The sequence below is a fragment of the Quercus lobata genome, chromosome 1 (assembly GCF_001633185.2).
Source record: "Quercus lobata isolate SW786 chromosome 1, ValleyOak3.0 Primary Assembly, whole genome shotgun sequence".
Taxonomy (NCBI): Eukaryota; Viridiplantae; Streptophyta; class Magnoliopsida; order Fagales; family Fagaceae; genus Quercus; species Quercus lobata.
In genome coordinates, this window is record NC_044904.1 from 19,454,041 (window position 1) to 19,566,686 (window position 112,646).

General features: G+C 35.3%; 4 protein-coding genes and 1 non-coding gene across 5 annotated transcripts; 3 read left to right on the forward strand and 2 right to left on the reverse strand.

Moving 5' to 3' along the window:
• Positions 1-5,346: 5,346 nt before the first annotated feature.
• Positions 5,347-22,792, forward strand: LOC115982394 (serine/threonine-protein phosphatase BSL3). Its single transcript, XM_031104983.1, has 21 exons — positions 5,347-6,317; positions 7,629-7,689; positions 7,818-7,896; positions 7,986-8,065; positions 8,155-8,249; positions 8,401-8,500; positions 9,918-9,987; positions 10,600-10,701; positions 10,791-10,872; positions 13,419-13,598; positions 14,397-14,658; positions 14,763-15,000; positions 15,106-15,276; positions 16,198-16,436; positions 19,548-19,632; positions 19,729-19,827; positions 19,909-20,108; positions 20,204-20,279; positions 20,946-21,081; positions 21,174-21,313; positions 22,061-22,792. Exons 1-21 carry the CDS (start codon positions 5,864-5,866, stop codon positions 22,142-22,144), a joined length of 3,033 nt encoding a protein of 1,010 aa, XP_030960843.1. The 5' UTR covers positions 5,347-5,863; the 3' UTR covers positions 22,145-22,792.
• A 13,370-nt stretch (positions 22,793-36,162) lies between these two features.
• On the forward strand, positions 36,163-36,236 carry TRNAI-UAU. Its single transcript has one exon. It is a non-coding gene; the product is annotated as a tRNA-Ile (tRNA).
• A 4,729-nt stretch (positions 36,237-40,965) lies between these two features.
• On the reverse strand, positions 40,966-49,325 carry LOC115982411 (J domain-containing protein spf31). The gene is made up of 9 exons (XM_031105003.1): positions 49,152-49,325; positions 46,455-46,545; positions 46,313-46,373; positions 43,631-43,708; positions 43,335-43,408; positions 42,626-42,739; positions 42,423-42,530; positions 41,427-41,465; positions 40,966-41,334 (listed from the first exon to the last, which is right to left on the reverse strand). The coding sequence occupies exons 1-9, from the start codon at positions 49,247-49,249 to the stop codon at positions 41,248-41,250; spliced, it is 750 nt and encodes a 249-aa protein (XP_030960863.1). The 5' UTR covers positions 49,250-49,325; the 3' UTR covers positions 40,966-41,247.
• Positions 49,326-55,777: 6,452 nt separating this feature from the next.
• LOC115982420 (protein FAF-like, chloroplastic) lies at positions 55,778-57,951 on the reverse strand. Its single transcript, XM_031105016.1, has 2 exons — positions 57,758-57,951; positions 55,778-57,541 (listed from the first exon to the last, which is right to left on the reverse strand). Exon 2 carries the CDS (start codon positions 57,490-57,492, stop codon positions 55,891-55,893), a length of 1,602 nt encoding a protein of 533 aa, XP_030960876.1. The 5' UTR covers positions 57,493-57,541; positions 57,758-57,951; the 3' UTR covers positions 55,778-55,890.
• A 27,037-nt stretch (positions 57,952-84,988) lies between these two features.
• On the forward strand, positions 84,989-86,576 carry LOC115985279 (E3 ubiquitin-protein ligase PUB23-like). Its single transcript, XM_031108267.1, has one exon. The coding sequence runs from the start codon at positions 85,135-85,137 to the stop codon at positions 86,347-86,349; it is 1,215 nt and encodes a 404-aa protein (XP_030964127.1). The 5' UTR covers positions 84,989-85,134; the 3' UTR covers positions 86,350-86,576.
• The last annotated feature ends 26,070 nt before the right edge of the window (positions 86,577-112,646 follow it).

Here is a 112,646-nt window from a genome sequence, read left to right on the forward strand (position 1 = left end):
AAAGCGAAAGCCAAGAATATTGCTCAATGTTTCCCTCTGCTCTTGATCCACATTAGGGGAAAAGAAAACTCTGGATTTGGAGAAGTTGACTCTCTGCCCAGACAGCGAGCAAAACTCTTCAATAGCCTCTCTCACACTACCGCAATTTTCCTCGTTAGCTTTCGCAAAAAGAAGTACGTCATCAGCAAAGAACAAGTGCGAAAAGGCTGGACCACTAGAAGAAGTTTTAATAGGATTCCAAGCTTTCTGAGAGCATTTGTCCTCAATGATTCTGCCTAATACTTCCATACAAAGGATGAAGAGATAGGGAGAGAGAGGATCACCCTGCCGAATACCTCTCGAAGGAAGGAAAGAATCAAGGGCTCCACCATTAACTAAAATAGAAGCCGTGGAGGAGGACACACAACTCATAATAAGTTGAACCATATCCGCAGGAAAGTGGGCTGCCTGAAGAACATCTCGAATAAAGGACCATTCAAGTCTATCATAAGCTTTCTCGAGGTCAATTTTGATGACCATATTCCCCACTTTACCTCTCTTCCTACCAATAGTATGGATTATCTCTTGAGCGATAATGGCATTGTCCAAGCCTTTTCGCCCTGGGACAAAAGCTGTTTGGAAGGGGGAAACCAAGCTATCTAGGCAAGGTCTAATCCTTGAAACAATAATTTTGGAGATAATCTTATAAACAGAGTTATAAAGGGAAATGGGACGGTAATTACTAATGGTTTCCGGCCCTTTTATCTTAGGAATAAGGGCTATATGCGTCTGGTTTAGATAGGCAGGAACCTTCCTTTCATTGAAAACTTTTTTGATCTCCTTTGTGACGGAATCCTTAACAAGCAGCAAGAATCGCTGATAGAAGCCAACATGAATGCCATCAGGCCCAGGGGATTTGAATGGTTTGAGAGACCAAAGGGCATTTCTAATTTCTTCATCTAGAATTGGGAGAGATAAGGCTTGGACATCTGATACCGATAGATGGGGGATATATGCTGTGAGGGGAGGAGCATGCCTGGAGGAAAACAACATCTCAGAAGAAAAAAGATTTCGGAAGTGATTCTGAATGAGATCCATCACTGCTGACTGCTCAGAAATCCAGTCTCCCTGGGTGTTTTTGATACTAAGGATTTTATTGTGCTTCCTTCTAACAATAGTGGAAACATGAAAGAAAGAGGTGTTCCGGTCACCTTGGATCATCCAGTTAATGCGGGATTTCATCACCCATAATTCTTCTTCATGATTTAACACCTTATTAAGCTCCCCTTGAAGTTGCTTTTCCAGGTTAACTAGAAAAATACTGGGTGTTGTCGTATAAGAAAGGAGTTGAATGTTTGAGAACAAAAAGTAGTATGCTTATACATGGCGCGAGTTAATTAAAATTATATATATATATATATATAAATAAATAAGTGGATTCCCCTATTTGAACTGAATTTTATGTGATTAAAAAATACTCTCATTAATAAATGATAATTTCATTTAGAAATAGGGTCATAAATGTCAAATAACAAGTTTCATTTTGAATTCAAAAGGAGAATTCCTAAAATTTAGGATTTTTTTTTTTTGGTCTTGGTGTTCAAAAAAGAAATTACAATGACCACCGCACACCCTTGGTACGATGGTCACTTCACAAGTATAATACTTATGAGATGTGGGGGGTATCTCTAAAGTTTATCCTTTTTATTTATTTAAAAAATAATAAAAAAATATTTTTAAATTATAATATATGCAAATTATTAACCTTTACCCAAAAAAATAGAAGAACTTTTTAGCACGCACTCAGTTGAGTTTTAGAAACTATAACTATGCCAAATGATTCATTTAAAACGTGTATTACACATTATATCTTGGATTTTTGTCACTTGTAAATATTTAAATAAATTATTATAAACGAAACTCTATTACTAAAATAACAAACGACTTATTAATTAGAATGCTCATTTTGGAATGAGCTTGGGGCTTACACTTATAAGACTTTTAACTACTCATATCCTTCACTTTAATTATTTAGCCAAAAAAAGGACTTATTAGTTGGTAAGATAGTTTACTTTAGGTAGAACTTTATTACCTCTATTTCAAAAATAATTTTATAATTTCACATCAACTAAAATTCTATTAAAAATAATTTGAAAAAAATAAAATTTTATAATTTATTTTAAATTATTTTGATAACCTATCATATGTTGTATTTAATATAATAAAAGTTAATCTTATATATTTTGTTGTGTCATTGTCAAGTAATTAATGTAAGGACACAGTCACACAGTTCTTTTGCGGCCCAATGATGATGTTGGGCTCGCGCATGAAAGATCCCTTACAATATGATTTGTAGAGAGTGGACTTGAAAAACTAGCCGTTGGGCACGGGGCGATGTTCCGGTCTTGTTTTTAGAGGAATTCATATAGAAAGAGGAGTAGAGTTTGAACATTTAAGCCCTACAGTGTCGCATCCTATGGGGTTGGACTCCTCGGACTTGATCCGAGGATCATTAAGGTCTTACCCCGATTACCCGACGGTGGGTTTTTCTGTGATGTGCAGGTGTTCTCCTGATGTTTTCCCCCATGGAGTCCCCTTTTTTTTTTTAAGGTGGAATGGGCCTCCCCTCCAGATTCACCTATTTTTTCTTTTATACTAGCCTGCGTTAGCTGTCCTTCGTCCACGTATAGGGTCAATCTTTACAAGACTGATATTTGTCCCATCAGTCTAATCCCAGAATTGTTGGGGATGGTTGATAAAACTGGAGAATACGGCTCTGTTAGGTGCAGAGTCTTATCTGGGAAGGGTAGTAAGGACAACTCTCCCAAGATATTTTAAATCTCCTTCCACATTTGTTCCTTTATCTCTTTTTTACCCCTCCCCTCAATGGAGCTTTGGGTCTGCCGAGGACAAAACTGTTCTCGGCTGCATCTCCGAGCCATTATCTTTTTCGGCTTGGGTATTTGGACTCCCCATGAGCAAGTGGGCCTGGCCCATAAATTATTGGGCCTCACAATTAACATACGCGTTATATGTTGTAAATTAATATACTTTTGCCCTGTGACTTATTAATTATTAAGACAATTAATTTATTATATATGTGAAATTTTATTAAAGTTTTAATTTTCAAGTGGCACGCTAATGATTAAGATAATATAATTTTGATTATATTAGTAATATAATTTGTTGATTCACATATAAGTTTTATTAATTTGTATAGTGTATGAGCATAATATTAGTTCATATATAAAAATAGAAATAGAATTCATAAATATCATCATAATTGAATAAATAAAGTATAAGGACCGGATTTGAGTTATTGGCCCAAAAGATGGATGGACTAAGGCCCAACAAGCTCAAAACAATGAATTTGTAGAGAGTGGGTTGGAAAACTAGGCTAAAACGAGTTGGACAACAAATAAAGTAGACTCAAATGACAAGAACAAGAAGATATATTGATTTAAAGTAAATAAAATTGTCCTCGGCACAATCCGAGGAGATCAATTCTTATATATTTCTCACAAGTTTGATTACAACTTTGGTTCCTGATTGCTATAGTATTTCTCTCTTTTTCTCGATCACCTTTTCTCAGTGCCTCTCTCTCCTTTTATACTCCCTTCTCTTTTCATCTTTACCCTCCACGTGCAGGCCGATATTTGTCCCATCAGCACCTTCCTAAAGTCTACATGTAGTAGCTGTAGGGCTGAAAACTACTGTTCAGGTATCACCTCCACATTAATGCGGTCAGAAGGTTAGTTGCAGAGCATTCAATGCGGTGGTAGCAGCTTTCTCCTTAGATATTTTAAGACTTCCCCCTGTTCTATGCTTCTGTAATGCTTATCAGTATCAACAGAGTTTCCTAGAACGTTCCCTTGGACAGTAGACCACCACTTCGAACCTCGGCTTTGGTTAGCCGAGGAGGCATTCATCCTCGGACCACCCTTATGGGTTCTTATGACCAAAACTAACTTCCTCATTTACCAACACGGACTCCCCTGACAATGTTTACTCCTCCTCGGATGACTTTACATCCCCAGATTGGGCCTCAAGCTCAATATATACATAGGTGATGAACTCCTAGGCCCAATACCCCTACATAAAGTATTAAAAAAAATGATGTTAGATGATTAAAATAAATATTGAAACTTCATATAATTAGTTCTTTAGTAGCATTATGTTAATTAAAGTAGTAATATAAATAAAACTAGTTAGAACTTTGGAAATTGAGTCTGATTTATAGTAGAATTAAAAATTTTAATGTACTTTATGGTGAGGTGAGAGATTCTTTTGGAATAAGAAGTCTTATTAGTTGTATAATAGAAATGGGTAAAGATTGTCCACATGGCAATAGCATAAGGAAACAAAAAGAGAGAATACATTCATTCGGTGCAACCATGACATGTATTAAACAATTTTTATTATATAGTAAATGAAGTGTGATAATAATATGCTTACATTAAATTTTGCCTCGTATATATTGCTAGAGTCGAGTTCAATTGGATTTGATATAATTTTTCTATCAAAAACACAAGAAAATGGCAATTGAGTAACAAGTTTCTTGATAAATGTAATAGAACTTCATGAAGTCTAAATTTGGACCATGGAGTTTATATATTTTCTTGTAACATGATTCTAAAATTTAACAAGATTAGTTTTAAGTGATATGATTTAGTGACCGTTTGGACAGTGATTATTTAGTGTCTGCGTTTGCGTTTATTTATTTATTTTTTTATGTGAAACGCGTTTTTATGTGGCTGTGGTGGCTTTTTTAATGGGTATCGTGCATAGTTTACGGGACCCGCAAACTTATTTTTTTAATAAAATTTTTATTAAAAATGGGTCCCATGATACTATTTACATATTTAAAAATTATTTTGTTATAGTATTTTTAGTTTTTAATTTTTAGTAAAATAAGCAATATCCAAACACACTATTTGTCTATACAAAACTTAAAGAGTAGTGGGATAAGTGTAAATTGGTATATGAGTTAGTTTTAATAGTTGAATTCGCGCGTGATGTTCACTTCCTTTTCGTTGTAAATTGCTTTTATCCTTCCCAACCTATTAGTTAGGAAAAGAGGCAAAACTTTCCGTAAATAGGAACCGGTAATCACCGTTAATAGTTTTATTCGTTCCCGGTTTATCCGGTAACACTTCTTTCTGTTTGCCGTCGCAACCACCACTCTGGCGGCGCATCTTACCGGCTAATTACGGTAATAAATCTAGAGAGAGAGAAAAAACAAAGAAACAAAAAAAAAAAAGTTTCAAACAAAATTGGAAAACAACGCACCATTTCTAGAGAGAGTAAGAGAGAGACATAAATACAACACCACCACGCCATTCTCTCAAAAAATACGTACATTTGGAGAGAGAGAGAGAAAGGAAAAGGAAAAGCAAAGAAATAAAATAAGAAATACTTGTATTACACTATACAATAATATTATAATTTAATTCCTAGAGAGAGAAAGCGAGCGATTGGTAGAGAGAAAGTGAGGGATTTTTAGAGAGAGAGACACAGAGATTGGTATTTTTTCTCACTTTGATGTGCTTGTTCGTCCTTTTGAGATTTTCTGTGTCCTGTTTTTCATTTCCTTGAGGTTCTTCACACAGAGAGAGAGAGAGATAAAGAGAGAAAAGCCTCGATAACTTTCTCTTTGCTTCGAACTTTCTTTGAAAATTTGCGTGGTTTTTTCTCGGACTGAAGAATCGAGGATCTGAGCTAGGGTTTTTTTCTTTTGTCTGTGAATTCTTCGAGTTGCGAGAATCGTTGACGGCAACGGGGATTTTGATTCCAAAAGTGGATCGAAATGTTGATTAGAAATGCGAATTCGGGATAATTGTTGCTCCGATCTTGAACGTAGGGCTCGAATCGAGGGATTGAAGCAATGGATGTGGACTCGTCGTCGATGGTACCGGAGACCGATCACGATCCCGCGGTGCAGAACCACAATACGCCGTCATCTCCGGCTGCAATGGAGAGAGAACAACTAGGCGAGTCGTCGCCGGCTCAGACTCCGGCTCAACAACCTCCGCCACAACCACTACAGCAGCAGCAGCAGCAGCAACAGCAACCGCAATCTCCACCGCCGGCGCAGCAGAGCCCGGTGGTTGGACCGAGGCACGCGCCGACTTATTCTGTGGTAAATGCGGTCATAGAGAAGAAGGAAGACGGTCCGGGACCGAGGTGCGGTCACACGCTCACGGCAGTGGCTGCAGTCGGCGAGGAAGGCGCGCCTGGGTACATTGGACCAAGGCTGATTTTGTTCGGCGGTGCCACCGCGCTCGAGGGCAATTCTGCCGCCACTGGAACTCCTTCGTCAGCCGGAAGCGCTGGAATCCGTATGGTTTCTCATTCCAATTTGCTCAGTTCGATTGCTACTTATTATTGGTTGCTTGTTGGCTTATAGTTAATACAAGTTATTAAAAAGGAGCTATTTTCTACTTTTAGATTTTGGTGTAGCATGAGGAAACCCTAATTTTCTCAGTGAGTTGAATTTATAGTAAGCCAAAGTCATCGAAGCTTCATAGTTTGGTCGTCTTGTTGATTTTTATGTTGTGAAAAACCCTAACTTTAACATTCTTCGGAGGGTGAACCTAGCTTTGTCTTACAGATCGTGGTTGTTCTATTATTGGATTATAGAGTAGCATTTGTTACTGTTTTGAAACTTTGGTTGTTCAAGTGGTGTGTGATCCCTAGTTTTGCCAGATTCCAATGAGTCATAAATTTGTGTTGATATCATTCATGATATTGGTAACCTTCAAATTGTATTGATTTTGTGACTAGATGGTATTCTCTTCTCCATAAGTGAGGTATGGAGCGTTAAGGTTATTGGGTCAGTCGAATAAGTCCTCTATAGATGTGTGTTGTATTTATCTATCCAAAAAAAGAAAAAAGAAAAAAGAGAGGGGGATGTTTCACGTTCACCTAGTATGTTTTGAATCCATGAACTCCCTTGCTATCTGTTCTTGCAAGGGAAGGAGGCACCGATTTACTTACTTAATTTTAGAGTTTTTAGGTTTTGTTATCAATTTTGGCGCAACAACTCTAAATTATTTTGTTTTTGACATCTAACCCTATGTTTGGATGAGGGGAGTTGGGAGGGGAGGAGAGGAGAAAGGGGCTGAAATATACAAATTTAACCACACTCCAAATTATGTTATGGTTTTGACAGATGACCCTACATTTGAATGGAGGGAGAGTGGACTATATTCCGGTCACCTTCTTGTCTCATCTCCTCCCCCGTCTCCCTCCGTTCCAAACATGCCTTTAGTAAATTTGATCCCTTGTATTGTCGAATCCCAATGAATTCATGCCAAGTAATTATTGCTGTTGTTTTGAATTCCAATGAATACAAGTGGTATGGTAGGCATAGCTTGTCAGATTCTAATAATTCATTGACATTTCTTTGTTCTTTTGTTATTATTTTTGGTGCCAAGAAACCTTGTTTTGTTGTTTTATCTAAGTGTTTGATTAACATATGAGCCAAGTATTCTTGAAGCCAGCATCATAATATGATATGATATATATTTATAATTTACCAAATGGAAATTCCAAATATTGGTTCGTTTTAATTCATGGATTCTTGTTTTCATGAAATTGACCCATTCTTGAATCTTTATTGAATATTAACAATTTTACTTGGATTGCAGGACTAGCAGGTGCTACAGCTGATGTGCACTGTTATGATGTATTAACAAATAAATGGTCTAGGTAAGCCTAGGAATCTCATCTCATCAGCCTATGGCTAGACACAACAGTGCATTATTAGCTACAGTTAAATAGTGCATTTCTACCCTGCTTGAACTTATTTTAGTGCTTATAATAAACCTTTTTTGCAGGATCACTCCCTTTGGAGAACCGCCTACACCAAGGGCTGCCCATGTGGCCACTGCTGTGGGAACTATGGTAGTTATTCAGGTTAGCATGCAGTATATTATCCTTTTAGTAATCATTTTGACCAAGTCACAGTTTTAGTTCTTACTGTAGACTTTCATATTTTGAAACAGGGTGGAATTGGTCCAGCTGGTTTGTCTGCTGAGGATCTTCATGTTCTTGACCTGACACAGCAACGACCCCGATGGCATAGGTAGACTCATAATTTCGTAAATATGTGCTTCCTCATTTTTCTATATATATTCTGCAATTTATTCATTATGAATGGTTGATATCTTGTAGAGTTGTTGTTCAAGGCCCTGGACCAGGGCCACGTTATGGACATGTGATGGCTTTGGTGGGGCAAAGGTATCTCATGGCAATTGGTGGGAATGATGGTAATTCACTCTGCATTCAAGCCTCATCTTTTATTTTTGGGGAGGGTGGGGATAAACCAAATTCATACTGTGCATTGGTTACATAAAAAAACCAGAGATGCATATGTTGAGTGTTAATTGGACATAAACAGTATTGTTGTGTGCTTTTCAGGGAAGCGGCCTTTGGCTGATGTATGGGCACTGGACACAGCTGCCAAGCCATATGAATGGCGAAAGTTGGAACCAGAAGGAGAGGGTCCTCCTCCTTGCATGTAAATCTCTCTCTCTCTGAATGGGTCCAAATACAAAGTTATAAATCTTCACATTTATATGTGATATCCAATACTTTACCTGAGTTTTTTTTATTGAACCTTTGCATATAATGTTTATTTGCTGTATGTCTTGCCTTTAAAAGTGTTAATGAGCAATAAATTGCACAGGCTTGTTAAGTGAATGACCTTCATTTAGTCATTATTTTGTGACACATCTTTAGCCTTGGGTATATTACTAATTACAGTTTAAGTGATTTTCTAGGTTTTTGACTGGGATGATTTGTCATTCAGACATAACATGTTCACATTGCTAATTATAGTTTTAGTACTAGTTAGAGACAATTGATATATCTAAGCTTTTATTTAAGTTAGCTGGACATAATATATTCACTTTACTGGTGATGGTTCTTGTGTAAGTTACTAGTTAGAGATATGGAGTCTTGGTGGTGATAAATTACACGAATTTATTTAAAGCTTATAATGAAGTTAATCTATTCATTTGCTAGACATAGAATGTAATATAAGATATGACTGTGTTTCTAAAAACGCCTAATCTAGAAGTTGTGGTTGGTATTGTTTCTTTCCATACTTTGTGCATGTTTAGGGTCTAGGACTTTGGGCTAACTTTCTTTTGTGCCAGTTTTTTGAATAAATGGAAAGAAGGCTGTTCCATGTCCTCGCATGTTGTTTCAAAATCCAGTGTTAAGTTTATAGCTAGTTTGAAAAAGTTTATACTAGAATGGTGGAAGAGAGGAGTATGCTGAATCAAGAATGTTCTTTTGTCATTCCCTTGATTGGTCTATGGTCTGAACTGGATGGCACTTCAGTTATTGCTTCTCTTACAATTGCTGGCAGTTATTGATGATATGGATGGCTGACCACCTCATGTCCAGAAAGTAGACAATCTTTAACTGCCTTGTGACTTTTATTTTTATTTTTATTTTGCTGTGTTGACACTTTTCAGTTGAGATTGGACTTTTGCTAGAATTGGACAAAAAGGACTGTAGGGCTTAGAAAATAAAGTGCCATATAATGTGAATTTTTTTCTCTAGCCTTGCAATTTTGTGACCTTTTGGAAGGATACACTAGGATAGCTTTTGGAAACAGCATTTAGTTTCCTGACAGATGCTCTTTGTTATAATTGTTTGTCATTTTATACTTTCAGATAACAGTTAGTCCTGGCTTGTGTTACATGTGTTTCTTGTGTCACATGCATGCATTTTTCTATTCACAAGAGTTTCTCGTTTCCTCATTGAGAAAGCAGTAAACATTTGTTGCACTCAATAGGTTATGATATCCACATTTTTTTTAAAGTTCTTATCACTTGTTGAACATGTGAAAATGATGTTATGATTCATGAATAGCTTGTGTGCATGTTATTGATTTGAGCCCTCATTTACCCGATATGTCTGATTAGGTATGCAACTGCAAGTGCACGCTCTGATGGTCTTCTTCTGCTTTGTGGAGGAAGGGATGCAAACAGTGTGGTGAGTCAAAAAATTCTAACTAGCATCATCTTAAAATTTTGTTATGTAGCATTTCATAACTTGGCTTGGCTTGTTGTCACTCGATTCTAATTGCCTAAGATGTGATGCAGGCAGTGAGAAGCTAGTTTTTTATTTTATTTTTTTAAAGGATTTAGGGGTATTTTTTGTATTCATATTCATGTAATGGGCTAGGTCTTATATTAATTTTTATTACATTACTGTGTTTTTATTTGTTTTCTCATAGTTATTTCAGAGCCTATTAAATCTGAGTTCTGTTATGGTTAGTTGTTAGTTGTTTATTTATATTGATGTAATGTTTTCCATTCAATGAAGAATATGTTTTGCTAAAATTCCAGAAGTAATGGATCTTTGTTTGGGGGCTTTTAAAATCAGTTGTTAAATTACTCACACACATTTGTCTAGGAATACTCATTTATATCTGTAGAATTCATTCTTTTTTCAAGGCTATTGTGTTTTAACGTTGCGTGCACAATAGTGCTGAAGCTGGTTACCAAAATTCTTGTTTCTTATTTAACAGTGTACTCCTTTTCTGCTTAAGTTTGAAGTTTGGTTAACCTGAATATTGTTTCTTGCTCTCATGATTACTTGCAGCCACTAGCAAGTGCATATGGACTTGCTAAACATAGGGATGGCCGATGGGAGTGGGCAATTGCCCCAGGTGTCTCACCATCTCCAAGATATCAACATGCAGCAGTGGGTTTTGGTTTTTTAAAATTTTGTTTGGTTGACTACCTGATTTATTTTTATAAGAAGATGAATCACATGGCCACATCTGTTTTCAGGTCTTTGTTAATGCAAGGCTTCATGTGTCTGGAGGTGCACTTGGTGGGGGACGCATGGTGGAAGACTCATCAAGTGTTGCAGGTACCCGATTTGGTCTTTACATACTTGAGTTCTGATCTGGGTACGGTTGAGACAGTGGCCTTTTAAAACATAAGTCAAATGTGCATTGCTAGGATTGTCAGGTTAACTTTTGTGAGCTTAGCCTGGTTTAAGCTCAGCTTGTGACTAAGTTTTCCCTAAAAAATGTTGACCCAGCTTTTTCCCCTGATAAGTAAGTATTGGCTCAAAAGGGAGGGGAAGGGGAGATTCAAACCAGTGACCTCTGCTTCATTAGGATGGTCCCCAGCTGATTGGGCTACCCCTTGGGGTAAACTCAGCTGTGCCTAGATAGAGCTCAAATAAAACTTATTGCTAGCAATTTTGTGCGTAATAGTAAGTTTTTTAGCATACTTAGCGAACCAATGGTTATATGACCAAGTCGTGGCGTTTATTTATGTTTTTTGTCAACGGTTTTGAATTGAACTAAGGATAGTGGTGGAGCCAGGATTTGATGCCATGGGGAGAAAAATTTATAAGCCACAAACACATGCTCATGAATACTTGAGGCCAACCTAAATAATAAAAAACAATTTATGTGAATAATAAGCAATATTTTAATGCCCAAAAAAAAAAAAAAATTGTTGTGTTTATCTGTTAAATGTTTTCTACACAAGCATAAGTCATTTTGTGGGTTTTTTTGTTTTTGTTTTTGTCTTTTTAATTGAAGATTCCACTTACTATTTATATGAAAAAGGTTGTTAATAGTTAGACTAACCTCAAGTGCAACTTATGTGAATTCTAATGCTAATATATTAATTAATATTAACTCATAAAATAATCAAATTGTAACATTTTTAACAATATATTGTAAATATAGATGAACTTGAAATTTCATATTTCACTTTAAAACAGTTTAAATTTTGGAGATTATCATGTAATCCTTCTCATATTTTATTACTTATACACAAGTTTACTTAAGAATAATAAATTATTACATTGTGAATTGTATTTTTTATAATTTTTATCACTTTTGAAAGGTAATAATAATTTTTTTTAAACATTTATTTTCCTTTTATAGGTTTTGAATCTTTAAGAGACATTGATAAAAATAAGAAAGGTTTTCCTTAAATGAAGTTTAACATATGAAGGAAATAATATCCTACCAATCATGTATAATAGAAAAAAATATAGAAAGAAAATAAAAAAGTCAAATTCTAATATGCATAGGGAGCAAATTCGTGAACATATATATGGGTAAGGATATTTGGGTGGGGCCTAGCTTCACCCTTGATTGATAGTGGAAAAATATGACGGTAATTTATTGAAGAGATGCTGGACGTGGGTCTGTTGGTGCTTCCTTATATTTTAAGGTGGGTGACACTAATTTATCTCAGCTGAGAATCTAACAGCTTTGTATTACATATTTGGAGAAAATGGAAGGGATATTGCATATGAGGTGCATCTAGGGAAAAATATATAAATTTTATTTAGAATGTTGAGGTTTCTGGCCTCTATTTTGACCCTTTCTTTACCCAACTGTGAGGATAGATCATTATGCTTTCTCTAGGACATGACCGTGAGGTTTAAGTTGGATGGATATTCAACTCTTAGGGTTTGGAAAATTTCTCTGAGTAGTCATATAGGTTTTAACTAACCAAAAAAAGAATAAAAAAAGAATAAGAGCAGTCATATTTGATTTAGTATGCTCTTCTGTGTGCCATTGATCCTTAATTTTGTGCCCAGTTGTTCTGATCTCATGCTGTTAGGTATGCCTTTCCCCTTACCTCTTGGATGTATGTTTTTCCATATCTGTCTATAATGATCAGTATTGTGTTGGTTTTAGAAAGTTAGTTATTGTATCTAGTTCTTTTTCCTTTTAAGATGTCATTGTTCAACTTGTGCTATCTTGTCACTGTTAGGGTCTGATGGATTTGTCTTACTTTCCAAGACAAACTGAAGTGATAGGTTCTCTTTTGACATTTTTTTGGATAAGTAATAAAATAAAAAAAACAGCACCAAAAAGGGCGTGACCCTAGTACGTGGGGTGTATACTGAGAAAAAGCCCAAACAAAAAGGGGAAGAAAAAGAAAAATAGATGCAAAGAAGACTGAAGTTTCTAGGAATCCAACAACTCTAGAAAGTCAATAGTAGAAAAGGAGGTTGGTATTAAAGTCCAATCATAAAGGGTCTTCAAGAATAAGAACTTCAAATCAAACAAGTTCTGCTCATGCCCTTCAAATTAATCTTACGCTAACTAACTTTGTGAGTTTGAAGTAGGGATTTGTTGTTCAAAGTGTCACGCTTTATTCTACTGCTGGTATTAAATATAATTATGACACTTATAAAAAAAAAATATATATATATATATAATTAATAATTATGACCCTGTGCTACCTTAAAATAAATACTAGAGGTATACTTGTAGAAAAATATTGGGAAATTCATTATAATTTTAGTTTGATTGTTACATGTATCACCAAAAGAATTGTTGCTGTTATGCTGAAGGAAGTTTATTTTTTACTCTCTCTTTTAAAGATGATCCACCCAAAGATATCTTACAAAACTTTCATCTTCCTTCCCTTTTGCAGTGTTGGATACTGCAGCAGGTGTGTGGTGTGATACAAAATCTGTTGTTACTAGTCCTAGGACAGGACGATACAGTGCTGATGCAGCTGGTGGAGATGCTGCAGTTGAATTGACAAGGCGTTGCAGGCATGCAGCTGCTGCAGTTGGTGACTTAATATTTATTTATGGTGGTTTACGTGGTGGTACGAGATGAATCTAATTATTTCAAATCTTGCATCATTCTGTCTTCTAATAGCTTCACTTATGCTGATCTTAATGTAGAAATGTAAGCCACTTAAAAAGTATTGCATGATTAACTTGAGTGATGTAAAATACATTTCATCTGGTTCTTGAGGTCAATTTAAGCGCCATAGATATGGTGGTGGGACAAAGTCTTCTCCTCCAGACTGGGTTGGGTAAATCTCCTCCAACCCATTGCATGACGGTTAAAGATATTGAACATTAGGCTCTTAATGAGTGAGTACCATGGTAAATAGGTTCTGTGTTGCTGAATAATTAGAATTTCACTTTTATATAGAACACATTTTTGCAGTCTGTGATTTAGGGTGAAAATTGGAAACGGGTAGGATTGGAATATTTAAAATAAAATGTTGAAAGGTTGGATAAGGAGGTTGTATTGGAGGATAATGTACCTGCATTAATGATGGATGAGATATGGAATTAAATGGCTTTCTTTTATTCTTGGCATCAGAATGTTATCCTAACCAGATATTTCCTTAAGTGCCTATGTTCTTCTGAACTCTTTTTCCTCTCTTTTTGGTCATAAATTGTGGCAAGCAAATGTGTTTTATCTTGCAAGCTAACAATATTTAGAGTTTGGTCCTCCATGTAGGACTTAATACACTTTTCTGGATGGTGATGTTTAAAAGCTTTTCTATTTTGGATAGTGGAGTTCACCTTGTATTTTATGTGTTGGTGAGCTGATGATTGTCAAAGTTGATAATACTTAAGCAAAATGATTTGTTGTGTTTATTCTATAGGGGTGTTGCTTGATGACCTACTTGTTGCTGAAGATCTGGCTGCTGCTGAAACAACAAGTGCTGCTTCACATGCTGCAGCTGCGGCTGCTGCAGCTAATGTTCAAGCAGGGCGGTTACCTGGAAGGTTCATTGATGAAAGGACAAGGCAAACAATGCCTGAAGCAGCTCCTGATGGTTCAGTTGTGTTGGGGAATCCAGTTGCCCCTCCTATAAATGGTGACATGTATACTGATATAAGCACAGAAAATGCCATGGGATCGAGGTTGGCTAGTGATAGAATTTGTATTTGCATTGGATGTTAGTTATTGATTTGTAGCTTGTTATCTTATTTATTCAAAAAGCATTTGGATGTGGATTTTTATGCAGGAGAATAAGCAAAGGTGTTGAGTATTTGGTTGAAGCATCAGCAGCAGAAGCAGAGGCTATCAGTGCTACATTGGCCGCTGCCAAGGCACGGCAAGTTAATGGAGAGGTTGAACTGCCTGACAGAGATCGTGGGGCAGAGGCTACCCCTAGTGGAAAACAGATATCTACCTTAATTAAGCCTGATTCAGCTGGATCTAATAATCTTGCTCCAGCTGGAGTTCGGCTGCATCACAGAGCTGTCAGTATTAGTTTTGGATAATATTTTGAACATTATCTCAAGCCAATTTTATTATGGAAATGTATATTTGTGCCTCTGCTGATGTTTTCTTGAATGTGTTGTCAGGTTGTTGTAGCTGCAGAGACTGGTGGAGCTTTAGGTGGCATGGTCAGACAGCTTTCAATTGATCAGTTTGAAAATGAAGGCAGGCGGGTCAGTTATGGGACCCCAGAGAGTGCAACTGCTGCAAGAAAACTATTAGATCGACAAATGTCCATCAATAGTGTACCCAAAAAGGTATGATGGACCTAGTTATACACTACAATATAATTATCATTGTAAATAGATGCATATTTTTTTGATGTAGAATAATGAAACAATAAACCTGGACCTGTGCAGCCTACCACAATTAGATGGAAAAATTACTACTATTAACTCTTATATTTTACTCTATACGGGGTTGATGTCTCTATAAATGAGACCTGGATGGCTTTTCTTTTGTTGTTTAATCAAAGGAAATAAAAATGTCCATGTCAAATGGTTCAAAAAATTTCAGTTTGTATGCTAATATTTATGTTTGCAACAAGTTCGGGTTGAGTTGAGATCATCTGAATTTTACATTAAGATGTGTATCTCTTTGCAACCGCTTGGCTTTACTGGTTACTTTTATATGTCTTTTTAGATTGATGTAGTATACTGATGATGTGTTGAAAATTGGAATTTCATTAATCAATAGAAAAAGAATATGTTTTTTAGTTAAGAAAAAATGCATGTTAAAGAAATCTTGCCTTGGAATGAACTTCCTAATTACTAATTAAATAATTTGCAACCATGATCCTTCTTGGCTTGTGGGCCCCTACATCATCAAGTGTCTGAAATTTATATGCATTACAAGATGCATGTTAATGATTACATCTCTAAGAATATATTTTTGAGTTATTTTGTTTTGCTTCCATGTTGTTTATGTTTCCTGTTGGGTATACATATGTATATCAGTCATATATATCTCCCTTTAAATTTTATTTATCAAAAAATGTCTCCCTTTGAATTTCAAGACAGTGGGTAAGTTGCTGAATCATTGAACTCTTCTCAACCAATTTTTAGGTCAATCTATCTCTTTTCCTTATCTCCCACTTATGCTATTTTAAGTTTACTTATAAAAGATTAATGTTCTTTGTTTTCTTTTAAAAAAGTTTCCTTTTTCCCATATCTTATTAGGTCATAGCAGCACTTCTAAAGCCTCGTGGCTGGAAGCCTCCAGTTCGCCGACAATTTTTTTTAGATTGCAATGAATTAGCTGATCTCTGTGACAGTGCTGAGCGGATATTTTCAAGTGAACCAAGTGTTTTACAGCTCAAGGCTCCCATCAAGATATTTGGTGATTTGCATGGGCAATTTGGGGATCTCATGCGCCTTTTTGATGAATATGGATCACCTTCAACTGCTGGGGATATCGCGTAAGTTATCTGATTAGTTAAAGTTCTTTTGTATCAAGCATAGTAGTTCATATGGGCCAATGAACTCTAGCCCAAATAGCACTTCCTCCCCTTTAAGAACAGGTGGAGGGTAAAGACATGGGTTCAAGACCCTTTGGGTGCATATGAAACTTATGGAGCATTACAGTGAACTTAGGGCCCAAATTTATGCGTATAGACTGGGTGGCAGATTAAACCCTGAGAGCTGAAATGTGATGGAAATATTTTGTTATATCTGTCTTCTTACTTTTTACCTTGTTTTGGCACTTTCAGGATTCCCTATGATTATTCCTGCACTAGCCTTTGTATGAATGAAACATACACATACCATGGGTGTGTGCACACACTTTTATGTACTTGTGTGTTATTTTATGTTTGTGGAGGACTTCATGATCTTATGTTTTCTCTCAATAGATTTGTTTTCAATTCTGCCGAAGTTCAAATGTAATATTCTAAACCTTTTATACTTTCTTCACTGAGTGAAACCTTCGTGCATCGGTGAAATGTACCCACTTGTCATCTGATTTTAGTTTGAAACTTGTGGTTGAAGAACTTGATTTTGTGTGTATCATTTATTGGTATACAAAATTGACACTCAGCTTATATGCTGTGGGTAACTTGGTTGTTGGACTTAAGGCATGTATTATTGATAGAGTTGTCTTGACTTAGAATTACCTGCCTTGTGGCACAGAAAAAATCAAGTATTGCTTTAGGAAATTAAGATTATTTTCTACTAAGATAACCCAATTTTTTAAGCATTATTTATCTTTGAAAAAAAAAAATACTCATCTATTTAGTTTACAGCTTACTTCAACTCCTTCCCCAAGCCCCAAAAGTTTATTCTGAAATATTTTACCTGAAAAGTGAGTTCAGTTTGTGAAAATCTATGTGGGTTTAAGATAATGGTCTCTACTAAGGAATGTGAATCAAGTCCCAAATTTATAGCAAGCATGAAACTTGGTCATGGATGCAAATAATCCGAGGGCGGATTCTTGATTTTGACAAGATGTGCCGCTATAGGGCAGCACTTAAAACTAATGATTAGGGATTGCTGACAAACAATGTAGGTGACCTAGTGCCTTGCTTATAAGTTTTGTGGAAGGGAAGGTAGAATTAAGGCATATCAGGAGTAAAGGTTGGATTGAAAAAGTATTTTAGGGGTTATGGGTTGTAATAGAAAAGGCTGGCTGAATTTTTCTAAGTTCCTTCGGTATGATGTGGGTGATGGTACTCGTGTGAAGTTTTGGGTTGATGTGTGGTGTAGGGATTGTCCTCTTAAGGAGGTGTTTCCAGACTTATATAATATTAGTAGGACTAGGGATGTTTCAGTCTCTGAGGTTTTGTGCTGTGCAAATGGGAGAATTTTTTGGGACCTCTAATCTCGCCGCTTAGTGAATGATCAAGAGTCTCAATCTTTGGATTCTTGTTTGGGTTTGATCTATTCCACTAAGGTGCGAGGTGTTGGTTCTGACAAATTTAGTTGGAAGCCAGCCAGCAGTAGGGGTTTCATGGTGAGCGGGTATTATCACTCTCTTTCCCCCTCTATCGTCACATCGTTCCCGTGGAAACTTATGTGGCATTCGAAGGTTCCCCCCCGGGTAGCTTTTTTTTCTTGGGCTGCTGCTTTAGGCAAGATTCCAACTATTGATAACCTTCGGAAGAGGCATCTTGTTATTCTTGAGTGGTGTTATATGTGCAAAAGGTCTGGGGAATCCGTTGATCATCTTCTCCTTCATTGTCCTTTTGTTTTTGAGATGTGGAGTATGGTTTTTTGCTTGGGTGGTATTTGTTGGGTGATGCCGCAAAGGGTAGTGGATTTGTTAGACTGTTGGTCTTGCAACTTCAGGCGTCATCGTATTATAGTTATCTGGAGGATGGTGCCTCACTGTTTGATGTGGTGTATCTGGAGGGAGCGGAATGCTAGAAGCTTTGAGGGTCGTGAACGGTCCATTCTTGAGTTTAAGTCTTTTTTCTTTCTTACTCTTCTTGAATGGTGCTTAGTTTTACCTTCTTTTTCTTGTTTATCTCTTCCTGCTTTGTTTGATCTTTGTAATTTGGTTTCTTGATGTTTTTGCCTTCTTAGTACATTTCCTATGTACGGGGCTGTGTTCTTCTTTAATATATATCTTCCATTTTTTATCAAAAAAAAAAAATAAAGAAGAGAAAGTTGCATGGATTTTTGGGGAGAGGAAATTTAATGGTTTTCAAGAATAACAACTGTATTCTGTATAACAATAAGGTTAGGGGTTTGTGATCAAAGGATGGTCTTAGGAATGAGATTGTTTCAAAAAGATGGCTGGCTGTGCGTTCAAAATTGACTGTTTAGTTCTGGATATCAATAGAGGAGAAATCTTCAAATCTGAACTAGTAGAAGTTTAAAGAAGAAGAGAGAGAACCTGAAAGTTTGATGATTGGCTTGTAGCATCTTACCTTGAAGAATTTACTGGTCTCACTATCAAAATGGTGTGTACTCTGCAAAATGGTTTTCATGATCAGACTTAGTTCCTGTTAACAAGGTAGTTCATACAGAAGCAAAACTATATAAATTAAATTAGAAACTCCTACTTGGACAGAGAACTTTGAACTTTCTACAACTGAACAAACCCTGGAATAATCTCAAGCAAGAATAGATTAGCCAAGACTCATATCAAGTAGGAGTCTCTAGTTTAAAGGATGGGCTAAATGTGATACAGAAGAACGCAAATTAAAAACGATTAAATACCCCTTATAAAATGTTCAGTGTTTTCTAATTTAAAGAGGCTGGAGCCATGTTGGTTGGTCATGTCCATCAAAAACATTTCTGCATTACTCCAATACCCATTGGATTTGAAAATATTTTTGGAAGCAATCTTCATTTTATCACGCTATTCAACATCCACGCATCTTTTGTCTTCACAGTCTCAGTTCATTTATGTTTCTAAAGCATCTCATTAGATCATGGATGTTAGCTTGTTCTTTTTATGTTTTTATCAGTAAATCATTGGCTCATTTTTCAAGAGTGATATTAGTTTAGCTCACTGCTTTGCATTATAGACAAGTCTATACTTGGACACTTTGTTCCCATTATGCTGATTTTGTATGGTTGACTATCAGATATATCGATTATCTCTTCTTAGGAGATTATGTTGACCGAGGTCAGCATAGCCTGGAAACCATTACTCTCCTGCTTGCTTTGAAGGTAGTTTTTGTGTTAATTATGTTTTTGATGCATTCCTATCACTTTGTCTTGGAACTTGATGGTCCAAGAATTATGTAACTTACATCAATTTTGCAGGTGGAGTATCAACACAATGTCCATTTAATTCGTGGGAATCATGAAGCTGCAGATATTAATGCTCTTTTTGGCTTTCGGATTGAGTGCATTGAGCGCATGGTATATAAAATGCATTAAATAATGTCTGTGCTATCTTGCATCAACTGGTTGGAGCTAACAACTTTGTAACTTGCTGAACAGGGTGAGAGAGATGGAATATGGGCATGGCATCGGATAAACCGATTGTTCAATTGGCTTCCGCTGGCAGCTCTAATTGAAAAGAAAATCATCTGTATGCATGGTGGTATCGGTCGATCTATAAATCATGTGGAACAGATTGAGAATCTTCAGCGTCCAATTACAATGGAAGCAGGCTCAATTGTGCTTATGGATTTATTGTGGTCAGTGAATGTCTAAGCTGTTTCAGTTTGGTGTGTGATAATGTTCGTGAGTCTTGTTGATTCATCAATGACATTTTAATATGCTTTCCCCTCAGGTCTGACCCGACAGAAAATGACAGTGTGGAAGGATTGCGACCTAATGCCAGAGGTCCGGGGTTAGTTACTTTTGGGGTGAGTCTTGTTTTATAGCTTCTATTGTCGTATTTATGAAGCATTCTAGCTTTCAAGTATATGTTGAAAGAAGTGTCCTATGATTTATGTGTTGATATATTCCAAGATGAGAGTATCTTTGAATACATTGATTCCAACTTGTGTCAAAGGTTTTAAAAGTAAAAGCACATTTAACAAGTTTGTAAGAGGCTCGAGATTAATGTCTATGTTGACAGTTCTCTCTTTTTAATATCAATGAATCTTTATTACTTATCAAAAAAAAAAAAAACCTGCCACAACCCTCATCTTTTTTTTCCGGACTTGAGACTGGCTGTGAACAAAGTGAGGTTTCTCTTCTATTTTAATAAATTTTTACTACTTATATTAGAAAATGCTTCCATTTATCTTCCCCCCCCCAGCCTGTTTGAGTGCTGTATTATAATTTTAAACATTTGAAATTTTTAGAAATAATTTTCTCATGATAGACTTGGAGAACTCATCCATTGTTTACGGTATTTTTTACCTGTATAATCTTGGGCTTTGGTTTAGGTCATAAGCAGGTTGTGTGTATTTGGAATAGGTCATGAATTCTAATCTTAATAATTATTAGTTGCCATTTTTTTTTTTGGCCGTGTTTTTAAGTTTGTGTCTGCGTGTTATGCTCATTAAAAGGGTTTGCTGTTGTAGCCTGATCGTGTCATGGAATTCTGCAACAACAATGATCTTCAGTTGATTGTACGAGCACATGAATGTGTAATGGATGGATTTGAGCGTTTTGCCCAGGGACATTTGATTACACTTTTCTCAGCTACCAACTACTGTGGTACGTTCCTGGTCTTTGTGACTATTTATGCATTTTTTAAGCTCCTTAGATGATTTAACATTTTTAAGTTTGGCTCTTGCCCCTTTCGACAGGTACTGCAAATAATGCAGGAGCAATCTTAGTTTTGGGTAGAGATTTGGTGGTGGTTCCAAAACTTATTCATCCCTTGCCACCAGCAGTTTCATCGCCAGAAAATTCACCGGAACGTCATATAGAAGATACATGGATGCAGGTGATGTCTCTTTGTGTGTGTGTGTGTATATATAGAAGGTTGGGTTCAAGTTGCAGTTGGTCTAACTTTTGGTAATGTTACACTATTCAATAATTTTTTTATTGGATGTTTATTTTGACAAATTCACGGTTGGATTACATTCTCTTCTTATACCTTTCATACTTGCAAAATTTTAAGATGACAGATATCTCATCTATAAAATGTTAACTTGGTAGTTTTTTTTTTTTTAGTGGTTACACCATGTGTAAGTTGATCTTTATATGTGTGTGTGCATGTTAGGTGTAAGTTATACTCGGTGTAACTTCAACAAAAATCATTCCATCACTTTATAGTTCACATCATATTAATATTTAGTCAATTCCACCTATGCAATTTATGTAGAGAAATTTATGTTCTCTACATGCTTTTCGTTAACATGCACACTAATTTTCATATAAATTTATTCTTATTTACTACCCAATTCATATATCCATGCATCTAGTAATTTTTTTTAATTATTTTTTATTTTGAAGAATTTATAAATGAGAGGGTTCTTAATCATTGATCATCAAGCTTGATGGGTATGGAGAAAGCATATATTCTAATAATAGATTTGATGAAATACTGGTATTAGATGGTGTAGTATTAGTTGCTAGTTACAGACTTACTGTAGGGGTGTAAATTGAATGTATGTGTGTTTGCACGACCTAAAATTGCTACATTGTTTTGGTATTAATGCTTCTCTACTCTTTTTTTGAATGAGATCAGGAGCTGAATGCTAACAGACCTCCAACACCAACTAGAGGCCGTCCTCAAGTAACAAATGATCGAGGCTCTCTTGCTTGGATATAATATATTGGTCCAAATTGTTTCCCTATGTTACTTTCACGCGTATGCTACCACGTGGGGTTGCATTTCTGTATAGAGCATGATGACATATGACAGGAATTACCGTACTTGTGATCTTGGTTCCCTGAAGAAAATTGGAAGGCCTTCTGAATTTTGGGTTTCTCGCCACACGGTGGACCTTAATATGAAGATGCGAGTTTGGAGAACCAGGTTGCAGGCGGCTGTAGGTTTTCTTTGATGTGCTGAAACTTGAAAGTTACAATATGGGTCGAGCCCCCCTTTGTAAATTGAGCCACAGGCAGGTAGAGGTCAGTCTTGGTTGTTTCTTCCTATGGGTTGGTAGTGATGGGTATTTTTCTCATTAATTATATTATTTTTATTTCTTGTTTTAGGCCTATTATTTTTTCTCTTTTTGAGAGGACACGAGGTCTTTATATGTGATGGTGAGATATATAATCTTTGTGGGCATCCGTGTATCATAGAGGTGTTGCTTTGTGTATTTTTCATCTCTGCTTTGTACAATGTAACTTCTGTGTGAAGATAAGTAACGTTTTTGCCCGCCACATGAAAAATATGAAGTTTTGGCCATAGAATGTTGTATCTTGTTTTCTATTGCAAAGAATTAGAGATGTAGCTTTAGCTTTATTTATCTGTGATGTCGTAGTTTTGTTTTTTCTATTCTATTCTCTCTCTCTCTCTCTCTTCAAATTTGACAAGCAGTTTATTTTGATTTCCACGCAAATGCAACTGTGCTTGTCAAAATGCAGTTCACGATGGATTTTTTTTTTTTTTTTTTTTTTTTTTTTTTTTTTTTTTTTTTTTTTTTAATTTGAAGAAGCCGAGAAACCCCTAATTTCTTCGCGTTTATTACCAACTTCTAAAATCCCTCATCTGTTGGGGAAATAGAGAGGTCCGTGGGCTTGGAAATTTAATAGTAACACATAACAGTGATACTGACAGGCTTGCCTCACGAGGGATTTGAAACCGTGAATCAGTCCATTAGGAAAATAGGATGAGTCTTGCTCAAGTGTGGCCTTCCTTGATACTTTAATCCAACTTGACTGCAGCTGCGATCTTGATTAGCTTGGTAGTAGTTGCGGTTCGATTCTTTTGCTTGGGAAAGGAGAGTGTCTTATGTCATTTAAAATTTCATTGCACTAAATGAAGAAGAAAAAATGATGTGACACCATAGATACAACAATTGCATAGTGTTCTCTAATATTACGCCAAAAACAATTATAAAATGGTGTTCTCTAATTATATTTCACTACGAAAATATAGGTCTCTGACTATCTCTCATCACTATTTCAACAAGAACATGGTCATAGCTAATGTCTCTGCCACATGAAACCATATCAGTCCCAAGAAACCTGTCTGTCATTTGTAGAAGGCCGATGATAAATTAGCAAACCAGGAAATAAAAATGTTAGTATGTGATGACATTCTTTGCTTGCAACATCTTTGAAACTTGACTGATGTACTTTTATTACGTAACTTAGAAGTAAATTTGTTCTTTTATTAATATCTATTTTAAGGGATCAAGTTATACTGCATTTGTTTTGAAGTAAAATGTTCAATGGAAAATATTTTCACATTTTCAAGTGTTTGTTTGCATGTAAAATTTGGTCAAACTTATGAAATATTTTTTGTTGACCATAAAATCCTTTATAAAAAGTTGTAAAATGTTTTGCCTTTAATAAAAATTTGGTAAAACATTTTAAAAAAATACACAATGACTTCCCTTCATTCAATTGGTGGCTAAGTCATCGGTTCGGTGGGCTATGCAGCTAATGTTGGCAGTTCGATGGTTTGAGTCGTTGCTCTAGCAAACAGTGCAGACAGTTTGGTCACCGGAGTTATCGTTTCAACAACTGGTGCTGGGTACCGTGGTCAGAGCCACTGCTCTGATTACCGATGTTTATAGTCTGGTTACCGAAGACACCATTCTAGCAACCAATGTTAGAGGTCTGATAATTGCAACCGCCATTTTAGTCATCGGTATTGGTGGCCCGGTCATTGGAGAAACCACTCTGGCAACGGCTGCTAGCAATCCAATCATCAGAGCCATCGTTTTGGCTAGTTTTGATGGTTCAATCATCGAACCTCTAGCACCTGCGGGTTTAGTGGTTGAGTTGCTGCTTCAGTGATCGGTGCTATTGGTTTAGTCATTAGAGTTGCTGTTCCAACGATCGATGCTGGGTTCGGTGGCTAGAGCCACCACTCTGACAATTGGTGCCAGCAATTCGATCACTAGAGACATCATTCCGGCAACCAGTGCTGAATGTTCAATAATTGGAATTGCTATTTTGGTCATCAGTGCTGGTGGTCACTAAAGAGACTACTTTGGCAACGGTTGTCGGCAATCCGGTTGTTAGAGCCATTGTTCTAGCTACCAGTTCCAACGGTTCAATCATTGGACCTATGGACTAGTGGCTTTGGTAATTGAGCCACCAATTTTGGTGGTTTGCTTGAAAACTTTTATTTGTCATAAAAAACACTTGAAAATATTTTACTGAAAATGTTTTATATGTAAAATATTTTACTTTAAAAAAAAAAATGAAGCGATAGTGTAACACCACTTCATAGCATTTCATTAGGTTAATATTTTGATAATTCTACTTGTAAGGACACGATTTTGTGACGAACCTAAACAGTATTGGGTTCGCACGTAAAAGGCCCAGACAATATGATTTGTAGAGCGTGGGTGTAAAGAACTAGGTTAACTGCGGTATCTCCTCCAAAGATTTGCTCTCCAGTACATTCAAGTTTTAAAGTTGGTATAATCCATTTTTCTTTTAGTGACTAGTGCAATTCTCTCTTTATTCTCTTACTTTTTTTCTTTCCAGTTTATGTCTCTTCTTTTCTCATTCTTTTTCTGTCCCGATCCCCTTCTTCATGTTCTTCTTTTAGTTTATATACCCCCCTTTGCGCTCCATCCTTGCCGCACACGTGTAGGTTGTGTCCGGAGGATTTCTTTCTGTCCCATCTGGCTCTTCCTGGAACTTCCTATGGGCAGCTGTAAGGCTGCTTCCCTACTGTTCAGGTATCACCTCCACATTAATGCGGCCAGAGAGTTGGTTGAGAGGTCATTAATGCGGAGGCAGCTGTAATTTCAGATATTTGTTTGCCTTATCTCTTTCATCTTTAGTCGGCTACTATGTCCTTTGCGATGACCTAATTCTGAGATCTGATCGCAGTGAGACCACGTCCTGATCGTCCTCGGACGCGATCGTCCTCGGACGCGTACTGCCGAGGAGCATGGTGTCCTCGGACGGGTATACGGCCTCGGATGGGCCACGGGCCCAACAATTCTGAACCCTACGGGCCCATTAATCGAACGATCCCCACAATAGCCCCTCAAAATCCTACTTTTCGACTCCTCGGGAGAAAAGGTGGATTTTGACGTAATAAGCCTGCACTTGCGCGCATTTTGGGGCATGCCCCTGACGCTTCAGCACCCCGATTTTGGCAGCATTAAATTCTGACAACTCCCTTGTCTCCCACGTTCGACGGTGAGATCCAAATCAAACGGTAGGGGACTTCTCTTGTTTTGTGAGCGAGAATTTCACCGCTCACAATCTTCACATGACTATAAAGGCGCTCCCTAATTGAACCTGCACCTTACCCTTGATGGTTATGTGGTTCCAGAGATTATACATTGAATCTGCCTTCTTCCAGTCTTCGCTATTCTCCTAGCGACTACAAATAATCGTACTTTGTTCGAGGTCCTTCCTTTGAACCTGTAAGTCCTCTTGAAGTTTTTACCATTTTTTTTTAAAGCCAAAAAAGTCTTTTCTGCTAAGTTTTTTTAGAAAAATGGGGAAACAGAGGAATCCCTTTCGATGTCTTGTTGACTCCGAGGAGGATATTAGAAACTTCCGCTCTAAGTACAAGATCCCCCCATCGGTAGGGATGAGGTATGTAGCCCAAGGGGAGTGGGCTGATGCCAGGCAAACTGGGGAAGTAGTTATCCCCATGATCGCCTTTATTGAGGGCGGGATGACTATCCCTATGGGTAGTATCACCAGGGGTTACCTCAGCTTCTTTAGGTTATCCCCCACCCAATGTGCTTCCAATATGTTTAGGGTCTTGGGAAGTGTAGACGCTCTGAATCAGAGAATGGATTTAAAGCTAACTCATCACGACGTGAATTGGGTGTACAGCCTTCACCGCCTAGCTGACCAGGATTATTATCTCAAGTCGAGATATCCTGAAGTAAGGCTAATCCAGTGCCTCCCCACTTCAAATAAGAACCTAAAAGAGGATTTTCTTATTTTTTCTAGGGAATGGCATGATGGTCTACCTTGCCCGACAGTAGAAGGAACACCAGGTGGGTGCGGAGTTATAGTCCTATGCTATTTAGCTTGCGAACATATTTTACTTACCTTTATTATTTTCGTGTCTTACAACTTTAAATCAACGGTTTTGCAGATAGACGCTACACGAAGCCCAATCTCAGATTAGTCAATAAAACGAGCCTAGACAGATTATTGAAAGCTGAAATATACGTGAACGAGGCTGATGGTCAGTTACGGGTAGCACATTTAATTCTGGGCTATACCCCCTTTTCTTTTGGCTTTCAGGCGCCGAAGTGCGTGATTAGGGCACGCGATCCTCGGTTTCGCCGTATCAGTGTTGCCTATGAAGGGTTTATTGTTCCAGAGGGCATTCCATTTCCCAAATACACACCTCGCACAGAGCCTCTTTTCGTGGCCAGTGTCTCGGCGGGACCTTCTTTACCCTCACCTTCCCTCAAGAAAAAGGGAACCAATAGGGGAAGGAAAATGGGAAAAGACAAGGAAACCGTTGTAACAGTATCTGAATCTGCGGACGACTTCAGGATTTTCGATCAGCCCACAAGCCCCGAGGAAAGTCCTGACGAGATGGGGATGCAAAGGAAACCCCAGAAAAGCTTGATGGAGCTGGTGGAAAGTCAACAGGGAAAGTCTGCACCTGCCCAAACAATATCATCCCAGGCTTCATCTCTTCCAGCCAGGTCTCCTCCTCCAGCTCCTCGCCACCCTCCTCGATCATCTCCGCAACCAGCGCCGCCCAGAACTGCCGAGCAAGAAAAACGCAGGGAACAGAAGGGTAAGGAGGTGGTAGATGCGAGCAAATCTCGTTCCACTCGAGAGGAGGATGTCCAACGAGCTGCAAAGCAGCAGAAAACTAGGCACCCCGCTATGCGAGGCCAAGAGAAATCCGACTCCCCACATCCTGATTCACAAGCGTGGCTGCCAGCTCCTATGCTCGGTGGGGAGCCCCTGCGAGACGATGCCTCTATAAGGGACTTTAACGGTGGCATTGGGTGTCATGTAGCCTCGGCCATAGAGGAGGCCTTATTGCTCCCAAAAGATATGGCTGAGATAAAGAATGTAAGGAAGAATCAAATCATCCTTGACAACAAACGATACTTGGGCATGGTGAGAAGCTGTCTTTTACACTGTTTCATTCTGTAACTGTTACTTTACTAATGCGCACTTTTCATTAACTATAACGCTAACTCCTCCCCCCCCCCCCAATTTCTTACAGATCATCCAAAATACTTTCAAACTAGATGAGATGCTCAATGCTTGCTCCAACCAGCTAGATGGTGAAAGGAAAAGAAGAGTAATGGCTGTACAGACCTTGTCCAAATCTGAACAGGATTTAACCGACGCAAGGAAAAAACTACAGGTCGAAGAAGAAGCTCGCAAGAGTGCTGAATCGACATCAGAAGGCTACCAGAAGCAGGCCGAGGAACAAGCCAAGCTTCTGCGCGAGGCGAATGCCGAGCTGAAGAAGACTCAGGAGCAAGTTCTTGTTCTTAAGAAGCATCTAGAAGAAACTCAGAGGCTAAGGGAGAAAGCTGAAAAGCTCAAAGAACAAGCCGAGAAAGCGAAAATCAAGTCCGAACAGGCAATGAATGAAGCCGAGTAGAGGGGCTACGAAATTGGGATAGCTGAAACTGAGAAAGCTTTAAGAGCCGAAGTTCTAGAGGTGTGCCGCATCTTCTGAGAGAGAACGTGGAGCGAGGCTCTTAACCGTGCTGGGGTTGAAGCCTCATCTGAACTACGTAAGCCAGAGAACCTATACTACCCCGAAGCGATACGCTCTTCAGCTCCTCAACCAGACCAGGCTGATACTCCTTCCCCAGCTATTAACCCTAACGAGGAGGTTTTGCCTCGTAATTCCCCTCCAGGAGCTTCCCCAAACAAATCCACCACTGCTTTGAAGGCGGAGACGGCCTCACAGGGTTTTCAACAAGAATTGCACTCCACAGTTCTATCAACTAGGGGCATTACCAATTAAAAGTAAAAAAGTAGAAATTGTTTTCTAATTTTAAATAGACACTTAATAGGGGACTTTTTCGCTTACTTTCTTATCATTCTGATGGCTCCAAGTTACCTTCACACTTATTTACTTTGTCGTCATAATTTTGTATGGGTTCATTTCAACCACCTTTTTCATTGTACACCAATCTTGCATTCGAAACTCTCTCGTTCTGACTCCTTAACGAATGTTCATAGAGCATTACTTTCACCAAGTTTATGGTTTAGAAAACTCATCACCACTCTATTTATCATTTAATAATTCAATGCACAACTTAGAAGGTCAATTTCTACCGAATTTGTGGTTCGCGGATTTGGCATAACTTAGCCTCTGTTCCACGTCTTAATATAAATCACAAGACGTTAATTTCCACTAAGTTTGCGGTCCAAAGACCTGACATAACATAGTTTCTGTTTAACAATACAGTATGAATGATAGGATGTTAATTTCCACTAAGTTCACGATCCGAGGACCTGGCATAACTTAGTTTCTGTTTAACACTTCAGTATGAATGATAGGATGTTAATTTCCACTGAGTTTGCGATCCGAGGACCTGGCATAACTTAGTTTCTGTTTAACAATTCAGTATGATAGGATGTTAATTTTCACTAGGTTTGCGATCCGAGGACCTGGCATAACTTAGTTTCTGTTTAACAATTCAGTATGATAGGATGTTAATTTCCACTAGGTTTGCGATCCGATGACCTGGCATAACTTAGTTTCTGTTTAACAATTCAGTATGATAGGATGTTAATTTCCACTAGGTTTGCGATCCGAGGACCTGGCATAACTTAGTTTCTGTTTAACAATTCAGTATGATAGGATGTTAATTTCCACTAGGTTTGCGATCCGAGGACCTGGCATAACTTAGTTTCTGTTTAACAATTCAGTATGATATGATAGGATGCAAGATTTACAGGATGCATAATAGACGTAAGTTAAAAGAGAATACTTGAATTGAAACTTCTTTACTAATAATAATACCTTCTGAGATTGTTTACATTCCAAGGATGAAGTACAGGTTTTTCATCTAGGTCCTCTAGATAGTAAGCCCCTACTCCTGCTACAGAAGTAATCCGATATGGCCCCTCCCAATTGGGTCCCAGTTTTCCCCAATTTGGATTCTTAGTGGTTCCCAGGACTTTTCTTAGCACCAGATCTCCTATGGCTAACGGCCTCCTGCTACAGAAGTAATCCGATATGGCCCCTCCCAATTGGGTCCCAGTTTTCCCCAATTTGGATTCTTAGTGGTTCCCAGGACTTTTCTTAGCACCAGATCTCCTATGGCTAACGGCCTCATCCTCACATTGTTATCGTAGCCCTGCTTGAGTTTGTGCTGGTAGTAAGCTAGCCGAACCATCGCGCTCTCTCTTCGTTCTTCAATCAGGTCTAAACTTTTTTCCAACATCGCATCATTATTACTTGAAGAGAATGCACTGGTCTTCAACGTTGGGAATCCAGTTTCCAGGGGAATAACAGCCTCGGCCCCATAGGTCATGGAGAAGGGAGTTTCCCCCGTCGAACGTCGGGGTGTTGTCCGATACGTCCAAAGCACATGGGGTAGTTCTTCCACCCATTTTCCTTTCGCGTCGTCTAGTCTCTTCTTAAGCCCATTGACAATGACTTTGTTAACAGTTTCAGCCTGCCCATTGCCTTGCGGATAAGCTGGAGTGGAATATTTGTTTCTTATTCCCAGTTCTGAACAGTACTTCCTAAAGGCATTGTTATCGAACTGGAGTCCGTTGTTCGAAACAAGAGCTCGTGGAATTCCAAATCGCGTAACAATGTTCTTCCAGACAAACTTCTTCACATCGACGTCCCTGATGTTCGCCAAGGGTTCAGCTTCAACCCATTTAGTAAAGTAGTCCGTGCCGACCAGCAGGTACTTCTTGCTTCCTATAGCTTTAGGAAAAGGGCCGACAATGTCCAGCCCCCATTGTGCAAAGGGCCAAGGGCTTGAGAGAGGGTTAAGAACTCCTCCCGGTTGGTGGATATTCGGAGCATATCTTTGACACTGATCGCATTTCTTAATGTACTCTTGCGCTTCTTTCTGCATATTCGGCCACCAATAACCCTGCGTTAGTGCTCGGCATGACAGGGACCTTCCCCCTGTATGGCTTCCACAAATGCCCTCATGCAACTCTTCCAGGATTGATTCTGCTGTCTCAGGAGGCACGCAGAGCAAGTATGGCCCAGAGAAGGACCATCTGTATAGCTTTTTATCCTCGGATAACCAGTACCGAGGTGCTCTCCTTCGTATTTTCTCAGCTTCCACCTTATCTTCGGGCAACACGTCACTGTCGAGAAATTTTAATATAGGGTCAATCCAGCATGGCGACAAACTAGCTTGACGAATTTGGCAAACCTCCTTTTCTGGTGAAGTGGGAGTACGCAAGTCTTCGACGATAATCACCCGAGGGAAATTTCGTACTGAAGAGGTGGCAAGGGTCGCCAAGGAGTCAGCGTGGGTATTTTCACCTTGTGGAATATGTAATACGTCGAAAGATTCGAACTCCGCTTGTATACGCCTAACCCGGTCCAGATACCCTTGCATCCTTGGGTCTCTGGCCTCCAACTCTCCAGTCACCTGGCCAACGACCAGCCTCGAGTCCGAGAACAGTTTCACCGCCTTTCCACCCATTTTATGCACCATGCTTATTCCCATTATCAGAGCTTCGTACTCTGATTCATTATTAGTAGCCGAGAACCCTAGTCTTAGCGACTTCTCGATGATGACCTCTTCAGGGGATATCAAAACCAATCCCAATCCAGCTCCCCGTTGATTTGCGGCCCCATCCACATATACTTTCCATACAGACCCTCCTTGTGCGGATATCACACCAACCGATTTTTCACCCATGTGATCTTGATTCCTACTAACCTTCTCAGGGCTCTCAGCGAATTCAGCTACCAGATCGGCGAGAACTTGACCCTTTACAGAGGTGCGGGGCATGTATTTGATGTCAAAAGCACCCAGGATCGTACCCCACTTGGCAATTCTGCAGGTGTAGTCAGCACTTCTAAGTATGGATTTAAGAGGCAATTGGGTCAAAACTACTACAGTGTGAGCTTGAAAATAGTGCGGAAGTTTACGTGTTGCATGGACCACCGCCAGTATGGCCTTCTCCAATGACAGATATCTCACCTCAGCTTCATGGAGGGATTTACTTACATAATAAACTGGCCTCTGGACGCCACTGTCTTCTCACATCAAGATGAAACTGACTGCGTGAGGAGCTACCGCCAGATAGGCATACAACACCTCATCCACCTCAGGGCTAGACATGATCGGCGGTTTGGATAAATAGTCTTTCAACTGCTGGAACGCCTCAGCGCACTCCTCGGTCCATTCGAATCCTTGCCACTTATGTAACAGAAGGAAAAAAGGACGACACCTCTCAGCCGACCTTGAGATGAACTGGTTTAACGCGGCAGTCATCCCAGTCAGCTTCTGCACCTCTTTTGGATTCCGAGGCGCTTGCAAATCGTTAATGGCCTTAATCTGGTCTGGATTCACCTCAATTCCTCTATGGGTCACCATGTATCCCAAGAATTTCCCGGAACCTACACCAAAAGAGCACTTCGAAGCATTCAGGTGCAACTTGTGTTCTCTCAGTATCCCGAAGATGCTAGTGAGGTCCCCCACATGTTCAGTCACTACCTTGCTTTTCACCACCATGTCATCAATATAAACTTCAATACTTCTGTCCAGCTGTGGCTCAAACATTTTCGTCATCATGCGTTGGTAGGTAGATCTAGCATTTTTCAAACCAAAAGGCATCACCTTGTAATGGTAGTTCCCAACTGGGGTCACAAAAGCGGTCTTTTCTTGATCATCGGTGGCCAACGGTATTTGGTGATACCCTTGAAAGGCATCCAAGAAACTCATCCTAGGGTGGCCCACGGTCGCATCTACCAACTGGTCAATCTTCGGCATAGGAAATGGGTCCTTAGGGCATGCCTTATTAAGATCCGTGAAATCCACGCACACTCGCCATTTCCCCGTTTTCTTCTTCACTACCACCGTGTTGGCCAGCCATTGGGGGTAAAAGATTTCTTTGATAGCCCCAGCCTGTTTTAGCTTGGCAACTTCACTTCTGACTGCCTCGGCATGCTCTTTCAATGGTCGCCGAGGAATTTGCCTCCTGGGGGGAACGGCAGGGTTTACGTTGAGTCGGTGACAAATGAAACTTGGGTCTACTCCTGGGGCTTCATACGGGTCCCATGCAAAGACGTCCACATTGGCTCGGAGGAACTCCAGCAAACTCGCTTTCTCTTGCAAAGGCAACTTGGCCCCAACCTGGAAGAATTTCTCTGGATCATCAGCAATAGTCACCTTTTCCAGATCTTCACACTCTACCCCATTGGTTGATACGTCCAAGCCTGATGCTGGGGATTTTAATTGCTATGACTCATTATCGGCCGTAGCCGAGGTCTCTGCCTCTGGCCGATGCTGAATAGTCGCTACTTGGCATTGTCGAGCAGCCATTTGGTTCCCTACTATCTCCAGCACCTGGTCTCCGGATGGGTACTTCACCTTCTGATGTAGGGTGGATGAAACCGCTTTAAGTGTGTGAAGCCAAGGTCTGTCAAAGATGGCCGTATACGGAGAATAAACATCTACGACAATAAAATCCACCTCCACCACCTCCGTGCCTGACTACAAGGGTAGCCTGATTAGCCCCATAGGAATGACCAACCTTCCCTCAAAACTGACTAGAGGGGAATTATAGGTTGTCAAGTCCTGCTGTTTCAGACCTAGCCCCTTGTACAAATCCGGATACATCACATCCGCTGCGCTTCCCTGATCAATCATCACTCTTCGGACATCGTACCCACTAATCCTCAATGTTACCACCAAGGCATCTTCATGGGGTTGTATGGTTCCAACCAAATCTTCGTCTGAAAAACCCAAAATCAAGGGGACACGCCTCTTGGCTCTCTTCGATGCTTGAGAACGATCCTCGGCCGGGGATCGGGTCACTGACAACACTCTGGTGGGGCAAGATCCAGTCCTTCCCGGGGCCGCAAAGATGACATTGATCGTACCCCGAGGGAGCCTTGATGAAGCATCCCCACGCATCTCGGAACCTGCTTGGCTCGCCATTCCGCTGGAGTGATGCAAGAGTTGCCTTAATTTCCCTTCCCGGACCAACTGCTCCAAATGGTCCCATAAATTCCTGCAGTTGTCTGTCGTGTGCCCATGGTCCTGATGGTAATGGCAATACAAACTCGGGTTGCGTTTTGTAGGCTCTCCCACCATCCTGTTCGGCCATTTGAAAAATGGCTCGTCCTTTATCTTCTCCAAAATCTGCTGAACAGGCTCTCGAAATACTGCATTAACAACCTGGGCGTCCGCCGAGGCCGACTGCCCAACAAAGTCCATCCTCGGCCGGTTATTATTATAACGATCCGACCTAAAATCCCTCCTCTCCTGAGGGATCATCTTGGCTTTTCCTTTCCCCTGAAGTTGATCTTCCTTTATCCTTTTGTACTTCTCTATTTTGTCCATCAGCTGGCGCACACTGGTAACAGGTTTACCCGTCAAGGATTTCCTCAAGTCGTGATCAGCTGGGAGACCGGCTTTGAAAGTGGTTATAGCCACAGCGTCATTCTTCCCCCCTATCTCGTTAAACATTTCCCAGTACCTATCCGAATAGCTCTTGAGAGTCTCACCCTCTCGCATAGACAAAGTCAACAAGGATCCCAGAGGCAAAGGAGTCCGGCTGCATGTAATAAAGCGAGCACCAAAAGCCTGGGTCAATGCTTTGAAAGATCCAACAGAATTGACCCTTAAGCCATTGAACCACCTCATCGCCGTTGGACCCAAACTCGATGGAAAAATCTTGCACATCAGAGCATCATCCTTGGAATGAATAGCCATCTTCTGGCTGTAATAGCTTACATGCTCCACTGGATCCGAATGGCCATCATACAGAGAGAACGTAGGTTGATTGAACCGCCGTGGATGGGTAGCATCATCTATGCTTCTTGTAAAGGGTGACCTGGAAATTTGACTCAAGGTTTTGTTCATGGCATCGTTTCCCAAGCAGGGCTAGTTGGACTTTTATGCCTACGCCTATGGCGACGCTCCTCTTCATAGGAGAAAGTCTCGCTTTGCGGAGTCCTCGACCTCCGCCTGTAGCTAGTTCCATCCGACTCCCCAGACGATGGTTCAGAGCGAGGTGGGGAACGCTCCCGTCGTGCATGGCGCAACTCTCTCTTCAAGTCCGCAATCTCACGTTGCAGATCCCCACCATGCTTCGCGTGGGAAACGTGACTCTTCCCGCGTGTATGGCTCCTTGTGGTATGAGTGGTATGTATACTCCCCTCCCGGACTTCCCTCCGTTCGGGACTCCTTCGAGGACCACCATGCTGAGAGCCCCTTGACTCCGCCTGATGCAAGTTGACATCATCCTAATGCAGCCCCGCTGTAGGATGAGGTAGTTCCACTCCTTCCATCGGATACGTTGTATCAGAGGTTGTACAAGCTAACACAAGCTCTTCCCACAGACGGCGCCAATTGTAAGGACACGATTTTGTGACGAACCTAAACAGTATTGGGTTCGCACGTAAAAGGCCCAGACAATATGATTTGTAGAGCGTGGGTGTAAAGAACTAGGTTAACTGCGGTATCTCTTCCAAAGATTTGCTCTCCAGTACATTCAAGTTTTAAAGTTGGTATAATCCATTTTTCTTTTAGTGACTAGTGCAATTCTCTCTTTATTCTCTTACTTTTTTTCTTTCCAGTTTATGTCTCTTCTTTTCTCCTTCTTTTTCTGTCTCGATCCCCTTCTTCATGTTCTTCTTTTAGTTTATATACCCCCCTTTGCGCTCCATCCTTACCGCACACGTGTAGGTTGTGTCCGGAGGATTTCTTTCTGTCCCATCTGGCTCCTCCTGGAACTTCCTATGGGCAGCTGTAAGGCTGCTTCCCTACTGTTCAGGTATCACCTCCACATTAATGCGGCCAGAGAGTTGGTTGAGAGGTCATTAATGCGGAGGCAGCTGTAGTTTCAGATATTTGTTTGCCTTATCTCTTTCATCTTTAGTCGGCTACTATGTCCTTTGTGATGACCTAATTCTGAGATCTGATCGCAGTGAGACCACGTCCTGATCGTCCTCGGACGCCTACTGCCGAGGAGCATGGTGTCCTCGGACGGGTATACGGCCTCGGATGGGCCACGAGCCCAACAATTCTGAACCCTACGGGCCCATTAATTGAATGATCCCCACACTACTATTGGATTATATGTTTTTATTTGCTTTTACCATGTATGTCAAATTTCATGTTAATTGGAGTTATTTGCTTTTTAATTAATTAAATCATATTGTGAATATAATTTTAAAATTAAATACTTGAAATTTAAATATTATATGATGAGGTAGTTATTTTCTTCGATGATCTTGATATTTTACAAACATGAAAAGTATAAACAATGCAATGTAATCCAATTGTTAATTGATTAAAATACCCATTTCATAAAAAATTATGAAGTGGTGTAACGTCACAAAGAGTTACATTAAGTAGAACTTTAACATGAATTTTATTTTATTCTTTGATATTAATTGAATTCTGAAAATATTATAAATTTACGCATCATTTTTTATCAATCATTGTATGCATGGGCAGTAGAACTGGTACCGTTATCAAAATTAGATAACAACCTAGCTTCTTAAAGGAATAAGAACGATACACCTAACATCACGGTCCCGTAGCTCAGTTGGTTAGAGCGTTGGTCTTATGAGCCGAAGGTCGCGGGTTCGAGCCCCGCCGGGACCATCTCTTCTCAAATCAGTGTGCGGGGGTTTTGTTGTATTTTTGAAAACGAAAAAAAAAAAATACAAGACTGAAGCAAATTTCTTCTTTGCAAGTGTTGATTTTATAAAATAAAATAACCGAGACTGTATTTAGTAATTAGTATTCCTTGTAGTGCTCTGTTGTATTTTTGAAACCGAAAAAAAAAAAAAAAAAAAATACAAGACTGAAGCAAATTTTTTCTTTGCAAGTGTTGATTATATAAAATAAAATAACCGAGACTGTATTTAGTAATTAGTATTCCTTGTAGTGCTTGACTATTTTATCAAATTAATGAAAAAAGTTTGGGTAAATTTCATATTTGATGCCTATTTTTTACAACATATTTTAATTTCGTCTATAATATTTGAATCGTGTCAATTTGGTCCCAAACCTTTTAATTTCGTGTCAATTTAGTTACTTTTGTTATATCTTGGATGAAAATTGATAGCATGTTAAACTGCCAAAATAAAATTTTAGTATATTGTCACATCAACAAAAGCTAACTTTTTATTTTGGCCATTAAACGCGTCATTCAATTTTCATATAAAAAATAACGGTAAGAACTAAATTGACACAGTATTGAAAGATTAGGGACTAAATTGACACAATTGAAAAGTTATGAACCAAATTGAAATATGGTATATAGAATAGGAACTAAATATGCAGTTTACCCAAAAAGTTTTTATGAAATCCCTATCCTTGAGACTATGTCACTATACTAGAAAAGGAAAATATAATATGAAATGTCTTCCAATTAGTCACTTTATACAAACTTGTAACTTTGTGAAGAGCCCCATTTGAAAATTGCTGGATAGAACAGGTGAATAATATGCTGTGCTGAACAATATTAGTATTAACCCGCTTGACACTTTGTTTCGGCTTTTTGTTTCCACAACTCCAGGACCTTATATGGGAAAAGGAACTCAAAAGTTTTTACCTATATAACGGTCAACAAACTAGGCATGCCAATACATAAATATGATATGCCACATGATAAATATGATATGCCGCATGCATTATCACAGGTGAGCAATTTCCGAAACGACAGTGTCTTGCTAATTGCGTAGTAGTCTTTGAAAATATACCAAGAAAGTGTAATCCCAGTGAAAATGATTAAAACAAAGAGATCATTATTTAAATTTAATGTCATTTTATTTTGCAAGTCAATTGTATTTCTTATTGGTCAATTGTAGTTTCTATTTTAGGTCTTACTATTCAATTAGGTTTATTAATATTTTTATTTACAGCGGGTTGGACTTGGAATTAGTGAAAAAGATGTGTAGTAAGGGGATTCTTGTAAAATTAGGGTTTGTTTGGTTGAAGGGGTGGAAAAGTGGGAGGATAGAAAATGAGAAAGTGATAGAAAAATGGGAAGATAAAAGTATTTTAGTTTTTCCTCATATGTGTTTGGTTGGGAGGATGAAAAAGTGAAGGGATGGAAAACTCATTTATTTGATTGAAAAGAAAAAAGAGAGGATGGAAAATGAAATTGGTATAAATTGATTCATATGCCCTTATTAAAAAAATTGTGCTCAATTAAAAAAAAAAAGTCCAAAAAAAAAAAAAAATCATACCAAGTTTACTAAAACAAAAAATCATGCCCAATTAAAAATAAAAAAAAAAAAAAAAAAAAAAAAAAAAACCAACCATGCCTACTTAAAAAAGAAGAAGAAAAAAGATTGATGAAGACATATAATGTAACTGTAAGGACTCAATTTGTAACGACCGCAAAACGATATTGGGTTCGCACGTAAGAAGGCCCAAACAATATAATTTGTAGAGCGTGGGTTTGAAAGACTAGGCCTTGGTCACCGAACGGTGGTTAGTCGTAGTATTCATACAAAAGTAAGTCGTGTTCGCTTGAGGAGTCATTCTCCTCGATGCGGTCTTGGAGGCTCTGGTTTTTGGCCTTTTTTCCCAGCCCCTCTTTTTGGCGCATCAGTCTTCACATTATATAGCCCTTCTTGGCTGATCCTGGCCATCCACCTGTTGATCAGGCAGGTGCCTATTCAAGTACCTGTCCCATTAGCCGCCTCCCCTTACTTTTTGTTAGTTGCAATTACTGAAGCCGCACTGTTCAGGTATCTTTTCTCATTAATATGGTTAGGACGTTTGTGGACGCATTTAATGCGGAAGGGACGTATTTACCTTGAACCACCTTCACACCGTACCCTCACGTGGGTCCCATTCTACTTGCCTCTTCTTTTGGGGGCCTTTTGGAGGCTGCCTTTGATGACATATCACTCTTTCCTTCGAAGTCTTGGGATGCCGAGGACAGGGTCATCCTCGGCTACGTCTCTAGGCTATTTGGTCTTTCCCTACTCGTCCTTGGCAACTACCCTCCTCGGCATGGGCCTTGGGCCCTAGTGGAGAGTGGGCCGGATCGTAAGTTCTCCGGCCCCATAGTAACTAATGTTAAAGAAGGGGGTTAATTTTGTAAAAGAATTAGTTGAACCAATAGCCAAGGTTTCCACCGTGTTTTCTCTCCATTTTGGAGAGACTTATTTTTGGTGGGTTAAGAGAGAAAATGTATTGGCCCACAAAAAATCCTTCCACTTTCTCTCTTTACCAAACAACCCTAACATTGTGTTTGGTTGGGGGGGTAATAGGGAGGATGGAAAACAAAGGGAGGAAAATAGGGTGGAAAACAGTGTTTTCCACTGTTTGGCAAAAGAAGGAAAATGCTGAGGATGGAAAACCCGGGAGAAAATTTTCTCCCCTGGGCCTACAATTTACATCCTCCCAAATCGGGAGGAAAATTGTGGAGAGAAAAGTGCTCTCACCATGGAATTACACAAATGCCCTCTCCCACCTACCATCTTCACAAACACAACGGTTGTTCTGGAATCAAGTAAAAAAAAAAAAAAAAAAGCAAGAGCTGGAGAAAAAAAAGAGAGAATGAGAGCACTAGCTGGAACGTTCTTGAAAGAGGGAGAAAAAGAAAGAAAAGAAGGGGAAGATAAAGAGATAAGGACAAACGTGTATGAAAAAAAAAAGTATGGATAAAATTAAATGAGAGAAAGGAGAAATAATATAAAGAATAAAAAATCTTAATTGAAAAATGTTACCACAATATTTTCACAATAAATTTTAAGTAACAGATTGTTATTAGTCAATATTAGTGAGTAAAAAAATAATTTCAGTGGTGGGTTCAAATTAGAACTAGTAACAACTTTTCACATAAATTTTGTTGTGAAAGTATTGCGAAAAATGTCGTGGATGTAATAACACTTCTCATTGAAAAATATAATTGTTGGTAAATTTTATATTATTTAATGAGTACAAATAAATCTATTTCTTACCTATTATGTAACAAGGGTATAATAATCAATTTATGTAAACTACATTTTCTATTCTCCCACTTTTCTTTTCAACCAAATAAAAGAGTTTTCCACCCTCCCATTTTTCCATCCCTCCAACCAAACACACATGAGGGAAAACTAAATATTTTCCATCCTCCCACTTTTCCACTCCTCCAACCAAATGGACCCTAAAACCTATTTTCTTTGCTTTCTTTTCTATCATTTCTATTTCACTTTTAACCAAACACAGCCTTAATGTGAAGAATTGCAAAGTCAATTTCCTTACTAGAATCTTGACCACAAAATTCATTTAAGGAAAAGTTATGATTGTAGAAGCTTGTTTGGACACGTGTGGATCAAGCTATAAATTGCATGAAGAATGGAGGCACTCAAGACGTGCGTAGTTGCTAAATATGGATAATTGTGGTAGAGCTATATGTTATTTGGTTATCTTAATCTTTAGTTTAGCAAAAAGAGTTCTTCTCAATAACGAGTGATATACATTATTCAGTTGATTTCATTATCACGTTGCATTTCAAATTATTCGCAAAGTACTTGAGCAGGGGAAGTGAATAATAAATGAAGAAGAATTATAACCCTCTATTCTCTCTCTTTTTCTCTTTCATGTTCAAGAGATTAGTTACCTTGAATCAGACAAAATTTTTATTAAAACAAGTTTTTAAACAAAATCTGGTAAATAATATTGTCAGCAAACGTTACCCCTGTTGTCTTCAATATCTCCCAATCTCAACATTCTTCATTTTCCGTTGGTTAAATGGGAACCAAAAGGGGAAGCATTATTGATGAGGCTCAAACCTTATCAGTGATACTCAGTTGTAAAAAATCAAAATCTAGAAGAATTAAAATGATAAGGTAAACTCAACGTTGTAGCTTGAAATGGCAACTGAGGATTTTTATTTTTGTCAAATGTGAGCTGATCTATGATTTCAAGTTGGAGGAAATCATTTCCCACTTTCGACAAAGTTACAATTTACTAATTTCATTCTCCTCTCTTGGTCTAACAATGAAACCTCACAACCGCAAACTACTCCACTCATGTTCCATCACCTCATTTCAGCTATCAAATCATGAGTTGCACTCACATTTTCAAAATTGCTATAGTTTTAAAAATAATTTCAAAAGTACATTTTTGAGATGCAATTTTCAACTTATATAGCTCTATAATTGCTACATAGATTATATATCAAGAAAGAACTGTCCCATACAAAGTACCTTCAGAGAAATATTTGTTCTATAACCCTTACGAGAACTTCAAGATATCCTATTTGATGGACATGGTGATGGGTTCTCTTTTTCATCTCTCATTTTAAGTTTGCCTTGGAACTCTGTAATAAAAACTTACGTACACCCAAGGCAAACAAAGAACAAAATCTGAGGCAGGTCAACCCTTTATCTTAATAATTCATTTAACCTCCTAATGCTCCCCAAGCCAATCCTTCAAAATTTTAGTAGTAACTTCCTAAAATTCACTAGCCAAAGAATCACAGATTCTACTACAACAATCCTTATCTAATCATAAACTAAAATCACTTACAATGATTTTGGATTACTTAATGAGGTACAGTGACATTGTTCCAATCACGTCTGCTATTAACACAATAATAAACCCGTTCACAGTGAACTGACAGTTTGATACAAATGTCAGCCTGCATGCAGAGCCTTCGTGCCATTTAACCCCGCTTTACAGGCCTTTGAACGTAAGATTTATTGGGGTCTTCGGTCTTGAGCTTTGGAGGTCGAATTTCACCCTTCTTAGCCTGCAAATGTACATAAAAGAGGATATCTTCAGCCATTCTCATTTGCTTATATATATATATATATAAGACAATTAATGATTATATCATCTCACCTTCTTTCCACTCTTCATAAAATCTCTCCAGCTTGAAACCTGATCATTGAAATAAACAGGAGATGAATACAAGTCCCAATAGCAGAGATGCCAAAAAGAAAATTAAAATATCAAATGTAAGCATTTTGAAAGAACCAATTTAAGTTCTCCTACCAAAGGAGATTAAAACTTTTAATATGAAGAAAATGATATTGGAAAATATTAAAGATCTAAGAATACAAAACTAAGAACTTGTATATAGCACCGTTAATATAAAGTTCAAACTATCTGATTCTTCCTTCTCACAAAGGATTTAGGAATGATCTTTAAGATTTATTTATTTATTTAAATTAATTTCCTTTTAGGGTAAGTAAGCTTGTGATAATTGTGACATTCTTAATGTATATGCCGATTTGATAGCTTTAGGATTTATTTATTTATTTAAATTAGTTTTCTTTAGGGGTAAGTAAGTTTGTGATAGACGTGACAATCTTAGTGTATATGCCAATTTGATTCCTTTTGCTTTAGTTCTTAATTTTTATACAAGGAAATTTTCTTGTCTCAGCTAAAAGTCCACACATCCCTTGTCAATATGAGATGGCATCCACTTTATTCTTCTTCAGATCCTATAATCCAAAATGCTTTTCAAAACCTTAATCATGAGGGCAATCAAACCTTGCAGCAGCTAACGAGTGAATCTTGAATCAGAAGCAGTGTTATGGAAGGCTGAAAATGCACTGAAACACTAAAAACTATTGGAGCCTAGGCACACAGGGCAAAGCCGAGGCAAGGGACTGAGTTAAGCAATGCACATGTCGAGGAAATGAAAATGAACAGTCACAAAGAAACTGAATAACAATGAAACAATGTAACATGGATGCAATTAAAGAAAATTTAATTGCAAATCCAACAGTTCAAACATAGCTTCATCAAGCATTTTTTATAATAGTAATATAACTTTACTATTATTTTTTATTTATGAAAGATGGATTTTATTTGTGAAAGATGGAAACAAACCCTCTGTTCTCTTGTTCCTTCCCACTGCTCCTCATGCTCCCGCTTTCTCTTCCACATTTCTTTTGCTTCTTCTTCATCCTTCTTTAACCTTCCTTGCTCTTCTGATATCTACAAGACAACAAAGGCAAAAAGATCCTTAGAATATGAAGTGTAAAATGAGAACAGCACATGGAAACAAGGAAAATACAGAGATTCCGGCATACCCTCATCTGCATTTTTCTCCTCCGCCATTCCTGTTCTGTTAATATTTCTCGAACCTTCAATTTCAGCTCCTGCTGGAACTCCTCTGACTGTTCATACATTTGCTCATATTTTCCCTTTACATACCAAAGAGGTAAAATTAATAGGTTGTTTCAGAAGCCTTCAGTTGGAAAGGACAATTAAGAAAATATAACTGCCTAAATGTCAGAAGTTCAGAACCCCCCCCTCCCCCCCGCCAAAAAAAAAAAAAACCCACACACATGTATAAATAAATATATAACAGAACCCCACAACAACCAATACTAAAAAGAAATAAATATAAGGGGTTAAAGGGAAAGACATGAAGAGTAAACAACAATAAATACTATTCTAGCAGATAAAAAAAAAAAAAACCGAGCATACAAAGTATGATTAATATTGGTAAATCATTCTGAATATGCTCACTGCACAAATCCCTCCAATCAGAGATGCAAATAGAGTACAGATTACAGATTACAGATTACAGGAGATTAGGAAAGCCGTGATCAATCTCCTTAGGAGATACATGCCAACCAAAACTTTTGTTTCACCTTACAGATTACAGGGATTATAGCAACCATTTGATTGATAACACACAATTTTATAGGGTCCAAATATAGACATCAAAAAGTAAAATTTAAAACTAAGTGTGTGTGTGTGTAAAGAACATAATATAAGGAGAACACTACATACCTCTTCAACCAATGACTTTATTTTAGAAGCTGTATCTTTCCTCAAATGCTTTTTCCTCTTCATTCTAAGCTCATCTGAAATTCACGTTAAATTAAAGAATAAGCTCTCTTTTATATTAATATCAATCCTCAATCTCTGCAATACGTAAACAAAATAATTATGCATACAGGACACTGCATGGACAATCCTAGCTCATATGGCATGAATAGATTGGCCCTGTTATAAACTAGCAAATAGAGAGCTAAGAGAGGTAAGATCCAGCTACAAACTTAATTTAAAAAATTTCAAGTACCAACCTTTTGCTGCATTCACCTGGCTAAGAACATAATCTCTTTCCTGTTGATCAAGTAAGAGTTGTTGGGCTTTTGCCAATGCTGCTCACGAGTCAACAACCCAATGTTAGAAAGTAATTCAATTATGCATTTGAATCAACAGATGCAGGCAACGTTCTATGCACCTCCAATGTAATTATCAAATTAGCATTCATATTCCTTCCCCATATTGCCCGCACAACTTGAGAATGCAACCATACATCACACCGTCAAAATATAGAATATTTTTTTTGATAGGTGAAAAAAACATAGAAACATAGAAAATTCCATGTAATGTTCTGTTTTTTTTTTTTTTAGCAAGTAAATTCCATGTGATGTCAAACATGCGCACACAGTTTTTGATAAGAAATAAGAATATAATTAAAAAGGAAACAACTTAATAAACTTACGTATACTGAGTTTGTGGAAAATTTCTACTGAAACTTGCAAAGCATAACTCAACTCATCCATTCATAGATTAATTTTTTGATCAGTGATCCATTCATAGAATGATTTAAGAAACAAAGATTCAAAATCAAGCACAGAGATCTCAATGCATTAAAAGTCAGATTATTCCTCACCCTCCAAATATTCCACATAAGGTAAAGAGGGAGTAGAGTTCAAACCAAGATATTGTTGTACCTCCCATGCAATGTTTTCCAACAAAACAACACCACAGCAACTACCCAGAATAAGAAGGAGATGAGAAAACATATTTCTCTAGCAGCAGAGCAATGGATCAGTAAATGGTTTACTGAGTTCCCACCAGACTCATGTACAGCACTGATTCACCAAGATCATGTTCCTTTTAATGAGATTACCTACAGCTAATATCTCTTTGCCAAAGTAGATGTCCAAAAAAGAAGGCAACTTTTCTTAGGACTTTGCTATGCTAGACTCCAAACTCTAAAAAAATTTATGACCTGCCTAGACCCTAGGTGCAGGAGGGAAGATCCTCCAGCCAAATTCAGAATCTAGTAAGATTATTAAAAGAAATAGTACCAATGGGGATAAGATTTAGATGTCCACGCACCCACTCACCCAATGAAGTCACCTACACTCATGACAAATACTAGTCACAATTTTAACAATGGCCTTAGTAGACCATGGGCTTTCGTTCCTGTGATAAAATTAGGAGTTCCATAGGTTATTGGTTCAAACCTTACCAATAAAAAATGGTCATAGTCAGAAAACAGAATGACAATAACGCCATTGGACTAACTACACAATTTACTGCTACTATCACATTCCTCATCACACAAGCCTTCAATTTCCACACCAAGGAAAGTAATCAAAGGATTTGAACCAGCAAGGGGAAATAAAATTTCAAAATAGAAAAACAACACCATCAAGGGCCCATCTTCAAATCACTAGCTGGAGCCATTCTAAAGCTATTAAGGTGTTCCAAGAACTCTTTACTGATATTTGTACAGGAAATGCAACACTGCATCCTTGATGAACAAGGGTAACCTTATCCTTTGCCAGTCCTACATTGTAATGGGTTGCACACATACTCTAAAAAGGGATGTCATCACACCGAAAATCTTCCCAAAATATCCAATATTCTTGCGGTTGTAAAACACAAATGCATATTTTCATCACACCAAACATTGCCAATTCAGCACATTAACATCTCACGTATTACTCCATAACTTTTTTCTCCCTTAAATCTTCATATCCAATTAACTGGCAAAGCATTGCACACCAACTAATGATGTGGCAAGTATGTAGGGGAGAAATAGGAGAACATTTAAGGGGGAGCTAACCATAGAGAGGATGAAATCACAGTTTGTTCCTCTGAATGTTTTTGGTAGAAGACCTTCAAGTTTGTAAGATTTCATAGATTCATTGTGTTTTTTATTTTCAGGGGAACCATTGGGTATATCACCAAGACACCCATTTTTCCATGTTCTTTTGTACACTTCTTCTATTAAGATGAAGGAAATCAAAAAAGCATTATAAAGGGGAAAAAAAACATAGAATAAAAAGATCACCAACCAATGATGGCATCCAAAAAGGAATATGAAGTTGGAGAAATCATCATAAGATGCTGATTAGAGTTTACCAACCAATAACATTTAGCTAGCTTCTAAACTGTGAATCCCATCCACAAATCTCAAAAACTCAAACTGACTCAAAAACAGGTTTGCAAATTCAAGGGCCACCAGGTGTCACTCTATCTATAGTGTACACCTGAGGCCAACTATATATAATGTTCAAAACAAACTCCATACTTTGAATTTATCAAGATCAGCTTGCAAGTTTGACATGGCTTCAGAAAATACTTATAAAAAAAGACATGGCTTCAGAAAATCTTAACATTTGCCTTATGACTCTCAACTAGTAGTCAGAGTTGGTAAAATATGGCACGTAGTAGTTTGGCAAACCATAGATGCGTAACAATCCTTCAACAAAACCACCAAGTCAAAAGTCAAAACCCCTTTTTTCCTATTAGTTTGTGTCTTTACCACAACAACAGAAACCGCAAATAATCAAAAGATTTGAAGTCTGTCATCAATGTATTTAACATACTAACAAGTTATCTCTCAAGTTTAAATTAATGAACATGCACAAATGTTATGCACAAGATTCCTCACATGCAAAACAACCACCTTTATAAAGACAATAGTTAAAAAATTCAACTATATAAAACATAGACCTCCATACCTCCAAATGCCTCTTTTGCTTGTGGATGCTTGCATTTATCAGGGTGGACCAACAAAGACAACTACAAATGTGAAATTATATAAGTACTTTTACTAAGATAAGCAACCTTGAACATGATGGTTAATTCAACTGAAGGAGTTACCTTACGATACTGCCTTTTAATGTCTTCTGGAGATGCACCAAATGGTAGGTTTAGATGCTCAAATGGATTTAACTTGAAGCAGGTGAGGATCCTAAGAATTCATGAAATTTTCCAAAGAGGATCAGAGATTATTAAGCAGATATTATGATATGATATACCGACTGAAAAGTAATTAACAATGAAGCATATAAGTTCATATAAAAACAACCAATATAAGCATTACTACTGATGAGAGATCCTTTGAGCAAGAAGAAAAATAGAATACAGGAAAAACAAATTCTGGAAAGAAGCATAGAAATTTTAGTAGAATAAAAGAAGTTTCAAAAGAAAAGAATTGAGGGAGAAGTCTCTAATCAATTATTTGACACTGCCTTACTGGCTGCTAGTTAGCCACCCTATGAGCTAATATAGGCACTCACCTCAGCCCCAACCTTTAAGAGTGGAAGAGTTTCAAACTCTCACAAAATAATAATAATAATAATAATAATAATATTACCAAGAAACCAAATGTGAAGATTTCAGCAAAAAACAGTGGCAGCAACCTCAAAGGACCTTTTAAAAGTGCAACAAACAAGTTTTGAAGGCCAATTTAAACCTAGTTAAACCGGAACAATTTAATTGCAGTGTTTCCTATATGACTTCTAATATTTCCCAAACAAGCAAATGTCGTGAATTTTTTTTTAAAAAAATATAGGCGACAGATATTCAAACAAAAAGGATAAATACAAAGGACGAATAGAGGACATCCTCTCTTCTAGTTACAATAAAAAATTTAAAGAACAATGAAATCCAAGAAGGAATTAACACACAGACCTCCAAAAGCATGTAGCCCTCATAGAGAACATGTAAAAACTAAAAACAGCTTTTCTGTGAATTCCCATTTAGTTTTGTAAAGGAAAATTATACCTCTTCCACCACAATGAAAATTGGAATGACCCCTCTACCCTTTAAATCTAACCTTTTCATTATGATCAATCCCCCTTTCCAAAATGCAAACAAATCCATCACATCTTGCGGCTGTGGCATCACCCAATGCACTCCAAATAAAGTGAGGACTAATAACCACAATTCACAAGCCATAATGCAATGTAAAAAATAGATTATCTCCGGTCTCACTGCAATTCTTACACATTCAACATCTATTCACAATTATTTTTCCCTTTTTTCTCTAACTTTTCAAATTTTCAATATTTTGCCCAGACTCAAAGCATCCATCCATACAAACAATACTAATTTTCCTGGTACCTTTACGATCCAAATATTCTTCCCTGGAAATCCAACCACTAAGCACCTTGTAAAATGACCAATCCTCAAGCTTACCATTCTTAAGAAGCCTCTAACTCAGTCCATATTCCATACTCCCCTATCCCTGAGGTAAGATTAACATATAATTGCTCCACGAAAATGCCAACTAAATCAAGCTCATTCATTGTGAGTTTGCTAGCACACCTTGGTTGTTGATTTTCATCCTTTTCAAAATTCAGTTGGTAATGCCTAGTGGCGTGACTAGTTTAGTAGCTAGTTGGCAAGGGCTCTTTCATAGACACCATAGCATAGGCATTTGGAATGCGATACTTCATTCCTTATGTGGCGCACATGGAAGGAAAGGAATGCTCAGTGTTTCCGCAAAAGCCCAGATTTAGAAGTGAATTCCACATTTCTTAGATCCTTCTATGAGTGGTTAACATCCTCAAGATAGCTTTCCTTTCTAAATTATTAGACATCCTAGATCTTTGTAATTTTAGACAACAGGTTTTGGTGAATCACGTGTACATAGGTTCATACCCCTTTGCGCACTATAATGAATTTATTCTTCCACTTCTAATATTTTTTCCTTTACAGACTCATTGACCCTATACTTCTATGTTGTTTTTCATTATATACATATATATTATTTTTGTCATTCGTCTTTTGGAATCAGCCTCTCCAAAAAAAATCAGGGATAAGACTGCCTACCAATTACCTCTCCCATACGCGCAAAAGTGGGAGCTTTGTGCACTAGGTATGAACCCCCCTTTTTATGTCATTTGTCTTCGCATAAGAGCTCCTCTCTTGTGTACTTGAGGGAACTCCCTTGTAATTGATTTAAAACAAATACAAATGTCGATTTAGGACATTATACTAATACATGTAATATACACATAACAATTGATGTAATACCAATAGGGTTATACATAAGCCTGCCAATTCTACTGCCAAAACCCAAAAAGCGAACCATTTCACAACTCATACTTCATTTTCATCAAGTCCCAATCTAGCATAACCCGAAAAACCTATAAAGCATCTTAAATTACTTTTACAAAAAATAAAAAATTAATTGTGAGCTTCTGCCAAATTAAAACCTATATATATTTAGCCAATTAATTTTGAAGAATCTATGGTTAAATAATTTAATTTTGGAGTTTCTGCGAAATATAAACACATCTCAATTTGAAAAAGTATATAGAATAAATCAAAACTATTCAGAACAAAATTACGCAGCAATTGAACAAAAAGAATCATTCAAATTAGGGGTTCAGTTATGTAAAAGCCAATGGAATAAAATGAAAATCTAGCTGAATGCACAAAACAAAAATGAAACGCTAATTTTGTTTCAATCAAATCCAATACCTAAGCCGAAATATCAGAAAATAAATAAAAAAGAAAATAAGAATTGGTGCCAAAAAATGTAGAGAATCGCAGAGAGAGAGAGAGAACCTGTTAACTTCGTTATCTCTCTCGACTTCGCTGACTTCGGCGAAGAAGTTCTTGAGAAGCAAATCGTCATCGGTGCTGTTACTGCTTGCCTCTCCCATCCTCTCTCTCTCTCTCTCTCTCTCTCTCTCTCCTTTGCTTGCTTTGACACTTCTCTCTCTCTCTCTCTGATTTTTAACAGTAACATACACAAATCTGGTTAGTTTGTTTATTGAGCCTCCAAGTTTGAGTCCACCGTTTGAGTGGCTTGGGCCTCGCACTGGGCCTCATGGTTTCTCATTTCTCTCCAAACTTTATTACATCTTAAACTTTTCTTTTTGGATAATAATAATAATACCATATACAACAAACACTACTACAAGATACAATAGGTACTATAAATTTTATATCATATAGAGTTACAAACTGATATGCCGCACTAATTACTAAAAAAAAAAAATTCAAACATTCATTTATTAGGAGATACAGTAAATGTTTAATGCATTAGTTCACTTGACAAGTTAGAATGCAGACATGTGTCCAATTACTAAAAAATTGATGCACTGGACACAAGTTTAGCCCTTTATTAAGTGGTTGAAATTCACCAATCATATGTATTATCACTCAGTTTGTAAGATTTATGCAGTTAAATTTGTAGCATTTTTCATTTATTATCTACCATTAACAATTTCCCTTCTTGGCAATTTTCAAATTTTTACCCAAAAGTTTACCCCACCAAGGGCTTAAATCTCCTTAAAGAAAGTGAGTGCCGCGCTTCAGTCAAAATAGTGTTGTATAATTTTTCTCTTCAAATTAATAATATTCAGAAGTATCATTCAATTTTTCTTTGCGTTATTTCCATTATTATTGTGTTTGCTCCAACAAAAAATCCTCTTTTCTAAGCCATTGAATTTCTATCCTTTGTCCCCACTTTTTTTTTTGGATTGATCATTTACCTCATCCTTTCTAATCCTTGCACCCCATGTCTGTCTGGCGGAACTCATGTCTTGGAGCACCTTTCTCTACTCTCTCAGTTTTGTTTGTATAGAAAAATTATTTTCTTCTATCTTTTCTTTAAATTTTTTATTATTATTTCACATTCTTTGATGTGTAATCCGTAAACACAATGTCCACATCTTCAAACCAAATGTCCACGTTTAATACATGAGGTGTATGCAGAATGTATAAAGAGAGTGTGAGACAATCAAAGCCTATATATATATATATATATATATATATATGGGTTAGGTTCAAGTTATACCTGGTGTAACTTTAAGTAATGTTACACTACTCAGTATTTTTTAATTAGATGTGAATTTTGATAAATTTACCGCTGGATTACATTATCTTCGTATATTCTCCATGCTTACAAAATTTAAAGATGATCAAAGATCAATAATCATGTCATCAATTAATTATTTAAATTCAAGTTTTTGTAATTTAAAATAATGCATAAAATATGAGTTTATGGATCGAATGGTAAATTACATCCGATTGGCATCAAAATTGGCATGCATGTTAAGAACATATAGAACATGTAATTCAATAGTTGGATATATGAATTGCATAACAAATTATTAGATGGTGTAACATTGCTTAAAGTTATACTAGGTGTAACTCAAGGACGGAACCAGGATTCGAACTTGGGGGGGGGGGGGCAAAGCTTAAAACCAAAAAAAATTTATGAAAATAAAAACTAACATCTATTTTATATTCAATAAAATACTACATACAAAATAAGTATTTCTTAAACATTTCATATTATAAAAACATTAACAAAGTATAAAATACAAATCAAAAAAATGATTCATTATTTCCATATTTCATAGTTTTATTATACCTAGTCAAATAAAAAAACAAACAAACAAATATGCCCTCACAAGCCACAACAATATTATTGACTATTGGCCACACAAAGTGTGTGTTTTGGATACCGCTTATTTTGTTGAAAACTGAAAACAATAAAAACATAATTTCTGAATTACTGTTCACACAAAGGTTACTGTAGATAAGCCTGAATGCACTGTTCACGCAGACGCAAACGTGAACAAACCAAATAGAGCTAAAGACTTAAATCAAAGCCACACAAAGAATTAAATTAAATCACAAGCAAATAAACACAAGTTCATATATATAATATATTGGCCACACCACACAAAGTGACAAAGACAAAGTTTTATTGACTCAGTACCAAAGACTTTGGTCTCACAAGCTTAGACATAGTACTCACATAAAGTAATAAAGTTATGCCTTTATTACTAGCCACCTTTAGGGCTGTAAATGAACCAAGCTGTAAATGAACCAAGCCGCTCATGAACAACTCGAGCTTGACTCGATAAAAAGTTCGTTTATATTTGTTTGTTTATAAATAAGTCAAGCTTGAGCCTTAGTTTTAGGCTTGTTTAATGAACAAGCTAAGCCCAAGCAACAAAATTTGTTCATGAACAAGCTCATGAGCTATAAGGCTTGATACAAAACAATTCAAGTATAGACTCATTTATAAGTTTATATGTGTTTGCTAAATAAATTCATTACACATATCTTAATAATGGTATGGCCAACATGGTACCATTACCCATCACTTAATTTTTTTTCCTTCCCTTTAAACCGACCAAACGCTACTTTAGAATTCAGTTACATTTAAAAATATAAAAAATAAAAAAGTTTAAGTGAGCCAAGTATGATCTTCCCCAATCAATCATCTAATATAAAGTTATGAAACACGTTAGTTTTTTCCCATTCATAATAGTTACAAATATGTATTTTTCTAGTTCTTCACTATGTATAGTGAATGAAAAAAAATGTATTTTGAACAATTGTTGAAATTTTTAGAGATGAATAAATTGATTTAATTAAGTAAAAATTTAATTTGAAATCATAAGTAGACTAGAAGCATGATAAAATGAGTATACTATTTTTTCACTTGATTTTAGAAATTTAAGCATTTAATAATGTAATTTTTTTAGATCTTAAGCTTGAAAGCTTGATCTAAGCTCGAATTTGAGCTTGATATTAAGCTCAAGTTTCACTTGACTAACTAATCAAGCCAAGCCCAAGCTTTTTGGCTTTACTACAAGCTCAAGCTCAAACATTATTTTAGGCTTGTCACAAGCTTGAGTTTTTGACTTTTACTAACGAGCTAGGCTTGAAAATGCATTACTCGACAAAGCTCATTTACAGCCCCAGCTTAGACAAAGTTATGCAGTACTCATAAAGTACTCATAAGCTCAGACAAAGTTATGCCTTTATAGATAAAGTAATAAAAGTATAAAACCAGAATAAAAAAAGTCACAAACAGTCAAACACAACACAAACTATGGTCACGACTCACACCGGTCCCTAAAAAATGTAGAATGCAGAGGTAGAGCAATAGAGCAGAGAAAAAAAAAAAAAAAAACACAAATATGAACTTGAGAGAGGAGAGAAATTTTTCAGATTCACCATACCTTAGCTGATTCAACTCGTGTGTGAATGTGAATAGCAGCAGATGTAGATCGAGGATATGAGGAACAGTGGTAGCAGCAGCAACAAGCCAGTAACTGTAGACAGTAGCAACAACAGATGGTAGTGATGGAGGTGTTGAGTTTTTTTTTTTTTTGGGAGAATTGGAGGCGTTGAGGTTGAGTGGAGGAAGAATGAGGTAGAAATTTGGGACTTGTAATTTAGGTTTGATTGAGTGGAAGGGCAAATCTTAATTTTCAGATTATGTATGTATACTAGTTTTTATTTTTATTTTATTTAATGGGAGGGGGGCTATTAGAGCCAAAATTTAAAATTTCAACTTATATGTATATACTAGCTTTTTTTTTTGGGGGGGGGGGAGGATGGCCCCCCTCTGTTCTACTATAGGTCTGTCTCTGGTGTAACTTGAACCCAACCCTATATATATATATATATATATATATATAACCAAAAAATTTGTGTTGCAATGTCAAAGTATATTTATGCACACTTCGATGTGAGGACTTGATAGCCAAAAATCTTGTAACTCAATGATATTGTGTGTTCTCCTTTCTCCATTTTTGTATCCATCCATTTTAAAGAAAAATAAAGTGAGGACTTGATTGGTAAGTTACAATGATCTTTCTTACTAAATCTCAGGGCCAACTTTAAGGCCTTGGCCACATAATATCAAGCTTAGGACTAAGATCCCCAATTGGTAAAAAGGTCTCAAAATTGCGAATAATTTATTTTTCATTTTTTTATTTATAAAAAAGGTGGGCTGTACACTCTTCTCCACCTCAGAAAGGTCACAAAAATTGTGAACTATTTGAAACCAAACCTAATTGAAAACATAATTGTTTCACAAAAAAAAACTTATGAGTGTGTTGAATCCTTATAGACAATCAATTTACCTTAATGTTTTGGAACTTCCAATTTTTGTAAACCAGATAACATTAGTGACTCAATCTTTTTAAAAAAATGCCCCACTTAAAAATTCTGTAAACTAGTTTCCCACACAAAAATTTAATAATAAGTCAAACTATTTAATTTATATTTAAATATTTAAAAAGTCCACTTAAATTTGTTGCCTTGGGTCTCGTGTTGTTTCGAGTTATGAAATAAACCCTCTCCATTAAAAAAAACAAAAAAACAAAACAAAAACAGAAACAGAAAAAACAAAAACGTAGGCCATGAAGTGCTGGCAATCAGTATAAAGATGCAATGGATTTTGAATTAAGCTCGTGGGTTGAGAGACGTTGGGTTGAACTTGAACAAATGGTGCAGCTGCTATTTGGGCTAAAACAATTCTGTTAAGCCCAATTCTGGCGGAAATATGAGCCCAAATCTGAAATTTCAAAGTCAGAAATGTATTGACATAAACGCTAAAATAAAACTTCATTATCCAAAAAAAAAAAAAAAAAAAAAAAATTTCCCGACCAATAAAGAAAACTTAAGATATTAACCGAAAGATGTAATGCTATTTTATCTAAGGAACAAAAATAAAATAAATAAAGAACAGAAAAAGATAAGAAAGATAGATGTAATGCTATCTGAGACAAAATATAATAGATAAGCATGTGAGAATATTATGCAAACTATTGGAAACATTCAGAAGCTAATTGTCAATTTGTCAGCTTCCACGGCATGATTTTTTATTTTATTTTTATATCTCTGTTGTAGACCACCGCCAACATAAAGTGGCACATCTTACACAAGCATAAACCAACATTTATGCCATGAGCATGTCATCTTGCAATTGGGCGAAGGTCAAACGCGGCTTCTAATCATTTTGTCATATCTTTTATTTGGAAAAATCTTGTTACACACTAGTTATTGCACATTCAATGCATACATAGATTTTTTTTTTTAGAGATTTTCAACCTATGACGTTCGCTTCTAATGGAGTCCACATCTTCTGTTCCACTTTTCCTGCTCCACCCTATACTTCACCAATAAAAACTTGCTACATGTTCACCTAATTAATTAATTAATTACTACCATTAATTAATAATGGTAGTATTAATAAGTTAATAATGGTAGTATTTAATTAGTTAGGTGAACATATGATAAGTTTTTATTAGTGGAGCATAGAGTGGAGCAGGAAAAGTGGGATAGAAGATTTGGACTTCTCCTGATGATACTTTTGTATCATCAGACTGATCTCTTATACAACCATAAAAAACTTTACCAGTTAAGCTAACTAGAACCCACTACATATATACTCTTTTTAAAATTGTGTTTTTAAAACAATTTCAGTTAAATTTATGAGATGGATTTTAGCTCACGCGGCAGTGTGTACCGTAAGTATGTAGTAGTAAGTATGTGATAATCATTATCCTTACATACTTGTTATTGCACATTCTATGCATATATACTCTCTTTAAAATTGTGTTTTTGAAACAGTTTCAATTAATATGGTGAAATGGTCAAAACACGATTATGATTTTAGCTCACGTGGCAGTGTGTGCCATAATTATATAGTAGCAAATATGTGATAATCATTATCTTTACACACTCGTTATTGCATATTCCATACATATATACTCTCTTTAAAATTGTGTTTTGAAACAATTTCAATTAAAATTGTGAAATGGTTAAAACATGATTATAATTTCAATTCACACGGCAGTATGCACGAGAAGTGTGTAGTAGCCAGAATATGGAAATCATTATCCTATTTATTTAAGATAAGCATCCATAATCACCACGCATACATTTTTTGTTGGAATAGGGATGCAGAACAAGTTTTTTTTTTTTGAGAATGGGGATGCAGTACAAGTTGTTTCTATTAGAAATGTTAGTTACATAATTAGATGAGAAATATCCATCACACTCATAACCTTAACCTAAACCGGAGCAGCAGACATATCAGGTGCGGATCACGATGTTCCCAAAATTAAAATCAATTAGGCCGGACATGACTCATAATGAAACCCCATTGGCTAGAAATTACAAAAGCAAAGAAAGTTAAAGAAAAGGAACCATCATAATGCAGCGACAGACAGGACAGTCCACCAAGTCAAAGATGATGCTAAGATCTCGCTTTAGCTCTACAAGGCTATATGAAATTTATAAAATTATAGTCATCTCTCTGTTTCCCCAGTCTTTGGTGCTTTAAAGTTTAAATCAAAGTATTTTTTTTTGTTCCCTCGAAACTTTTTGCTTTTATTTTGACTACATACACATACCAGTGGAAAATAAAGAGAGACAATTAACAGGGTACAATAATTTCTGGTAATTAGTAGTAGTAATAATGGATTTGGATTAACATTTAACACTGAGAGGGTAAGACTTAATTAAGAGGATGAATTGGATGGAATCAAGAGGTGGCAATGCAATAGTTCTCCCAGAGCAGTAAAGACCTTCTAGAGTCCTTGCAACTCTTTGACAAAGGGACCAAGCAATCTCCTTTTACAGCAAGAAATTGTTGTTGCTCATGATTTGGTACTATGTCCTTTGAGATAGTGAACTTGTTGCTATGGTTTTTGAAGGATATGTCCTTTGCCGAAGGCTTGGTTCGCCAATAGTACTCATAAGCATTGAAAGGGGCTGCTGAAGCTGTGGATGACACAGCTTTTGGGGACTGTATGAGTTGAGACACACGGTGTCGAGGTGGAAGAGACATTGCTACTTGGGTTGCCATCACTTTCTTCACATCCATATCCTCCTCAAAATCAACAACTTCATTGATGTTGTGTGACAATGCTTGATTCCTATTTGCTATTCCAATTGGCCTATTCATCATTGAAGAAGCTAACCTGTGCGCATTTATGAATCTACTTGACAACTCTGGCCCTTGTGTCTGCGCCGTCACTATTTCTATTTCTTTGGCTCCACTAGAATTGTTTTCATTATCAATTCCCTCTTCATCCTCTTCTTCCTCAAACTCTTCTTCTTCTTCTTCTGGATTTTCATCTTCCTCAAAGTCCTCGAGTTCTTCAAACTGATCTGCCTCACTTTTCTCTGCTTCTTGGTGGTGCTCTTCTTCTGAGGGAGTAGTATTGGCAAAAGTGAGGACAAGGCGGCCATCTTGCCTTTGAGCACGAAACCGGTTCTGTGAAGGGATGGACACGGCTTCGAGGACTAATCTTCCATTGTCGCGACGAGACTCCATGCGAAGTGAAGCCCCATCTTGACGAGCAAGAGAAGGAAGAGGTGGAGGGAATGATACTGACTTTGATTTCTTAGTAGTGGCATAGTGGTACTTTGCCACTCTGAAACTTTCCAGCTCATCCTTCTGATCAAAGGCTTCAGGCACCTTCTCTTCTTGCAATTCTTGTTGTTGTGGTTGTTGCAGCTGCTCTTCCTCTTGTTCTTCTTCCTTGTCTTCTTCCAAGTCACCGGCCTCCGATGAAGAGTATGATGAGAAGCCATCAGAGCCAGTCTCGGATCCAAGACTCTCAGTACAAATTTGAAGACTCTTTTCACTCAAAGAGCTAGCTGACCTCTTCACAAGAGGGTGAATATAAGGAGGTGGGAGTGTTTTTGAAGCATCCTCGTTGGTCTTTTGAATAATTGAGCTCCATATATCGAATTCTCCAGTCTGCTTCTCGAGTTGATCTGGCTGCTTCTTTTCTTTTTTAATCAAGCTCCAAATATCAGGATGTCCACCTCTCTCCTTCCTTTCTTCATAGTCTTCTTCTCCTTCTGAAGAGGAAGATGATGATGATGAATCTGCTAAGGAGAAGCAAAGTTCTTCAGAGGATGCAATCTTTTTCATGGGGGAGAACCCGTTTTGAGCAAGCCATTTCCTGGAGGACATGTCTGCGGAGAGAGTTCTTCGCAGAGAAGAGGCTCTTGTTCTTTGTTCAAACTCGTCTGAGCCGAGTATGGAAACGATGCCTTGCTTGATTTCCATGATCTTGGTCTCTTCGTCAATAATGTTTGATAGGCGAAGGGACTTGCTCAAAGGACTTGACATTTAAGCAAATTAGCAGATGAGAAGGACAAGCACTTTAGCTAGCTTCTAGCTGCATAAAAGTGAGGGAAATTTTGAGAGGAATGAAAAACCCAAGAAGCTAGCATAGCAGAGCTAGTAGCTAGCTAGAGTTGCACAGTGTTTATGTGTATGTAACAAAATTTAAAGTTACAAAGCAGACTGCAAAACATGCATGTGATATTGGAAAAATACAAAAGAAGGTGGAATTGTGGTGGGGGAAAAGAGGAGAAATGGATGGAATATTTACCTCAGGCAAAGCAACAAGCAACCAACAGAGAGGCCTGGTTCGAGATCACTAGCTGGGTGCGAGTTGCAAGGAATAATAAGGAGAAGCCTTAGATGATGATGATGTTTGATGTTTGAGGAGTGGCTGTGGGTGATGGCAATGAAAGAAGATGGGGAATGTGGGTATTTGTAGTGCCAAAAAAGCCTATGGAACCGTGTCCATTGGGGCCCCCCTACGCCACAATGAAAAGACATCCCCTCATTGGTTTCTAGTTTTTCCCTTATCAGAAAAGTGGATTGTAAAAGCAAAAAGGCGTATGGACCGGCCATTTTCATTTTGGTTCACATTATCTCTCTCTCTCTCTCTCTCTCTCTCTCTCTTAATAGTGATTTTAGCCACGACAGTTTTAATTTTAATTTTATGTATTTGAAGTTCGAAAATAATTTTACTTAAACATGAATTAAGGCATATCCTATATATTGTTCTTTGGTAATTTATAGACTATAGTGATATTATTTGAATAAAATTATTTGATTAAGTCTCTGTTTGAGATTTGTTTATTTTGTTGAAATTGAAAATTTTTTTATTGAAAGTAGTATAGATAAATGTAAAAGTTAACTGAAATAGTACAGTAAAACCCATAAATAGTATCAAAAAGAGCAGTAAAACTCATAAATAGTAAAAAAAAAAAAGTTGAATAGTAAAATAAGTGTTGCCAAACGCACACTAAATACATATTTATTACTAGAAAGGAAATAGGGGGATTGAAGTTTGTAATGGAAAAAAGTGGTTTATATATATTGATGCAAATATTTAGCATGAGAAAAAAAGATTATATACGAAGAAAAAGTAGCGAGTTATCCTCTACTTAAGTCTCATTGTACAGTTGCTAAAGTTTCTATCGGTTCATTTATTTTTTAAAGTCTCATTTAAAATTCAATTTCACTTAATATCACTATATATTTTCTTATTACGCCCTGATTAACTGAATTAATTTTTTTTTTTTGAGGGGGAACTGAATTAATTTATTTTAAGGGTAGAGTGAGGAAATTTATTGAGATACAAATTTCGTTTGGCTTCAAATTAATTGAGCATTATATATATATGAACTTAAATAAAAATCTTCTAATTCAATGACACTAGTGTCTGGTCCCTTTCCAAAGAAGTGAAATCGGATTCGACCCACTAGCTCCCCTATTGGGGTTGACTGGTGAACTTGACTTCCCCTGAAATAAAAAAGGAAAAAAAATAGAGACTATTGTTCTTGGTTGTGATAAATTGAGCTAAATATATATTTGGCACTTTGCACAATCAAAATCAAGACAAAACCACCATATATCTGCCCTAATATGAGAAAATGACTTCTCATCTCAGTAACAAACAAGAAAGCCACATTCCACCTTTGTTCTTACTTAGAAGAATGAAATTAGTCATGAAGATTTCCAAATACCAGTTCTATCTTTTACCTATATTTTCCAAAACAAATAGAGTTAAAATAGTATAAACCTTGACTTCACGGTATGACATATCATCGACTTTTGTGGTGTAGTGATATCTTTATTTCTTGAATAAAAGGTCCAAAATTCACTCATATAAAATGAATGAAGCACATGTGTCAGGATTGAAGGCAGTCAGATATTGTGAAGCCTTCAATTGTTCTTAAAACTAAAACATATTATCTCATTTAGTGGCAATCTTTGAAGCCTATACGGTGCTCCCTTCCATTAAAATATTTTAACCATGCATATCTTCACCTGTAATTCAAAGCCTGTGCAGCAATTTTCTTGTTGGCACATATTCGAGTAACATGAAGCCATTATATCTCTTCTCTTCACGTTAGTTTTGAACAATTTCTAAATGTGAATTGTTTCGTGCATGCCAATACTAAAGCATTTGGCTTCAATTCATGGTGATACTCTAAAATTTGAAGTGCTTCTGAAACATGTACAGTATATCAAAAGGCTATGACAACATAATAAGAGGAAGAACTTATGCAAAGCAAAGTGAATAACCTCCATAATAGTGAGTAACTCAAAAGGAAAAAGGAGAAGAGCTACCATGCACTAGTAATGTTACCAATTAAGTAAGGCGGAAAGTGACAGGATGGGTGAAAATGGCTTAGGGAAGAAGCAAGGGAGTCGCTTTCAAAGAGACCAACATGATTGGGCGGCCAGAAATCCATCAGCTAGAGCCTGACTGAGAATCCATCATATATAAAAATAAAATAGTATTCTATAATAAAAAAATATTTACAGAGAATAATGTGTGTGGAAACAATGGAATGCGTCACGTCTAGATTTTGGGACCCCTTTGGATATAAAACCTGTCCTCTTTGTCTCTCTCTTTTTTTTTCTCTCTTTTTCTCACTGTGTGTGTGTGAGTGTGTGTGTGAGAGTGTGTTTACGAGACTGTGTGAAAAGTCATGTGGTTTATACGTATATGGAGAGGATGCCCAATTCGTCGACCACTCATAAATACCAAAAGGTAGTGATGTTGATTAGCTCAAATTGGATATATATAAAAAAAATGTTTAGATGAGAGAGAGAGAAAGGAAGAGAGAGCCATAGAAAACCAACTTGCATGCTTTGCCACAAACCAAGGAACGCAATGGGAACCTGGATGCGCCTTGTCTGCCTATAAAGCAATGCCACTCAAACCTACAAAGCTTATCTACTACGTCCTAGCCTCTGTTTTTAAATGGTTCACTTAGTTCCATCCATACAACTGGCTAGTTTGCCTAAAAGATTTTTTCATCTCAAGTATTTCAAGTATTTAAGAGCGTGAATTAGTGAAGTATAAAATATAATATTAGGTGCGGGGGATAGAGGATTTATATTAGGGTTAAATTTGCTGCATATAAACTATTTTACACTCAGGATTTTAGTTTTTTTGGGTGTATGTATGTATAAAATTATGTAAAACAATTTCTTTGTAATAAACACTATTCTTCTTACTATGTGTGCATGTTTCTTAAATTATATATTGATTATTAAGCAGTTTTTTTTGTGCATTTCTGTTCAATTTTTTTCAAAAGCCTCTTAGCTCAATGACATGAACGGAGTCCGCAGACTTGTTGTAACACTATCAAGTTTAACAAAGTTAGTTTTATAGAAAAAAAGTTTTAATATTTCTAGATAGAAAAAGTTAATGAATACCCTAATGGCATTGGTCTAAGGAATATTTTTAGAATTTTTTTATGAGAAAAATAAGTAAGTATTTTTTTTAAACAATTTTTTATATTTACTATGAAAGTGGGTATTAAAACTTTTCTAAAATTATTTATTAACAAATGCTCTAAGTCTAAGGGCATCTTGTTAACAAGGCTATTTTTAATTAAAGGGAAAAAGAATATTTAAAGGTATATAAGAGCATCCACACCAATGGAGCTATTTTTTTAGCTATTTGGTACCACAAAAAGTTACTTTATCTATTTTATCTACTCATTTTACAAAACATCCAGCAGCAGTGGATCTATTTTAGCTTTCAACACAATAAAATAATATAAATATCATAATAAAATAATATATTTACTACAATAAAATAATACATCCCACCACTACCACCACCACTTCATACACCCCACCACCACCACCACCACCACCACCCTACCCATAGTGTACTCCTACCACCACCACAACCACCAAAATCAACCCACAACTACCCAAGAAAATCAACTCACAACCACAAAAATAAAACCCATAGAGCTTCGATCACAACTAAACGGTACACATAGTATTTTATCAATAGCGATAGATTTAGAACAATCAAAGCTCAAAATTTTGTCCATATTGAATAAACAATGATAGATTCAAAAACAATCAAAGTACCGATCCAAAAAGCAAAAGCAAAATCAGACACAAACGATAATACTATAATAGTACTCACAGCGGTTTGGACGAGTTCTTCGCTGTTGTCCGATCCATTGAGACGATGCCGCATTGAGCTTCGCACTAGCCAGGGCTATTTTGGCAAATTATGAAACCTGATACGACAACAAAAAATAAAATCGGTGGTTTGATATATGTCTTTTTTGAACGACTTTTCGGTGGGTAGGTGGGTTAGATGGGTCTCGGCGGTAGGCAAGCTAGTCGTTGAGCTAAGGGATGAGGGAGATGAGGGAGGCACTAGACGGCTAGAAAGAAAAAAAAAATGAGGAGGAAAAAAGAAGAAAGAAGAGAAGCCAGAGAGAGAGAGAAAGAAAGAAAAGAGAAAATATTTGTTTAATGAGAGAAGAGAGAGAAGTTAATAAAATATTATTATTATTTTTAGCTTTTTGCTATAGTGCACAGGCATAAATAGTTGTACACTGTAGCAAGAAGGTAAATTTTTTTTACCTATGGCACCATTACTGTGGCATGCATTTTTGTATTTTGGTGAAATTAAAATAGTTATATAGTTATTTAGCTTCACTGCTGCTAATGCTTTAATACCGGTTATGCATAGGTCAAAGATTTACAGACTTTTTCCATTATCCTTCACTGTTGACAGCGTTGAGGCCGCCAAAAATTTGTAGGAAATCAATTAGTGCATAGATTGGTTGAAAATCAACACGTTTTAGTGGCCATTGGAAAAAAATCTAGGTTTAATTTCAAAATTTTCCTACTCGATATGACGTGAGAAGTCATATGAGTTGCCTCGTGTATGGAAGAATTACACAAGTATTTTTGGACTATAAATATAAAGAAATAATATTCGTACTTTGTGGACCAAGATGCGCTATTTATGGACACTATATATAAATATGGTTGTGTGAGTGGTACGTGCATTTGATGTGCGCACACATTTTTTTTTTTTTTTTGGTTTTTGTTTTCCTTTTTGTAATAATATATAGAGGTGTACATGAAAAATGAATAATAATAACAATAATGTCATGGAATGAAGAATTTTGGTGAAATATGGAATAAAATTGGTATTTTCGTTCCAAATAAAACAAATGGGTGGAACATGCTTTTGATTGGTAACTTTCATTTTTCGTTGTTTATTTTATTTTTATATAAGATAAAAATTCTACTTTAGTCTAATTTAAGTATATATGTGTGTGAAGTTTTTTCCTAAAAACTTGAATTTCGACCTTTGTCTCCCCACACCCCACAAACACTTATACTTGTGGAGTGATCATCGCACCAAATGTGCGTTGTAGTATTTTTTCCTCTTTGTATTGTACACTGTGATTTGGATCTATGCTCCATAATAATGATAAATTAACTATAGTCATTACACATTCGTGTACATTTATTTTGAAAATGCTAAAAGGGAAATTATTGTGTACTCCCGAAGTACCATAAATGTGCACTTCCTCCTCTCACATGAATGGTAGTTCCCACTAATTAAATTTATGGTGAGACCTACCATTCATGTGAGAGGAGAGAGTACGCATTTATGATACTCCGGAAGTACCTAATAATTTTCTGCTAAAAACACTACTATTTTTACTATATAAGAAGGCAATAAATGTGATTGGTGTTAGAGTGATATTTGGGACACTACAAATTTTGCTATTCAACCCTTTCAAGCTAGTTGTCACTAGGGACGCTACAAATGTGCTTGGGGATTTGGATCTATGCTCCATATTTCTTCTGTTTTTTTTTTTTTTGAGAAAAAATATTTCTTTTATTTTGTATTTCAAACTACACACATATTTTGTAAATTTTAATTTACGTAGTAAAATTTTTAATACCTTCATATTACCAATATTTCTTTAGTAATATAATGGAGAACGAGTTTGCTTAATTAAATTCATAGGTGGGAATCCAAACCGGAGAGTGATTGGAAGGATTTCATGGGCGCTCTTTTGATAACTTATGGGACAAATATTCAAGACAAAAAAAAGACGCTGTGAGAGTGAGAGGATGATGAAAGTTTCATTCTGATGCTTTTCTAATACAATAAATAAATAGATATAAAGGATAGAAGATTGACGCTTCATCGGAGAATTTTCTTGAAAATGGAATATCAGAGAAAGATAATTCGAAGATAGTGGATGACAACATTAATTTAAGTTAGTTTAGGCCTTCTATGTTTTTCTAGACCTTCTCCATCAATATCTTTGCCCCTTTTCATTTTCTTCTACTTCGTTATCCCAATTTTTAAATTTTGATTAGCACAGCCGAAAAAAATAATATATTTTATTATTACTAGTTTAAAAAAAAAATTAAAAGTTAGAATATTGTTACTATTTTTTTTTCTTAAAAAAAAATATTAATTGTTACTAGTTTAACTAAATATATCTAGTCAAATGAGAAGGTATTTGTACCCAAAACATTATGATGCAGCTTTGTTGTGGTCTTCCAAAATATTAGTTAGGGTTGTATAGAAAATCATATTTCGTGAGTTTTGGTTAACTCAACTTATAAAGTCTTTTATTGTCAAATATGATATTCGACCTCACCTACACTAACTAATAGATATTTTGGCTTAATGAGAAAAAACAATCACCATAAAATGGATGCTATAAATTAAAATTTTATCTTATATATTTATCAAAAAAGAAAGAAAAAAAAAAGTCATAACTCGTACAACATGATTCACTATGTTCCACTAAAAAATTAAATTACAATTGTCTTATACCTTCTATAAGTCAACAGGTATTTGATTATGTGAGTCAACTAATTAACGAGCTAATATGAAATCAATTGGAACATAAAAATACATGAAGAGGATAGAAAATAGATTGAAAAATAAAGGAATCTATATATGATGAAATTGTTTATTTGTACGTACATATATAGCTAGCCCACTCTAAGGGATGGATCGATTCGGAGTTGACTCATTGAAATATAAAATGATTATCAAGGAATCAGAATTTTACTTTGAAAAGTTATTATATTATTATTATTATTATTATTATTATCTTGGCCATGGATCACGAAATTTGAACATTAATTAAGTTCTTCAACATAAAGTATGGCATCATCATTATGTAGAGTAGTAACCAATCAATTTGGATGACCAAACCCTATTTCAAAAAAAAATTTGGACGACCAAACTGACCCTACTTTCTTTTTTCTTTTCTCTTAAAGACATACTAGCCCCATGCATTGGTATAATTTGCTGCAATAGCCAACCAACATGTAGGCTTGTAGCACTAAGTGATCAGCATTTGGTCATAATTAATATCATTGTTATCCTTTAATTAATCCTTAGGATTCCGTCATCATATGCAATTATCTTTGTTTAGTTATAAAGGCATTGGATTAGAATGCATTACTACCAATGGACCCAATGGTTGGAAAAGGAAAGCTAAATTGACCATTTGCAACTTTGTTTTTCAAGGAAAAAAAGAAGACCCATATGCAACTTTTCTTGAATTTTCTTTTACCCGTAAAAGGTTTAAAAATAGTGGATAGTGTTTGACCTACTATTGGGTTAGGTTTAGGGATATGAAAGAGTTTCAATGGCCGTCAGAATTATATACAATTTTTCTTGCCTTTAGCAACAGTTCCATATCTCTTTAAGAACATGATATTTTTATCATTTCTTTTTCCATTTAAAATAAAAGATCCTTGTTTGAGTGTCGAAACCTGAAGACAATGGAACAATACTTCAGCCATTTTGTTTGAACTTTGAAAAAAAACTACGAGTAGGATTCGATTTTCGATTAACTAGCTAGGATTAATTTATTTTGGGAATAGTAAGATTGAGTTGTAAATTGAATTCACTCAAAAATCACTAGCTACTTTAAGTTAAAGTAATAATAAGTTACAAACTTTAATTAAGGGGGGGGGGGGGGGGAAGAATGTGATTTGCAATTCCTAATTAAACAGGACGATTTTGCATTGACCAAAAAAAGAAAAAAAAAGAAAAGAAAAAAAGAAAAGAAGCAAACATATCACCACTACAACCACTACCCGCACAACAACGGCACTCCATTGACTGCACTTTTGCCCATGCCCCCACCACAATATTGACAATTTTTCAATCCATTATTACAATTTTTCTAGTTTTATTTGATCCTTTTTATTAGATTTCACAACAAAAATTTTGTTCCTAGGACTTTACAGTGCTCCATTATTGCTATTACATTTGAAAGAATAAATTTTTTATAGTCCAATATGAGTGTTCCACTTGATACTCTATTAATCATAGCCTATTGTATATTCGTGTTTTTATTTAATTTTTTTTATCATAAAGTTTTTAAAGTTAAAAATGAAAAAAAAAAAAAAAAATTAAACACATCTGCATACTATATTTGATGGAGTATAAAGTATTAAAGTGGAGCACTAATTGTAAGACTAGAGATTTTTATTCGTGTGGAAAGGTTAAGGAAAAAGAAGAAAGAAAAAGAAACATATAATGTAATATATAGATTGTCATTTATATATTTATTAATTTTTTTGAGACGAAGGTAAGCCATATTGTTATTTATTTTATAGTTTGATTTCATTTTGTTTAAAATCTTCGAGCCTCTATATTTGTTAACTAAAAATAACTAGTTTTTTTTTTTTTTTTTTTTTTTTTTTTTTTAGAGGACCTGCTTCGACCTGTCTAATTCTTCACCAAGAAAGAATCAACATGTGGATTTGGGTTTGGGAACTTTCCTGTGCTTATTTCATTAGTAGGTTTATTTGTTTTGGTTTTTCAAATCGAGAAGTGGTTAACCAAGAAATACTTTGAGATCTCTTTGTAAATATATTAAAATAGTTAATAACAGTAACTCGTGCAATGCAAAAAAATATTTAAGAAAGTATTTTTTTATCTCTTTTATTTATTTTTTAAATATGGAATTTAATAATTATAATTATTATTAATATGTTTTGTTTATAATTTTTTTTGTATACCCATTTTTTTAATTTATTTTTCATTTAAAGAAATCACGACGTTGTAATTTTCTAATGGAATGTTTAAAGAAAGATAACTTGCCAAATTTCATATTAAGTAGATTTTGTTAACACTCTAATGTGTTAACTCATGTTCTACTTATAATCTTAAAGTATAAAATTTCTTAAATTTAAATATATTTTTAATATGAGACATATCATTGTTAACAGGGGCAGAGCCACATAGCTCCTTAGGGCAGCCATGGCTCTTCCAAAATTTAAAATTTCTTTTATAATATACATGTCAAAATAGTATGGGGACACCCAAAAATTATAACTACCCCCCATTTGTTCCTTAAAGTTGTACTAGCTCAACAACTTAAAGAAGTTTGTCCTCAAATAAAATAATACTTGGTCCCTTCAATTGTCCAAACATTTATAATTAATCCAATAGTCAATAACTACTCTCTCCAAATAGCATAAAAATGTTAACCCATTAACCATTTTAAAACATAACTTTACTTTTTTTCCCTTCATTCTCATTATTGTCAAGGAAACTACAGCCTACAAGTCCTTTTGCTTGTTTTCCTCTATAGTATTGCCAATCCATTGTTTATTTCTTATCAACTCATCTCATCCCAATATTCTCAACGTAGTCAAACAAAACCATCAAAGTTTGTATTGGTGTTTATATTTTTAAGAATATGCTTTGTTTATTAAGGTTGTGTTGTTCATTTTTTTTTTCTATAGTTATATGATAGTATATTACTATATTATATTCCTCTTCCAGTTAGTATATCGTCTATTTTTTTAAGTTTAATTTGTTGGGTTTGAAATTAGGTGCCAAAAAAATTCATTAAAAAAATTAAAATATAAGAAAATTTTAATAATATGAATAATGACGGGTTGATAATGCTTAAAATAATAGTGGAATTTTCAATAGTTTTATGAATTATAATTGTTATATCAACACTATAACTTGGCTCCTCCAATCGAACATTCCTGGCTACGCCCCTGAATGTTAACATCTGATTATTTTAATAGTATATGTGGAGCATATAAGAAGTTGTGAGCTTCTCAAAAAACACATCCATAAGAAAGTTATTTGGTGATGTAATACTAGCAAAAGTTACACACACCCTCCCATCCCCCCCACCCTCCGCCCCTAGCTACCAAACGCACACACACATATTGAAAATCTGTATGCATCTTATTATACATATCATACGGAAAGGAGGAAATATATGGATCTTGTTCTTATGACATAAGAACACCTATCTTTGAATTTTCAACTAGGGTTTAAAGAAAACTTACCTTGATACAATAAACCTTAAATAAAATAAAACTCTAGCAACTTTGATCTTGAGATCTCCTTGATCTTCACCTTAATGACCATTAACTTGGCCAAGAATGTGGGCTTTCCTTGTTGAGATCTTAATAACCTTGCACTCTGCAAGAGAGAGAAAGCTCTTTTCTTCTCCTTTTAGTAGGCGTGTAGCTCCACGTAGGTTTTTTCTCCTTTATATTATTTAATACTTATAACACATAGAGACTCTTAATAATATATTGCCAACCTATGATGGGCTTTAGTATATGTGACTTGAGATGAGATCAAAGGGAAAAATAATACTGCAATTTCAATGGGCATTGGGCATCTTGATATCTCATAACAAGCCTAGAGTTACCACTAACTATATTTTATTGCATTATAAATATATGGTTGCACTCTCAATACTTTATTAAATTGAATTCAACCCATAGTGAAACAAAATCATAAAATACTGTCACTTTGTAAATTATTACATCTTAAGTCATTGGGTTCTAATTTAATCTCTTGATTGTTCTTGTATTCTTGAAATCTAGATTTATGAAATATGAACTTTAGTAACTACTTATTAAATGATCGGACCTAACACTATGTATAATTTGTTCGTATTAAACCTATCTCAAAGGGATGTTTCAAGTCTCAAAATGAGATTATGGATTGTATCTTGAGAAATAGTGTTTTCACAATACTACATGTGATTACCTAACATATTGAGGTATTGACTATACAAGATCTCACTTTGGCATAAATCAAAACAATTAACAATTCATGCTTAAGTTCACAATCCTCTTAAGATTAAGAGTTGATGCACATAGTAGTTATGAGATTGTTTATTCAAATGACAGCAGTTAGTAGAATAACATCTCACAGTGGTCCAATTTAGTGTATATTAAATACACTAACATATCAATCAGAAGTCTCCACTTTTATAATTAAGATGGATTATCATAATTGATATGTTATAATCTAAATAGATAAGATGCACAATCTCATTATAGATTACGAACTAAAATATTTTGAGTTTACAATGACTTATGATTTATATTTTTTCGTATGCAAATCTTATTTCCACATCTAATTCACATATAATTGGATTTTAGGGCACTAAATCGATTAGGTTCTAGGATGCTAGTCAATCCTAACAACACATTCCTTGCTGTACCCCATCCATTTACCCCTCTCTTATATCTCTTTACATGATACACCCATTAAAAATGGCAATTTCTAGTGGCATTTCTATAGCAACCTAATAGAGAGCAAATTGGAATTAGACACATGGTAGGGTGCAAGAAACTTTTCTTTTTGAGACCACTGCCATACATTCCTCAATAAAAAAGTGTCATAAAAAGGGAGACCATGCGTGATGGAAAGAAAGCATATGGTTCTGTCTGTGATTCCCACTCGCAGTGAGGGACGAAGAGAAAGAAATAAAAAAGATGATATTGGATATCTAGTAGGAGAGGCGCTTCATATGGTTATAAAATTATAATGTAATTTTCCTATAAGAAGCAAATTCTTACCCACGCTCATGCATAATGTATATCACATACCCGTATGGACATCCGTACTTTGGGGAGACTACGACATTTTGGCCAGGTTCTTTTGGCATTTTTTGCTGGTTTTTGCTTACTTTATAGTATACCATATGACCAAAAGCTTGCAAAAAGAAAAGCATTTGGTCATTTGGTATTTTACCTTTCAATGTCCAGTACCATTGGCTACCATACGTTAACTGATCTTTTTGAGAATTTTTTGGGCCTGCCATCAACATCAATGACTAGATCATGTACCACCGTCATTCATAATTAAAAAAAGAAAAAGTACCACCGTCCTTGTTATCATTATTAACAGACAATATTATAAACCTAATGATACACCAAATTTCACACAAATAATGAGATAGCATGTTATGATTAGACCATTGGAATTCAACGTGAGATTGTATGAAAGTGATTTTGTTCCAATTACAACTTAATACCTTAATAAGTTGTGAAAGAAGTCATGAACTGTTTTGTATCTTTAACATTGTTCTTAATATCTATCGTTAGGGTATTTCCAGTTGAAAAGGATTAAGGGGAGAATTTAAAATTTTCATGAGTTATTAAAATTATGGATGTTAGTTTTGACATTATGGGTGTTTGAAAACCTCAAAAGGGGGATGCTAGCAATACTATACATTATGAATTTTATCTCTTGTATTTTACATTTTATTTGGATTGCAACAAATTACACATAAAACTAGTTAACATTCCTTATTGGGTCTCACCTCCGATAATGATCATGCAAGGTGTTTTTCCCCCATTAACTAAACTCTCAACATTTCTACTACTAGTTTCTTAGTTCCTACCGAATATTGATATCTAATTTCTCAATGGTTCAAACAGTAATGAGTTAAAATTCATAAAAATCTTAATTTTTCAAGAATTAAAAATACTATAATATGGAAGTGGGGAGACTATAGGACCAAGGGTAAGCCTTTCTTTTGATAATTATTAATTGAAGTTACACAACAGATTTATCATTTCCCCTCTCTAAATATATTTTCATAAGAGCACTTTCATCAGACTAGATAAACTAGCCTTCAATTAAAATTCGACCAAACACCAATAAAAGCATCGTGCATCAGCCTCAACAATTTGATATTCTCAAATAACAAATGAATAATAACTCAATACCTCTATTGAGTTTACTGTTCATCAACAAAGTTAAGAGAATTAGTTTTTTTATTGCCTCACACTCTCTATTCGTCTCGATGGCAGTTGTGTTTGGTCTGGGTTTGATATTTGACAATTGGATCTAGTTGGGTTGATGTTTAATTTGGCTGTGTTTGTTTGATTTGGAATTGAAAAAACAAATGATAAAAATAGAGTATTGACTATTGAGTTCGGTGTATTTGTATGTGAATTGCAGGTTAGTTAAAGTAATAAAAATATAACTTTTTGGATCAATTTAGCTAAAATTGAGTTCGGTATGATACTAAATGTTTAAGATGTTCATATGCATTTTACTTGTTGAGAAGGAGACGAAATCTTGTGAGATGGCACATGCGCCGATTTCACACAAGATTTTTTTGGTTATAACTTGTAAGACTTATATGTTAATAAGATATTGAGCACATGTGCCCATTTCACACCAGATTTTTTCTTGAGGAGATATCTTCTTCTTTTTGCTGAATTCTTGGAAGAGGTCATTTGATTAGACATGGCTCCAGTGCATTAAAATGACTTTATTTCATTCATTCCACGTAAGTAAGGCCCATTTCAAAAGCTGTGAGCCAAAGCTTACGTGGGCTCATGTGGTTTGGGAATTCTTTTCTAAAGATATTTTATCATCTTTTTGCGACTCTCTGCCACTGTTTCATGCACGTACAGCTACCGCCCCACAAGCGCAAAGTTTATTCCATTGGTTACAGTTTTTATCATCACATCAGAAAAACATAATTTATGAGCAACTAATCTAAAAGTTTTTCTATCTGCCTTAATTCGTTAATTCAATAACTTCTTCACACTGAACCAAAAAGTAAGTTCCCAGCTTTTAGGTTTATTTGATCTACACGTAGTCATTAGTCATTGGGATTATGTGTCTCTAATAAGGGTTCTTGACTAAGTCTAAAATAATGGGCCATGAATGCAAATCTTCGTGCCCTACCATACAAAAAGAAACTAAAGTTTATTCATAAAGACATGATCAGGAAATCCCATGATGCAAAGGCTAGATCTAATCAAGCTTTCAAAAGCATTTAGTTTTCCATTTATCTCCCGAGAGGCCTTAACAAATGCTAGGTGTATCATACTTTTCTCAAAGGAGTAATTTGAATGATCATGAAGGAAAAGAACATTTTTGTGCACCAATACAATAATGTCTATTAGCATAAAAGACTAGTCTTGTCCAATACCCTATTTCATATACTTTGCCTCGAAGGGAAGCAAACATTTTTTTGGAGTTAACCGGCTAATAATTTCTTTCTTCAAAATTAATAAACAAAAGAATGATCTATTATGAAATTTGATAATTTAATGATTAAAAATTACTAATAATTTACATGGTCGGTTTGTATTCAAATCTAGCTGATCCAGTGTTGTGTTCATTAAACAAGTAATGTGTAAGCTACGTGCTAAAAAAGTGTGATCATGCGTGTTTAATTAAAAGTATTCAAAGGCCAATGGCTTATTGGTTTTTTGGTAAAAGATAGTTCTAATAACTTAAGGTTGCAGATCAAAACTGTTTAAAATATATCAACAACATAGGTTAGGTGATGAACAATCAACGCATGCATTGCTCTGCGCATGGGTTCTCAATCAATGTGTAGATAATTTGATCCAAAAGTTTAAATAAAAATTCTAAATCCAATGCGAAAAGCTACAATAATATGTTAAATAAATTCATACATATCAGGATATATAGTGGTTTTTTAAATGAAGGGACGAAAGTAGGAGCAATACCTCTCCTTTCTAGAAAAACAAACTTTTCGAGAAAATTATTTTTAAATTGAAAAATCTTTGGAAGGAAAAGATGGTACGTGAGAAAGAAAAAGGGTTGGGAAAAAGGGAAATATTCGCAACCAACAAGTGTTGCTTTGTGAAGCTTTATAATAAAGGTTTAAAAACCACCTTTATTGTTCATTTGTTCTCAATTCCAGAAGATCTCTTCCCATTATTAACACTGATTGATTGGATGATGTATCTGATGGCACAGAAAGAAAGAAAGAAAGAGAAAACGAGTGGGAAATAAAAATGCTAGAATATGTTTGGACAAATTCCATTTTCCATGTACATGAACAATATTTTGGGAGCTAGCCAATATTGCCAATGAGGGTTTGATACATGGAGACTTGGGATGTGGACACCTATTAGCTAGCTTGAGCTAGGGGCCTTGTGTTTATAGTGGTCCAACCGTCCAAGCCCTTTTAGCCCTTTTCGGGGCCTTTGAAAGTTGAAACACAACATGATGGTGAGACCAGCGGTGCATATGGGTTTGCCTTTTTAATCAATAGGGTATTGAATTGGTAGCCAGCCTTGCAAGAATCTTGGTATATTCTTAGGGTTGTGTCTGTACGTGTCCCTGGCTTACACGTGTGCATGCAGGCCTTTTTCTTCCATCTTTTTCTGATATGAATAATGATTAATGAATTACAGAGGATCCTGTCTGAGAATTTCTGAATATTTCATAAAAGTTATTATTCTCTTTGGCCCTCCCTTGAGGGAGTATTTTGCTGTATCAATATCCATTACTATCATCCTTTCTCTGTTTTTGACAGGAAATTGATACCCTTATCTCCTACTGGTTGTAGAATGTAGGGTGACTATTTTTTTGGGTAAATTTCATTTTCAAGTTGGATAATTCAATGAAAATATAGATCTCTCTGTTATTAAGAGTTTAGCACATTGTTTTTGCATGCCAATTATTGGAAAAGAAGGTTTTTGCATGCCAACTATTGGAAAAGATGGGATTAAAACTTTAATTCTTACTAGAGACTCCCTCAACCTCCTAATCTAGAAAAAAAGAAAAAGAAAAAAGAAAAAAGAAGCAGCCAGAAGAAAAGAATGGAAAAAGATTATAATTCTGAAATGATTATTTTTCCTTCGTTTTGTGCTTTGCATTTTATTTTATTTTTTACTTTTCTGCTTTTGATTTTGTTTATCTTATTATAGGATAATTAAATTATACTTCTATCTCTTGAGATTTATCAAAAGAATACTCTCCCAATTGTTTTTATGTCACTCTCCTTATAATTTTTCTATAAAAAGATTCTTACCTAAACTATGGAGGAAATAATCACACTCTTCTCTTGAGATTTTTATGAATGAAAATGATACTCCTCTAGACATATTAAACTGAGTAGGAATCTTTTTATAAAGATAAAATATTTCATTGGAAGAGTAACATTAATGCGAGACGACATGAATTTATTTGATGCGTTTATGAAAATATCAAGAGATGAGTGTTAATTATACAGAAGTTTAAAAAAGAGTATCAATTTGATAAACCTTAAATGAGGTTTTTATTTTTTTATTATTTTTAAATTTACCCTTTTCACTTGCAAAGGATTTTTGTTTGTTTAATTGATTTTTATTCTCAAGATGGCTCAATACAGTAGTTCACACTTTACAGTGTTCTATGGTGGACATTTATTAATAGGACATTTTTTTTACCTTTTAGAACTTATTTTATGCTTGGAAGGCGTAATTCACACGAAATGCTAAGAAAATCCAAAAAAACATTGTCCTCACGTTTTGGCTCAGGTGAAAGAAGTGTATCTTATTCCAAAGAAGCATTCTGTGTAAGACAAATTTTAATGGTTTCCAATTCATAGTGCATATACTCGCACATTCTTTGGTGCATAATTGTTTTTGAGCTAGTGTACCTATTAAAAAGATTACAGGGTATTGATCAATCAAAAGTGGCTGCTATTGTATCATAACAAATAGAATTTACAAAAGAATTATATATATTATGAAAGAGTTGATGATGCAATTACAGTTGTATCAAGGTACAAAATGGTTCACACGCAGTAAACTCTCAGCACTTATATGTGATACTAATAATCTCTCATGTGCGAATTGGGATTCCCTTAAAGACTAAATTATGCTAAACACATATTATTCGTGCTCGATTGGCTTGCATTACATATATCTCTATGCAATATAGCACACTTCCAAAGCTTAATAAATTAAACAGTTGGCCGACACTAAGAATGAGTGACCTCACTTTGTTTTTGGATCAAATTTTATGATTGACTTTCGGAATCAATACAAGTCGCCTCAGAAAAGTTCAAAAAAATAAAGAAAGATAAAAGGCATAACACTATCAGTGCGCAAAACACTGAACCGTATACATTTTCCACCATATTTGTTGGACCATGAGGATTTTGGTTTTATGTTTAATCTGGTTTGGACCCAACGAGAGTTGACCTGGAAGTGTTATTAGGTTTAGTCTATAGAGTGGAGGCTTAAGTCTCTTAGGAGAAATTTCTAACCTATTTTTGGGTTATATATTTGTTGCTTTAGAATTAGGGTTTGATGTACTTTACTGTCACCTTTATATATTATTCTCTCTAACAATAGTGATATTTGTTACAACTCTGTGTAAGTAGACGTATTGTCAAACCACACAAATCCTGTTGTCTTGTAAATGTTCTTTTCTATTTTTTGCTTCACAAATATTTTAAAGGAATTTGAGTAAATTCCTATAAATATTTGCGTGATCAAAATAAAGTGGATAGAGTTCCCCATTACGTCAAAAAGAGAGAGAAGAAGACTGGAGCTGAATTGGGGGCAGACCATGATCATGTGTTCGGACCACATCTTGCAAAATCTACTGCAGATATCAATTAGGATTAGCCGCTACTACTGTTAGTAGGATTAGCCGCTACTACTGTTAGAACATCATCCATAAAAACAATGGTTGAGTGGCGAAGAAAATGGAATTACGTACCATAAATCAAGCCTATGTTTCCGAATCTTACTCAATGACCTTTTTACTCTAAACTAGACAAGAAAGCAAAGGTTGTGGAAAAGCTTTGGGGTTGGTGTGGAACATGGTTTTGGGGGAAACAAGACCAATCAATGGATATGATGTGGTTGGATTTTTGTCTACCTACTGATCGCCAATATGTAGACGTAATTGTGAGCTATGAGACTGCTTAGGAATTTGGATGAGACCCCACTAACTTTGTTTTGTTGGGCTTATGGGGCTTAATTTCCCTAGAAGCTTGCATGTCTATATTACATTTCTGTGTTCACTGTCCAGAATCCAAATGCTCCAGGGGACAAGGCAAAGGCTAGGTGCAAAATCCAAGCCCGCCCAACCATGACGTTTTTAACGGATTAGTTGGATTTAAAAAAAAAAAAAAATTAGTATTAAAATTTAGAACTCTTGTTTTAAATTTGGACTGATAAATAAGATTTCAAGTGTTACTAAAATGTCTAGTGAGTGGAGGAAAAAAATCATATGGTAATGCTTATTTACAAGAATATGGAAGATATTCAAAACATTACAATTTGCAATAGAATAAAGCTTAGATTATGAGTCACATAATGACATTTTGGAATAGATATCGAAGAATAAATTTGGTTCTATGCTACAGTAAGTTATTTTCTTACTTAGATGTTTAATGGAAAAATGTAGAAAATCCTGTCAAGATCTTCATACGATTTTTATTAACCTAAATAAAGAATATGATAGAGTACATAAAGAGCTTGTGTGTGTTTTAGAATAGAAAAGAGTTATTTTAAAGTATATTAAGTTGATTAAGGATAAGTATGATGGATTTGTAATTAGTTTGAGAACAAGTGGTGCATCACATCTAATTTTTCTATCTCTATGGATATGCATAAAGGAGCAGTACTAAATTTGTATCTCTTTGCTGATGGATGAACTCATGACTAGATTGATTCAAAATAAAGTCTATTTATGTATGCTTTAAGTGAATGATATAGTTTCAATGAATGAAACTAAACATTGAGTTATGTCTTTTTAGTATGTTTGATTATTTTAGAGTTGGAGATTGGTATTTGAGATTCCGGCAATTATTGCAAATGATATAACTAGTAAATACATCCCTCTCCATGTTAGCATATTTTGTTGTTTAGGCAAAATTACAGATAAATGATTTAAATAATGAAAGATCCAATATTTAAAAATTGTATCTAGAATGAATGGAAAGGTAGAAACAAGACCTAAAGCAAAAGTAGTATTTATATTATTTATAATTGCGACTACTTCCCCATTAGATTACTGTATGATTTTTTATGCATGCTTTTTTAAGGTAAATGAGCAATGACCAATTCGAGGACATGGTTTTGCAAGATGACTAAACACCATAGAGTGGTAGCACTTTTGAGGCTTCCATGCATACTCCACCTCAATTGTAGCCACCCTTTGTCACTCCTCCCTCAAGAGTAAATATGACCAATCTAGTCACATTTTCATTTGGAATTGATATAGTCCTAGACAAGTAGACCTAATTTCAACTATTTTTCCTAGAGGTCTAGAGAAAGCTGCAATCAATAAAAGATGTCTCCAGTTCCTTTTTCAATTTCAAGTGGCTCCCATTTGTGCGTGTCCCAAGGGTGCCAAACCCCCCCCCCCCCAGTGAGACACTTTAGAATTTAGAGTTCAGCTAAATATGAGTAAACAGATAGAGTACGTGGAAAGTAAGTTTAGTAATACTAGAAACAATGAAGAAGGGTTTGTAAAACTTGATGTTCAATAGATACTTAAGGTACCAACTTTTGATATCTTAAATCAATAATTCAAAATGATTACCAACTTTTGATATCTTGAATCAATAATTCAAAATGAAGAGATTGAAAAGGACGTGAGTTATATATATTATAAAACTCCTCATAAATAAATAGTAATAATAATAGTAATTTTTGGACCTATCATTAATCTCATCAGTTCCAATTTAAGTTGAAGTTATTAGGTTCATTTTAGATTGAGTCAACAGTGAGGTAAGCTTGATCTTGAAGGTTCACAATAAATTATTAAATTTCATAATGATGCCCCATCTTCTTGCATAACAATTTTTTTTTTTTCCAAAAAAAATTGAATAGAATTCTAACCTATGTCGTCCACTCTATAATGATTGCTATTTATCATAATGCCTAGACACCAATCAATTTTTGTTGTAAATGGGATTTGAAACCTAAATATTTTATTCGACAACAAGAAACTTTATTGGTTACATAATCTTATTTTGAAGTGTGGCTCTTGAATCTTGATATTATACGATCTCTTCAAGCTTTGGGTCCACACCAATCTCGTCTTGGTCATATCATTATGGATATTCAAACTATGCTTGCTAGCCTTAGCTGGTTCTATCACCTATGTTAGCCATGTTCGTTGCGAAGCAAACTCTGTTGCACAGTACTCTTTATTCAAGTTTGTCAAACATATTTTTGACGATGTTTTTAGGATTGAAGACTCACCTCCTCATGCTATGAAGACTACAAATATTTGGATTTGGCTTATATTCAATCATAAATAAAATTGTTGTTCCTGTTTCCAAAACAAAAAAAAAAAATGTTTACTGGGCTGAATATTAAAAACAAAACCAAAAGTACCAGCCAGCTTTGGGAAGCCCCTTCCGACCATTCTGACCCAATATTTTCTGCTCCAGTTTGACCAATTCTAATATAGTACTCCATAATGAAACTGGGCCTTGCATATTCTTCCAATCTCGGCCCAAAATCTAACATTTCTATTTTTTATTAAATTTTTAAGAAACAAGAATATACACACAACTACACAAGGAAAATTGAATGAAGTTCTAATATAAAGACACTAAAAAGTTATGATAAATTTTAACTTTTAAGAGAGAATAAGATAAATTATACAATATATAACGCACTTTCTTAAATAATGTGAGACAATTATCAATTTTTTTTTATTTTTTTATTTTATAGAAACACACTTTTCCACGCAAAAAAAAAAAAAAAAAATGACAACAATAGTATCTCCTTTTAAAAAAATTTGGGTGAAGATAAAAACCAAAAGTTAACTTGTTTTTACATCTTGTATTGTCAAATTATTCATTGCATTTGGTTTTTTTTTTTTTTTTTTTTTTTTTTTTAATCCTATTCATTGCATTTGGTGTAATTTAATACACTGTCCTCTTATATAAAGATGGATATCATATGTGGGTTTACACATAGGGCCCACACTATATGAAAGGAGGAGGATATAGTCCGTGGAATGTACCGAACAATTTACCGTAGCAATATGTCAATTACCATGATCACTAGTATGTCAGTAAGTTTTAAAACAATTTTTTTTTTTTTTTTGAGGAACAGTTTTAAAACAAATTGAGTTCAATTTATTGTTCTCAAAGACTAAATTATATGAGGGATTAGCATTTTCACGAACGAAATGCATTATTTTTAGATAATAGCACTTTAGCTTGGGATGTACTATGTAAGTAGTGGTTCTCACATGAGTCAATTTGCATTGCATTATTCTTGTCACCCTAATTCTTTCCAAGATTAGAAGAAGAGTACTCGTATGGGTATTCCAATTTTAACTACTTCTTACTTATAAACTGATACGAGAATAGTAGAGACCTTTTCAAGTATTGAGTTTATGCCAAAATTTCATATTTAAGGCCAAATTTACAACCCTAAATTAAGCAATTATGTGCCTTTTTCAATCAAAATTTATAAAATTTTCTAAGCCATGATTGCTATTGAAGTTTCTGGGGCATGACAAAAACCAAAAGGCATTTATATTGAAAACTTCGGGAACAATAATTTTATTTTAATTAGTCCCACAAGGCACAAGCTAGGCACTTGTTTATTTGACATGCTTTAATAAAATCTGGTAAACGGTTTGGGTCAAGTTAATCAAATTATATATGGGTTAGAAATGGGTCTATAAACAGGTTGTAAGTGGGTTGGATTAATCAGATTGTGGGTTGGATTGATTGGGTTATGGGTTGATCCGTATTCTTCACATGCATAATAATAATAATAATAATAATAATAATAATAATAATCAATTTGTTTTCCTTTCAGTATAAATAAGAGAACAAATAACAATTTACTCAAAAATAAAATTTAAATAATAAATAAAATTTTAAGTTTACAAAATCCATAGTTCACAATCACCATAAAAGAATGAAAAAAAAATGTTGTGAACCATAAATACTAAATGTGTCTGTGAAATAGTTTAGAATGAAAATACCTATTGTCTTATCTAAATCTGATATGTGGGGGGAAAAATCACCTAAAAATGGGTTGGGTATACAGGCCAATCCTTTTTTAATTTGAGTTAATAAATACGCAGATTGGGTTGGGTATTTTTTTTGGATGAGGTCAGGTTATCAAATTCGGTTCAAATTTTGCCCAAGTCAAAATATGTGAAAGTATGAATTGTACATGTTTGAATTTCATTTTTTTTTTGAAAAAACTTTCAATATCATTGTCCACGGGCTAAAATATCAAGAGCTATAACAATTCAAAATAAAAATAAAAATAAAAATTGTACATATGTTTCTTTTGGGAAATTTAAAAGAATTAATTAAACTAGCAAAGTCACATAAGAGATATATAGATCAAATCTCACTTATACCAAAAATAAACTTCTTCATGCCTTAACATGATGGCAAAGAATAACACCATAAGTTTTAAATCTTATTGTTTCTAAAAAGAAAAAGAAAAAGACACGATGCCTGTAGAGGCATGATTGTCCATGGGTTAGCAGATGGACTGTTTGTGGTTATAAATGGGGCTGAGGAACGTCAATCTTTAAATGTTATGAAAATATGTCTCAAGTCAGTTCCTTGTAAGTGCAAATCGCAACACTATCAGCAGTTTTGTTTGACCTCAGAAAAAATAATGTGGTTGCGAGTTGCACACACATTGAAGGGTACCTCTTGTGGATTGTGGTCCATGTAATTTTCGGCTTTGATTGATTAGCAACATTTTGAACAACTGGTTTCTTTATTCAAAATCCATTGTAAGGGGTTAACTTCAAGGCGCCGAATTCAGACCGAGCTTGATGAGGTTTACTTGTCTTAATTATTCCTTATACACCCTTAGTTTTAGAATATACATATATATTTTGGATACATCGATAATTGGAATTTGAATTAAAATATCTCTTAAAAACATCAGGAAGTATCAACCAGTTAAAATACAGAGTTCTTGATCTAACTATACATTAAACGTGTTCCAAGTCAATTAAGGTAACTCACAAATCTTTCCCACTCAAATATTATTCCATTTAAATACCTTATTATAAATTGGTTGGTGTGTCTAGATAAGATTTGATTGCGTTAATCTGCCACATACCATAACTTTAGCAGAATAGTTTTGAAAATTTTGTGTATTTTTAATTATAACCCATAAAAAATAAGAAAAAACCAACAGCATGCTCTAGGATTCCCTGCATAATATAATTGAAGCTTCCCAGTGCAACATGGTCTGGCCTGGTCTTGCACTCTTACGTTGACATAGCATGAGGAATAATATACAAATCAATTAAACAAAAATAAATGCTGGCCATTAATATATATGAAGCCAGTCTCAGAATTCCAAGACGTACAGCCCGAACCCACCATATATATACTTTTTCATATCTTAACCTAACACCGCTAGCTGCTTTGACTGGCCATTGATATGTACCTAAAGCCAACGTGTGCCTCACACGATGCTCAGCCTTTCCCTTTATCCATGTGAAACCAACGTAGGAAAGTGGGCGATGTGAGTAATGGTTATGCATGGAGGGAAAAAGAAAAAGGATAAAAAAAGAAAGGGAAAGGAGAATTTACCTTTAAGGAAGGTTCATCTCATTATGAATATGTTACTGTTGACACACACGTTGTCAACTTTCAAAGCTCTAAGCCTGAACCTAGCAGCTTTTTTATTTTTGTGTTGAGAATCTGAACCTAGCAGCGTTTGATTGTGGAATATGTTACCTATTTGTAATTATAATATTCATTGCCTCTTTTCGGTCTTTCGAGTCCTCTTCTTTTTGCTCTTACATTTTTGGGTTACAAGTCCAATCATTTTTCAAAACCTTGAGTGATTAGATTATTGTAGTTAGTAATTACTGATTAGGTTAAATTTAGATAAGAACCTATTTGCTCCATTCACGACACTCTCATGGAGCAACCTGCTCTATCTTATTGGGTGTGATGAATTGGAAATTAACAAAATTCTTCTCTAAATCAAGTGTGATGATTTATAAAACCATCAACATTTATTAATTTACATAATTTATTAAATTATTTTAAAAAATCACATGATTTTGTTGGTGGTTGCATCCCAATTTGTAAGCTCTTGAAGAATTAAAACATCGGGACTAATAAGTAATAACTCTTTCCTTATGTACGGAGTAGACAAAGTTAATTGAAAGTTTTAATTTAGACCCCTTTGTTTATTAAATTGATTAATTAACAAATATATGGAGATTAAGTTTGGATTAAACAACTACAACCACAATGAAAAACCAAATTTGAAAAGTAAGCAAATAGCACAAAAACACCATATTTGGCGCTGAGGCGAAAAACTAATATAGAACCAACTTCAAGGAAAAAAACTCTCCAGGGATAGCTCTACCCCAATAAGGAAATCTACCATATAAAGAGGAGTTTTACAATCTAGCTAGTTCATACTCATGACCCTAGCTCTACTTGATAGACAAACTTACTAATGTAAACCCAAAATAGCTATAGTCATTCTGAACTCTTTGTATATGAATTCTTTCTCACAAACCTCGTTCATGATCACAATTAGATCCTTTGACCGACTCCAACGATCCTCTTTGAAGGTTTGATCTCTGCAACAACAATATTGAGACTATAAAACAATGACTTTAGCTCTTGGTCACCAAAACAACAACTTCGTTGTGTATATGGACTTTCGAACTCACGAGTTAATTAATTCTAGGTTTTGATTTTCTCTTTGTGAAGAACATGACTGTAGCCTCCAAAATCTCTAAGTAGTCATGATTATAATAGGATCTTTCGTATATGTTTGCATGTAGGGTACGAAAACCAAAATAACACAGGCTTTAATGAGAACACATTGGATTCAATTTTCACAATTCTCGATTGATCAAGTTTTAGTTGAAGGGTAATAAGAGCAGTGGCGGCTCCAAAATTTTTTTTTAAGGTAGTTATTAAGAAATTTAAATTAAACAAAATTTCATAAAAATAAAATTTGAATATATTGACATAAAAAAACAATCGCAAATACATAAAGTTTTAAAATTCCATTCTACAAGTTTTTCATATTTTGAAATTGTTGTATGATAGTTTCATTATTAATACTATCAACTACATTTTTTTTTCAATATACATAGTCAAGGAATCTTTAAACTACTAATCTCTCTTTCAATTACCAACATTTTACCTAAATATAAGTAACAATATAAACAAAATACATCATCCTTTTTTATGATATGTTCCAACCTATATTTCATATTTTTTTAACTAATCAGGATTAAATTAATGCAGTGCTCTACTAATTTCTTTTTTAGGGAAATCATGGCAATGAGGTTGACAAGAACATCTTTGTCAATATGCTCTTTTTATTTTCTCTTGATTATTAAGATAAAAAGATGAGAACTTTTCTCATAGTCTAGGATCTAATAGAAGATTATTCAAGTGAATACAAATTTTCTTAGAAGATAAATTTTGTAATAAAAGTGATTTCCTTATAAGAATTTTGTCCATAGTGCTAACAAAAAAATAAAGGGTAAGTTATAAGTTCATTCAACGTATTCAACTTAGGTATTAAACCGTTACATTAATCATGTTCAATAAAATATTGAGCTATTATTTTAGTGCATACGTGTATGTACAAGATGTATCACATAAATCCAATAAATTCTTCTAAAGACTAAAACAAGTATTAACTGACCGGTTATTAGAAAATATGCATCTTTTATTTATAAAAAAAATAGCAATTTTAAAATGTCTTTTGTAAACATAATTTAAAATATCACAATTAAACATTTGATTTTGGCTTTTAGGTTAATTTGTTTGTTTTGACAATTTTTGAGAAATGCTATGTCTACAATATTTTCACAACAAATCCTAGTTAGCAATTGTTACTAGTTTTAATTTACATATCATTAATTTTTTTTTTCTACCAGTAACAATCTACCATTTAAGATTTGTTATAAAAATGTTGATAACATGTTGCGAACATAGCACTTCTTGCAATTTTTTGGTTCAATCTTCAATGGACCAAAATTTTGGAGAAGTCAAAAATTTTTTTTAATGGACAAATTTTTATTTAGGATGTTCAAGTTTTTTTTAGGGTGGTCAAGTTTTTTTTTTAGGGTGGTCAACAATCCATATTAATTTAGATTTTTTTTTTTTTAGGTATAAAATTTATTTATTTTTCAAGTTTGAGGGTGGTCCTGTGACCACCCTCAATTATAGATGGCGCCGCTCCTAAATCAGAGTTTTTCTTTTGATTGATCAAGCATTATAGTCGAAACCTTGAATAACCCTTTTCTCTTGATAAGAATCTTGGACTTTTTGAACTTGCCCATGTTACAAACGATTACAAATTTTCTGTACTAATTTTTGTTTTTCACTTTATGTTCTACCAATTACAATTTGTCATGTGTTTATTTTTTTCCATTTTAAACTTTGATTGTTTTATAAAAAAAGTTAAACAAATACATGACAAGTTATGATTGATGGAACATAAAGTGGAAATATAAAAAATGATACAGAAGATTTGTATTTATTACAAACTCAATAAGATATTATAAAGTAATGAAACTTGCCAATTTAAAACCTAACATTAATGTCAAAAATCTTATAACTCAATTGTATGACATTTCTTAATATTCTACATTTAAAAATCTAAAAGATCTGTATTCTCTACATTTAGGGTTTAAATTCCTATTTCCCTAACAAGCAAGTTAAAATTAAAAAAAAAAAAAAAAAAAACTCTCATTAATAAATTTGAAAAGTGAGTTAAAGTAAACAATAATGACAGGTAACGGTAATCAAGTTAGTCAAAGACGAAAGTCCTAGTTTTAAGCTAATTCCAAACTCCCATATATACGTGATACGTGTTACCAAATTTCTCTCAATTGACCCAGTAACTTTTTTATTTTTTTTTATGAAATTAATTAAGAGTAGAATTTATAAGCCGATTCCAAACTTCCATACGTGATACATGTTACCAAATCGTTCTCAATTGACCCAATACCTCTTTTATTGAATTAAATATGAATAGAAAAATATAGCTGCAGCCAAGAAATGCGTGGAAACCCCATATGCCCCATGAGAAGCTGTCGGTACCAGGCTACCAGCTACAGCAACCTCAAGATCTAGAACCATAAACAATGGCTATCTAGTCTACTACTATTAATGTTTTTGGAGATAGTACAAAGTCAATAGCTCAATACCCAATCGCTTGGCACTCTTTGCAACACCGACACCTCACCCAATATGCCCATTCGTTCATTCATACATTTATTATCTCCTCAGTAAAGTCTCAGTCCATTTATTAATTTGAGCTTTTCTTCTTCCTAAACTTTGGAAAAGGTCCTATTTACTATACACACACACCCTCTCTGCCTTTCAATTTCCGTGTGTTGACTTTCCTGTAATGAACAGCTACGTGTAGCTTATCTCCTCTTTTTGGTATAAAAGCCGCAACACAATTTGAGGTCACATAAATTCTTGCAAGTGATCTCTTGTACTTTTGATTTCTTTGAATCCATCTATCATTATTGTCCAAACCTTTCAGCTTATAATTATTATCCTCATCTTCTATTGAAAACCCCCTCCTATTTTGTCTCACAATTATACTTGACTTTGAAGATCCAAACCAGGCTTGTCTGAGATGGAAGAAATTGATGTTCCTGCTCATTTTCTCTGCCCGATTTCAATGCAACTTATGAGAGATCCGGTCACCCTCTCAACTGGGATAACCTACGATCGGGACAGCATTGAAAGATGGTTGTTTTCTTGCAAGAACAACACTTGTCCGGTAACAAAGCAAGTTTTGTGTGATACGGAGCTTCTTATTCCGAACCATACTCTACGCCGGTTGATCCAAGCATGGTGCACCCTCAATACTTCTCAAGGTATTGAACGCATTCCAACCCCGAAGCCACCAGTGGACAAAGCCCAGATCGTCAAAATCCTCAACGAGGCAAAGAAGTTCCCAAATATGCAACTCAACTGCCTCAGAAGACTTAAAAGCATTGCATTTGAAAGCGAAAGGAACAAGAAGTGTTTAGAGGCAGCTGGTGGAGTTGTTTTCTTGGCTTCAATCATAGTAAGAGAGAATGGAAACGATGATATAATGATAACTGAAGCAGCTGTTGATCTTCTTTCTAATCTTAAATTCTCAGAAACAGATCTCAAGAATCTCATAAACAATGATGGTGAATTTGTGGAGTCTCTGTTGCAAGTTTTGAAGCGTGGAAACTATCAATCTAGAGCATACACAACCATGTTATTGAAATCCGTTTATGAAGCGGCTGGTCCGATCCAATTGATCAACGTTAAACCCGAATTCTTCTCTGAAATAGTCCGCGTTTTGCAAGACCAAATCTCGCAGCAAGCCTCTAAGGCCGCATTGAAGCTTCTTGTGGAGCTTTGTCCATGGGGAAGAAACCGAATCAAAGCTGTCGAAGGTGGTGCAGTTGTAGTCCTGATAGAGCTCCTTATTGAGGCATCAGAAAGGAGGGTGTGTGAGCTTGTGCTTGTTGCTTTGGACCAGCTTTGTGGTTGCGCAGAAGGGCGGGCGGAGTTGTTGAAGCATGGAGCGGGGCTGGCGATTGTATCAAAGAAAATTCTAAGGGTTTCTCATGTGGCCAGTGATAGGGCAGTAAGAATTTTGTCCTCAGTTTCTAGGTTTTCTGCCACTTCTAGGGTTCTTCAGGAAATGTTACAAGTGGGTGTTGTATCCAAGTTGTGTTTGGTTTTTCAAGTTGAGAGTAGTTTAAAGACCAAGGAGAAAGCTAGGGAGATCCTCAGAATGCACTCTAAGGTTTGGAAGAATTCTTCATGTATTCCTGCTCATTTGGTTTCATCTTATCCATCTTCTTGATAATATAGCTACTTTCGTGTACATAATGGAAATTAGTCGTGCAGAGGAAAATTAAGCTGCATGCGAATTTCTTGAATCATATACATATGGATTTGAAGTGGCGTCCAAAAAAGAGAGAGAAATGTTTTCAATGTCATAGCTTTGTTATTCTTTGAGAAGCGTCTCGGCTGTTTTGTTTGTTTTCTTTCTAATAATATTTATTAGATTAGATTAGACATCAATTGTAATTAGAGTTTTAATTCAATAAGGATGTCAAAATATTTATTTACACCCTCCAATATCATTGTGTCATATTAGGGACAAATACACACAATCACACCAATGTTGCCCTGTCTTACCAGGTGTGAAGATGCAACTTAAACAAGTCAATCTGTTAGAATTTCGACCGTCATTCAATCATTCAAAATCTAGGTTTTGACAACTTGTTGATTGTGGTTCGATCAATCAAAAAATGTTGAATTTGAATTTGTTGGTGCAAAATACAATAATAATGAAAATAACACAACGAGAAACTGAATAGTATTTCTAAATATTAATTTAAAGAGAAAAATTACACAATACTATTTGGACACTCTCTACACTATTAGATTTAAGCCCTTGGTTGGCTAAATGTTGTAATCGGTGCAGACTTTCTCTAACTTGTCTCCCCCAGGATACAATTAATGGTGAGAGAAGGAGCTTCTGAAGAATGAAAAGGCCCAAACGGTCCATTTTTGGTACCTCCACCCTTCACCTCCTCCTTGTGCACGTATTTAACCCAATATCTGAGACAATTCATATTGGCCTATTAATCACCACAATTAAAAAGAACAAAATAGTCTCTCTCATTTTCAATGTGGAATTAAACATTTTCACTAACTCCTCATTTTCCATACTCATTCCCACATCTTTACATTTATATTGTAATATTTATTTATTTTAATTGATTAATATTAAAATGTTCTAACAATCCCTCACTCATTTTAATATTAAATTTTTTAGTTAAAGAGAGATTATCAGGCAAAGACAGGTCACTATGCATCATGAAGGTGTGCTCTGCATTGAACCTTCACTTAGTAAAACAACGATCTCAACTCTAGAGTCATAGTGGTCTCCAACTTGAACTAGAACTGTTTTAGGGAAATTAAGCATCACTGCTTACTCATAACAACCCAGCTGTTGACATAAGCTTTTATAGCTAGCACTTTACGGCCGTGTGCTGATCCTAGTTTTATGAGTGTATTTGAGATTAAGTCCAAATCTCATAGGGAGAGGCCTCACCCCCACACTCACATAGGTGAAATTTTGTCAAGGGTGCTCCTGTAATTCTGACACCCCACTTATATGAGTTACAAATTTCATTAAGAGTATTTTACTCAACCTCTCCACATTACAGGATAAATGCACTTACATCATAGGGATGAACAATTAAAAAATTATTTACAAAATAAATAATTAAAAAAATAAATAGTGCATTTCTTATGACCATCGTATGATTCATTTTTCCCATTGAATCCAATTCTTAGGATCTCTGGTCCTTGGGTTGGGTACCCTCATACATGGCTCATGATTCTATGGACTTTAGTCCCATCCCCCTCGATGTATTCCAGACCCTATCTTTTGCCAAGGCCTTAGTAAATGGATCTGTAATATTATCATTAGATTTAATATAATCCACAGTTATGATGCCACTACTCAAATAAGATCGCACGGTACTGTGCTTTCTTCTTATAGGCCTAGATTTACCGTTGTAGTAACGATTTTTAACTCTACCAACTGCGGCAGTGCTATCACAATGAATTAATATAGGTGGAATTGACTTTCCCAAAGTAGAATTTCATATAATAAATCTCTAAGTCAATTTGCCTCTTCACTAGCTGAAGCTAATGCTATTAATTCAGCTTCCATTGTTGAATAAACAATTATTGTTTGCCTTTTAAACTTTCAACAAATAGCACCACTACCTAAGGTAAAAATATAATCAATGGTAGAGAGAGAATCACCTGACAAAGTATTCCAATCGGCATCACTAAAAACTTCAATTACGGTACTTTTTATAAAATAAGCCATAACTTTTGGTACCAATTAAATATCTCATGACTCGCTTAATAGGTAGCCAATGATCTTTACTAGGCTTGCTAGTAAATCTGCTAAGCACTCCTACTGCATATGCAATGTTAGGTCTAATACAATCAATAGCATAACGCAAACTACCAATGATGCTGGCATAATCCTTTTTGATTAAAAATCGCATCATCATTATTCACAGGAAATAAATGAGCACTAGAATCAAAATGAGTAGCTATACTTTTGTGATCATGAAAATTATATTTTCTCAACATAATGTGATTGATTAAGATATATTCCATCACATGCTTTTGTAATTTTCATGCCCAAAATAAAATTAGCCTCACCAAGATCTTTAATATCAAAATGGCTTTTAAGCATATTTTTCGTCTCATTTTTAACATGCATATTTGAGCAAAAAATGAACATATCATCCACATAGAGGCTAATAATAACATGTAAATTATTCCATGATTTAGAATAAATACATTTATCACATTCATTTTGTTAGGACATATGTGATTCAATGTTAGGAACATATGTCAATATAGAATTGGCTAATTCTTTGACAAAACGTACTTTATTTGTAATTTGATAGATCTAGGATGTGTTTAATACTTCAAAGTGTAGGGAATTAACCTGAATTCCCAACCTGTGAGAAACAAAAATAGAGAAAATACACGCCAAAGAAAAAAAACAATCACACGCACAAGACGGTATTTACGTGGTCGGCAATTTGCTTACATCCACGGAGTTGCAGGGATTTCACTATTATCAGGGAAAAGTACAAAGTGTAGCTACAATTTTTTTTTCTCTCACAAAACACGGTAACAACACTGCAATAAAACCTTAATCACCAAGCCTCCGCTCCATGGACTAAGTCTCAGTAAATCTCCCATTAAAAATCACGCAATATCTATCGAGGTTTAAAAAGCTGTTGAAGCCTGATGTAAGTCTATCAAAGAAATAAGTGAAGAAGTATTGGATTTTAAAATTCGATAGCTAGCTCGACAGCTAGTATCTACTGAGGTTTAAAAAGCTGTTGAAGCCTAATGCTCGACAGATGAGCTATTTATTGAGGTTTATGAAATTCAGTTTTTCAGAACTAATTTCAATCCAATCCGTGAATAGATGTTTGAGTTTTCTTTTCTCATAACCTCAAACATATATAAGAATTGTTTTAAGGGCCGTCACAGTTGATGCAACTTAATGCAAAAGTTTTTCACAAATAAATTGTGACCGGAGACATATGTCCTAGTTCATCTTCCTATTCATGAAGTTGCTATGTTTGTACACTGTAGAGTTTTGTAACCAAGGAGTTTCGTGATCTTCATTGTGTGGATGTACTGAAGAACTTTGCAGCCAACATCTTTCTCAAGTTGGTGAGTAAGCCATGTACTGGGATCCGCGCATCGAATTGTTTAGTCACGTACTGGGAGCCATGCATTAAAAGAAGAGATTGTCACTACAGAATAAGTCTAATTAGGTATTGAGGTATGGGTTCAACTGTAGGTTGGTATAAGGTACTGAGATTCCTTTGCTTGTAACCGCTTGTTGTGATAATAGTGAATTCTCGGGAGTGGTGACCTAAAAATCATCCGGTGGGGTTTTTGTTGTGTAGGTTTTCCCCATTCGTAAACAAATCACTGTATCAATTTAATTTTCGCTGCATTTAGTTATTTGGTGATTTGTTTGTGCTACCACACATATTGCATATTAATTGAGTTAATTAATTAACTTGGCTAATTGATTTGTTAATTCATCATAAGGGGTCAATGCATTCTTGGCCTATCACATTTGATTTAACCATTCTCAATCATGTAGGAATCAAAGTTTTCATGCAGTTGTTTAGGTACTTGTTTTAAGCCATATAGGGATTTAGTTAGCTTACATACCTTACTTTCTTGTCTAGGCTCTACAAAGCCTTCGGGTTGATCCATATAAATCTCTTTCTCTAAGTCCTCATTTAGAAAAGTAGTTTTTACATCCATTTGATGAAATTTCAAATAAAAAATTGCAACAATAGCAATTAACAATCTAATAGATGTAATTCTTGCTACCGGAGAAAATGTATCAAAGAAATCAAGAATAGCTTTTTGTTTAAAGCCTTTTACAACAAGTCTAGCTTTAAACTTATTTATTGATCCATCCGGTTTCAACTTTTTTCTAAGGACCCATTTACAACCCATGGTCTTACAACCTGGTGGAAGATCTACCAATTTCCAAGTTCTATTAGAAATTAGAGATTTTATCTCATCATTTACAACTTCTTTCCAAAATATAGCATCAGGTGATGTTAAAGCCTTTTTTAAATTTTGGGGATTTTCCTCAATTTTAAAAACATAATAATTAGGACCAAAATCCTTTTCAACTCTGGCTCTTTTACTTCTTCTAGGTTCTATTTCAAAATTTTCTTGATTTTGTAAATGTGAAGTAAAAGAACTAGGTTGTGATAAAATATTTTCTTCACTCCTACTATTTTTAAATTTAAAAGGAAATTTTTCTTCATGAAAAATTGCATCACCAAATTCAAAAATTATTTTGTTTTTAAGATCAAAAAATCTATAGGCTGTACTATTAATCGCATAACCAAGAAAAGCACAGGTAGTAGCTCTTATACCTAATTTAGGTATTTTAGGGTCAGTAAGCCTTACATAAGCAAGACAACTCCATACACTAAAATATCCCAAATTTGGCTTATGTCCTTTCCACATCTCAAAAGGTGTGGTATATGACTTTTTATGTGGCACCCTATTCAAAACATGACATGCAATTAAAATAGTTTTACCCAAAAAATGTAAAGGTACACCAAATTCAATTAACATAGCATTTGTTAACTCAATTAGAGTTTTATTTTTTCTTTCAATTACACCATTAGAAGCAGGTGAATATGGTGTAGTAGTTTCATGGATAATTCTCAAAAACTGAACAAATGAGTTGAATGCACTTGATTCATACTCACGGGTTCTATCACTTCTTATTCTTTTTATTTTTCTACCGAATTGATTTTCAACTTCTTTTAAAAAATCTTGAAATTTTTCAAAAGCATCACTTTTATTTTTCAACAAATAAACAGTTATATATTTTGAGAAATCATCAATAAAAGTGATAATATATCTATTTCCCCCATGAGTTAAGATTCCCTCAAATTTACCTAAATCGGAGTGAATTAACTCAAGTAATTCAGTATTTCTTACAACACTTTTATGAAGCCTTTTTGTAATCTTAGCTTGACTATAAGTTTCACATTTTTCAAAATCTTTTGACAGTGTTGGAATTAATCGTAAACTACTCATGATTCCCACATATCTACTATTTATATGACACAAACAAGCATGTCAAAAATTAATAGAAGAAAGCATATAAACTGAACTAGTAGATGCTTTATTATTCTCAACATTCATTTTAAACATTCCATCTCAAGCATAACCCTTGCCCATAAATAATTCATTTTTAGTGATTACATAATTATCAAATGTTAGCACACGTCCAGAAGTGAACTTTAAATCAACCTCATCACTCTCAAGAACCTTGGTTTTACTAGAGTCACCAAGCATAATAGTTTTTTCTTCTTCAAAAGGAGTGTATAACTTGAACCACTTTTTGTCATAGCAAATGTGCCTATTAGTACCAAAATCTGCCCACCACCCTTCAACATATTATACCATATTGATGTCTATAATCATAGCCACTAAAGGCTCTTCGGTTATGTTAGCCTGTGGGACAGATTCACATTTTCGAAATTTGCAAAATCGAGCAATATGCCCACTCTTGCCACAGACAAAACAGGTGCTTTTAAATTGATCTTGTGAAGGGGGTCCTTGGTTTTTATTGTAATTTTTATTCGGGTTTCCCCTTCCTTGAGGTATATTATTATTTTTGAAAACTCTTTTTTTAGGCTTCAATTGACAATTTCTAGGAAAATAATTTTTGGGCATATTATTATTGGTTGAAATAAGGTTTACCTTTGTGGTGGAATTACCATTGCTCTCTTGTGTCATGAGTGCATCTTGTCCCTTAGCCTCCTCCTCCACATGGATGTGTGTGATCAAAGTCTCCAAGGATGTCTATTTTTGTTTGTACCCGCAAATTCTTTTGGAACTCCCTCCAAGATTGTGATAATTTATCAATTATGCCAGCTACCACCAAATTGTCTCCAATCTTTATGCCTTCGGATATCAATTCTGCCACAATCATTTGGAAGTCTAGTGCTTGATCCACCACCAATTTTCCATCCACCATTTGGTAACGGAAAAATCTACTAGCAGCATACTTCTTTACACCAGCTTCCTCGGTATCATACTTGCTTTGTAAAGTTTTCCAAATTTTCTTGGCATAATTATAAGTTGTATCATAATAATCATAGAATTGATAAGCAAGAAAATTCAAAAGATAAGAGCGACAATTATATTCATCTTTTGTATACTTATCTAATTTTTTTTATGGAGACTATATTTTTTCTCACTCATCTCATCAGTAGAAACCTTTGATGGATTGTTGTTAGTGAGGATGTAAGCAACTTTGAGAAGACTCAAGTAGAAGAGGACATATCATTTCCACCTCTTAAAATGGGTTCCCTTAAAGCAAAAGGGCTTATTGAGATCTCCAACAGGCTCATTTGGTTTCTCATGTGTAGGCTCCATGTGAATGAATCTCCTTAAAATTGTTGGTACAAAACACAATAATAATGGAAATAATACAACGAGAAACTAAATAGTACTTCTGAATATTATTAATTTAAAGAGAAAAATTATACAATACTATTTGAACTGAGGAGTGGCACTCACTCTCTTTAAGGAGATTCAAGCTCTTGGTTTACTAAACGTTGTAACCGGTGTAGACCTTCTTTGACTTGTCTCCCCCAAGATACAAACACCATTCCTTGCCAAGAACCTCTCTATTTTTCACCAACGGATATGGTAATTATTCTGAATGGGTTGTCAAGTAGGAGGATCCAAGAGGCTGATTCATTTTCATTTTTTATACTTCTACCCTTTACCTCTCCCTTACGCACGTATCTAGCTCAATATTTGAGACAATTCATAGTAGCCCATTAATCACCACAATTAAAAAGAACAAAATAGTCTTTCAATGTGGGATTAAACATTTTCACTAACTCCTCATCTTCCATATTCATTCCTATATCTTTATATTTATGTTGTAATATTTATTAATTTTAATTGATTAATATTAAAATCTTCCAACAGAATCTAATGTGTTTTAATTGAAGTTGGTGTCATGCTCTTTAATCCCTACCAAGTCTAATATATAAAGATTCTTGTGTTGTATACGGCTTGTGTTAGCACTGTAAATCAAATCTGTGAGAGGTTCTTGGAGTTGGTTAGAGGTTCCATTCATGAACATAGATGCATCATTTGTGAAGATATTCATATATCAAACAATCTAGAGAGTCTGGAGCTATAAAAAGTTTCTACGATCAATTTATCTATTGGGTAGAGTCTAGAATTAAAGGTTTTAATCTAGACTGTAAAATTCTCTTGATATATTTTTTTATTCTCTTGATATATTGTTTTATCGGGGTAGCCTTCATTCACAGTGGTTTCTTCCTTAGGAGCATTTTTTAATCGGTTTTTCACTTGGTTACTATATCATGTGTTTATTGTTTTATCTGTTTATTACTTTATAATATTGTGTAAGTTTGATGAAATAATCTAGTTAATTAATAATTTTAATCTAATAATCTGCTGCTTAGTCATGTTAGAGTTGAAATCGGTCTTTTCATATAACTCAGTTACTCAAATTAATTACATATGATAAGATATATATACTACAATTTTTTTTCCTTATAGATATCATAGAATTTGAAGCAGATAACATTTGCTCTTTGCTCTATAATGAATACTCTCTATCATCAAATCAAGATATTAATGATTTTCTTTTAGTGTAGGTAGTTTGGAACTTAGGTCACTTGTTCAAAAGTAAGAACACTAAGTGCAATCATGATTTTTAGAACTCAAATTATATTACATAGTATTGGATATAATATAATATGATTTTTTTTTGTTTTTTTTTTTTGTTTTGTTGTCGTTGGATTAATATGTACCAATAGGCCAAGGCACTAATGAGATTTTAGAACTCAATTTTAATTATATATATGATAGAAATTTGGAATTTATGGCATTTGCTTCTAAATGATTCCTCTATATAATTAGGTCAAGACACTTTCTTTTTTTGGCAGGATTTGAATCTAGACCAAGACATGAATGAGTTTTTATTTTTTTTATTTTATTTAAGTGTAGGCAAGTTTAAACCCAGGTCTCTTATTTAAGGACAAGAACACTAAATGCAACCACAATTCCAAGAGACTTATGGGTTTCTTTTTGATGTATGCATGATTCAAATTTTAGAACTCAATTTTTATCACATTGACACACCCCCACCCACCTTAGAAATTGAAACTTGTAGTCTCTTTATTATCAAACTCAATTTTTTTTATCAAACTTATAGTCTCTGTATCTTCCCTAGTTGGTATAAAAAAAAATCAATTTTTTTTCTTTCTTTCTTTTTGGTATGAGATATTTAATGAATTAAGCTAACAAAACGTAAATGATGTGCGCAACAACATTAATACTCTTGAGCTCCTTCTCCAAAAAAAAAAAAAAAAAAAAAAGCAATACAGCATTACTCTTTTGCTGCCCTTGCTGGGGTATATACTACAAAGAAGAATGAAAAACCCCTATTTTACATATACTAGTAGTAAACTCAAGTGGTGCATGAGAATATATAATTATTTTGTGTGACAAAGTTTGGTTTTAGCCTAAAGTTGCTACAAATCTTATTAAAAAAATTAACACGGTTACATATTTTAAAAATGTAATCATTGGATTGCATGTTTTATTATGTTATTAACACATGTAAAATTTTGTGTCAGTTGGATGTTATTTACTATTTGATCCATAAACTTATTTTTTATACATAATTTATAAAAACTACCAAAACTTAAAATTTAAATATTTAATTGATGACATAGCTATTGATCTTTGATTTTTTAGAAATTTTGTTCACACAGGGGATATAAGAAGAAAATATATTTAATTGATGACATATCCTATAAAAATATATTAAGTGAAGTTATAGCCTTAGGCTGCAATTAAGTTTGTAGCTAGATTTTGTCCATAATATATTCTCTAAATTTTATTGTAGATAATTTGTTCTTCCTAAAAATTAAAAAGTTTCTAAAAGTAATTTATATTTCTTTATTTTTACAAATATATAATTTTATGATTTTTGGTGTTTTTTAATTGATATTAATTATTCTTTTTTGAAGTAGTCCATATTTTTCTATGTTGATACATCTAAAATTTTTAAGTTTCAAATTTATTATTCAAATTTCTCATTCTTTTAAGGGGATTATCACTGTAAGGGCACAATTTGATCCACGGCCCAAAAATGACTCGGATAATGGCCCTATAAGCCCACCACAATAGATTTGTTAGAGAATAGGTTGGATATTGATCACTTAACAAGTTAAAGTTAATCACAATGAGATAATAAGCCAATGAAATGATTAAGACAATAAATTATGAAGAAAAGAGGCTCCTCGATCAGGCCCGAGGAAGGTCTATTTTATATGTGTGTTTCTTTCTCACTTGTATAAATATTTTGGTTCCTCATTACAAGGTCTTCTCCTTCTTCTTTTGTTTCCCTCCCCCACATATGGATCTTCATTTTTCTTTTATATTCAAACACAAATCATCTTAATCCTACATTTGGAGGGCTGAGATTGCATTCCTAGGACTTCTGTCTCATTTGAAATATACTAGTAAGCTTCTACCCTACAATCTTAGCTGTGCTACCACTGTTCATGGTCATTTCCTCATTAATGTAGTCAGGGGAGTAGTTGTCTTGTGTATTTAATGCGGAGGGGATGGCTTCTACACTCTTCTCCCTTCATCCTTCTCGTAATTTGTGCCGAGTTTGCTTTTTTCCCTTTGTGATACTTTAACTTCATGTGCCTCACATAGCTAATGCTCATCCTCGAGGTCCAAGGTGTATCCTCGGAAATAATCTTGGCAGCCCTTCTAAATCGGATTAAGGATCCTCATCCTCACAATCATGATAATAAAAATTTAACATATAATTACATTTGAAATTACTTAAATAATTAATAGTACTCTCAACTCAAGCCTGTCATTTCCCATTCTTAAGTAAGTACACTGCAGTGAACCAAAATAGACTAAATGCACCCAAGTGGACTGAACTAGACCAAAATTGACCAAATTAGACGAAATAGACCAAAGTGGACTGAATTAGACCAGAATGGACCAAATTGGCTTAATTGGACTGAATGCCAAACCGTAATTAGTAAACATATCTCAAAAAAAAAAAAAAAATTATATAATAAAGTGATATAAAACCAATTCTTAATCTATGATAAGTAATGTATTCCAATGGAATGGAAGTGGTTTGTTATTGAAGTAACATTAATCAAATTTGTTATCACATTAATATTTTTAACTAAATTATTATGAATTCATCTATGATTTTATGTGCCTGTTGAAAGATTTATTCAAGTTGAATTTGGGACCGTGTAGAGAAAGTTGGTACATTACAAAAAAGTATATTAGGAAAATCATTTACGTAATATTTTATATAAAAAGAAAAATAAAGGTGAAAAAAAGCCTTTTGCTATTAGGAGCATTATTATCTCTATCTCTTGAAGTTTATGAAAATGACATATGATTCTCTAAATAAGAGCGAAAATGGACCCTTTAACTTGGCTTTAAATACTATAATAGCATACGAATATGAATACAGTGGTGAAATGTGATTTTTTTCTTCTTCAAGTGAGTATAAACAAAAAATAAATAAACAGTGTTTCTGCCCATGGTATTTGTATTAAATGTATTTTTTTATTATAAGTTACATTTTGGTTCAAGAATGTGAAAAGTCATAATAGTGAAAAGTGATGGTCATATCATAATTGATAAGTTATAATTAGTTTTGAAAATAACTAAAGCAATAATGCATTATTGTTGCATATATTAATATTTATATACATATCTTTTGAAGAAATGATGACATGGCCACTTCGTGGCTCAATAGAATATGAATAAATGTATAATGCATTATTATTACATACATTTATATTTATATACATATTTTTTGAAGAAATGATAAAAAAAAAAAAATGATAACATGGCCAGTACGAGGTTCAACAAAAGCGTAGCAATAATAAATGCTATATTTCAATTTTTAGATATTATATAGATAGCAACATAGAGGCTAATACTAAAAATTAGAGAGTATATAACAAGCTAACTCTTAAATATCTTACCCATGGTAATCATTCAAAATTTGTAATAAATTCTATTACTCAATGGGTTTGGATATAACAGAATTTGTAACAAATTCTATATCCAGTGCATCAGTGCACTGGATATCTTGAGATATACTCTCCGTTTGTTTCGAAGTAAAATATTTACAAATGTAAAATATTTTACAAGTAAAAAATTTTACAGTAAAATATTTTCAGTAAAACATTTTCAAGTGTTTGAATTGTCTTAAGCACTTGAAAATCCAAGTACAAATCAGCCACCACCAACCACCACTTGATGCAAGCATAGACCAACACCGGATGTAAGCACAAACCACCACCAACGGTACCAAATCCATATACCAGATTAGGAAGAAAAATAAAGAAAAAAAGCCATCATTGCTTTTGCCACCAAAACCCAACGCTTCAAATCACCACAATAGCCACCCACACCACCACAACAATGAGAAGAAGAAAAAAAAAAAAAATCCAAGATCAATGATAAACCCACCCCAATCGGCCACCATCAACACTAGAACCCAACCCCAATGCACCACCATTGAACCGATGAACCATCAATCACCCAACACCATACCCAGCCACCAAACTCAAAACTAAACCTAACAATGCCATACCCAGCCACCAAAACCGAACACCAGAACCCACCTAACAAACTCAAAACTCAAAACCAAACCCACTACTAACAACCCACCTATCTAGATTTGAGAGATGCGGCTTGAAAGAAATGGACGGCTTGAAAGATCAACGCTGACCGCCTCACCACTCACTAGTAGGAGTCCTAATGGACTGCTAGAGAGAAAAGAAGAGAGAGGACGGAGAACTTGAGAGTAAGAAGGGATAGTAGTCGTGGGAGAGGGAGAGCAAAAATTGAGAGGGATTGATGACTGAGGAAGTTGAAGAATCAAGTAAGAGGGGGGAGAGCAAATGTAAAATATTTTACACAAATTTGTCTTGGTTGATTTAGTTGACTGAAAATATTTTACTTTTGATTAAGTATTTTACTACAAAACAAACATGGTAAAATGAGAAAATATTTTTCTAAAAATATTTTATATCAAAACAAACAGAACGATAGACACGTATTTAATTTTGGACATGTGTCCACATCTCAATTTGTCCAATGCACTGATGCACTAGACATAAGCCTTGTCCTTTCTCAGGGTGCATTTTACTGTTTATCACTATTGCTTCTTTTTTTTTTAAAAAAAAAAATTTTAATGCAACGTCACTATTGCCTAGTACAACACAATTTTGCTTTCTTCTCTTAAATCTTGCCTACAGTACCGTTTTTATCATCTTTTAATAAAAGGCTGTAGTGCTACACTGCCGTTTAGCTTATTATATTCAACAGTGCTATCACAATTAACACAAACATGGCAGCAGCAAAGCTTCTTACCCAAAACAAGTGAAATCGATAATGGGACGTGTCATTTTACTAGTCGTTGCAAAGATGCAGAAGGCGCAGAACGTGTCATTTTACTGACAAATCCCTCTTGCTGTAAAATATCTTCCCAACCTTACAGGGGAATATAAATGTTGTTGTATGTTCTCCTAAATCCTAATAGTACTCGATTAACAAATAAATGAATTAAACAATAATAATAATACCTAATCAGACAACTGAGTGAAGAAGATAAGGCGATATGACCACACTATATGCCTTTAATTTCCTATTTAATCTAATTGTTGGGTTTTAAGACTTTAGATTTAAATATATTAGAACTTCGTTTTGTAATGTTGGCAAATCATGATCAAAATGTTTAGTCTTGTTTTAGACTTGCTCAAAGTATGTTTATGTGTAAAGTTGGAATCAAGTGTACTGTAAGATTTATTGTGTAAATCTGTCTGGCTCGATTGATCGAAACTTGTACAGATTGTTTTTCTGTAAAATTTTCCAACTCAGCCCAAGCTCTTTTGACGTGTAGGGTTTTATATCTTGCCTTCAGTATAAAAGGAAAAACTCTAGCCACGTTTTATGGTTGTTGTTTATGTTGTGTGTATGAATCTCTTGTGAAATCTAGAGGTGTTTGCCTTCATACATACTTAGGGTTTCCAATTTCAGGATTGATGTCGAGAGTTTGGTGATCGTTTCAGTTGCTGCATAAAGAGCTTAAAGAAACACAAGTGGGAGTACTTGTGATTGCTGTGAATCCAAGAAAAAAGTATTCCGTGGACTCGAAGTTGTCACGTGGTTGTGGTAGTAAGTTTCCTACTCGAGATAGCAATAGGATGTTACTGGTCTAAGTCGTTATTGTGTAAACTTCAATTCTTTCATAGTGGATCTGTTTTACCTTGATGATAGCTAGGTTAAATCATCTCCAGGTTTTTTACCAGTTTGATTTTCCTGGGCTATTATGTTGTTGTGTTATTTATTTTCCGCACTATTTCAATGATATGATTTATCTGTGTTAACCTAAATATGCATAATTTACCTAAGTTAAACACTTGTCTAAATAACTAGGTTAATCTATTTGTGTTTAAAGGGTCTAAAAACGTATACTAATGTTGCAGTATGTGTCATTGTGTCAAGGTTGGCATTTTCATGCAAGTTACACTTTCACTTTTGGCTCTAGACGAGGAATAAGCCATGAGTTTTATCATCAAAATAATCTTGAATTACAACAGTGTGAGTTTCTTGGCTCGAATGAAGTAGAGTGATGAAGACATATTGACACAAGGACTTCAAGATCAGTAACAAGGAAGCCTCGACATCAAAATAAGTTGATGTTGAGACCACACCCATTATTCAACCATGCTATGGTTTGTTGCATGGTTTGAGATTCTCTTCACAACATAATTCTTGGTTTACACCAAGGAACTGGCTTTTATCCAATTTGGTTGTGAAATCTAAGTAGCTTGAGGTCCCTCGAGTTCATTGTTGTCGATCTTCCCACCTTAAAAGAGAAAAGTCTAGAGTATGCAAGGGACCCCAAAATTATAAGAACGCATGGAAAGATTATCCTTAGAGCACGTGTGTTGCCAAGCACCTAGGTGGATCAAAATGGCAACACATGGGTATTGCCATGCAGCCATTATATTTATATGTGGATAAGGATGGCTATATGTGGTTCTAAAGAATTAGATACAATTTTTTTTATGTTTTAGAGAGGTCAACAAATCTCAAAATATGGCATTAGTGATTATAAACTAATTTAGGAATTATGCTACTACTCAACTTAGAAATTAAGCCAAGTGTAAATTTGTCAAATATATATGCATGTCATGTGAACCTAAGGTATTATAACTCCTTTGTCTTAAAACGTGATAATAGTTACATTGTGAATTATGAGTTTATACTCTTAATGGAATTCAACATATTGTGAAAGCCAATATAATAGGAGCATTAATTAGGAGGAACTTTACCTTTGTAAGCATAAATGTGGTGATTTTTCTAACCAAGAGTTAGGGTTCTCTGTTATAAATTCTCATGAATCTAGTGTGTAGTACAATGCCATAATATAGTGCTAACAAGATGTGGATTTTTAGAATTTAGGATGCTATGTGTACCCAATCACATCATGTGGGAGAAAACTTTGTTGATATATAGAAATTATAAGTGTCAAATCTTCAGCTATAGCTAAGTGAATTTTTTCAAACGGGATAACTCATATGTCTTAAAAAGTCTTTTCAAGCTGACCTTTAAAGAAATGGAAATATATAAGAAGATCAAGGAAAATGTTGTTAATTATTGAATTCATACTTTTTATTTTATGTATTTCCCCTTATGTGGTTGTCTTTTTCAATTTTTTTTTTCTTTTTTGATAAGCGTCTTTTTCAACTATTTATGGATTGATGTTCATAGCTATTTAATCCAAATAGAAATATGGTCTTAATATATTAGCATGTAATTAACAATCTTCAGATAATGCTTCCAAGTTCCAACATAAGAATTTTGTATTTTCTAAACCTTATAAATGTTGACCTTCAGAAACTTCAGTTTTTGTCATTCCTCAACTTTATCTCTTCTCTTTTATGCTTTATTTAATTTCTTTTGTTTTATTTTGATATACTTTTATCTCTATTCTTACATGAGTACTTGTAAACATGTATCAATTCAAAATATAAATTAGTATCAATGAAGAATACAGGACTCTATTCCACACTTTCAAATTGTTTTAAAACTGCCGTAATAGACCATGTATAAAAAAATAAAAAATAAAAAATTGATTTTCCAAAAATAAAACCTATTTTGGTGCTTTCAAACTGCCTTAATATGTATACTTACTTTAGAACCACCGCTATAGACCTCTCAACCGTCAGGATTGACCATACGTATTACGCTACTTACAAAAGCGCTGCTATAGGCCTTTGTTTATAGTGGCAGTTGCTAAAACCACTGAAATAGGTTGCTTATAGCGGTGGTTTTAGAAAACGCCGGGAAATAAAAACGTTGGTATAGGTCGACTTTTTTGTAGTGGCTCCCCTGACACAAACACAATGCAAGACAGACCCTAAAGCATATGTATACCATGATAAATGAAACAAGTGGATCAACTGAAGCCAAAAAGTATGGAGGTTGGCTATTCAAAACAAAGTCAGAAATTTTCTTTGGAAGGCAATTCGTAACTCCATATATACCAGCAAAAACAAATCTGGTACATAGAAACTATTAGAGGACACCTATGACCACTGTCAACAAGCCTCGGAAGATGTTCTGCATGCTCTTTGGCAATACCCTCTGCTTTTACTTGTTTGGGACTCGAATTCTTGCTGGAACTTTCGGTCCTGCACACACTTTATGGTGAGTTAGTTCAAAATGTGATTATAGAGTGTTAAATATTAGCGTTGAATATGCTAGTATGGATGCGGAAGCAGAAACATAAAGTATAGAACGCAATAACACACGAGAGTTATGTGGTTTAACCTAACGGTCTACATCCACGGAGGAAATCCTAAAGAGCTACATTAATAATATATTAGAGTGTAGTACAAATCTTGTGTTACAATGAATAACATATATATATTTATAGTAAATTAAACTCTAAACTAATAAACTTCTAGTACAAGTAGGAGACTTGACTTGCACACAAAATAAAATTAGGCCTAGGCCTATACTAATGGGCTAATATATCTCTAACATCCTCTCTCAAACGCAAGATGGAAGCTTGATGAAACCTTGAGATTTGATAACATTGAGAAGATCCCTTGAATGAAATTTGGCTCTGTAACGATAGTTTGAGGAAGGAAATGATCTTGCAGTGTTAATGCGACTTCTAACAGTGGCATAATTGTACGGAAGAGTTTTGACGGCAGCAGTGAGAAGTCAAAGAAGATGAATGTAGTGAAGAAACACTGAGGAAGACAAAGATTGCTCTTAAATACACCGTAAAGACAGAAAATCATGGCCACAGGAAGGTGGCTCTGATACCATGTTAAATATTAGCATGGATACACCATGTTGAATATGCTAGTATGGATGTGGAAGTCGAAACATAAAGTATAGAACATAATAACACATGAGGGTTACATAGTTTAGCCTAACAGCTTATATCCACGGAGGAAACCCTAAAGAATTATATCAATAATATATTAGAGTGTAGTACAAATCTTGTGTTACAATGAACCATAACATATGTATATATAGTAAATTAAACTCTATACTAATAGACTTTTAGTACAAGTAGAAGACTTAGTTTGCACACAAAATAGAATTAGGCTTGGGCCTATACTAATGGACTAATATATCTCTAACATAGAGGGGAAGAATCTTGACTTCTTTGCACAAATCATCTGGACTTTATGGCATAAAAGAAACCTTTTGAGAATAAGTGATAAGTTGTTTCCTATTGAACAAGTCATTCTTGATGTGATTGCAACTAATGAGAATTTTCTTCGAGTTTTTCCTCTCAAAGCTTTAGATGCCGAGTTTCTTAAAGGGTCAAGTGGAAACCTCCCCCAAACAATTTCTTTAAGGTTAATTTTGATGGTGCAATTTTGAAAGATGACAATGAGGCTGGCATAGGTGTGGTGATCAAAGACGAGGGAGGTCAAGTAATTGCTTCCATGGCTGGAAAGATTTCTCTTCTTAACTAAGTGGCTGCTATTGAAGCCTTGGCAGCTGTCAAGGCTTTAATTTTTGCTAAATACATTGGGCTATCTTCTCTCATTTTAAAGGGAGATACAGAGTTAATTATCAATGCTTTGAAGAGTGAGGAGGCTTCCTTTGCTGCCTACGGCCATTTGATTGAAGAATCTAAATTGTTAGCAGTCTCTTTCTATGCTTATTAATATTCTCATACCAAACAATAAGGCAACTCAGCGGCTCATGACATTGCTAGACATGCAAGACATGTTAGTAGGTTTTCGGTGTGGATGAAGAATATTCCTCCATACCTCAATACTGTAATCACTAATCATAGCTAACATGACTGAAATTTCTTAAGTTTTTTTAATAAAATTACAGCCTTCTTCTATAATGTTAGAAATACTGAATGATTGTATTGTATTTCATAAATCAAAGAATATGCATCAGTGCCTTAATATAGGAGACCTATGTGTGCGGTACAAGTAAAGTGTAGTACAAGTACAAGTGTGCTATACAAGTAACCTAGTTGGGCCTAAAGCCCATAACATAATATACGTTAACAGCCCCCCTCAAACTCAAGGTGGATGTGAGACCAGCTTGAGATTGTCAACCAAATCACGAGTGCGTCCCTTAGGAAGTGACTTGGTGAAGATATCTACAAGTTGATCTTTGGAGGAGACGGAGAAAAGCTTGAGAGCACCATGGACAAGATGATAACGAATAAAATGACAATCAATCTCGATGTGTTTAGTACGTTCATGGAAGACATCATTGTGAGCAATATGAATGGCACTCTGGTTGTCACAATAAAGGGGAGTAGCAGAGGATGTGGACACACCTAAATCCTTAAGAAGCCATCGTAGCCAAAGGAGCTCAGATGTGGTATCAGCAAGGGCACGATATTCTACTTCAGTACTAGAGCGGGCCACAAAGGTTTGTTTCTTACTTCGCCAAGAAATCAAAGAAGAACCAAGGAGAAAGCAATAACCTGTAGTGGACTTGCGATCAGTGGGATCTCCTGCCCAATTAGCATCAGAGAATGCACGGAGTACAAGAGGAGACTGAGCTGAGTAGAAAAGGCCATGGAAGAGGGTGCCCTTCAGGTATCGAAGAATGCGCAGAACAGCAGTATAGTGAGTTGATCGTGGAGCAGACGGATATTGGCTCACCTGATGAACAACATAGGAGATGTTTGGACGAGTAACTGTGAGATAAACTAGGCTGCCAACCAATCGTCTGTAAAGAGAGGGATTAGACAATGGTTTCCCCCCTGAGGGAGTCAGATGCGCATTAAATTCAACTGGGGTGTCAACAGTCTTGCTATCAGTGAGTCCAGCTCGAGACAAGAGTTCAGAAGCATACTTAGCTTGAGTAAGATAAAGTCCATCTGTAGAATGAGTGATTTCAAGACCCAAGAAGTAGCTAAGATGTCCAAGATCTTTCATCTCAAATTGCTGACTGAGAAAATCCTTGAGTTCTTGAATGCCACTGAGGTCATCACCAGTTATGATCATATCATCCACATACAGGAGAAGTAAAATAGTGCCTTTGTCAGTGCAACGAAGAAATAAGGCAGAATCATAATGACTGGCCATGTAACCCAAATGAGAGATGGTAGAGCCGAATTTGGCAAACCAAGCTCGTGGAGCTTGTTTAAGGCCATAAAGTGCACGTCGAAGGTAACAAACCTTGTTTGAGTCAACAGAGAGACCAAGAGGAGGTTGCATATAAACTTCTTCATTTAAATCCCCATTAAGGAATGCATTTTTGACATCTATCTGAAAAAGATCCCATTTACGGGCAGCAGCAACAGCTAAGAGGGCATGGACAGATGAGATACGAGCAACCGGAGCAAAGGTCTCTTCATAATCAATCCCATACTCCTGTGTAAAATCTTTTGCAACAAGACGAGTTTTGTAACGCTCAATGGACCCATCAGAGCGAGTCTTAATCTTGTAGATCCACTTACAACCAACTATAGATTTCCTGGGAGGGAGTGTCACCAAATCCCAAGTATGATTTTTAGATAATGCATCAAGTTCCACTTTCATTGCAATTTGCCATAAAGGGTCAGTGGAAGCCTCACGATAGGTGTGAGACTCATGTAGTGTAGCAAGAGCAGTGTAACAATGATAGTCAAGTAAATGTGCAGGAATAGATCTTACTCGAGTTGAGTGACGAGGTGGAATGTCTTGTGCAAGATCTTCAGGCGGAGCAGGAGCAGGGGACCCAAGCTCAGGATTGGGGTTGGGTAGCTCGTCTTCAACCTGTTCATCTTCCACCTGTTCATTAAAGGGTGAACTAGGAAAGGGATCAGTGATATCTGGTGGTTGGACAGAGAAGTCTACAAGAGAATCAGGAGCAACTATAGGAAGATCAGGAGCAGCTACAGAAGGAATATGTGCCTCATCTGGAAAAAGATCTAAAACAGAGGAGGAAGATAGGGAGGTACGAAAGTGAGAGAGCTCGACAAAGAGGCGATGTTCCCAAAAGACAACATTGCGGGAAACACGAAGACGATGAGAGACAGGGTCATAACACCGATACCCCTTTTGAGTTTCTCCATAGCCAAGAAAACAACAAAGCCTTGACCGAGGCTCAAGTTTGTTATGCTTATGTGGTTGAAGAAGAACGAAACAAGCAGAACCAAAGAAGCGAAGGTGGTGATAGTCTGGAGATGACCTAAAAAGGCGCTCATATGGAGTTTGATTTTGGATAACCGGACTCGGAATGTGATTAATAGCATGAACAACATGAAGAGCAGCTTCGCCCCAAAAAGGAGCAAGAACTTTGGCAGAGAGAAGGAGAGCACGAACACTGTCAAGAATATGACGAAGTTTTCGTTCGGCTCTACCATTTTGCTGAGAGGTACCTAGACAAGTTAGTTGATGAACAATGCCATAGGAATGCAAAACAGCTTGGAAAGCATATTAAGTATATTCAAGAGCATTATCAGATCGAAAAATTTTGATGCGTTTGGAAAACTGAGTTTCAACCATTTTTGCAAAATTAGAATATACTTGCAATAATTCAGAACGATATTTCATATTAAAAATCCAGTTATAGCGAGAGTAATCATCAACAAAGACAACAAAATATCGAGACCCACCAATACTAGAGACAGAGGAAGGGCCCCAAACATCAGAATGAATAAGGTCAAAGATATCAGTGGATATTGATTCACTAGTATTGAAAGGCAAAGCTGGTTGTTTTCCTAATTGGCACGAAACACAATCAAAATATTTTGTAGACACTGAACCTAACAAACCTCTAGAAGCTAATTGTTGTACCCGAGAGGAAGATGCATGACCAAGTCGAGCATGCCAAAGTGCAAGGGAAGGAATTGAAGAAGCTGTAGTAGCTGCAGCAACAGAAATAGGAGCAACAAGTGGAAGACGAAGGTTGTCCACGGGAAACATACGCCCAACTCTGGGACCAGTCCCAAGCTCCCGTCCCGTCTTCGGATCCTGCACAATACACCCAGAATAATCAAAGATAATGCGATAACCCAACTCAGCTAATTGTCTAATAGAAAATAAATTATAAGAAAGGTCAGGAACATTAAAGACTCCAGGAACCGAGAGATTGGAGGTCGCAACGGAACCTATATTATGACCAGACATTGTGGAACCATTTGCTGTGCGAATATTAAGAGGGTGCGGTGCAGGTTTAAGGTCAGAAAATAAGGACGAGTGAGGTGTCATGTGATTGCAACAAGCAGAATCCATAAACCAAGAGGTAGGAGACATACCAGATAAAGCTGAGAGAGAAGAGGAATAAGATGCATTACCAACCATACGAATGACATTGGCGATGATATTTATAAGGCCATCTCTGGAAATGGTGAAAGTGGATCCAGAAGACTGAGACTTTGCAGAGACGGGAGTCATAGGTTGGACACTCTCAGTGTTAGCAACAGTAGTAGCAGAAATGGAAACAGCTGATTTGTTGCGTTGATAGTAAGTCTCAATACTATGGCCAAAACGTTTGCAAAAATTGCAAAAACGTTTGTTGGATTGTCGGCGACGATTGTTGCAAAAGAAAGAAGACATATCCTCATTCTTCATTTTGAAGCAAAATATGCAAAAATAGACTGCAAAAATGAAATCTACGCGAAAAACTAGATAAGGAGTACCTGTACTGCAAAAAGTCAACTCTACAGAAAAGTCAACGGTCAACAGTCAAAGTCAACGGTCAAAGGTCAACTCCAGTGATGACATCAGTAAGATGACGTTATCGGATGACGTCAGCTAGGACTGACGTAGATGATGACGTGGCAGAGATGACGTCAGCGATGACGTCAGCAAATGACCCAGTGGCGCATGGTCCAATCTTCGCCAAAACTTCTGTCGGCGTGTGAGGGCGCATGGAACGCCTGATGATGCTGATTCTTCGCTGGTGATGTAGATTGGAGTAAGACGAATCCGATGACTGCGGCGGTGAGATGATCGGAGCAACACAGATGGCGCATGGAAAAGCGGCCAAATCTTTGACCGGTGCGTGGCGGCGTGTGAGAGGTCAGATGATGATGATTCTGGCGGCTATGTGTAGATCGGTTGAAAATCTACACGTTGATATTTCTTATGTCTTAATCGGAGGTCTGATGTGGAAGACCTGACGGAGGCAGTGATCTTGGTGGCGGTGATCGAGTTTCTGACGGTGAAGATTCAACCTTGGTACCTCTGAGGGCACAAAAAAAAAAAGATTTACTGACCGAAGAAGTCGAGGCAGCGGAAAACACCAACAAAGACAGGACTGCAAGACACAAGAAGGTTAGAGCAATGGCTCTGATACCATGTTAGAAATACTGAATGATTGTATTGTATTTCATAAATCAAAGAATATACATCAGTGCCTTAATATAGGAGACCTATGTGTGCGGTACAAGTAAAGTGTAGTACAAGTACAAGTGTGCTATACAAGTAACCTAGTTGGGCCTAAAGCCCATAACATAATATACGTTAACATATAAAATAAATAAAAAATAAAAAAACCCGAAGCCAATAGAAAAAAAAAAGAAAAAGAAAAAGAAATTTACATTTTGTCCTTTTCTTCCAAAATTGCAAAATTGGTATCCACTTCCACTTGGGTAGGACAACAAACAATCAGCGGAGTCAACAGTGTATTATTTTGTCTAGAGAAATATTTGAACGGATAATAGAGACAAAAGATTTTTCAAATGTTGCATCTTCGTCAACATGAATAAAACCATTATTATATTCCTTGAGTGCTGGTATTGATTTGATTAAAGGATTTTCTTTAATTTTTTAATTATCTTTTGATGCATGAGTTTAGACGAAAGAGAGAAAATAATATGATTTGAAAGTTTATTGAGATGTGTCATGAGTAGATTAATGTATATTTTTATTGATAAGAGAAGCCTGCCGATCCAAGTAGCAATGATGGACGGGGCCTATCTACTCTCTCGATTTTTTTGGAACTATATCTTATTTATTAATCCACACCAAAAAAAAAAAGAAAAAGTATATATAAACCAAAACCCATCGTAGTCATAAGTCAATCAAACAAGATATAAATAAAATTAAGGCTTTTTTCATTTGACTTTTCATAAGTTAGGTAGAACAGTCAAAGCAGCCAGTTTGAGCAGCCAATTAGATACAGCGTAGTTGCATACGATTAAAGCATTTGATCTCTCGTTGAAAATATTTCTAGCCATGTGGTTTACAATTAAAAGATGTTACTGTCTACTTTTCTACCCTCTCAATTATTAAGGCTGAGTAGATCCAACAACTTGTTTTATGTATGTTATATTTATTATTTAGTAAGAAACAAAGTTCCTGGTAATCCGTCTAGCTATATTCGTGTTGTCTAAGTACCATTTCAGCCTTTTGTGGGTTTAGATCCAAGGGTTCCATTTCATCCTCTTCTATTGGACTAGATTCTAACATCGAGTCAAGAGTTTTGTAATTCTATGGCACAATTTGATGTTTTCAACATAGTTTTAAAAACTAGACTGATAAAAGAATTGTAGAAGGACTTGGTTCTCAATTTCAACCAAGAATCCGGTCGATCTAATCATCAAATCTGTTAATCTGCTCAAACAATAATAATTTTTTTTCTTCCCAACTCGACGTGATCGGATCAAGTGATAAGTTGGCAGTAAATCAAAACCAAAATTACCTATGGATATCCCTAATTATAGCTTTCACCCAAACTAATCCTTATTTTCTCCTCCTTTTACTAAGTAGAATTTTTTTTTAATTTGTTCGTCTCAGTCTCATGAGACTTAAAAACTATCTTTATGAAATTAGATCTCCAACCAATCAAATTAGCATCAATCAAGCCACTCATCAAGACATTCTTACTTCATAAAATGATTCACCAGTCATTCGAGCCCTTTGTATTCAATTTGGCTTCCAAAAAAGAGTAATGTGGAAAAAAGTATCTTGACTTGAAAACTCGGTAAGAGAGTGACTAATATATATGGTTTTGTAGTAGCCTCCACTCTTATTTTGCTAATCCGTATTAGGAGATCTAATATCCCTAAGCCCGCCTTCATATCTTTTAGCTTTTGACAATTCACATCTCACTTGAGATGGTAACTTTTCCTTTCACCTTTACAATTTCTTCCGTACTTTTTCTTTAATTTCTAAGAATGTTTGTCTTTTTCATCTTCCCATTGTGATGTTTAGCCTAGATTCTTCTTATGCTATTTTATAATTGGGATACAAAATGCTGCCTTAATTGTCTCATGTATCTCTTTAATTTGTTGTATTTTTGTTGAAAAAGAAAAAGAAGTTGTAAAAGACAAATTTGTTCCATTTAATTTTTTGGCCTAATGAGTCTTCATAGATCTATAGATTTATCGTATCCTTTAACACTCCTATATAGTAGCTAAGTAGAAAAGAACAATCATCAACAAAAAAGTATGTGTAATTCTTGGATCGATACTCCACTTGGTTTTCCCTCTGACTATGCATGCCTCAGTAGAGCCATGAGACCCTCTACACAACGAAAACAAGGGGAAAGGGCATTGCCATGATGCAATTCCTTGGATGGAAATTTGCATCCTTTTTAATTAAGGAGGTGGGAATAAGAGAGTCTGATGAAATGCACTTCATAATCAAGGCCATCCACTTATCAAGAAACCCCATGTTTAGCAATTAGCATCATCTTCTCTAAAAATGCTCATTCTACTTTATCGAATGGCTTACTCAAATCAACATGTTTGATTCAATTTGCCTATGTGTATATTTTTCATATGGTGTAAAGTTTCAAAGGCTATAAGGAGATTATCAATAATTAGTCGATACAAAGGCAATCTAACTATTTGAAATAATTTGGGTAATTAAGCATCTGTTTGAGCCCGGCCATTAGCCAACACTTTTAATGAGCCTTTAAGTGATTTTATAAACACTAATCAATAATATGTCTATGTTAGGTTCTAAATGTTTAGAACAATTGGCAAATCGTGAACACAAACTTGTCTAGATATAGATCTTAGAGTCTATAGGTTTTATTAGACAATGCTCAATGTGATTCAAGTCAAGATTCAAGAACATACAAGCTGCAGGAAGAAGATTTCATAATCTGTCTAGCTCGACCGATCGAAAGACAGGCTCGACCGATCGAAAGTCGTATCTGTAAAATTTTAATTAAACCCAAACAGCAGTCCAAGCCCATTTAGGATTAGGGTTTCTAATCTACTTCTCTCAGTATATAAAGGAAACCCTAAGCACGTTTTTGTGTGGCTTTTCAGAGAGAAAAGAGTGTGCCTCTTTTGTATTTAGGGTTTTGTTCTTAAAAAGCTCTCTTATGTCTTCTACCGGTGCTATTCTTTGTTGAATCTCAAGATCCGGTATTGTAGAAGTTGCTTCCTTTTCTTGTCATCAAAGGTGTTGATGATCTAAACTTTCAAGGGTGGTCTTGGAGTCACAAACAGGAGTGTTTGTGTTGCTAAACCTTTGAGTGGGATCTCAAAGTCACAAACGGGGGTGTTTGTGTTTTGCAAAGGCCAAAGAAAGAAAGAGTCCGTGGATTCGGAGCTTGTACGTGGTCGTGTCAGTAAGTTCTACTGGTTGGTAGCATTAGGAAGTCGAGCGGGGGTGCTTGTAAGTCCTTTTGTATGAATTTCGATTCTTTGTAGTGGATTTGCTTTTTACCTTGAGGATAGCTAGGTCAAATCCCCCCCAGGTTTTTACCGGTTTGGTTTCCTGGGTGATCATATCGTGTGTTATTTATTTTCCGCTGCTTTGCATGATTTGATCTTTATTATTGTGATAACCTAGACTTGTTAATCTGACTAAGTAACAACTTGGCTAATTAACTAGGTTTAATCAATTGTTTGAAGGGGTTTAAAAACTGTCAGTCTATATATCATGTGACAATTTTTTAGGCATTTAACTTTTGGTATTAGTGCAATATGACTAAATGAGTAAAATTAACATTATAAATCAACATCAAAACTTTATTTAAAAAGGCTTTGCACCTCTATAACTGTATGAAAATTAACTTTATCTGTTTGTTGTAATAGCATTTGGAAACCTCAATCTACAACTTAACTAGTCAACTCCATTATCATCTAACCTTGTCACCATAGGAAACAAGAAGTTAGGACCTTCCTACTTCACGTAATCCGATTAACCAGACCCAACCCAATTCATTTGTCGAGCCTAATGCTAGTAGGTTGTGCAGCTTAGATGTTGCAACATAATTGTAGTTATGGAGTGTAACTTTGAGATATTAGACTAAAGAAGGATTAGAGATACTTACTAGTATGCGTTTAACATTAGCTTATTTGGCTTTTTGCTAATTGCATTTTGTTGAAAATAGGCTAAAATATACTTATTCTTTGCAAAGTGAGGGAAAAAAAAGGTTTTAAAAAACGGTTGCATTAGTCAAAAAAGCTAAAAGTTAAATGAAAAAGCTGAACACAAACAACACTTAGTCTAATGTGACCAAATGAGT

What these genes read in the sequence shown, in the direction of transcription:
- LOC115982394 (XM_031104983.1), top strand. Translation starts at nt 5,864, where the DNA reads ATGGATGTGGACTCGTCGTCGATGGTACCGGAGACCGATCACGATCCC. An exon ending in GAGGGTCCTCCTCCTTGCAT is followed by an intron (nt 8,501 to 9,917) that starts GTAAATCTCTCT and finishes ATGTCTGATTAG; the next exon opens with GTATGCAACTGCAAGTGCAC. An exon ending in TTCGGCTGCATCACAGAGCT is followed by an intron (nt 15,001 to 15,105) that starts GTCAGTATTAGT and finishes ATGTGTTGTCAG; the next exon opens with GTTGTTGTAGCTGCAGAGAC.
- LOC115982411 (XM_031105003.1), bottom strand. Translation starts at nt 49,249, where the DNA reads ATGGGAGAGGCAAGCAGTAACAGCACCGATGACGATTTGCTTCTCAAG. An exon ending in CCAGGTGAATGCAGCAAAAG is followed by an intron (nt 43,409 to 43,630) that starts GTTGGTACTTGA and finishes CGTGAATTTCAG; the next exon opens with ATGAGCTTAGAATGAAGAGG. An exon ending in AAGGAACAAGAGAACAGAGG is followed by an intron (nt 41,466 to 42,422) that starts GTTTGTTTCCAT and finishes TTCAATGATCAG; the next exon opens with GTTTCAAGCTGGAGAGATTT.
- LOC115982420 (XM_031105016.1), bottom strand. Translation starts at nt 57,492, where the DNA reads ATGTCAAGTCCTTTGAGCAAGTCCCTTCGCCTATCAAACATTATTGAC.
- LOC115985279 (XM_031108267.1), top strand. Translation starts at nt 85,135, where the DNA reads ATGGAAGAAATTGATGTTCCTGCTCATTTTCTCTGCCCGATTTCAATG.